General features: G+C 39.0%; 15 protein-coding genes, 1 long non-coding RNA gene and 1 other non-coding gene across 17 annotated transcripts; 2 read left to right on the forward strand and 15 right to left on the reverse strand.

Moving 5' to 3' along the window:
- Positions 1-8,935: 8,935 nt before the first annotated feature.
- On the reverse strand, positions 8,936-10,722 carry LOC141539995 (C-C motif chemokine 4-like). The gene is made up of 3 exons (XM_074263509.1): positions 10,398-10,722; positions 9,708-9,822; positions 8,936-9,326 (listed from the first exon to the last, which is right to left on the reverse strand). The coding sequence occupies exons 1-3, from the start codon at positions 10,468-10,470 to the stop codon at positions 9,212-9,214; spliced, it is 303 nt and encodes a 100-aa protein (XP_074119610.1). The 5' UTR covers positions 10,471-10,722; the 3' UTR covers positions 8,936-9,211.
- A 2,625-nt stretch (positions 10,723-13,347) lies between these two features.
- LOC141539996 (uncharacterized) lies at positions 13,348-14,718 on the reverse strand. The gene is made up of 3 exons (XR_012481447.1): positions 14,575-14,718; positions 13,926-13,997; positions 13,348-13,478 (listed from the first exon to the last, which is right to left on the reverse strand). It is a non-coding gene; the product is annotated as an uncharacterized LOC141539996 (long non-coding RNA).
- A 5,548-nt stretch (positions 14,719-20,266) lies between these two features.
- On the reverse strand, positions 20,267-22,050 carry LOC141539997 (C-C motif chemokine 4-like). Its single transcript, XM_074263510.1, has 3 exons — positions 21,727-22,050; positions 21,037-21,151; positions 20,267-20,655 (listed from the first exon to the last, which is right to left on the reverse strand). Exons 1-3 carry the CDS (start codon positions 21,797-21,799, stop codon positions 20,541-20,543), a joined length of 303 nt encoding a protein of 100 aa, XP_074119611.1. The 5' UTR covers positions 21,800-22,050; the 3' UTR covers positions 20,267-20,540.
- Positions 22,051-24,673: 2,623 nt separating this feature from the next.
- LOC141539998 (C-C motif chemokine 4-like) lies at positions 24,674-26,114 on the reverse strand. The gene is made up of 3 exons (XM_074263512.1): positions 25,954-26,114; positions 25,284-25,398; positions 24,674-24,836 (listed from the first exon to the last, which is right to left on the reverse strand). Exons 1-3 carry the CDS (start codon positions 26,024-26,026, stop codon positions 24,761-24,763), a joined length of 264 nt encoding a protein of 87 aa, XP_074119613.1. The 5' UTR covers positions 26,027-26,114; the 3' UTR covers positions 24,674-24,760.
- A 5,533-nt stretch (positions 26,115-31,647) lies between these two features.
- On the reverse strand, positions 31,648-33,428 carry LOC141541441 (C-C motif chemokine 4-like). Its single transcript, XM_074265550.1, has 3 exons — positions 33,107-33,428; positions 32,417-32,531; positions 31,648-32,036 (listed from the first exon to the last, which is right to left on the reverse strand). Exons 1-3 carry the CDS (start codon positions 33,177-33,179, stop codon positions 31,922-31,924), a joined length of 303 nt encoding a protein of 100 aa, XP_074121651.1. The 5' UTR covers positions 33,180-33,428; the 3' UTR covers positions 31,648-31,921.
- Positions 33,429-36,650: 3,222 nt separating this feature from the next.
- Positions 36,651-37,570, reverse strand: LOC141541442 (C-C motif chemokine 4-like). The gene is made up of 2 exons (XM_074265551.1): positions 37,353-37,570; positions 36,651-36,769 (listed from the first exon to the last, which is right to left on the reverse strand). The coding sequence occupies exons 1-2, from the start codon at positions 37,423-37,425 to the stop codon at positions 36,651-36,653; spliced, it is 192 nt and encodes a 63-aa protein (XP_074121652.1). The 5' UTR covers positions 37,426-37,570.
- A 7,615-nt stretch (positions 37,571-45,185) lies between these two features.
- Positions 45,186-46,959, reverse strand: LOC141539999 (C-C motif chemokine 4-like). The gene is made up of 3 exons (XM_074263513.1): positions 46,752-46,959; positions 46,048-46,162; positions 45,186-45,614 (listed from the first exon to the last, which is right to left on the reverse strand). Exons 1-3 carry the CDS (start codon positions 46,825-46,827, stop codon positions 45,527-45,529), a joined length of 279 nt encoding a protein of 92 aa, XP_074119614.1. The 5' UTR covers positions 46,828-46,959; the 3' UTR covers positions 45,186-45,526.
- Positions 46,960-52,253: 5,294 nt separating this feature from the next.
- Positions 52,254-53,989, reverse strand: LOC141541443 (C-C motif chemokine 4-like). The gene is made up of 3 exons (XM_074265552.1): positions 53,668-53,989; positions 53,095-53,209; positions 52,254-52,669 (listed from the first exon to the last, which is right to left on the reverse strand). Exons 1-3 carry the CDS (start codon positions 53,810-53,812, stop codon positions 52,582-52,584), a joined length of 348 nt encoding a protein of 115 aa, XP_074121653.1. The 5' UTR covers positions 53,813-53,989; the 3' UTR covers positions 52,254-52,581.
- A 4,062-nt stretch (positions 53,990-58,051) lies between these two features.
- Positions 58,052-59,903, reverse strand: LOC141540000 (C-C motif chemokine 4-like). The gene is made up of 3 exons (XM_074263514.1): positions 59,619-59,903; positions 58,914-59,028; positions 58,052-58,476 (listed from the first exon to the last, which is right to left on the reverse strand). The coding sequence occupies exons 1-3, from the start codon at positions 59,686-59,688 to the stop codon at positions 58,389-58,391; spliced, it is 273 nt and encodes a 90-aa protein (XP_074119615.1). The 5' UTR covers positions 59,689-59,903; the 3' UTR covers positions 58,052-58,388.
- A 3,072-nt stretch (positions 59,904-62,975) lies between these two features.
- Positions 62,976-64,617, reverse strand: LOC141541444 (C-C motif chemokine 4-like). Its single transcript, XM_074265553.1, has 3 exons — positions 64,454-64,617; positions 63,725-63,839; positions 62,976-63,302 (listed from the first exon to the last, which is right to left on the reverse strand). Exons 1-3 carry the CDS (start codon positions 64,524-64,526, stop codon positions 63,221-63,223), a joined length of 270 nt encoding a protein of 89 aa, XP_074121654.1. The 5' UTR covers positions 64,527-64,617; the 3' UTR covers positions 62,976-63,220.
- A 4,192-nt stretch (positions 64,618-68,809) lies between these two features.
- Positions 68,810-70,548, reverse strand: LOC141540001 (C-C motif chemokine 4-like). The gene is made up of 3 exons (XM_074263515.1): positions 70,307-70,548; positions 69,641-69,755; positions 68,810-69,218 (listed from the first exon to the last, which is right to left on the reverse strand). The coding sequence occupies exons 1-3, from the start codon at positions 70,452-70,454 to the stop codon at positions 69,131-69,133; spliced, it is 351 nt and encodes a 116-aa protein (XP_074119616.1). The 5' UTR covers positions 70,455-70,548; the 3' UTR covers positions 68,810-69,130.
- Positions 70,549-76,679: 6,131 nt separating this feature from the next.
- On the reverse strand, positions 76,680-77,973 carry LOC141540006 (C-C motif chemokine 4-like). The gene is made up of 3 exons (XM_074263519.1): positions 77,725-77,973; positions 77,348-77,462; positions 76,680-76,920 (listed from the first exon to the last, which is right to left on the reverse strand). The coding sequence occupies exons 1-3, from the start codon at positions 77,795-77,797 to the stop codon at positions 76,833-76,835; spliced, it is 276 nt and encodes a 91-aa protein (XP_074119620.1). The 5' UTR covers positions 77,798-77,973; the 3' UTR covers positions 76,680-76,832.
- Positions 77,974-82,931: 4,958 nt separating this feature from the next.
- LOC141540007 (C-C motif chemokine 4-like) lies at positions 82,932-84,816 on the reverse strand. The gene is made up of 3 exons (XM_074263520.1): positions 84,518-84,816; positions 83,793-83,907; positions 82,932-83,369 (listed from the first exon to the last, which is right to left on the reverse strand). The coding sequence occupies exons 1-3, from the start codon at positions 84,585-84,587 to the stop codon at positions 83,288-83,290; spliced, it is 267 nt and encodes an 88-aa protein (XP_074119621.1). The 5' UTR covers positions 84,588-84,816; the 3' UTR covers positions 82,932-83,287.
- Positions 84,817-92,259: 7,443 nt separating this feature from the next.
- On the reverse strand, positions 92,260-93,936 carry LOC141540003 (C-C motif chemokine 4-like). Its single transcript, XM_074263518.1, has 3 exons — positions 93,784-93,936; positions 93,113-93,227; positions 92,260-92,668 (listed from the first exon to the last, which is right to left on the reverse strand). The coding sequence occupies exons 1-3, from the start codon at positions 93,854-93,856 to the stop codon at positions 92,581-92,583; spliced, it is 276 nt and encodes a 91-aa protein (XP_074119619.1). The 5' UTR covers positions 93,857-93,936; the 3' UTR covers positions 92,260-92,580.
- A 357-nt stretch (positions 93,937-94,293) lies between these two features.
- Positions 94,294-94,395, reverse strand: LOC141542007 (U6 spliceosomal RNA). The gene has a single exon (XR_012482013.1). It is a non-coding gene; the product is annotated as a U6 spliceosomal RNA (small nuclear RNA).
- A 15,644-nt stretch (positions 94,396-110,039) lies between these two features.
- LOC141540008 (C-C motif chemokine 4-like) lies at positions 110,040-112,143 on the forward strand. The gene is made up of 3 exons (XM_074263521.1): positions 110,040-110,274; positions 110,867-110,981; positions 111,630-112,143. The coding sequence occupies exons 1-3, from the start codon at positions 110,055-110,057 to the stop codon at positions 111,721-111,723; spliced, it is 429 nt and encodes a 142-aa protein (XP_074119622.1). The 5' UTR covers positions 110,040-110,054; the 3' UTR covers positions 111,724-112,143.
- Positions 112,144-131,038: 18,895 nt separating this feature from the next.
- LOC141540009 (C-C motif chemokine 3-like) lies at positions 131,039-133,690 on the forward strand. The gene is made up of 3 exons (XM_074263523.1): positions 131,039-131,213; positions 132,524-132,632; positions 133,516-133,690. The coding sequence occupies exons 1-3, from the start codon at positions 131,144-131,146 to the stop codon at positions 133,607-133,609; spliced, it is 273 nt and encodes a 90-aa protein (XP_074119624.1). The 5' UTR covers positions 131,039-131,143; the 3' UTR covers positions 133,610-133,690.
- The last annotated feature ends 5,052 nt before the right edge of the window (positions 133,691-138,742 follow it).

Consider the following 138,742-nt stretch of genomic DNA (forward strand, 5'->3'; position numbering starts at 1 on the left):
ATTTTGTGTGATTATGCTTATTTGTTACATTTGGCTTCTTTTGGAGGAAAGAATGGCAAAGATTGTGTAATAATGATGTGTAAAGAAAAGAGTACTAACAGAAAAAAATACATAGAAGATAGGAGAAGAAAATTCAAAAGAGAATCCAGACAAGGGTATTTACTTACCATCATGATAAATTACATATATACTTAACAGACCATTTGGAGCAGTTCAAGAAAATCAAGTGTTTCTCTATTGCTTCTAAAATCATATATATAACCATTTTTTTTTGGTATTTTATACTCTGCAACAGTCTTCTGTGTCTATTTCTCTATATATCTTTCTGTTTGTCCATCTTTCTATCTCTGAATCTATATCTTTCTCTGTCTTTCTGTTTCTGTCTCTCTGTCTCTGTCTTTCTCTTTACTTTGGTCTCTCCTCTTCCTCATCCTCTCTGAGCTTCTTTTTGATAAGAGAACGATAAGATATATATAAGTATCCTCAATTAATCCAAAAATTCTTTCTGTTTTCATATCTGTTCATCCAAGGATTTTTTATTATTTAACCTAAAGTGTTTGATTGCCTATTGCTTGAGACTTGTTGCTTTTGACCTTTTAACTTATTTTAAGAGAAGTGGGGCTACTTGGTCTTTTTGCTCATTCAGCAGCCCACCCTTATTTTAAAAAAAAGACTATGTATACGAAAATCTATGTTTTTATAAAATATTTGAAAGCTACAAAGTGTCAGAGTCAAGACAAAAATTCAAACCTACTGATTCCAAATTAAAATCAGGTTAAAACAAGTACTTGGTAGGTTAATGTTAAATATACTGAATCTTTGTAGAAGCCCAGCTTAGCTAAGCTCTGCATCAGAACTCAGACAGTAAAGACGGGATTTGGATCTAATAATTCTGACTCCAAATGCAGGATTTTTTCCTGCAGTCATGTGAAATAATTCCTGTTTTGATGATCTCTTTCCTCATTATTTTTTCCTCTCTGACATTAATTTTCCATAATACTGTGAGAATATCTCTTACATATACACTATTTTTTGACAATTTCCTAACAACATCAAAGAATTGAAAAGCTGGAACTGATGCAATTGTCTAGTCCAAGATATATTCTACTAGTACTTCCTCTTTAGATAGTCACCCAACCTCTGTTTAATGATCTCCAAAGGAGAGGAACCAACTGCCATTTGAGGCTGCTGGTTTCAGCTTTGGACAGCTCTAATTGTGGGGAAGTTTTTATTGTTATTAAGCCTTTATTTATCTCTTTGTCACTTCTAATTGCTCTTAGTAGGTACAGACAGTACAAGTGTGAACATCTTCCTCATGATAGCCTTTCAAATACTTGAATACTAGTACAATGACTGCCCTAAATCTTTCCTTTCTTCACTAACTATCCTTCCACTCATTCTTAAATGACAGGAACTCAAGACTTTTCTTATTCCTGATTACTATTCTTTAAACATTATTAGATTTCCAATTATCTTGCTTAAACTGTGGTGTTTAGAGTTATAATAGAGGCCAGAATATGGTGAGATTAGCAATCGTTATTCCAGGAACATATGCCTCTTGATGTAAATTAGACATTTAGGGGGCCAGTCAGGGTGCTGCATCAGAGATTGTCATACACTTCAACCACTAATTTTTTTTTCATTCAGAACAAATGCTGTCTGAGTAATCACTCCTTATCTGGGATGATAATAAGAGATCCAATGGAACAATCTGATTTCTTCTGAGAAAACCAAAAACACACAAAAAGCATTTGGCTTGAAAAAGTTTTATTCTGAACTCTCTGTCCAATACATATTCGTGGAATCCAGCAGATGGCTCCAGAATTCAAAGGAACCAAAGTTTAGGTACTAATCAAAGTCTCCATGGGGGACAGGCATCCTTCAAATGTGCAAATAGGACTAATAAATACCCCAAATGCTCTCCCAATAATTTACATAAATTAAATTTCACTGATAAAAATATCTCAGGAAGGCTGGTATCTGGGGAGATTATTTCTGAATGTGGAATTCCTAAGCTTGGTCCATTTCCTTTTAAGATTCATTGTTCTAAGCCTCTGAAGCCTTCAATTCAGCTCTCAGTCATGTATGTACTTCTGAACCCAGCCATCATTTGGGTTGGCACACTTCTCCTGCCCTTTTTTGGTCAGGAAACTGTAGAGTAAGGAAAGAGAATATGAAAGATCAAGGACCTTTCCAACTGGAAATTAAGGGGAAGTCTCTCTGTTACCCTTTTCTCAACTTTCTGTAGATATCTGGAAGGGACTAAGGAAACACTCTCCCAAGTTCTGAAACCTCCATCAGATCCACAGAGTCCATCTGTCTCTTTCTAGAGACATCTCCATGAGAGATTTTCTCAGCCTCCTTTCTGACCTCGAATTATTGTTGCTTCCATTCATCCCTCTCCATTGGAGAGTGTTGTTCACCTCTTGCTCCCAGAAAGACCAAACCTGGACATGGACCACATGGGCCACTGCTCTCCCTTTTATCTCCCTGAGCTGTCTGATGTAGCCATTTGGCCAAATTGCCAAACAGGTTCATTTTCTCTTTCCATCATCCTACCCGAATCCTCTAAGAAATCTCAATGGGTAGATACTCACACCACAGCTGGCTGGGAACACAGGCTGCTGGTCTTATAATAGTCTGTCACAAATTTTCTGGGGATCTGCTGTCTGACATGGGAGAAGCAGCAGGCGGTGGGAGTGTTGGAGCCCAATGTAAAGAAAAGAGTTGCATGAAATCAGTAAGACCATACAGATTCCGTGGGTAAGGTTCTTCATCAGACACACACTGGGGATGTCCTTTCTCATATCTCCCCTCTAGTACTAGGCATGGTTCTCTGGGAAGGAGGAAGATGAGACCTGACATTCCCATTCCCAGGTGGGTATCGATGGAGAAAACATAAAAAACTAGAGATGGATGGGATGTCAAACATCACACTGTTCAGATTCTTTTTTAGAGAGGAAAATGCTTGTCACAAGTAATTTAGTATCAGAGCCAGAACTAGGACCAAGCTGGATAAAGGCTCAGTCTAGTGATTCTTGCTTGTCTTGATGTTACGTATTAAATAGCAAATCAAGTCAAGAGCATATTCTTAATTACAAGTCTAAAGGCATTAAAAACCCTATGTGCTCTTGCCCCTGTCATTCAGGGCTCCCCCTCCCCATACTCCCAAATCTCTGTGATCATATCAAGCTAATCTGTCAGCGTTGTCCCAGAGTATGACTAGAGCCTGGGTACAGACACAGAGGCAGGAGGAAACTCACTTACTTGGTGTAGAGGATGCCAGAGAACTGAAGATCATGACTATGAGTATGGAAAGGGCAGCCACAGAGACCTTCATGATCCTGAGAGGCAAAAGGGGCTGTGGGAGCAGAGCACAATCTAAGAGACTCTGCAGATCTCTGTCTCAGTCTCATGTTTGGACCCTGATTTTATAGGGGCATCTGAGAGAACCCAGGGAGATGGAGGCAACATAAGAAAGTAGAAATTCCTGTGTAAAATGTATGATATCATGGGGGGATTGTTAACTCAAAAGTGAACATAGGAAATACAAGGCTGGTGTCAAGAAACTGAGGTACTCACCCGCAGGGCAGTTTCATCATGGGAGAAAAAGGAGGGGGGATAGAGAGAGAAGTGTGCATGTGATAGAGCGGCAAAGGTGTTAAGGGGGAAGTGGTGAACTTGTGTTAGAAGCAGAGACAGATAAGAAAAGTACAAAATCAAATAGCAAAGGGTTAAGCTCATCCTTTATCTAAAGGAGTATTCCTACTGCCTCGATATCAGAACAGCCTATATTTTAAGTGTGTAGATTTAAAACTAGAAATGTCATTAGTGATTTAGTCCAACACTTTCTTTTTAAAACTAAAGAAACTGGGCTCTAAAAAGATGTGACTAATGCTAGATCACAATGACAGTTAGAAGCACTTCTTGGATCTCATTCCTTATCTGCTGACTATACATCTTTTCACTCAAAAAGACTAGCCCATACAAGAAATTCGTGTCCCCTTATCAATACTCCCAAGGAAAATTTTTGTGGAAATGAGGACAGAACAGCACCAGGCAATGGGGACATTTAATTTTGTTCCATTCCTTTCTATATGATGCCATTAGCATCAATTTGCATAACTTTTTAAGGGCACAAATTTTTTTTGACATTGACCATTTAAGCTTAGTATTTTTATCCCCTTCTTTCTAAACCTTACTAGTTGTATGGTCTTTAATGTCCCAGCTAACAGTCTAATAAGAGGTATTGGAAAAGAGTGGCTACAAAATTATTGGTTATTGTAATGAAGCATCTAACAGATTCTGGATCCAATCTTGGCCATTCTGACATCAAGGAAATTTACATAAACTGTGGGGGGCACTTAAAGGGAAGGAGGCAATGTGATACTGTAGTGGGCCTGTAGGTATGAAATAATGAGCAGAATTGCTAGATATTAATACAACATCATCATAGACATGTCCTTTTTAAAAAAAGAAAATGAAATTGATTTATAATCAACAAAACATTATGTGGAGAAATGCTTGAGATGTGGATATAATAGATAATGTTGCCACTAGATGAATTCAGGAATGATTGTAAGGTATCTCCTTCCATTTCCCTCCAGTTTGCTTTTGATACAATCTTTCATGTCTAGTTATGGTGATGCTTTGGAGGATATTGCACTATATTATATAAGATGCTATATCTGATTTCTGTCTGCCTGCCCTCCAGTTTTCCTAGAATTTTTGTCACATACTAATCTTTCCCCAAATGGGTGACATTCTTGAGTTGGTCAAACTCTCTTTTGGAATATATACAAGCCCCTTCAGAATGAAGGAAATGGAAGTAGGAGAAAAACTGATGAAATGACTTTAATATCGTAGAGGAAAGCAACTTTGAATGAGTTAAGAATGCTGATGATTGCAATGACTCATTATTCCATGAGAAGACTGAAGATGACACCTTTTTTCCTCTCTTTTGGCATGGAGGTGACAAATTAGAAGTATCAAATCAGTCAAGCATTTTCAGTCATTGCAATGTTTTCGATTGCTTTGCTATTTTTACTTAATCTGTTATATGAAAGGTTTTCTTTTGGGAAATGATGGCAATTAGTGGATAACAATGGCCATCTAAAAGGAAAATGAAAGCTCAGGAATGAAAAAAATAAATTAGAAACACAAAGAGAACAGAGCAGAAGTAAGGACAGAAGGAGATGCCAACAAGCAGGGGAGTTTCCCTACCATTGTGATAAATTTAATATATACTTTAAAATAGCCAAATATGAGCATTCACTGATATTTTATTATTTGTAATGAAAAGGAACACTTTATGGTCTCTGAGTGTCATAGCAATGTTTTTGTATGAAAGAAATTAGAGGAGACACTACAACATGGGTTTAGGGATTACTCCCTTTTAGTCAATGGTTCTTCTTGAAAAATTCTGCTTAGTCATTGTATAGGTTTGGACTGTGGCTCTTCCCTATGACTCTTTCCATGTGCAGAGAGTCCCAAGTTACTTTTTCTTATGCTCAGTGTTGTCTGAGTCATGGGAGAGGAAAAAAAGAGAAGGAAAGAAGATCTTCTCAGCCAAGAAGGAAGAGGGAGAAGAAAATCAAAACAGATCTAGGATTCTTCCTTCATAGTGTAATTTTTTAAAAATGGACTTCTCACATTTTGAACTCAGCATATTTCAGGCAAGTGTTACCTCATACAAAAATCCATTTCTAATTCCCCATGTATACAATGCTTCTCTCCATCCTCTGTAGTTAATGTAAATTTATTTTGTAAATAAAATTTAAAATTTACTTCTCTGGCTATGTAGAGTTTCCTTACACTGGACTTCACATTCACTTGAACGACATATTCCTTCTGGGTAGGGATTGTTTTATTTTTTTTTCTATCTGGGACTTTGCCACCTAGCACACATCATATGGTAGCTACTTAATAAAACTTGTGTAATACCAATAAATGTTGTAGAGGGATTTGCTGTCCAAGGTAAAAGATTGGCCTCATTGACCTCAAAGTTCTTGCCAGTCCTGCATTTCTTCGGTTCTATTCTTGGTTTTGTTTTTTGTTTTTTGTTTGTTTTTTGTTTTTTTCATTTTATATTCTCTTTTTTTCTCTTTTTTTTAAAAAGCTTTTTCTTTTCAAATGTGGTATTTAATTGAGGGTTTTTAATTTGCCCTTTTTTTAGTTGTAAAGCCAACTCACTGATCTCTTTTTCTCTTTTATGGAAGTAAGCATCTAGAGATATAAAATTTCCCATAGTAATCACTTTGGCTGCATCCACAAAGTATAGTATGTTGTCTCATTCCCTTGGATGAAATTACTAATTGTGTCTATGAATTGTTGTTTTGCCCATTCATTCTTTAGTATAGGGTTATTTAGTTTCCAATTAATTTGGGGGCTATTTTCCTCTAGCCTTTTATTGCATATGCTATTTATTGCATCATGATCTGAAAAAATGCATTAATATTTCTACCTTTCTGCATTTGATTTTGAGTTTTCATGCCCTAATATGTGGTCAATTTTTGTATACTTTCCATGAATCACTGAGAAAAAAGGAAACTCCTTTTTGTCTCCATTCAATTTTCTCCAAAGACTTCTTACCTAAGTTTTCTAACATTCTGTTTACCTCCTTAACTTCTTGCTTATTTATTTTGTCTTTTGATTTATCTAGTTCTGAGAGAGCAACGTTGAGACCCCCAGTAGTGTGGTTTTGCTGTCTATTTCTTCTTGCATCTCTCATAACTTCTCCTCTAGGAATTTGGCTGCTACACCACTTGGTCCATATATGTTTAGTACTGATATTCATCTTCATTAGTATTGATGTTCATCTTCAATATCTATAGTAGCCTTTAGCAAGATATAGTTTCTTTCCTTGTTTCTCTTAATTAGATCAATTTTTGCTTTTGCTTGATCTGAGATCAGGATTGCTACCCCCACTTTTTGTATCACCCTGTTTCAGGTGTGTTTCCTGTAAACAACATATTGTAGGATTCTGGCTTTTAATCCAGTCTGCTAATTGCTTCCTCTTTATGGGGGAGTTTACCCCATTCATATTTATGGTTAAAATGACTAATTCTATATTGCTTGCCATCCTGTTAACCCCTACTTATGCTTTTCTCCTTTCCTTTCCTCTTACCCCCCTTCCCAGTATTAAACTTGTGAGCACCACTTGCTTTTCACAGCCCTCCCTTTTTAGTATCCTTTCCATTCCAAATTTTTTCCTCCTTCCATCCACTTCCTCCCCTAGGTGGCAGGTTGTCCAAGACATCTTAAATATGTTAAAATATATGTTAAATCCAATATATGTATACGTATTTATACATTTATCTTGCTAAAGAAGAAAAAGGAGGGAAAAAATCTGGGAAAGAAAACAAAATGCAAGTAAATATCAACAGAAAGAGGGAAAATGATATATTGTGATCCACACTCAATTCCCACAGTCCTCTCTCTGGGTTGTATGGCTCTCTTCATCACTTAACAATTGTAAGTGGTTTGAATCATCTCACTGTTGAAGAGAGTCATGTTCATGAGAATTTAGTTTTATCTATCATTTTCTTTACCTCAACTTCCCATCTTCCTCACCCTCTCTGAGCTTCTGGTTGATAAGAGAAACAAGATATGAACATATTTCTTCAGCCAATCCAAACACTCCTTCTGTCTTCACACTCTTCATCTAAAGATTTTTTCTAATTTACCCTAAAGGATGGGATTAACTAGTTGCTTAAGACTTTTATCTAGTACCTTATGACTTACTTTAAAAGAGTTAGAGCCACTTGATTTTTTTTCTTGGCTAAATCAACAGCTCATCTTTATACTATATAGCATATATACACATTGACATGCAGATTCCTGTCTTTATAAACTCTCATTTGAAAACAAATTCAGAGGCAGGATAAGGATTCACATCTACTGAATCTAAATCAAAAGTAATCAATTTAGTACAGATGCCTCCAACATTAAAAGAAGTACTTGTTAGGCTAAAGTTAAATATACTGAATCTGTGTAGAAGCCCAGCTTAGGTAAGCTATACATGGTCACTCAGATAGTGAAGCCAGGATTTGGCCTAATTATTCTGACTCTACATGTAACACTTTTTTCTGCTATTATGTCATGAGAAATAATTCCCATTTGATGACCTCTTCCCTCATTCTCTTTTTGTGTGACACTGAATTTCCATTGTGCCCTGAGCATATCCCTTTCATATACACTGTTTCCTGAAAGTTCTCTGACAACATCTCAAGATCATAGGATTGGAGACACAGAAGGGAACCCACCAGACATCTAGTTCAAGACATAAGCAACTAGAGCGTCTCTATGACTGGTCACCTGACCTCTGTTTAATGACCTCCAAAGAGAGGAGCCAATTGCCATACTAGGCATCTGATTTCAGGTTTGGAAAGTTCTAATTAGTGGGAGGTTGCTATTTATCCTATTATTAATCCTCTACCTCCTTGTCATTTTTACCCATTGCTCATTTGGGCAGAAACACTACAAGCCTGACCCTCCTCCTCATAATAGCTCTTCAAATACTTCAGTAAAACTACCATAACTGCCATGAATTCTTTCCTTTCTTCATTAGCCATCCTTCAACTCATCCTTAAGTGACAGGGACTCTGGACCATTCTTCTTCCTGATTAAACACTACTGCTAACCCAATATCTTTCTAAACTGTAGTGCACAGAATTGAACATAGTATTAGAGGCCAGACTATGGTGGGATTAGCAATCCTTCTTCTGGGAACCTATGCCTCTCGATGTAGATTAGACATTTGGGGGCATTGAGTTTGCTGAATCAAAATGAGATAGTAATACACTTCAACAACCATTTTTTTTCATTCAGAATAAATGCTGCCTAAATCATCTCCCCCTTTCTAGTATGATAGTAAAGGAACTCTATCTGAGCAATCCTATTTCTCTTGGGAAAACAAAAAAAAACACAGAAAACATAATGGCTTGAAAAAGCTTTATTCTGAACTCTTTTTGTCCAACACATATTCATGGAACTCAGCAGATGGCCCCAGGTTTCAAAGGAAGCAAAGGTTAGGGCCTAACCCCCATGAGGGACAGGTGTCCTTCAAAGTGAAACTAGTACCAACAAATACCAAAACTTCCAGCTAATAATTTAAATAAATTAAATTTAACTGATTAAAACAAGCCAGGAAGGCTGGGTTCTGGGGTGATTTCATCTGAATGTGGAATTCCTTGGGTTAGTCCATATCCTTTTAAGATTCATTGTTCTGGACTCCTGTGGCCTTTAATTTCAGGTCATTCATATAATCCTGAACCCAGGCATGTTTAGGGTTGGCACATATTTCCCAATTCTCATTGTTGAAAAACCTGTGGAGTGAGAGAAGAGATGAGAGACCCAGAAGCTTTTCAGCTGGAGGTGAAGGGAAGGTTTCTCAGTTCCCCACTTCCCAATTTCCTCTAAATGTCTGGAAGCGATTACCCACTTTTCCATTTTCTGAAACCTATTGAGTTCATCTGTCTCTTTCTAGAGACATGCCCGGGAGACATTTCTTAGCCTTCTTCCACTTATCACTGGAACTTGGAGGCAATTATTCCTGGGAGAACCTAACCTGGGCATGGAACCACAGGGGCTATGGCAGCCTCACCTGAGTTGCCTCAGCGACCCCTTAGGCCAAATTCCCAAATGGTTTCATTTTTCTTTCCTTTATCCCCTTTATTCTTTAAGGAGACTCGGGGGTAGATACTTACACCACACCTGGTTGAGAACAACGGCTGCTGGTTTTATAATAGCCAATCACAGAGTTTCTGGAAATTCGGTTTTTGACATAGTGGAAGCAACAGGTATCAGAATGGCCGGGACCAGCTGTAAAGGAAAGAGTTGCCTTAAGTTAGTTTGGCCATAGTCTCACATAGCACATTCCTTAGATGCTTTTCATCAAGTACACTCCTTCATGTCTCCCTAACCCTGGTTCTCTCCAGCACCAGGTATGATTCCCATTGCACCTGGAGGAAGGCAGACCTGCTCTCCTCATCTCCATAAAGGGACCTAGGGAAAAACCTGAAATAGGAGAGCTAGGAAGAATGGCAGAGATCTACTCATGCAACTCCTATCTTTTATGGAGGAATCCAGTTGCTGCAGAAACCAAGAGTATTTAGTATCAAAGTCAAAACTAGAACCTAGTTGGACTAGAGGACAATCTAATGCCCCTTCTTCTCTTTTCTCCTGCCTTGAACTTACATGTTAACCAGCACATATTGTCAAGGGCATGTTAATGCTTTCAAGCCCCAAATCTATAGAAAACCTCTTACATCTTCACTCCCCTCTACACCCTCATCAGATTCCTTTAATCACACTATGGCTCTCTCTGATCAAGGCTCTGTCCAGCTCACAACCAGAACCTGGGCAAAGCCACAAACATTAGGAACAACCCCACTTACTTATTGCCGAGCATTCAGGAAAATTGAAGGCCATGACCATGAGGATGGAGAGTGCAACCACAAAGAACTTCATGATCCTGAGAGGAGAGAGGAGCTGGAGGAGCAGAGCACAGGCTTAGACACACTGTAGCTTTGTGTCTATCTCATTTTTTGGTCCCCTTTTTATAGGATTTTGGGAGTTCATGAAAAGAGGGAACCAACAGAAAATGAATGGAAATCCTAAGAAAGAGATGATGTCATTGTGAGTAATCAGAAACGAAAATGCAAAGTTGCTACCAGGAGCTGACATTTTCTTCCTCATTGCAGTTTTACCATTTTGTATATGTGTGTGTGTGGGGGTGGGGGTTGTAACTTATAGCGAGAAGGAATGAAGAGAGAAGGTGTTGAGGAGTGGAGATTGGTGCTCAGTGGGGTGTGATGAACTTGAGTGGTAGTAGACACGGGCAAAGCTAAATAAGAAGGTTAGTATTAATCACCAATTGGAAGTTGGCATTCAGAATGAATTCTAGATTGTAAGATTACAGATTTAGATTTAGATCTAGCAGGGCCCTTAGTGATCATCTAGTTTAACTTCTCATTGATTATAGCCCATGTGTCCTCTATGGCTCTTTATCCAATCACTCAGTTCCACTGATGAACCGCTGAACTTGGCTCCGTATTTTCCTTATCCTTACACCCTCCCTTACCTTATACAAGCTTGTTTGGAAGATTCAGATGTTGTTCCCTAATGCCATAAATTGGACCTTTAATTAGTTCCTTTCTCTTTGAGATTATCAGCTCAAAATCAATTGAATCGTGCAGATTTAAGCGATTTTTGCAATAATGTATAAGCTATGGTGGTTCCATAAAAACAGCTGGTACAAAGCATCTTTCAAAAGTCTGGGACACACTCTCCCAGAAGAACATCGAGAATCCAGGGGGAAATGGGCTTCAGCTTAAAGAGTGTAGAGATGATTAGGCGACTTGATGACTGTGAGTTTTACTTGTGGCAAAGGCATAAATCATAGCCTCCAGTTGCTGGAAAGTTTTTTCCATTCATGGAGTAAAGTTCCATTAAGCATGATGAAACTTCTTGGTTTGTGATGTAGACCATGATGAAACAAGGGCATTGATAGAAAATAATGGAAAAATAAGAAGTCCAAAATCTTCCAGAAGTATTGCACCCATATATGATGTAATCCATCAATATTTGCAAGCTTGCTCTTCTTCTAGCCACATCGGGGATGTAGTTTAGGAGAAGTAAACACATCTTAATTAAAAATCTCTCCTTAGTCATTTCCTCCTGCACAGCAGAGATATTGTTGGAAAGCAGGGAAACAGCCCAATTTCTGGAATTGATCTCTTCTCAACTCCCTTGATAATTCATAGATGATCCCTGGGCTGAGGTTGTTTCCTTGACCTATCCTAATATAATTCCTGTGTAAAGTCATTCTAATTCAAAGGTGAGTTGAGACATTACACCTACACAGGCTAAAGGGATTGTGTGCTTTAGTTTCCCTCATATAATAAGTTTTATAGATAGGTAGATATAGATGTACACACACACACACACGCCTAACAAAAGTATGAGGCTGGATTTAAGCTCAGGTTCTTCTCACTCTAAGGTTGATATTGTGCCATCTAATGACCTCACCTAATTTTGCCCTAAAGATTTCAATTAAGCATGATAAACTTTCTTGGCTTCTGAGGAAGGCAGGCTTATTCTTTTTATCTCCACTTTATTCATGGTAAAATTGCATCTTGAAGTATATGGTGTGAGATTTGGGTCTAAATCTATTTTCCCAGCAGTTTCAAGGAAGAGAGTTCTTACCCAATAAGTGATGTCCTTAGATATACTATGGTATGCTCTGCCATTTTTTTCTGCTTCTGTGTGAGAGTTCAGTATAAATGAGAAAGGGGAAGAATTTATACCATGATAGCAAAATATCTGTGGAAGTTACTGAGTATGCTGATCATTGAGATGACTTATCATGTTATTCAAAAGACTGATGATAAAATTTGCTTCCCACTTTTGTCTGGCTGTACATAGACTCGAGAGCACTAGAACGAGGCAAACATTGCAGCCACAGCTGATGTCTGAAATTGTTATGTTTGATAATACTTATTTGTACATTGTACCTTGTTATTGTGTCTCTGTTTCTCTGTCTCTTTCTATCTCTGTCAATCTCTTCCAACTCTCTGCCTTTATGTGTCTCTTTTTTCTGTCTCTGTGTCTCTCTTTTTCTGTCTCTATCTCTGTCTTTGTCAATCTCTGTATCTGTCTCTGTGCATGTCTCTGTTTGTCTATGTCTCTTTCTGACTGTGCGTGTGGTTCTGTTTCTGTCTCTCTGTCTCTATCTGTCCGTCTGTCTCTGTCTTTCTTTCTCTCTTTTCCAATCTAGTATTATTTGTCACTCTCTCTCTTAACCTCCACTTCCTATGTTCCTCACCCTTTCTGAGCTTCTGGGTGATAAGAGAAAAAAGATATGAATATGTTTCTTCAGCCAGTCTTCACACTGTTTATCCAAAGATTTTTTCTAATTTACCCTCAAGGGTGAGATTGGCTAGTTGCTCAACACTTCTTATATATTACCTTATGATTTACTTTATTTTATAAGTATAACTTTTTTTGACAGTATATATGCATGGGTAATTTTTTATACCATTATCCCTTGCAGTTACTTCTGTTCTGACCTTTTCCTTTCCTTCCCTCCACCCCTTCCCCTAGGCTGCAGGCAGTCTTATACATGTTAGATATGTTATAGTAGATCTTAGATACAATATATGTGTGCAGAACCGAATTTCTTGTTGCACAGGAAGAATTGGATTCAGAAGGCAAAAATTCTAATAATATAAATACCCCAAACTGTCATCTCATAATTCATATAAATTAAATTTCATTGATTAAAAACAACCCAGGAAGGCTGGGGTCTGGGGAGATTGCATCTGAATGTGGAATTCCCTAGCTTGGTCCATTTCCTTTTAAGATTCATTGTTCTAAGCCTCTGAAGCCTTCAATTCAGCTCTCAGTCATGTATGTACTTCTGAACCCAGCCATCATTTGGGTTGGCACACTTCTCCTGCCCCTTTTTGGTCAGGAAACTGTAGAGTAAGGAAAGAGAATATGAGAGATCAAGGACCTTTCCAACTGGAAATTAAGGGGAAGTCTCTCTGTTACCCTTTTCTCAACTTTCTGTAGATATCTGGAAGGGACTAAGGAAACACTCTCCCAAGTTCTGAAACCTCCATCAGTCCCACAGAGTCCATCTGTCTCTTTCTAGAGACATCCCTAGGAGAGATTTTCTCAGCCTCCTTTCTGACCTCGAATTATTGTTGCTTCCATTCATCCCTCTCCATTGGAGAGTGTTGTTCACCTCTTGCTCCCAGAAAGACCAAACCTGGACATGGACCACATGGGCCACTGCTCTCCCTTTTATCTCCCTGAGCTGTCTGATGTAGCCATTTGGCCAAATTGCCAAAGAGCTTCATTCTCTCTTACTATCATCCTACCCTAAATCCTCTAAGAAGCCTCAGTGAGTAGATACTCACACCACAGCTGGCTGGGAACACAGGCTGCTGGTCTTATAATAGTCTGTCACAAATTTTCTGGGGATCTGCTGTCTGACATGGGAGAAGCAGCAGGCGGTGGGAGTGTTGGAGCCCAATGTAAAGAAAAGAGTTGCATGAAATCAGTAAGACCATACAGATTCCGTGGGTAAGGTTCTTCATCAGACACACACTGGCGATGTCCTTTCTCATATCTCCCCTCTAGTACTAGGCACAGTTCTCTGGGAAGGAGGAAGATGAGAAGTGACATTCCCATTCCCAGGTGGGTATCGATGGAGAAAACATAAAAAGCTAGAGATGGATGGGATGTCAAACATCACACTGTCCAGATTCTTTTTTAGAGAGGAAAATGCTTGTCACAAGTATTTTAGTATCAGAGCCAAAACTAGGACCAAGCTGGATAAAGGCTCAGTCTAGTGATTCTTGCTTGTCTTGATCTTACATATTAAATAGCAAATCAAGTCAAGAGCAAGGCATTAAAAACCCTATGTGCTCTTGTCCCTGTCATTCAGGGCTCCCCCTCCCCACACTCCCAGATCTCTGTGATCATATCAAGCTAATCTGTCAGGGTTGTCCCAGAGTATGACTAGAGCCTGGGTACAGACACAGAGGCAGGAGGAAACTCACTTACTTGGTGTAGAGGATGCCAGAGAACTGAAGATCATGACTATGAGTATGGAAAGGGCAGCCACAGAGACCTTCATGATCCTGAGAGGCAAAAGGGGCTGTGGGAGCAGAGCACAATCTAAGAGACTCTGCAGATCTCTGTCTCAGTCTCATGTTTGGACCCTGATTTTATAGGGGCATCTGAGAGAACCCAGGGAGATGGAGGCAACATAAGAAAGTAGAAATTCCTGTGTAAAATGTATGATATCATGGGGGGATTGTTAACTCAAAAGTGAACATAGGAAATACAAGGCTGGTGTCAAGAAACTGAGGTACTCACCCGCAGGGCAGTTTCATCATGGGAGAAAAAGGAGGGGGGATAGAGAGAGAAGTGTGCATGTGATAGAGCGGCAAAGGTGTTAAGGGGGAAGTGGTGAACTTGTGTTAGAAGCAGAGACAGATAAGAAAAGTACAAAATCAAATAGCAAAGGGTTAAGCTCATCCTTTATCTAAAGGAGTATTCCTACTGCCTCGATATCAGAACAGCCTATATTTTAAGTGTGTAGATTTAAAACTAGAAATGTCATTAGTGATTTAGTCCAACAATTTCTTTTTAAAACTAAAGAAACTGGGGTCTAAAAAGATGTGACTAATGCTAGATCACAATGGCAGTTAGAAGCACTTCTTGGATCTCATTCCTTATCTGCTGACTATACATCTTTTCACTCAAAAAGACTAGCCCATACAAGAAATTCGTGTCCCCTTATCAATACTCCCAAGGAAAATTTTTGTGGAAATGAGGACAGAACAGCACCAGGCAATGGGGACATTTAATTTTGTTCCATTCCTTTCTATATGATGCCATTAGCATCAATTTGCATAACTTTTTAAGGGCACAAATTTTTTTTGACATTGACCATTTAAGCTTAGTATTTTTATCCCCTTCTTTCTAAACCTTACTAGTTGTATGGTCTTTAATGTCACAGCTAACAGTCTAATAAGAGGTATTGGAAAAGAGTGGCTACAAAATTATTGGTTATTGTAATGAAGCATCTTGTCTAGTTTCCATAACTAGTGAGTAACAGATTCTGGATCCAGTCTTGGCCTTTCTGACATCAAGGAAATTTACATAAGCTGTGGGGGGCACTTAAGGGGAAGGAGGCAATGTGATACTGTAGTGGGGCTGTAGGTATGGAATAATGAGCAGAATTGCTAGATATTAATACAACATCATCATAGACATGTCCTTTTTAAAAAAAGAAAATGAAATTGATTTATAATCAACAAAACATTATGTGGAGAAATGCTTGAGATGTGGATATAATAGATAATGTTGCCACTAGATGAATTCAGGAATGATTGTAAGGTATCTCCTTCCATTTCCCTCCAGTTTGCTTTTGATACAATCTTTCATGTCTAGTTATGGTGATGCTTTGGAGGATATTGCACTATATTATATAAGATGCTATATCTGATTTCTGTCTGCCTGCCCTCCAGTTTTCCTAGAATTTTTGTCACATACTAATCTTTCCCCAAATGGGTGACATTCTTGAGTTGGTCAAACTCTCTTTTGGTATATATACAAGCCCCTTCACAATGAAGGCAATGGAAGTAAGAGAAAAACTGATGAAATGACTTTAATATCGTAGAGGAAAGCAACTTTGAATGAGTTAAGAATGCTGATGATTGCAATGACTCATTATTCCATGAGAAAACTGAAGATGACTCCGTTTTTCCTCTCTTTTGGCATGGAGGTGACAAATTAGAAGTATCAAATCAGTCAAGCATTTTCAGTCATTGCAATGTTTTCGATTGCTTTGCTATTTTTACTTAATCTGTTATATGAAAGGGTTTCTTTTGAGAAATGATGGCAATTAGTGGATAACAATGGCCATCTAAAAGGAAAATGAAAGCTCAGGAATGAAAAAAATAAATTAGAAACACAAAGAGAACAGAGCAGAAGTAAGGACAGAAGGAGATGCCAACAAGCAGGGGAGTTCCCCTACCATTGTGATAAATTTAATATATACTTTAAAATAGCCAAATATGAGCATTCATTGATATTTTATTATTTGTAATAAAAAGGAAACACTTTATGGTCTCTGAGTGTCATAGCAATGTTATTTGTATGAAAGAAATTAGAGGAGACACTACAACATGGGTTTAGGGATTACTCCCTTTTAGTCAATGGTTCTTCTTGAAAAATTCTGCTTAGTCATTGTATAGGTTTGGACTGTGGCTCTTCCCTATGACTCTTTCCATGTGCAGAGAATCCCAAGTTACTTTTTCTTATGCTCAGTGTTGTCTGAGTCATGGGAGAGGAAAAAAAGAGAAGGAAAGAAGATCTTTTCAGCCAAGAAGGAAGAGGGAGAAGAAAATCAAAACAGATCTAGGATTCTTCCTTCATAGTGTAATTTTTAAAATATGGACTTCTCACATTTTGAACTCAGCATATTTCAGGCAAGTGTTACCTCATACAAAAATCCATTTCTAATTCCCCATGTATACAATGCTTCTCTCCATCCTCTGTAGTTAATGCAAATTTATTTTGTAAATAAAATTTAAAATTTACTTCTCTGGCTATGTAGTTTCCTTACACTGGACTTCACATTCACTTGAACTACATATTCCTTCTGGGTAGGGATTGTTTTATTTTTTTTCTATTTGGGACTTTGCCACCTAACACACATCATATGGTAGCTACTTAATAAAACTTGTGTAATACCAATAAATGTTGTAGAGGGATTTGCTGTTCAAGGTAAAAGATTGGCCTCATTGACCTCAAAGTTCTTGCCAGTCCTGCATTTCTTCAGTTCTATTCTTAGTTTTGTTTTTTGTTTTTTGTTTTTTGTTTTTTCATTTTATCTTCTCTTTTTTTCTCTTTTTTGTTTTTTTTTTTTTTTTTAAAAAGCTTTTTCTTTTCAAATATGGTATTTAATTGAGGGTTTTTAATTTGCCCTTTTTTTAGTTGTAAAGCCAACTCACTGATCTCTTTTTCTATTTTATGGAAGTAAGCATCTAGAGATATAAAATTTCCCATAGTAATCACTTTGGCTGCATCCACAAAGTATAGTATGTTGTCTCATTCCCTTGGATGAAATTACTAATTGTGTCTATGAATTGTTGTTTTGCCCATTCATTCTTTAGTATAGGGTTATTTAGTTTCCAATTAATTTGGGGGCTATTTTCCTCTAGCCTTTTATTGCATATGCTATTTATTGCATCATGATCTGAAAAAATGCATTAATATTTCTACCTTTCTGCATTTGATTTTGAGTTTTCATGCCCTAATATGTGGTCAATTTTTGTATACTTTCCATGAATCACTGAGAAAAAAGGAAACTCCTTTTTGTCTCCATTCAATTTTCTCCAAAGACTTCTTACCTAAGTTTTCTAACATTCTGTTTACCTCCTTAACTTCTTGCTTATTTATTTTGTCTTTTGATTTATCTAGTTCTGAGAGAGCAACGTTGAGACCCCCAGTAGTGTGGTTTTGCTGTCTATTTCTTCTTGCATCTCTCATAACTTCTCCTCTAGGAATTTGGCTGCTACACCACTTGGTCCATATATGTTTAGTACTGATATTCATCTTCATTAGTATTGATGTTCATCTTCAATATCTATAGTAGCCTTTAGCAAGATATAGTTTCTTTCCTTATTTCTCTTAATTAGATCAATTTTTGCTTTTGCTTGATCTGAGATCAGGATTGCTACCCCCACTTTTTGTATCACCCTGTTTCAGGTGTGTTTCCTGTAAACAACATATTGTAGGATTCTGGCTTTTAATCCAGTCTGCTAATTGCTTCCTCTTTATGGGGGAGTTTACCCCATTCCTATTTATGGTTAAAATGACTAATTCTATATTGCTTGCCATCCTGTTAACCCCTACTTATGCTTTTCTCCTTTCCTTCCCTCTTACCCCCCTCCCCAGTATTAAACTTGTGAGCACCACTTGCTTTTCACAGCCCTCCCTTTTTAGTATCCTTTCCATTCCAAATTTTTTCCTCCTTCCATCCACTTCCTCCCCTAGGTGGCAGGTTGTCCAAGACATGTTAAATATGTTAAAATATATGTTAAATCCAATATATGTATACGTATTTATACATTTATCTTGCTAAAGAAGAAAAAGGAGGGAAAAATCTGGGAAAGAAAACAAAATGCAAGTAAATATCAACAGAAAGAGGGAAAATGATATATTGTGATCCACACTCAATTCCCACAGTCCTCTCTCTGGGTTGTATGGCTCTCTTCATCACTTAACAATTGTAAGTGGTTTGAATCATCTCACTGTTGAAGAGAGTCATGTTCATGAGAATTTAGTTTTATCTATCATTTTCTTTACCTCAACTTCCCATCTTCCTCACCCTCTCTGAGCTTCTGGTTGATAAGAGAAACAAGATATGAACATATTTCTTCAGCCAATCCAAACACTCCTTCTGTCTTCACACTCTTCATCTAAAGATTTTTTCTAATTTACCCTAAAGGATGGGATTAACTAGTTGCTTAAGACTTTTATCTAGTACCTTATGACTTACTTTAAAAGAGTTAGAGCCACTTGATTTTTTTTCTTGGCTAAATCAACAGCTCATCTTTATACTATATAGCATATATATGCATTGACATGCAGATTCCTGTCTTTATAAACTCTCATTTGAAAACAAATGTCAGAGGCAGGATAAGGATTCACATCTACTGAATCTAAATCAAAAGTAATCAATTTAGTACAGATGCCTCCAACATTAAAAGAAGTACTTGTTAGGCTAAAGTTAAATATACTGAATCTGTGTAGAAGCCCAGCTTAGGTAAGCTGTACATGGTCACTCAGATAGTGAAGCCAGGATTTGGCCTAATTATTCTGACTCTACATGTAACACTTTTTTCTGCTATTATGTCATGAGAAATAATTCCCATTTGATGACCTCTTCCCTCATTCTCTTTTTGTGTGACACTGAATTTCCATTGTGCCCTGAGCATATACACTGTTTCCTGAAAGTTCCCTGACAACATCTCAAGATCATAGGATTGGAGACACGGAAGGGAACCCACCAGACATCTAGTTCAAGACATAAGCAACTAGAGCGTCTCTATGACTGGTCACCTGACCTCTGTTTAATGACCTCCAAAGAGAGGAGCCAGTTGCCATACTAGGCATCTGATTTCAGGTTTGGAAAGTTCTAATTAGTGGGAGGTTGTTATTTATCCTATTATTAATCCTCTACCTCCTTGTCATTTTTACCCATTGCTCATTTGGGCAGAAACACTGCAAGCCTGACCCTCCTCCTCATAATAGCTCTTCAAATACTTCAGTAAAACTACCATAACTGCCATGAATTCTTTCCTTTCTTCATTAGCCATCCTTCACCTCATCCTTAAGTGACAGGGACTCTGGACTATGCTTCTTCCTGATTAAACACTACTGCTAACCCAATATCTTTCTAAACTGTAGTGCACAGAATTGAATATAGTATTAGAGGCCAGACTATGGTGGGATTAGCAATCTTTCTTCTGGGAACCTATGCCTCTCGATGTAGATTAGACATGTGGGGGCCCTTGAGTTTGCTGAATCAAAATGAGATGGTAATACACTTCAACAACCATTTTTTTTCATTCAGAATAAATGCTGCCTAAATCATCTCCCCCTTTCTAGTATGATAGTAAAGGAACTCTATCGGAGCAATCCTATTTCTCTTGGGAAAACCAAAAAGACACAGAAAACATAATGGCTTGAAAAAGCTTTATTCTGAATTCTTTGTCCAACACATATTCATGGAACTCAGCAGATGGCCCCAGGTTTCAAAGGAAGCAAAGGTTAGGGCCTAACCCCCATGAGGGACAGGTGTCCTTCAAAGTGCAACTAGTACCAACAAATACCAAAACTTCCAGCTAATAATTTAAATAAATTAAATTTAACTGATTAAAACAAGCCAGGAAGGCTGGGTTCTGGGGTGATTTCATCTGAATGTGGAATTCCTTGGGTTAGTCCATATCCTTTTAAGATTCATTGTTCTGGACTCCTGTGGCCTTTAATTTCAGGTCATTCATATAATCCTGAACCCAGGCATGTTTAGGGTTGGCACATATTTCCCAATTCTCATTGTTGAAAAACCTGTGGAGTGAGAGAAGAGATGAGAGACCCAGAAGCTTTTCAGCTGGAGGTGAAGGGAAGGTTTCTCAGTTCCCCACTTCCCAATTTCCTCTAAATGTCTGGAAGGGATTAACCACTTTTCCATTTTCTGAAACCTATTGAGTTCATCTGTCTCTTTCTAGAGACATGCCCGGGAGACATTTCTTAGCCTTCTTCCACTTATCACTGGAACTTGGAGGCAATTATTCCTGGGAGAACCTAACCTGGGCATGGAACCACAGGGGCTATGGCAGCCTCACCTGAGTTGCCTCAGCGACCCCTTTGGCCAAATTCCCAAATGGTTTCATTTTTCTTTCCTTTATCCCCTTTATTCTTTAAGGAGACTCGGGGGTAGATACTTACACCACACCTGGTTGAGAACAACGGCTGCTGGTTTTATAATAGCCAATCACAGAGTTTCTGGAAATTCGGTTTTTGACATAGTGGAAGCAACAGGTATCAGAATGGCCGGGACCAGCTGTAAAGGAAAGAGTTGCCTTAAGTTAGTTTGGCCATAGTCTCACATAGCACATTCCTTAGATGCTTTTCATCAAGTACGCTCCTTCATGTCTCCCTAACCCTGGTTCTCTCCAGCACCAGGTATGATTCCCATTGCACCTGGAGGAAGGCAGACCTGCTCTCCTCATCTCCATAAAGGGACCTAGGGAAAAACCTGAAATAGGAGAGCTAGGAAGAATGGCAGAGATCTACTCATGCAACTCCTATCTTTTATGGAGGAATCCAGTTGCTGCAGAAACCAAGAGTATTTAGTATCAAAGTCAGAACTAGAACCTAGTTGGACTAGAGGACAATCTAATGCCCCTTCTTCTCTTTTCTCCTGCCTTGAACTTACATGTTAACCAGCACATATTGTCAAGGGCATGTTAATGCTTTCAAGCCCCAAATCTATAGAAAACCTCTTACATCTTCACTCCCCTCTACACCCTCATCAGATTCCTTTAATCACACTATGGCTCTCTCTGATCAAGGCTCTGTCCAGCTCACAACCAGAACCTGGGCAAAGCCACAAACATTAGGAACAACCCCACTTACTTATTGCCGAGCATTCAGGAAAATTGAAGGCCATGACCATGAGGATGGAGAGTGCAACCACAAAGAACTTCATGATCCTGAGAGGAGAGAGGAGCTGGAGGAGCAGAGCACAGGCTTAGACACACTGTAGCTTTGTGTCTATCTCATTTTTTGGTCCCCTTTTTATAGGATTTTGGGAGTTCATGAAAAGAGGGAACCAACAGAAAATGAATGGAAATCCTAAGAAAGAGATGATGTCATTGTGAGTAATCAGAAACGAAAATGCAAAGTTGCTACCAGGAGCTGACATTTTCTTCCTCATTGCAGTTTTACCATTTTGTATATGTGTGTGTGTGGGGGGGGGGGGGGTTGTAACTTATAGCGAGAAGGAATGAAGAGAGAAGGTGTTGAGGAGTGGAGATTGGTGCTCAGTGGGGTGTGATGAACTTGAGTAGTAGTAGACACGGGCAAAGCTAAATAAGAAGGTTAGTATTAATCACCAATTGGAAGTTGGCATTCAGAATGAATTCTAGATTGTAAGATTACAGATTTAGATTTAGATCTAGCAGGGCCCTTAGTGATCATCTAGTTTAACTTCTCATTGATTATAGCCCATGTGTCCTCTATGGCTCTTTATCCAATCACTCAGTTCCACTGATGAACCGCTGAACTTGGCTCCGTATTTTCCTTATCCTTACACCCTCCCTTACCTTATACAAGCTTGTTTGGAAGATTCAGATGTTGTTCCCTAATTCCATAAACTGGACCATCAATTAGTTCCTTTCTCTTTGAGATTATCCGTTCAAAATCAATTGAATCGTGCAGATTTAAGCGCTTTTTGCAATAATGTATAAGCTATGGTGGTTCCATAAAAACAGCTGGTACAAAGCATCTTTCAAAAGTCTGGGACACACTCTCCCAGAAGAACATCGAGAATCCAGGGGGAAATGGGCTTCAGCTTAAAGAGTGTAGAGATGATTAGGCGACTTGATGACTGTGAGTTTTACTTGTGGCAAAGGCATAAATCATAGCCTCCAGTTGCTGGAAAGTTTTTTCCATTCATGGAGTAGTTAAAGAGTTCCATTAAGCATGATGAAACTTCTTGGTTTGTGATGTAGACCATGATGAAACAAGGGCATTGATAGAAAATAATGGAAAAATAAGAAGTCCAAAATCTTCCAGAAGTATTGCACCCATACATGATGTAATCCATCAATATTTGCAAGCTTGCTCTTCTTCTAGCCACATCGGGGATGTAGTTTAGGAGAAGTAAACACATCTTAATTAAAAATCTCTCCTTAGTCATTTCCTCCTGCACAGCAGAGATATTGTTGGAAAGCAGGGAAACCACAGTTGGCCCAATTTCTGGAATTGATCTCTTCTCAACTCCCTTGATAATTCATAGATGATCCCTGGGCTGAGGTTGTTTCCTTGACCTATCCTAATGTAATTCCTGTGTAAAGTCATTCTAATTCAAAGGTGAGTTGAGACATTACACCTACACAGGCTAAAGGGATTGTGTGCTTTAGTTTCCCTCATATAATAAGTTTTATAGATAGGTAGATATAGATGTACACACACACACATGCCTAACAAAAGTATGAGGCTGGATTTAAGCTCAGGTTCTTCTCACTCTAAGGTTGATATTGTGCCATCTAATGACCTCACCTAATTTTGCCCTAAAGATTTCAATTAAGCATGATAAACTTTCTTGGCTTCTGAGGAAGGCAGGCTTATTCTTTTTATCTCCACTTTATTCATGGTAAAATTGCATCTTGAAGTATATGGTGTGAGATTTGGGTCTAAATCTATTTTCCCAGCAGTTTCAAGGAAGAGAGTTCTTACCCAATAAGTGATGTCCTTAGATATACTATGGTATGCTCTGCCATTTTTTTCTGCTTCTGTGTGAGAGTTCAGTATAAATGAGAAAGGGGAAGAACTTATACCATGATAGCAAAATATCTGTGGAAGTTACTGAATATGCTGATCATTGAGATGACTTATCATGTTATTCAAAAGACTGATGATAAAATTTGCTTCCCACTTTTGTCTGGCTGTACATAGACTAGAGACCACTAGAACGAGGCAAACATTGCAGCCACGGCTGATGTCTGAAATTGTTGTGTTTGATAATACTTATTTGTACATTGTACCTTGTTATTGTGTCTCTGTTTCTCTGTCTCTTTCTATCTCTGTCAATCTCTTCCAACTCTCTGCCTTTGTGTCTCTCTCTTTTTCTGTCTCTGTGTCTCTCTTTTTCTGTCTCTGTCTCTGTCTTTGTCAATCTCTGCATCTGTCTCTGTGCATGTCTGTTTGTCTATGTCTCTTTCTGACTGTGCGTGTGGTTCTGTTTCTGTCTCTCTGTCTCTATCTGTCTGTCTGTCTCTGTCTTTCTTTCTCTCTTTTCCAATCTAGTTTTATTTGTCACTCTCTCTCTTAACCTCCACTTCCTATGTTCCTCACCCTCTCTGAGCTTCTGTGTGATAAGAGAAAAAAGATATGAATATGTTTCTTCAGCCAGTCCAAACACTGATTCTGTCTTCACACTGTTTATCCAAAGATTTTTTCTAATTTACCCTCAAGGGTGAGATTGGCTAGTTGCTCAACACTTCTTATATATCACCTTATGATTTACTTTATTTTATAATTATAACTTTTTTGACAGTATATATGCATGGGTAATTTTTTATACCATTATCCCTTGCACTTACTTCTGTTCTGACCTTTTCCTTTCCTTCCCTCCACCCCTTCCCCTAGGCTGCAGGCAGTCTTATACATGTTAGATATGTTATAGTAGATCTTAGATACAATATATGTGTGCAGAACCGAATTTCTTGTTGCACAGGAAGAATTGGATTCAGAAGGCAAAAATTCTAATAATATAAATACCCCAAACTGCCATCTCATAATTCATATAAATTAAATTTCATTGATTAAAAACAACCCAGGAAGGCTGAGGTCTGGGAAGATTGCATCTGAATGTGGAATTCCTTAGCTTGGTCCATTTCCTTTTAAGATTCATTGTTCTAAGCCTCTGAAGCCTTCAATTCAGCTCTCAGTCATGTATGTACTTCTGAACCCAGCCATCATTTGGGTTGGCACACTTCTCCTGCCCCTTTTTGGTCAGGAAACTGTAGAGTAAGGAAAGAGAATATGAGAGATCAAGGACCTTTCCAACTGGAAATTAAGGGGAAGTCTCTCTGTTACCCTTTTCTCAACTTTCTGTAGATATCTGGAAGGGACTAAGGAAACACTCTCCCAAGTTCTGAAACCTCCATCAGACCCAGAGTGTCCATCTGTCTCTTTCTAGAGACATCCCTAGGAGAGATTTTCTCAGCCTCCTTTCTGACCTCGAATTATGGTTGCTTTCATTCATCCCTCTCCATTGGAGAGTGTTGTTCACCTCTTGCTCCCAGAAAGACCAAACCTGGACATGGACCACATCAGCCACTGCTCTCCCTTTTATCTCCCTGAGCTGTCTGATGTAGCCATTTGGCCAAATTGCCAAAGAGCTTCATTCTCTCTTACTATCATCCTACCCTAAATCCTCTAAGAAGCCTCAGTGGGTAGATACTCACACCACAGCTAGCTGGGAACACAGGCTGCTCGTCTTATAATAGTCTGTCACAAATTTTCTGGGGATCTGCTGTCTGACATGGGAGAAGCAGCAGGCGGTGGGAGTGTTGGAGCCCAATGTAAAGAAAAGAGTTGCATGAAATCAGTAAGACCATACAGATTCCGTGGGTAAGGTTCTTCATCAGACACACACTGGGGATGTCCTTTCTCATATCTCCCCTCTAGTACTAGGCATGGTTCTCTGGGAAGGAGGAAGATGAGACCTGACATTCCCATTCCCAGGTGGGTATCGATGGAGAAAACATAAAAAGCTAGAGATAGATGGGATGTCAAACATCACACTGTCCAGATTCTTTTTTAGAGAGGAAAATGCTTGTCACAAGTATTTTAGTATCAGAGCCAGAACTAGGACCAAGCTGGATAAAGGCTCAGTCTAGTGATTCTTGCTTGTCTTAATGTTACGTATTAAATAGCAAATCAAGTCAAGAGCATATTCTTAATTACAAGTCTAAAGGCATTAAAAACCGTATGTGCTCTTGTCCCTGTCATTCAGGGCTCCCCCTCCCCACACTCCCAGATCTCTGTGATCATATCAAGCTAATCTGTCAGCGTTGTCCCAGAGTATGACTAGAGCCTGGGTACAGACACAGAGGCAGGAGGAAACTCACTTACTTGGTGTAGAGGATGCCAGAGAACTGAAGATCATGACTATGAGTATGGAAAGGGCAGCCACAGAGACCTTCATGATCCTGAGAGGCAAAAGGGGCTGTGGGAGCAGAGCACAATCTAAGAGACTCTGCAGATCTCTGTCTCAGTCTCATGTTTGGACCCTGATTTTATAGGGGCATCTGAGAGAACCCAGGGAGATGGAGGCAACATAAGAAGGTAGAAATTCCTGTGTAAAATGTATGATATCATGTGGGGAATTGTTAACTCAAAAGTGAACATAGGAAATACAAGGCTGGTGTCAAGAAACTGAGGTACTCACCCGCAGGGCAGTTTCATCATGGGAGAAAAAGGAGGGGGGATAGAGAGAGAAGTGTGCATGTGATAGAGCGGCAAAGGTGTTAAGGGGGAAGTGGTGAACTTGTGTTAGAAGCAGAGACAGATAAGAAAAGTACAAAATCAAACAGCAAAGGGTTAAGTTCATCCTTTATCTAAAGGAGTATTCCTACTGCCTCGATATCAGAACAGCCTATATTTTAAGTGTGTAGATTTAAAACTAGAAATGTCATTAGTGATTTAGTCCAACATTTTCTTTTTAAAACTAAAGAAACTGGGCTCTAAAAAGATGTGACTAATGCTAGATCACAATGACAGTTAGAAGCACTTCTTGGATCTCATTCCTTATCTGCTGACTATACATCTTTTCACTCAAAAAGACTAGCCCATACAAGAAATTCGTGTCCCCTTATCAATACTCCCAAGGAAAATTTTTGTGGAAATGAGGACAGGATAGGACCAGGCAATGGGGACATTTAATTTTGTTCCATTCCTTTCTATATGATGCCATTAGCATCAATTTGCATAACTTTTTAAGGGCACAAATTTTTTTTGACATTGACCATTTAAGCTTAGTATTTTTATCCCCTTCTTTCTAAACCTTACTAGTTGTATGGTCTTTAATGTCCCAGCTAACAGTCTAATAAGAGGTATTGGAAAAGAGTGGCTACAAAATTATTGGTTATTGTAATGAAGCATCTTGTCTAGTTTCCATAACTAGTGAGTAACAGATTCTGGATCCAATCTTGGCCATTCTGACATCAAGGAAATTTACATAAACTGTGGGGGGTACTTAAGGGGAAGGAGGCAATGTGATAGTGGGGATGTAGGTATGGAATAATGAGCAGAATTGCTAGATATTAATACAACATCATCATAGACATGTCATTTTTAAAAAAAGAAAATGAAATTGATTTATAATCAACAAAACATTATGTGGAGAAATGCTTGAGATGTGGATATAATAGATAATGTTGCCACCAGATGAATTCAGGAATGATTGTAAGGTATCTCCTTCCATTTCCCTCCAGATTTCTTTTGATACAATCTTTCATGTCTAGTTATGGTGATTCTTTGGAGGATATTGCCCTGTATTATATAAGATGCTATATCTGATTTCTGTCTGCCTGCCCTCCAGTTTTCCTAGAATTTTTGTCACATACTAATCTTTCCCCAAATGGGTGACATTCTTGAGTTGGTCAAACTCTCTTTTGGAATATATACAAGCCCCTTCAGAATGAAGGAAATGGAAGTAGGAGAAAAACTGATGAAATGACTTTAATATCGTAGAGGAAAGCAACTTTGAATGAGTTAAGAATGCTGATGATTGCAATGACTCATTATTCCATGAGAAGACTGAAGATGACACCATTTTTCCTCTCTTTTGGCATGGAGGTGACAAATTAGAAGTATCAAATCAGTCAAGCATTTTCAGTCATTGCAATGTTTTCGATTGCTTTGCTATTTTTACTTAATCTGTTATATGAAAGGGTTTCTTTTGGGAAATGATGGCAATTAGTGGATAACAATGGCCATCTAAAAGGAAAATGAAAGCTCAGGAATGAAAAAAATAAATTAGAAACACAAAGAGAACAGAGCAGAAGTAAGGACAGAAGGAGATGCCAACAAGCAGGGGAGTTTCCCTACCATTGTGATAAATTTAATATATACTTTAAAATAGCCAAATATGAGCATTCATTGATATTTTATTATTTGTAATAAAAAGGAAACACTTTATGGTCTCTGAGTGTCATAGCAATGTTATTTGTATGAAAGAAATTAGAGGAGACACTACAACATGGGTTTAGGGATTACTCCCTTTTAGTCAATGGTTCTTCTTGAAAAATTCTGCTTAGTCGTGGTATAGGTTTGGACTGTGGCTCTTCCCTATGACTCCTTCCATGTGCAGAGAGTCCCAAGTTACTTTTTCTTATGCTCAGTGTTGTCTGAGTCATGGGAGAGGAAAAAAAGAGAAGGAAAGAAGATCTTCTCAGCCAAGAAGGAAGAGGGAGAAGAAAATCAAAACAGATCTAGGATTCTTCCTTCATAGTGTAATTTTTAAAAAATGGACTTCTCACATTTTGAACTCAGCATATTTCAGGCAAGTGTTACCTCATACAAAAATCCATTTCTAATTCCCCATGTATACAATGCTTCTCTCCATCCTCTGTAGTTAATGTAAATTTATTTTGTAAATAAAATTTAAAATTTACTTCTCTGGCTATGTAGTTTCCTTACACTGGACTTCACATTCACTTGAACTACATATTCCTTCTGGGTAGGGATTGTTTTATTTTTTTTTCTATCTGGGACTTTGCCACCTAGCACACATCATATGGTAGCTACTTAATAAAACTTGTGTAATACCAATAAATGTTGTAGAGGGATTTGCTGTTCAAGGTAAAAGATTGGCCTCATTGACCTCAAAGTTCTTGCCAGTCCTGCATTTCTTCAGTTCTATTCTTGGTTTTGTTTTTTGTTTTTTGTTTTTTTTTTCATTTTATCTTCTCTTTTTTTCTCCTTTTTGTTTTTTTTTTAAATCTTTTTCTTTTCAAATGTGGTATTTAATTGAGGGTTTTTAATTTGCCCTTTTTTTAGTTGTAAAGCCAACTCACTGATCTCTTTTTCTATTTTATGGAAGTAAGCATCTAGAGATATAAAATTTCCCATAGTAATCACTTTGGCTGCATCCACAAAGTATAGTATGTTGTCTCATTCCCTTGGACAAAATTACTAATTGTGTCTATGAATTGTTGTTTTGCCCATTCATTCTTTAGTATAGGGTTATTTAGTTTCCAATTAATTTGGGGGCTATTTTCCTCTAGCCTTTTATTGCATATGCTATTTATTGCATCATGATCTGAAAAAAATGCATTAATATTTCTACCTTTCTGCATTTGATTTTGAGTTTTCATGCCCTAATATGTGGTCAATTTTTGTATACTTTCCATGAATCACTGAGAAAAAAGGAAACTCCTTTTTGTCTCCATTCAATTTTCTCCAAAGACTTCTTACCTAAGTTTTCTAACATTCTGTTTACCTCCTTAACTTCTTGCTTATTTATTTTGTGTTTTGATTTATCTAGTTCTGAGAGAGCAACGTTGAGACCCCCAGTAGTGTGGTTTTGCTGTCTATTTCTTCTTGCATCTCTCTTAAATTCTCCTCTAGGAATTTGGCTGCTACACCACTTGGTCCATATATGTTTAGTAATGATATTCATCTTCATTAGTATTGATGTTCATTAGTATTGATGTTCATCTTCAATATCTATAGTAGCCTTTAGCAAGATATAGTTTCTTTCCTTATTTCTCTTAATTAGATCAATTTTTGCTTTTGCTTGATCTGAGATCAGGATTGCTACCCCCACTTTTTGTATCACCCTGTTTCAGGTGTGTTTCCTGTAAACAACATATTGTAGGATTCTGGCTTTTAATCCAGTCTGCTAATTGTTTCCTCTTTATGGGGGAGTTTACCCCATTCATATTTATGGTTAAAATGACTAATTCTATATTGCTTGCCATCCTGTTAACCCCTACTTGTGCTTTTCTCCTTTCCTTCCCTCTTACCCCCCTCCCCAGTATTAAACTTGTGAGCACCACTTGCTTTTCACAGCCCTCCCTTTTTAGTATCCTTTCCATTCCAAATTTTTTCCTCCTTCCACCCACTTCCTCCCCTAGGTGGCAGGTTGTCCAAGGCATGTTAAATATGTTAAAATATATGTTAAATCCAATATATGTATACGTATTTATACATTTATCTTGCTAAAGAAGAAAAAGGAGGGAAAAATCTGGGAAAGAAAACAAAATGCAAGTAAATATCAACAGAAAGAGGGAAAATGATATATTGTGATCCACACTCAATTCCCACAGTCCTCTCTCTGGGTTATATGGCTCTCTTCATCACTTAACAATTGTAAGTGGTTTGAATCATCTCACTGTTGAAGAGAGTCATGTTCATGAGAATTTAGTTTTATCTATCATTTTCTTTACCTCAACTTCCCATCTTCCTCACCCTCTCTGAGCTTCTGGTTGATAAGAGAAACAAGATATGAACATATTTCTTCAGCCAATCCAAACACTCCTTCTGTCTTCACACTCTTCATCTAAAGATTTTTTCTAATTTACCCTAAAGGATGGGATTAACTAGTTGCTTAAGACTTTTATCTAGTACCTTATGACTTACTTTAAAAGAGTTAGAGCCACTTGATTTTTTTTCTTGGCTAAATCAACAGCTCATCTTTATACTATATAGCATATATATGCATTGACATGCAGATTCCTGTCTTTATAAACTCTCATTTGAAAACAAATGTCAGAGGCAGGATAAGGATTCACATCTACTGAATCTAAATCAAAAGTAATCAATTTAGTACAGATGCCTCCAACATTAAAAGAAGTACTTGTTAGGCTAAAGTTAAATATACTGAATCTGTGTAGAAGCCCAGCTTAGGTAAGCTGTACATGGTCACTCAGATAGTGAAGCCAGGATTTGGCCTAATTATTCTGACTCTACATGTAACACTTTTTTCTGCTATTATGTCATGAGAAATAATTCCCATTTGATCACCTCTTCCCTCATTCTCTTTTTGTGTGACACTGAATTTCCATTGTGCCCTGAGCATATACACTGTTTCCTGAAAGTTCTCTGACAACATCTCAAGATCATAGGATTGGAGACACGGAAGGGAACCCACCAGACATCTAGTTCAAGACATAAGCAACTAGAGCGTCTCTATAACTGATCACCTGACTTCTGTTTAATGACCTCCAAAGAGAGGAGCCAATTGCCATACTAGGCATCTGGTTTCAGGTTTGGAAAGTTCTAATTAGTGGGAGGTTGTTATTTATCCTATTATTAATCCTCTACCTCCTTGTCATTTCTACCCATTGCTCATTTGGGCAGAAACACTACAAGCCTGACCCTCCTCCTCATAATAGCTCTTCAGATACTTCAGTAAAACTACCATAACTGCCATGAATTCTTTCCTTTCTTCATTAGCCATCCTTCAACTCATCCTTAAGTGACAGGGACTCTGGACCATTCTTCTTCCTGATTAAACACTACTGCTAACCCAATATCTTTCTAAACTGTAATGCACAGAATTGAACATAGTATTAGAGGCCAGACTACGGTGGGATTAGCAATCTTTCTTCTGGGAACCTATGCCTCTCGATGTAGATTAGACATGTGGGGGCCCTTGAGTTTGCTGAATCAAAATGAGATGGTAATACACTTCAACAACCATTTTTTTTCATTCAGAATAAATGCTGCCTAAATCATCTCCCCCTTTCTAGTATGATAGTAAAGGAACTCTATCGGAGCAATCCTATTTCTCTTGGGAAAACCAAAAAGACACAGAAAACATAATGGCTTGAAAAAGCTTTATTCTGAATTCTTTGTCCAACACATATTCATGGAACTCAGCAGATGGCCCCAGGTTTCAAAGGAAGCAAAGGTTAGGGCCTAACCCCCATGAGGGACAGGTGTCCTTCAAAGTGCAACTAGTACCAACAAATACCAAAACTTCCAGCTAATAATTTAAATAAATTAAATTTAACTGATTAAAACAAGCCAGGAAGGCTGGGTTCTGGGGTGATTTCATCTGAATGTGGAATTCCTTGGGTTAGTCCATATCCTTTTAAGATTCATTGTTCTGGACTCCTGTGGCCTTTAATTTCAGGTCATTCATATAATCCTGAACCCAGGCATGTTTAGGGTTGGCACATATTTCCCAATTCTCATTGTTGAAAAACCTGTGGAGTGAGAGAAGAGATGAGAGACCCAGAAGCTTTTCAGCTGGAGATGAAGGGAAGGTTACTCAGTTCCCCACTTCCCAATTTCCTCTAAATGTCTGGAAGCGATTACCCACTTTTCCATTTTCTGAAACCTATTGAGTACATCTGTCTCTTTCTAGAGACATGCCCGGGAGACATTTCTTAGCCTTCTTCCACTATCATTGGAACTTGGAGGCAATTATTCCTGGGAGAACCTAACCTGGGCATGGAACCACAGGGGCTATGGCAGCCTCACCTGAGTTGCCTCAGCGACCCCTTTGGCCAAATTCCCAAATGGTTTCATTTTTCTTTCCTTTATCCCCTTTATTCTTTAAGGAGACTCGGGGGTAGATACTTACACCACACCTGGTTGAGAACAACGGCTGCTGGTTTTATAATAGCCAATCACAGAGTTTCTGGAAATTCGGTTTTTGACATAGTGGAAGCAACAGGTATCAGAATGGCCGGGACCAGCTGTAAAGGAAAGAGTTGCCTTAAGTTAGTTTGGCCATAGTCTCACATAGCACATTCCTTAGATGCTTTTCATCAAGTACACTCCTTCATGTCTCCCTAACCTTGGTTCTCTCCAGCACCAGGTATGATTCCCATTGCACCTGGAGGAAGGCAGACCTGCTCTCCTCATCTCCATAAAGGGACCTAGGGAAAAACCTGAAATAGGAGAGCTAGGAAGAATGGCAGAGATCTACTCATGCAACTCCTATCTTTTATGGAGGAATCCAGTTGCTGCAGAAACCAAGAGTATTTAGTATCAAAGTCAGAACTAGAACCTAGTTGGACTAGAGGACAATCTAATGCCCCTTCTTCTCTTTTCTCCTGCCTTGAACTTACATGTTAACCAGCACATATTGTCAAGGGCATGTTAATGCTTTCAAGCCCCAAATCTATAGAAAACCTCTTACATCTTCACTCCCCTCTACACCCTCATCAGATTCCTTTAATCACACTATGGCTCTCTCTGATCAAGGCTCTGTCCAGCTCACAACCAGAACCTGGGCAAAGCCACAAACATTAGGAACAAGCCCACTTACTTATTGCCGAGCATTCAGGAAAATTGAAGGCCATGACCATGAGGATGGAGAGTGCAACCACAAAGAACTTCATGATCCTGAGAGGAGAGAGGAGCTGGAGGAGCAGAGCACAGGCTTAGACACACTGTAGCTTTGTGTCTATCTCATTTTTTGGTCCCCTTTTTATAGGATTTTGGGAGTTCATGAAAAGAGGGAACCAACAGAAAATGAATGGAAATCCTAAGAAAGAGATGATGTCATTGTGAGAAATCAGAAACGAAAATGCAAAGTTGCTACCAGGAGCTGACATTTTCTTCCTCATTGCAGTTTTACCATTTTATATATGTGTGTGTGGGGGGGGTTGTAACTTACAGCGAGAAGGAATGAAGAGAGAAGGTGTTGAGGAGTGGAGATTGGTGCTCAGGGGGGTGTGATGAATTTGAGTGGTAGTAGACATGGGCAAAGCTAACTAAGAAGGATAGTAACATTAATCACCAATTGGAAGTTGGCATTCAGAATGAATTCTAGATTGTAAGATTACAGATTTAGATTTAGATCTATCAGGGCCCTTAGTGATCATCTACTTTAACTTCTCATTGATTATAGCCCATGTGTCCTCTATGGCTCTTTATCCAATTACTCAGTTCCATTGATGAACCGCTGAACTTGGCTCCGTATTTTCCTCATCCTTACACCCTCCCTTACCTTATAAAAGCTTGTTTGGAAGATTCAGATGTTGTTCCCTAATTCCATAAACTGGACCATCAATTAGTTCCTTTCTCTTTGAGATTATCAGTTCAAAATCAATTGAATCGTGCAGATTTAAGCGATTTTTGCAATAAGGTATAAGCTATGGTGGTTCCATAAAAACAGCTGGTACAAAGCATCTTTCAAAAGTCTGGGACACACTCTCCCAGAAGAACATCGAGAATCCAGGGGGAAATGGGCTTCAGCTTAAAGAGTGTAGAGATGATTAGGCGACTTGATGACTGTGAGTTTTACTTGTGGCAAAGGCATAAATCATAGCGTCCAGTTGCTGGAAAGTTTTTTCCATTCATGGAGTAGTTAAAGAGTTCCATTAAGCATGATGAAACTTCTTGGTTTGTGATGGAGACCATGATGAAATAAGAGCATTGATAGAAAATAATGGAAAAATAAGAAGTCCAAAATCTTCCAGAAGTATTGCACCCATACATGATGTAATCCACCAATATTTGCAAGCTTGCTCTTCTTCTAGCCACATCGGGGATGTAGTTTAGGAGAAGTAAACACATCTTAATTAAAAATCTCTCCTTAGTCATTTCCTCCTGCACAGCAGAGATATTGTTGGAAAGCAGGGAAACAGCCCAATTTCTGGAATTGATCTCTTCTCAACTCCCTTGATAATTCATAGATGATCCCTGGGCTGAGGTTGTTTCCTTGACCTATCCTAATGTAATTCCTGTGTAAAGTCATTCTAATTCAAAGGTGAGCTGAGACATTACACCTACACAGGCTAAAGGGATTGTGTGCTTTAGTTTCCCTCATATAATAAGTTTTATAGATAGGTAGATATAGATGTACACACACACACATGCCTAACAAAAGTATGAGGCTGGATTTAAGCTCAGGTTCTTCTCACTCTAAGGTTGATATTGTGCCATCTAGTGACCTCACCTAATTTTGCCCTAAAGATTTCAATTAAGCATGATAAACTTTCTTGGCTTCTGAGGAAGGCAGGCTTATTCTTTTTATCTCCACTTTATTCATGGTAAAATTGCATCTTGAAGTATATGGTGTGAGATTTGGGTCTAAATCTATTTTCCCAGCAGTTTCAAGGAAGAGAGTTCTTACCCAATAAGTGATGTCCTTAGATATACTATGGTATGCTCTGCCATTTTTTTCTGCTTCTGTGTGAGAGTTCAGTATAAATGAGAAAGGGGAAGAACTTATACCATGATAGCAAAATATCTGTGGAAGTTACTGAGTATGCTGATCATTGAGATGACTTATCATGTTATTCAAAAGACTGATGATAAAATTTGCTTCCCACTTTTGTCTGGCTGTACATAGACTAGAGAGCACTAGAACGAGGCAAACATTGCAGCCACGGCTGATGTCTGAAATGGTTATGTTTGATAATACTTATTTGTACATTGTACCTTGTTATTGTGTCTCTGTTTCTCTGTCTCTTTCTATCTCTGTCAATCTCTTCCAACTCTCTGCCTTTGTGTCTCTCTCTTTTTCTGTCTCTGTGTCTCTCTTTTTCTGTCTCTATCTCTGTCTTTGTCAATCTCTGCATCTGTCTCTGTGCATGTCTCTGTTTGTCTATGTCTCTTTCTGACTGTGCGTGTGGTTCTGTTTCTGTCTCTCTGTCTCTGTCTGTCCGTCTGTCTCTGTCTTTCTTTCTCTCTTTTCCAATCTAGTTTTATTTGTCACTCTCTCTCTTAACCTCCACTTCCCATGTTCCTCACCCTCCCTGAGCTTCTGGGTGATAAGAGAAAAAAGATATGAATATGTTTCTTCAGCCAGTCCAAACACTGATTCTGTCTTCACACTGTTTATCCAAAGATTTTTTCTAATTTACCCTCAAGGGTGAGATTGGCTAGTTGCTCAACACTTCTTATATATCACCTTATGATTTACTTTATTTTATAAGTATAACTTTTTTGACAATATATATATGCATGGGTAATTTTTTATACCATTATCCCTTGCACTTACTTCTGTTCTGACCTTTTCCTTTCCTTCCCTCCACCCCTTCCCCTAGACGGCAGGCAGTCTTATACATGTTAGATATGTTATAGTAGATCTTAGATACAATATATGTGTGCAGAACCGAATTTCTTGTTGCACAGGAAGAATTGGATTCAGAAGGCAAAAATTCTAATAATATAAATACCCCAAACTGCCATCTCATAATTCATATAAATTAAATTTCATTGATTAAAAACAACCCAGGAAGGCTGGGGTCTGGGGAGATTGCATCTGAATGTGGAATTCCCTAGCTTGGTCCATTTCCTTTAAAATTCATTGTTCTAAGCCTCTGAAGCCTTCAATTCAGCTCTCAGTCATGGATGTACTTCTGAACCCAGCCATCATTTGGGTTGGCACACTTCTCCTGCCCCTTTTTGGTCAGGAAACTGTAGAGTAAGGAAAGAGAATATGAGAGATCAAGGACCTTTCCAACTGGAAATTAAGGGGAAGTCTCTCTGTTACCCTTTCCTCAACTTTCTGTAGATATCTGGAAGGGACTAAGGAAACACTCTCCCAAGTTCTGAAACCTCCATCAGACCCACAGAGTCCATCTGTCTCTTTCTAGAGACATCTCCATGAGAGATTTTCTCAGCCTCCTTTCTGACCTCGAATTATTGTTGCTTCCATTCATCCCTCTCCATTGGAGAGTGTTGTTCACCTCTTGCTCCCAGAAAGACCAAACCTGGACATGGACCACATGGGCCACTGCTCTCCCTTTTATCTCCCTGAGCTCTCTGATGTAGCCATTTGGCCAAATTGCCAAAGAGCTTCATTCTCTCTTACTATCATCCTACCCTAAATCCTCTAAGAAGCCTCAGTGGGTAGATACTCACACCACAGCTGGCTGGGAACACAGGCTGCTGGTCTTATAATAGTCTGTCACAAATTTTCTGGGGATCTGCTGTCTGACATGAGAGAAGCAGCAGGCGGTGGGAGTCTTGGAGCCCAATGTAAAGAAAAGAGTTGCATGAAATCAGTAAGACCATACAGTCAACTTGCAGATTCCTTGGGTATTCCCATTATCTCAGGAACAGGTTCTTCATCAGACACACACTGGGGATGTCCTTTCTCATATCTCCCCTCTAGTACTAGGCATGGTTCTCTGGGAAGGAGGAAGATGAGACTTGACATTCCCATTCCCAGGTGGGTATCGATGGAGAAAACATAAAAAGCTAGAGATGGATGGGATGTCAAACATCACACTGTTCAGATTCTTTTTTAGAGAGGAAAATGCTTGTCACAAGTAATTTAGTGTCAGAGCCAGAACTAGGACCAACCTGGATAAAGGCTCAGTCTAGTGATTCTTGCTTGTCTTGATGTTACATATTAAATAGCAAATCCTGTCAAGAGCATATTCTTAATTACAAGTCCAAAGGCATAAAATCCTATGTGCTCCTGCCCCTATCATTCAGGGTTCCCCCTCCCCACACTCCCAGATCTCGGTGGTTAGACCAGCTAATCTGTTAGGGTTGTCTCCATAGTATGACTAGAGCCTGGGTACAGACCCAGAGGCAGCAGGAAACTTACCTATTTGGTGTAGAAGATGCCAGAGAACTGAAGATCATGATTATGAGTATGGAAAGGGCAGCCACAGAGACCTTCATGATCCTGAGAGGCAAAGGGGGCTGTGGGAGCAGAGCACAATCTAAGAGACTCTGCAGATCTCTGTCTCAGACTCGTGTTTGGACCCTGATTTTATAGCGGCATCTGAGAGAACCCAGGGAGATGGAGGCAACATAAGAAAGTAGAAATTCCTGTGTAAAATGTATGATGTCATGGGGCAGAGAGGGATTGTTAACTCAAAAGTTAAGAAATGTAACACTGGTGTTAAAAAACTGAGATACTCATCCCCAAGCCAGTTTCTTCATAGGAGAAAAAGAAGGGGGAAAATAGAAAGGAGAAGTGTGCATGTGGTAGATAGTAAGGATGTTAAAAGGGAAGTGGTGACAGATGAAAAAGTGCAAAATCAAATAGCAAAGGGCAGTCAGTGTTCATCATTTATCTAAAGGAGTATTCCTACTGCCTTGATATCAGAACAGCCTATATTTTAGGAGTGTAGATTTAAAACTAGAAATGTCATTAGTGATTTAGTCCAACACCTTCTTTTTGCAACTTTTACAACTAAAGAACCTGTGGTCTAAAGAGATCTGACTAATCATAGATCAAAATGGCGATCAGAAGCACATCTGACTCCATATTTTTTCACTTAAGAAGAAGAGCCCCTACAGAGAAACTCCTCTGCTGTTATCAAGACGCTCAAGGAAATTTTTTGTGGAAATGGGGACAGAGCAAGAACAGGCGATGGGAACATTTAATTTTGTTTCATTCCTTTCTTTCTCCCCCCCCCAAGTTTTCATTTCTTTTTAAATTATTATTTAATAGTTTTTATTTACCAGATATATGGGTAATTTTTCAGCATTGACAATTGCCAAACCTTTTGTTCTAATTTTTCCCCTCCTTCCCCCCCCCGCCCCCCCGTAGATGGCAGGTTGACCAGTACATGTTAAATATGTTAAAATATAAATTAAATACAATACATGTATACATGCCCAAACAGTTGTTTTGCTGTACAAAAAGAATTGGACTTGGAAATAGTGTACAATTAGCCTGTGAAGGAAATAAAAAATTCAGGTAGATAAAAATAGAAGGATTGGGAATTCTATGTAGTGATTCACACTAATTTCCCAGAGTTCTTTCCCTGGGTGTAGCTGGTTCAGTTCACTACTGCTCTATTGGAACTGATTTGGTTCATGTTCCATTCCTTTCTATATGATGCATCCATTTGCATAACTTTTTAAGAGTACAAGAATTTTTGATATAAACCATTTAATCCTCACAATTATCCTGTATTCTTATATCCATTCTATTTATGAGGAAATGACATTTAGTGAACTGAATTCTATGGTTGAAGACAAGAAGACCTGAGGTGAAGTCCTTTTACTAAACCTTAATACCATGTGATTTTTAACTCACAGCTAACAGTCTAATAAGAAGAAATGTAGAAGAGTGGCTACAAAATTATTGGTTATTGTAATGAAGCATCTTGTCTAGTTTCCATAACTAGTGAGTAACAGATTCTGGATCCAATCTTGGCCTTTCTGACATCAAGGAAATTTACATAAACTGTGGGGGGCACTTAAAGGGAAGGAGGCAATGTGATACTGTAGTGGGGTTGTAGGTATGGAATAATGAGCAGAATTGCTAGATATTAATACAACATCATCATAGACATGTCCTTTTTTTAAAAAAAAAGAAAATGAAGTTGATTTATAATCAACAAAACATTATGTGGAGAAATGCTTGAGATGTGGATATAATAGATAATGTTGCCACCAGATGAATTCAGGAATGATTGTAAGGTATCTCCTTCCATTTCCCTCCAGATTTCTTTTGATACAATCTTTCATGTCTAGTTATGGTGATTCTTTGGAGGATATTGCACTATATTATATAAGATGCTATATCTGATTTCTGTCTGCCTGCCCTCCAGTTTTCCTAGAATTTTTGTCACATACTAATCTTTCCCCAAATGGGTGACATTCTTGAGTTGGTCAAACTCTCTTTTGGTATATATACAAGCACCTTCACAATGAAAGAAATGGAAGTAAGAGAAAAACTGATGAAATGACTATAATATCGTAGAGGGAAGCAACTTTGAATGAGTTAAGAATGCTGATGATTGCAATGACTCATTATTCCATGAGAAGACTGAAGATGACACCTTTTTTCCTCTCTTTTGGCATGGAGGTGACAAATTAGAAGTATCAAATCAGTGAAGCATTTTCAGTCATTGCAATGTTTTCGATTGCTTTGCTATTTTTACTTAATCTGTTATATGAAAGGGTTTCTTTGGAGAAATGATGGCAATTAGTGGATAATGATGGAAAATCTAAAAGAAAATTCATCTAAAAGGAAAATCAAAGTGTAAATATGAAATTATTTTTTAAAAAAACACAGAGAGTAGAGAAGAAACAAGAACAGAAGACCATACCAACAAGCAGGGGAGTTTACCACTGTGATAAATGTAATATATACTTAAAAATAATCAAACTGCATTCAGTAAAATGTCACAGATTCATACATCTTCCTCTTTTCTGTATTTCTTTATAGATTCAAATATGATCATTCATTGATATTTTATTGTTTATAAAAAAAAAAAGGAAACACTTTATAGTCTATAAGGGTCATGGCAAATATGAAAGAAATTAGACGAGACATTATAACATGGGTTTGGGGATCACTCCCTTTTAGTCAATGGTTTTACTTCCAAAAAGTCTGCCTAGTCCTGGTATAGATTTGGACTGTGGTTCTTCTCTTCAATTCCTTCCATGTGCAGAGTCCTAAGTTGATCTTTCTCCTGCTCAATGTTGTCTAAGTCGTGGGAGAGGAAAAGAAAAAAAGAAGGAAAGAAGATCTCAGCCAAGAAGGAAGAGGGAAGAGAAAATCAAAGCAGATTTAGAATTCTCCCTTAATAATATAAAAAAAAAATTGGACTTCTTTCTCCAACTGAGTTTCATTCACAAATGAGCATCCCACTTATATCACTAGATGAGATTTTCTGGATTTTCTCTGCTCTTTTTCCCTTCAGAAGAGGTAGTATAATTTAGTGGATAGATGGCTGACCTTAGTTCAAATTCAGCCTCTGAAACTTACAGAATGTCCTTGGGCAAGTCACTCAATTATGTTTATCCTTCAAATACCTCATTCTCCTCCTTAATCCTTGAAATTCTCTGATCTCATTCCTGAGCCCTACTTTTATGTTTCCAACCATTTGGAAAAATGCTTCACTGGGAGATTCAGTTAACATTTCAAACTCACCATACTCCAGACTCCTACAAAAACCCATGCCTGATTCCCCATATATACAGTACTTCTCTCTATCTTCTGTAATTAATGTAAATAGATTTTAAAATTTACTTCTCTGACAGTGTGTAGTTTCCTTCCATTGGACAATATTTCATTAAATACAAATTCCTTCTGAGTAGGGATTGTTTCATTTTGTTCTCTCTGGGACCTCACCACCTAGCACACAGAATATGGGAGTCACGTAATAAAAACTTGTGGAATTCCAATAAATGTTGTAGAGGGATTTGCTGTCCTAGGTGGAAGATTGGGCTCAATTGACCTCAAAGTTCCTTCCTTGCATTTTTCCAGCTCTACTCTTATTCAAGAAACTATGTACACACAATTAGAAGAGTTCAGAAAATGCACTAACCCTCTCCAATGAAGATGGGGAATTTGGAGTGCGGATTATTGTATAAACTGCCAGATACTGTGGCTGTGTTTGTGAGCTTTGCTGAACTTTCTTTCCCTCTTCTTTGTTGGAAGAGACATTCAGAAATGAAGGATGTTAAAAATGTGTTCCTAACAATAAGATTAAGTTGTAAAGACACATATTTTGGATTTCTCCATTTTTTCTGTGACCATGTTAGGTCTCTTCAATTCTTAGAAAAACAAAGAAATTCACTCTCACACACTGTAGTGACCAATCCAGCCCAGCCTGGTGGAGTAAACAGCTTCTTGGCATTGAAATTGTGAATCCTGTCTTGGTCATTTCCTAGATGAATTAAAAATCATATTTCATGTTTTACACAACTTCACATGTCCCTTCTCAATGAAGAAGAGTTCGGTGAGAAGGGAGGAAGAACATTTGGAACTTAAAATTTTAAGAATAAATATTAAAAATTGTTTTACGTGTCATTTAAGGGAAATAATAATAAAAAGAAGAAAATCATACTTCATCTCCTCAGCAACCTGTCCTGTGCTATATGCAGTAAAAGGAACATAATAGTATCCATAGACTGCACATGATGCAATAGATGATGACCAAAAAATAAAAAATATTTTCCTCCACTTTCCATGGTGGTTCCTTAGAAAAACTGCTCTGTGATAATTAATTTTTGCTTATACCTTGACAATATTGCATTTTAAATTTTGGGAGAGATCACAGTAACCTAGTCCAAAAGGTGACTAAATCACCACTGTCACATTCTCTGAAAATGATCACTAGCATCTATCTAAAGAACTCCAAGGGAACCCACACTGCTTGAGGCAATATATATATAGTCAACTATAATTGTAAAGAAGTTTTCCTAATGCCAGACCTAAATTTAGGCCTTTAAAAATAATGGCTATTACCCAGGTTCTGTCCTTTGGACTGAAAGAGCACAAATATATATTCCTCTAGAAAAACAAAACTTTCTATCTCTGGGACCTCACTACTTAGAACAATGTTTAGTTAGCACAGGGTAGCCACTCAATAAAAACAAAAACAAAAACAAACAAACAAACAAACAAAAACTTGTGGAATCCCAATGAATGTTATAGAGGAGATTGCTGTCCAAGGTACAAGATTGGGCTCATCGACCTCAAAGGTCCTTCCAGGCCTGCATTTCTCCAGTTGTATACTTGTTCAAGAAACTATCTATATGTAATTAGAAGAGTTGAGAAAATGTACCACCACTCTCCAAGGAGGATGGGAAATTTAAAGTGCTGACTATTTGTGTTGGTGAGTTCTGCTGAACTCCCCTCCCCCTACTCCCCTCTTCTTTTAAAATCTTTGTTGCAAGGGTGATTTATTGGGTAAGAGACATATGATGTTAAAAATATGCTAGCCAAAATAAGATTAAATTGTAAAAGAAGAACAAGAAAAGTACAAACACATTCTTTGAACTTCTCCATTTTTTTCTGGGGCCATGAAAAGGCTCTTCCATTCTTAGAAATACAAAGAAATTTCCTCTCATACACTATAGTGAACAATCCAGCCCAACCTAGTGGAGTAGACAACTTCCTGCTATTGAAATTGTAAACCCTGTCTTGGACACTTCCTAGATGAATTGAAAATCAAATTTCATGTTTTACATAACTTCACATGTACTTTCTCAATGAAGAGGGGTGAGATAAGGAGGGAGGAAAGGAGAGCATTTTGAACTCAAAGTTTGAAAAGATAATGTTAAAAATTGTTTTATATGTAACTGGAGGAAAACAAAATATTAATTAATCTTAAAAAAAGAAAATCATACTTTATCTCCTCAACAACCAGGAAGGAAGGAAGGAAAGGAAGGAGGGAAGAAGAAAGAAAAGAAGGAAGGAAGGAAGGGAGGAAGGAAGGAGGGAGGGAAGGAAGGAAGCAAGGCAGGAAGAAAGGAAGGAAGGAAAGAGGGAAGGAAGCAAGAAGGGAAGGAAGGAAGGAAGGAAAGAGGGAAGGAAGCAAGAAGGGAAGGAAGAAAGGAAGGAAGGAAGGAAGCAAGAAGGGAAGGAAGAAAGGAAGGAAGGAAGGAAGGAAAGAAGGAAGGAAGGAAGGAAGGAAGGAAGGAAGGAAGGAAGGAAGGAAGGAAGGAAGGAAGGAAAAGAGCATCGATGAAAAATTTTGTAAAAGACACAGCTAAGCATGAAAGAAATTTCAGAGGGAGTCGCCAACAATCAGAAATTTCCCCACCATTGTGTTAAACTCATCATGTACTTTACATATAGATAGATAGATACTATAGATGTATATGCATACATGCATGTATATTGAAAAGCTTGTGTGTGTGTGTATGTTATTTTAGTGATTGAAATAAAAAGAGAAAAACAATGTTATGTTTATAAAGGTTAAGACAATTTTTATATCACAGAAATTGGGGCGCGGAATACTCCATAAATTCCATAAGAACTCCACAAATTCTCTCCATATGATAGAAACTACTTTCATATGGCCATTGACTGGAATTGCAGAACTCTGGCATGTCCTGTTGGAGGCCTGATCTGTGGCTTTTTTCTATGGCCAAGGTTTCTCCTTCCTCTCTCACCCTCTCAATCCCAGGGTCAATGAGCTTGGTGAACTGAAGTGCATAGGACAATTCAAGTTTGGGTAAGAACCCAGTAAAAACTAAAACCATAAAGAGTATCCTCAAAAAGTCAGAGAATTTGAGTGAGATGCTAGCGCATGCCTTCCAGAAACATCTGAAGTCAGATCCGGATTGCTTAGTCTCTGGAGAGGACAGAGGGAAAGAGGGCAGAGAAATATCATTGCATTCTCATGACTCAAGTTAAAATGGAAATGATGCTGAGTTCCTGGACAGTCCTTAAGCAGTAGGATGACAAGGCCAGCCAGATTTTGTGAATTTCCTATCCTCTTCCTTTCCAGGACAAGTAGTTTGTCATAAGGGATAGAAGGCTGAACTAGTCTGGAAGATGGTGGAAACTTGGGACATAGAGCTAAGACAGCAGGCTATCATTTAATTACGGTGGAGTGACTTGATTGGTTTTCTTAATGTTCAACTGCAGATTACAAAAAATACAGAGACATTGACATATATGCTTTAGTTAATTTTTTATTTAATTTAAAGCTAGGGTAAGAACCCAGATCTTGTGATTTGTAATCCAAGTCAGTTTCCTCTATGTTTCTCCTCCAAAGACAAAAATAATTTTTAGGTTGCTGTTAAACTGAATTTTTCTAGAAACCCAGAATGAGAATATGACTTGATGACAATTACACAATTAATGAAGGCAGGATTTGGTACTGATGATGCTCTGATAGCCAATAAAAACATTTTTTCTGATCCTACGCCTTTTGAGATAATGCTCATTCTGATAACTTCTTTCCTATTCTACTCTACTTTCCTTGGTGGTTCCTTAGAAAAATTCCTATGTGATAATTATTGTCTGTTTATACTTTGACATTGTTACAGAATCTTATATTGGGAGAAAACAAATCACTTTGTGGAAAAGCTGACAAAGAAATCCCCACTGTAACAGTCTCTGTGGATGATTACCTAGCCTCTATTTAAAGATCTCCAAGGGCACCCACCACAGCTTGAGGTAGTATATAACAATTTCATCAGCTCTAATTGTTAAGAAGTTTTCCTAATGTCAAACCTAAATTTAGGATCTTAAAAATGCTGGCTATTTCCCCAGGTTCTGTCCTGTGAATTCAAAGAATAAAAATTTATATTCCTCCAGAAGACAGAACTTTTAATACTTGAAGGCAGAAATCATATTTAAACTAGGTCTTCTCCCACTCAGCATCACTAATTCTATCAAATCATCCTCTTGTGATTCTAGGCACTTCATATTCTTCAGCTTTCCAATCTTCTACTTAAAGTATAGATTGCAGACATGATCACAAGATTCCACATTTAGTCTGAAAGACCGAGGACTATTAGGGTTATCACTTCTCTATTCCTGGAAGTTTGCTGCTTAATGCAGGAGATTTTCCCCCATCAACTTGCTGACTGAAAATGAAATGGTCATCTATTGAATCCCCAGAGATTTTACAAAAATACTGTTGTTTAATAATGTCACATCCATATGGTATGACTATAACAGAATGTGATCACCGAAATCTCACTTCCTCAAAAACATAAAAACCACAACAAAAAGATAAAGCTTTAGAAAATTTTATTCTGAAATCTTTGCCCAACAGATGTTCATGGAATCAAGCAAATGACCTCAGGATTCTAAGTGACAGAAGCTAAGCTGCCAAGAGAGATCCCCATGGGGGACAGGTACATTTCATAAGTGGAACAATAATACTAATAAATAACCACAGGTGTCACCAAATAATTTACATAAATTAAGTCTCATAGAGAAGAATAAATTATAATGGAGGAGAGCATTTCAGGAAAACTACACTTTGAGGATGATGCATCTGCTGGTGGGATTCCTCAGCTTGGTCCATTTCTTGTTAAGATTCATTATTCTACTGAGGTGTCACTGAGCCCCTCAGTTCAGCTCTATTTCTTCCACATAGCTCTGCACCCAGGCATCGGTGGGATTGGCACACACCTGCCGGCCCCTTTTGGTCAGGAACCTGGAGAGGGAGGGGAGGAGAGATTAGAGATCACGGAAGAAGAGGGGTTTCTTTCTGTTCCCTCCATGTCCAGCACAGACCGCTTCCTGCACATCTCTGCAGGGACAGAAGGGACAATCCTCACCTCTAGCAATATTTCTCAGATCCAACTGGTCATTCAGGTTTTCTCTAAAGACCTATCTAGTGGAGAGCCTCTCAGGAAGTTCCATCTTGGCACAAAAATTTGTTGCATCAGCTCATGTCTCCCCCTTAGGTGAGTAGCTCCCACCTTGCTCCATGAAGAACCCAACCTTAGCCAGAGACAATGTGGGGGACTACTTTTCTTTCTTACCAGGTGTCACCTGGGTCACCTGATTCATCTATCTGACCGAGTAGCCCAATGGTCCCCTTTCTTCTTTCCATCCTCTCTCCCTGTATCCCCTTAGATACTCACACCACAGCTGGCTGGGAACACAGGCTGCTGGTCTCATAATAATCTGTCACAAACTTTCTCTGGATCTGTTGACTGACATAGGAGAAGCAGCAGGAGGTGGGAGGATCAGAGCCCACTGGGGAAAAAAAAAAGGAAAAGATGAGATTAGTGAGACCATATGATCACACCTTACATTGCTTAGCTGCTGACTCCATCCCAGGGATATAGTCTACTAGGCACACTGGAGACATGTACCCTCATGTCTCCCTTATCCTGTTTCCTTCCAATACCAGATGTGATGCTCACTGTGACTGGAGGAGAATCCGACCAGCTGTCCCCATCTTTATTGGGGACATTTTGAGGAAATTTGTAGTGTGGGAGCTGGAAAGTATCTCATATCTATCCAAACAATTCCTGCGTTTGGTGAGAAAGTAATTTCTTGGAAATCACAAGAGTAATTAGTGGCAGAGTCAGTATGGGAACTCAGCCAAACTCGAAACCTGGTCTAGTGTTCTTTCTATTCTTCTGTCCTGTTCATCTAACATTTAACAAGCATATATTATCAAAGGTATGTTAATTAACTTCAAGTCCAAAAGGCTGCTAATCCTCTCTTTCAGGATTTCCCCGTCTCACCCTAGAAGATCCCTAAAGTCAGACTAAGATTCTATCCATCCCATGAGCAGAGCCTGAACACAGTCACAGAAGGCAGGAAGAAGCTCACTTACTTGGTGCAGAGGATGCCAGAGAACTGAAGGCCATGACCATGAGAAGGGAGAGGGCAGCCACAGAGATCTTCATCATTTTGAGAGGAGAGAGGAGCTGGTGGATCAGAGCACAGGCTAAGAGACACTGGAGATTTGTGCTTCTGTCTCTTTGGAGCTTCTTTTTATAGGGGCATCTGGAAGAACCCAGAAAGAAAAAACCAGAACAGAAATGGAAATTCCAATTGAGAGCTGATGTCATGGTAGGAGATGGAAACTAAAACTGAGCCCAGGAAATGTAAAGCTGCTGTCAAGGACTGAGATTCTCACCCCCAGGACAGCTTCATCATGGAGGAAATAAGAAAGGGGATCTACATGTGATGGGTGACAAGGGTGCTGAGGGGGAAGTGGTAAACTTGTGATAGTTGCAGCGACAGATAAACCTATGCAAAGACAAATAGGAAAGAGGGGTTTATTGAGCATGGACGTGAAGGAGTATTCAATCTGACTCTGCTGTGATATCATAACTGCCTAAATTTTACCATTGTAGATTTAGAGTTAGAAGGGTAATTCGAGTTCAATACTTATGTTACAACAAATCTTATGTTACAGCAAAAAAAAAAAAAAAACGATAAGAATGAAAAGAACAACAAAATAAATAACAACAAAAAAATAACAACAACAACAACAAAATGTGTTCCAAAGGCACAATAGTAGTCAGAAGCAGAAATCCTGGATATGTTTTCAGATCTGCTGACTCCACATCCATATTCACAGAAAATGCTAAATTTGCAGGAACCACAATTAGTTCTTCAAGAGCACTCATGGACAATGTTTCTGCAAATTGTGGTCATGAGCCAATCAATGAAATGCGGATTCCATTCCTTTGTCTGCTTTGTTGTGTGATGCTTCTAATCTGTATCATGTTATCACAAATTTCTTTTTCAGAATATAAAAGATTATGACTCTGATTATCTCATATTATCATCTTCGCAAATAATCTTATGAAGTAGGCAGAATTGGTATTCTTATGTCTCATCTGTTTAGGAGACTCACCTAGAGAAGAGAAAGGTTAAGAAGACCTGAGTCCTAATCCCAGGCCTGAGACTTAGCTCTGTGATCTTTCACTTCACAGGGCTCCTAGCCAACACTCTAACCAGATCATTGATAGACTAGTTGCTCTATAATTACCAGTTCTTGTGGGATGGCTTTTCCAAATTTTAATAGCCAGGAAGTGATATGTTCAGGACTCAACCTTAGGACTTCTGACTGTAGGCAGGATTTGATTAAATTAAATAGGACATTCTTTCGGGAGAAGAAGTAATATGAGAATGAAGGAGGGTACATATAAAACAATGACTACAACTATGGGGCATTTTTAAGTATACAACTATTGTAGATATCAGTACATGATGTTTTGTCCAGTGGAAATGAAATTCATGTTAAAGAAAATAAGATGTATTCGGAAAACAGTGATGGGTGAGAATATAGTTTTATTCTTTAATGAAGTGGTAGAGTAGGACAGGCATCTCCTTCAATTGTCTGAAAATTGTTTGAGAGAAAACTTTTTTATCTGGATCTGGAGTCAGCAGATCCCGGACCTGATCCAGGATCTGCCTCTCTTTACTGGCATTAACAGATTAAGCAAGGTCTCTCTCTTTAGCCTCCAGTATCTTTTCTTGTATGAGGAGGGTGTTGCACTTTACAATTAATTATCTTTCTAGTCCTAAATCTACACTCTTAAGACTCAGATGATTATGATGTCCGAGTAGTAAGATGTTTATGCTGTACAGTCATTCAAACCAAAAGCCACCCTCACTCTCCTTCCTAGTTGGTTTTGCATTTGTTTCATCATTCTCTGCTACTCTCTTTATTACTTTCCCACAGTTCCATTATCACACCACCACACACACATTTATTCTCTCTCTGTCCATCCCATTCTTTCTCCCAGGAGGAAACTGCCCTGGGGAACAAAACCTCAGCCCTTGCACAGCCTTGCATTCCCTGGGTTTTTTGTTGAGTTTCCAGTTTCCACTATGACACGTGCAGCTTCTTGTGGTATATGATGTAAGACATCGCTCTAACCCTGATTTCTCTCTGGCTGGTTTTCATGTTTCCCAGTAGTCTGGGTCACATACAGAATGCTGACCCAAGTGCATGATTTCTTTGGGTTTGCTCAACACCCTGCATTCATCTTCACTTGCTTGTTTTTTGATGAACAAAGTCTGGAGAAGAGCGAATGAAATGAGTGAAGCAATTTTAATGAAAAGAAATTCAAATGACTCCATCCTTGCAATAAGTGACCGTTCCAGCAGAAGACTGAAAATGAAGCCTGTTTCCCACCTTTTGATGGAGAGGTAATAGACTAGAAATGCTACATGAGACAGACATTTTCACCTATGGTAAATACTTTTCTTTTCTTTGATTATACATTATATAAATGAGGACTTTGTTGAAACAACTGACAACAATGCAAAAACAGGAGAAAGGAAAGAACAATAATGAAGATTGAGGGGAGAAAATAATGTCTAGAAGGCGAGACAAACAAGGGAATTGATTTCCCATTGTGATAAATGCTTTTTTTTTCTTAATTTTATGATCATAACATTTTTTGACAGTACATATGCAGAGGCAATTTTTTACATTATCCCTTGTACTCCCTTCTGTTCCGAATTTTCCCCTCCTTCCCTCCACCCCTTCCCCTAGAGGGCAGGCATTCCCATACATATTACCCATTGTGATAAACTCAATACATACCTAAAAATATCAAACTATATTCAGAAGATCACAAATTCATATGCCTTCCTCTTTTTGGTTCTTTATATGTTGAACGTTCGTATTTGTTGATATTTAAATGTTCAGAATAAAAATAAATTAATGAATAATGTGAGAATTGAGGCAATTTGGGAGAAACTCTAACAGAAATTTGGATATCACTTTCTTATGGTCAGTGGTTGGGTTTACTGAACCTAACTTTGACTTAAGTTGGATTTGGACTGTGGCTATTCTCTGGGCTCACAACTTCCTCTTCCTTTCTGTGCTGAGAGTCATGAATCAATCTTCCTCTTTCTTTCTTAGTGACCTACTACCTAAAGTGAGTCACATGGGACATAGAGGGATCAAGGGAATATAGAGATCCAATATGAGAATATAGAGATCCAATATGGGAATGCCACAGGAGTATGTCCTCAAAAGGCAGAGAATCAAAGGTTCAGTGCTGCAGTAAAGTCATAGAAACATCTTATTTAGATTTTCACTAGCCCACTTGAGCTCTGGGAGATGAAGGGAAAAGAGAAGGGAAGAGGGTCTCACCACACACTCCTGACATAAGAAAAAAGAGAGAAGGGGAATCCAGCCTGGACTTTACATTCCCTCTTGTCAACAACAACAAAAAAGAAGACATCTTTTTCCTTGAATGAGATAGAAACAAGGATCCCACTCACATGTAATTGAGATCAGATTCTTTGGGTGCCTTGAACTTTGTGCAGAAGTGATGTGGTGTAATGTTAAAAGGCTGAACTTAAAGTCAGGTCCAAATCCTGCCTCTAATACTGACTAGCGTGATCCTGAGCAATTAGCCAATCAACCCAGTCTTTAGACACTGACCCTTCTCTTTCCTTATCTTTTACATTCCCTGAGCTTTGCTGAACCTGTTCTCCTTCATTTTAAAATCTTTTTTTTCTATAGATGATGACAAGAGACATTCAGAAATGAATTATATAAAATATTCATTGACAAAAATAAAATTAAATTGTCAAAGGGAGACCAAGAGAAGCATAGATGGGTCTTTAGATTTTTCTCATTTTTTCTCCCCTGGGACCATTTTGAGACCCACATAACTCTTAGGGATAGAACAGGCTCAATTCATTTTCATTCCCTGTGGAGGCCATTCCAGACTAATCTGAGAGAGTAGAAATTATTCTGGAATTTAAAGTGTAGAGCAGTATTAGAATTCAATCTTGGACACTTCCTGGTGGGGAAAAAAATCAATGAATCTTTCAGAGCCTCAATTTTGTCATCTGTCTAATGGAGATAATAATAGTCCTGTCTATATCAAAGGACTGTTGAGGAAAAAAGTCAATTCCATGTAGACTTCAAAGTCCCCTAAGAATTGGAGTTCTGGACTGCAGAAGCAAGGATTTGGAGCTGAAGGACCTTAAAGGACGTGAAGCCCACCATGAATGAATTTTCCTTCCTGTCAAATCCTCCAAGGCACAGAGCTTTCCATAGAAACTTCTTCCCAATAAAAATCATGGTTGATGGAGCTCTTCTCTTTTCCCCACTGACCATTCCTAGTTCCTTTATATCATCTTCTTGGAATTCTAGGCACTTAATGTTTTTTATTGCCTTCCTCTAGACAATCTCCAGCTTCCCAATGTTCTCTGTGTGACCCTATCAGATCAGAAAAATAGGAATATTACAGCTCTATTCCTGGAAGCTTATATCTTAATATGGAATAATCTGGCATTTGGGAGTCAACCTGCTGGCCCTAGGTAAGATGTTAGTTCACTCAACCCACAGAGCAATCACAGGATTCTTGTTGTTCAATGATGCTGTATATATTCCAAGAAAAGTATAGCAGTGTCCAAAATTTATAAAGAAATAAGGGAGATGGAATAGGATAAGATGAGATAAAGACAGATGTATAAATTAATGGGAATGGGATAAGGTGTGTAAATTAATAGGAAAGGGAAAAAGCAAGAGACTAAGGGAAGCATAGGATAAGATGGGGTGCAGAAAGGTGTTGAGATTTACAGGAGGGAAATAAGATGGGTGGGTTAATGGGAATGGGATAAAGAAGGAGAAATGGGGGAAAAAATAAAGGAGGGATCCACAGAGGTTTGGGGGACTAGGTTAAGTAAGAACAATGCAAGCTAACAGGTAGAAGTAAAGTAGAAGAGATAACAGGGATAAGAAATAAGAGACATACACAAACATAACAATGATCAGGAGCAGAATTTATTAGGAAAAAAATAGGGGTAGTAATCATTGAGCTTAGAAAAAATCAATCATTAAAAAGATTCGGTCAAGAGAGAAATCTACATTATGTGTCAACCATATTAATATTGTTTTAGATTTTTGTGTACATATGTGTACATGCTTATGTATATATGAGTGTATATGTATAAGTATATAGATATATAGGTGTATGTATGTGTATGTACATATGTATGCATATATACATATATATTATATGTACACATAATATCCGTGTTTAATTATAATTATGGGGAAAGTGAGGAGGAGGAAAGGGGAAAAAAGAATAAAGTAATAAGTATATAACAGAATAAAAGAAAACCTACAAGACAGCAAAGAGTTATGAATACAATGTCTTCCATTATGATATTATTATATATGCTTTCTCCAAATGGAAATTTATTGTTACATATTTTTTCATATTTTGAATACTGCCCAATGTTCTATTAGGCAAATGACAATTTGTTGTTGTTATATTTCTCTCATTTTTTTTTCTATTTTATTTCTTGTTTTCCATTTCAAATAAATAAATAAACAAGAAAAAAGGTATGGATTTGAAAAGTTTTATTCCAAAATCTTTATGCTGCAGATATTCATGGAATCCAGCAGGTGACTCAAAAGACCCTAAGGAAGAGAGGCCAGGATGCTACTAGAGTTTCCCATGGGGAACAGTTGATTTCCAGAAGTGCAAATAGCAAAAACAAATACCCAAAGTGGATACCAAATAAATTACATAAATTAAGTCTCACAGAGAAGAATGAATTAAAATAGGAGAGAACATCTCAGGAAGGCTGGAGTGTGGAGAGAATGCCTCTAACTGGGGAATTTCTCAGCTTGGTCCATTTTCCTAAGATTCTTTGTCCTTTCTCCCAGGCCCTCAGTTCAGCTCCAGGTCTTCCACGTAGCTCTGCACCCAGGCATCGGTGGGATTGGCACACACCTGCAGGCCCCTTTTGGTCAGGAACCTGGGGAAGAAGAGGAAGAGAGATTAGAGATCATGGAAGGAGAAGTCTTTCCTTCTATTCCCTCCATGTCCAGCACTGACCACGTCCTGAATATCTCTGTACAGCCTTAGGGGACAATCTTTACTTCTAGCAATATATTTCAGATCCAACTGAGTCAGGTTCTTTCTAAAGACCTGTGCAGTGGGGAATCTCTAAGGAAGTTTCCTCTTGGCATAAAAAACTTGTTGCATCAACTGATGCAACCCAAAATTTCCAGAGAACCCAACCTTGGCCAGAGACCATGTGGGGGACTACTTTTCCTTGTCACCAGGAGTCACCCAGGTGACCTGGTTCATCCTTTTGGCCAAGTAGCCCAATGACTTAATTTCCATTTTCCATTCTCTCTTCCTGTATCCCCTCAAGAACTTCCCTGGATAGATACTCACACCACAGCTGGCTGGGCACACAGGCTGCTGGTCTCATAATAGTCTGTCACAAATTTTCTCTGGATCTGTTGATTGATGTAGGAGAAGCAGCAGGAGGTGGGAGGGTCAGAGCCCACTGGAAAGAAAGGGGAGGCAGGAGATTAGTGAGGTCATGATCATACCTTACAATACTTAGCTGCTGACTCCATCCCAGCACACACTCTGTATTAGAGACAAGGCCTCCCTGCTATCCTCCAACATCAGGTGTGATTCTCACTGTGCCTGGAAGAGAATCAGAAGAGCGGCTCCCATGCTCACTGTGTAGTGTGGGAGCTAGAAAGGATCTCACAGAAATACTCAGACAATTCGTGCCCTTTTTGCCCCCTTGCCCTATCTCCATCTAAGACTGAATAAGCAAATAATGTCAAGGGCATGTTAATACCTTCAAGTCCAAGACATATAAATCCTACTTGATCTTACTCTCCCCTTCCAGGACTCCTCCTTCTCAAGTTAGGATGATTCCTGTGGTTAGAGCAAGGATCTATCCAGCCCATGACCTCAGCCTGAGCACAGAGCAGGAGGAAGCTCACTTACTTGGTGCAGAAGATGCCAGAGAGCTGAAGGCCACGATGAGGATGGAGAGGGCAGCCACAGAGACCTTCATGATCCTGAGAGGAGAGAGGAGCTGATGGATCGGGGCACAGGCTGAGAGATTCTGGAGAGCTGTTCTCTGTCTCATGCTTGGACCCTCTTTTTATAGGGGCATCTGGGAGATCCCAGAAAGAAAGAACAGAACAGAAACAGAAATTCCAATGGAGAAGTGATGTCGTGGTAGGAGATGGAAACTAAAACTGAATCCAGGAAATGTAAGGCTGCTGTCAAAGACTGAGGATCTCACCCCGGGACAGCTTCACTGTGGGGGAAATAGGAGGGGGGATGAAGAGGGAAAATATCTGCCTGTGGTGGGTGGCAAGGGTGCTAAGGGGGAAGTGGTGAACTTGTGATAGCAGCAGAGACAGACGAAACCTATGCAAAAACAAATAGGAAAGAGCGTTTTGTTGACCCAGAACATGAAAGAATATTCAATCTGACCTTCATACTGTTTTGGTATCATAACTGCCTAGATTTTACCATTGTAGTTTTAGTTACATGGATAATTCTTTTTCAACACTATTATGTTCCAGAAAAAAAAAAAAGTCTTGTTCCAGAGAGAAGTGACTTGTCCAAGATGACACTAGTAGTTAGAAACAGATCCTGGATATATTTCCAGATCTGCTGACTCCACATTTTTGTATTTATAGATAATATCCTATAGGAAGAAACCAACATTATTCCTTCAAGGGCACTCAGGGAGAATTCTGGTGAAAATCGTGATCTCGACCCAGTCAATGAAATGAGGATTCCATCCCTCTGTCTGCTTTGTTGCATTTGCTTCAAATTTGTATCACTTTGGCAGTTTAAGGATACAAATTTTATATCACATAAAGGATACACAAGATTATGACACTGATTATCTCACAGTAACCTTATAAAGCAGGCAGAAATGATATTCTCATCTTTTTAGGAGACTTGAGGTCAGAAATAAGAAGACTGGACTCCTAATCTGATCGAGACTTATCAGTTGTATGATCCTTTACCTCACAGGGCTCCCGGTCAACATTTTAATTAAATAATTTGTAAATTAATCGCTCTATATCAAGTTTTGCTGGATGGTTTCTTAAAATTTTAATAACCAGGAAGTGAAATGTTCAGGACTCAACCTTAGGACTTCTGATTTCAGACAGGATTTGACAAAATTAAACAGTATACTGCCATGGGAGAAGAGGCAATGTACATATGAAATAATGACTAGAATTATGGGGCAGTTTTAAGTACATAACAATCATAGATATCAGTAGATGCATTTTATCCAATAAAAATAGAATTTATGTTAAAGAAGAGAAAAAGTGTAAGGGGAAGATGGAGATGGCAGTGGATATGATACTCTTTAATGTGTTCAGAAGTGGTAGGGTAGATTAGACACTCTTCAAGTGTCCTGAAATTTGTTAAGATGCAACTTTTCTATCCTGAACTAGAGTCAACAGATCTGGGACCAGATACGGGATCTGCCTCTCACCACTGGAGTCACCAAATAGAACAAGCCCTTTCTCTGGGCCCCAGTGTTTTTTCTTGCATAAGGAGGGCTGTCCAAGACAACTAATGGTCCTTCAAATCCTAAGTCTACACTCCTAAGACCCAGGCAGCTGTGATATCCAAGTGTATGAAGATCATGCTGCTTACTCATTCAAATCAAAAGCCACCCTCACTCTCCTTCCTAACTGGTTTTGCACTTGCTTCATCACTCTCTGCTGCCATCTCTAGTTTGTTACTTTCCCCCACAGCACCTTGTCCCACCACCACACACACGATTCTCCTCTCTCTGTCCACTCCACTCTATCTCCCAGGATGAAATTACACTGAGGAGCCAAACCTCAGCCTTGCACAGCCTTACATTTCCTGGGCTCCTTTTTCAATTTCCAACTTCCACCATGACACATGTAGTTTTTTGTAGTATATGATGTGACATATTGGTCTAAGCTCATTTTTCTCTCTAGCTGCCTTCCAGACCCAACTGCCTGATTTCTTAGGGTTTGCTAAACACCCTGCATCCATCTTCACTTGCTTCTGTTTCTGAATGAAGTAACCAGAATCTGGAGAAGAACTAGCAAATGAGTGAAATATTTTCAATGAGAACAAATTCAAATGCCTCTCTCCCTGCAATAAATAGTCTTTCCAGCAGAAGTCTGAAGATGACGGGTGTTTCCCCCTTTTTCTGGGTAGGTGATAAATGACAAATACCACATGAGACCAACATTTTGACCTATGATCATCACTTTCCTTTGAGTATATACTGTCTCTTATATATGAAGACTTCTTTGAGGCAAATGACAGCAATACAAAACTAAGAAAAAGAAAGGAAAGAGCAATAATGAAAATTAAGAGGAGAAAAGGAATTTTGGGAAGGGGAGAAAAACAAGGGAAATGATTTACTATGGTGATAAACTCAACACATTCCTAAAAACACCAGCTGTATAGAGGTCACAGATTCACATACCCTCCTCTTCTCTGTTCTTCATATGTTAAAATGTTTATATTTTTTGATGTTTTGTTATTCAGAATAAAAATTAATTCATTAATAATATGTGAGAGTCATGACAACTTGAGAGACATTCTGACAAAAATATTCATATTACTTTATTCTGGTGAATGGATGAGTTTTCAGAACATAACCTTGACTTCAATTAGACTTGGACTGCAATTATTTTCTAGGTTCAGGGCTTTCTCTTCCTCCCTATGCTGAGAGTCATGAGTCACTCTCCATTTTTTTCCTCAGTGACCTACTACCCAAACTGAGTCACATAGGACATAGAGAGAGCCAAGGGAGAACAGAGATCCAATATGGGAATGCCACAAGAGTTTATCTTAAAAAGACAGAGGATCAAAAATTAAGTGCTGCAGTAAAGCTATAGCAACATCTTATTTAGATTTTTAGTAGAACACTGGAGCTCTGGGAGAGGAAGGAAAGAGAGAAGGGAAGAAGGTATCAGTACACACTCCTGACCCAAGAAAAAAGAAGAGGAATCCACCCTGAGCTTTAGCATTCCCCTTTGTCTACAGAGAGAAAAAGAACTTCTTTTTCCTTGAATTTTAGAGAAACAAGGCTCTCGCTTACATGCAATTGAGCTCAGATTTTATGAGTGCCCTGTCCTTTGTGCAGAAATGATTTGGTCCAATGACCCCCTCCTCTAGATGGCAAGTAGTCCAGCATATATTATATATGTTAAAGCCAATATATGTAAACATATTTGTACAATTATCTTGCTGAAAAAGAAAGATCATATCAAAAAGGAAAGAAAATGAATAAGAAAACAAAATGCAAATCAATAACAACCAAAATAATGAGAACATTATGTTGTGATCCCCTCAGTACCCACAATCCTCTCTGGGTGTAGATGGCTCTCTTCCTCACAAGATCATTGAAACTGCCCTTAATCATCTCATTGTTACAGAGTCATGTCTAGCAGAATTGATCATCATAGAGTATTATTGCCGTGTACAGTGATCTCCTGGTTCTGTTCATTTCACTTAACCTCAGTTCTTTAAGTCTCTTAGGCCTCTCTGAAATCTCCCTACTGATCATTTCTTATAGAGCAATAATATTCCATAACATTCATGTACTATAACTTATTCAGCCATTCTCCAATTGATGGGCGTTTACTCAAATTCCAGTTGCTAGCCACTACAAAAAGAGCTGCCACAAACATTTTAGTACCTACAGGTCGCTTTCGCTTCTTTAAGATCTCATTAGGATACAAGCCCAGTAGAAACACTGCTGGGTCAAAGGGTATACACAGTTTGATAATTTTTTGAGCATAGTTCCAAACTGACAGCTAGAAATCTTAAGAAGTTTTTCCTGTCAGGCCAAATTTAGATCCTAACAAATCACATCCTTTGCCTTTGTTTCTATCCATGAGTCCTAGAGACTCATCTCAATTTTTCCAATACTTGAAAACTTCCAATACTTGAAAGCAGAAATCATGGCTCTTCTCTTTTCCCCACTGACCGTCCCTAGTTCCTTCTAATCATCCTTTTTTGATTCTAGGCACCTGACATCCTTGATTGCTTCCTATAGACAATGTCCAGCTATCTAATGTTCCTCTGAAACTGTGGTTACCAAAGCAGACTAAAGACTCCCTGAGTGGTCTCATGAGATCAGAGCAATGGCCATATTGCCTCTCTGTTCCTGAAAGCTTACTTCACAGTAGGGATCAGTCTGGGATTTCGGGAGTCAACCTGTAAGATGGCAGTACATTCAACTCCCAGAGCTATTGCAGAACTCTGGTTGTCCAAGGATGCTACACCAATCTTATGTAAAAAGAGCAAAACCCCTTCACCTGAACCCTCATCCCCAAATGACATTAAGACTACACCAAAGAGATATGGTTTTGAAAACTTTTTATTCTGAAATCTTCATACTAGAAATGTTCATAGAATGGAGCAGGGGATCCAAAAGTCTCTCAGGAAGAGAAGCCAGGATGATAATAGAGGGTCTCATGGGGACCAGTTGTCTTCCAGAAATGGAACAATAGAACTAATAAATACCGAAAGTCAACACCAAATAAATTCCATAAATTAAGTCTCACAGAGAAGAATGAATTATAATGAGGAAGGTCATCTCAAAAAAACTGGACTTTGGGGAGAATGCATCTGACTGGGAAAATCCTCAGCTCGGTCCATTTCCCACAAAGATCCCTTGTTTCAGGTCTCTGAGCCCCTCAGTTCAGCTCTATTTCTTCCACATAGCTCTGCACCCAGGCATCAGTGGGATTGGCGCACACCTGCCGGCCCCTTTTGGTCAGGAACCTGGGGAGAAATGGAAGGAGAGATTAGAGACCATGGAAGAAGAGGGGTTTCTTTCTATTCCCTCCAGGTCTAGCACTGATCGCTTCCTGCACTTCTCTATAGGGACAGAAAGGACAATCCTCATCTCTAGCAATATCTCTCAGACCCTTCTGAGTCAATCCCATTCTCTCTAGAGGCTTGTCCAATGGGAAGTGTCTCAGGAAGCCCCTTTTTGAAATAAAATTCTGTAGCATCAGCTGATGGCTCCCCTTTTCCCTAAGTCGTTCCATGGAGAACCCAACCTTAACCAGAGACAACCTGGGGGACTTCTTTTCCTTCACACCAGACATCACCTGGGTCACCTGATTCATCTCTTTGACCAAGGAGCCCAATGGTCCCATTTCTTCTTTCTGCCCTCTCCCTGCATCCCCTTGGGATTTCAGTAGATAGATACTCACACCACAGCTGGCTGAGAACACAGGCTGCTCGTCTCATAATAGTCTGTCACAATTTTTCTCTGGATCTGTTGCCTGACATAGGAGAAGCAGCAGGAGGTGGGAGGGTCAGAGCCCACTGGAAAGAGGAGAAGGGAGGCAGGAGATTAGTGAGATCACATGTTCACACCTTCCCTTCCTTAGCTGCAGACTCCATCCCAGAGACCCTCTCTGTACTAGGCACAAAGGGGATGCAGACTCTCATGTCTCCCTTTCCCGGTTCCCTTCAGTACTAGCTGTGATTATCACTATGCCTGGAAGAGTATCAAAGAGCGGCTCCCATGCTCACTGTGTACATTTTGGAAAAAAAAATAGTGTGGGAGCTAGACAGAATCTCACAGGTCTGCCCAGACAATTCCTGCTTTTGGCAAGAAAGCCATTGGCTAGGAACCATATGAGTAATTAGTGGCAGAGCCAGAAGGAGAATTCAGCCAGACACAGAACTCAATCTACTGCCCTTTCCCCCCCCCCACCATCGTCCTATCTCCATCTAACATTTAAGAAGCAAATAATTCAAGGGCAGGACATTGAAGTCCAAAGCACATAAATCCTACCCTTCCCTTCCAGGACTCCTCCTTCTCAAATTAGGATGATCCCTGTGGTTAGAGCAAAGATCTATCTAGCCCATGACCTCCCCCTGGGCCCAGAGTCAGGAGGAAGCTCACTTACTTGGTGCAGAAGATGCCAGAGAGCTGAAGGCCACGATGAGGATGGAGAGGGCAGCCACAGAGACCTTCATGATCCTGAGAGGAGAGAGGAGCTGGTGGATCAGGGCACAGGCTGAGAGTCTAGAGATCTGTTCTCTGTCTCATGCGTGGACCCTCTTTTTATAGGGGCATCTGGGAGATCCCAGAAAGAAAGAACAGAACAGAAATGGAAATTCCAGTGAAGTGATGTCGTGGTAGGAGATGGAAACTAAAACTGAGCCCAGGAAGTATAAGGCTGCTGTCAAGGCCTGAGGTTCTCACCCCAGGACAGCTTCACTGTGGGGGAAATAGGAGGGGGAATGAAGAGGGAAGATGCCTGCATGTGGTGGGTGACAAGTTGCTAAGGGGGAAGTGGTGAACTTGTGATAGCAGCAGAGACAGATGAAACCTATGCAAAAACAGATAGGAGAGAGAATTTTGTTGACCCAGAACATGAAAGAATATTCAGCCTGACCTTCATACTATTTTGATATCATAACTGCCTAAATTTTACCATTGTAGATTTAGAATTAGAAAGATAATTCTTGTTCAACACTCTTATGTTTCAGCAAAAAGTAATTTAAAAAAAAAAACCTCTTGTTCCAGAAAGAAGTGTCTTGTCTAAGATCACACTAATAGTTAGAAACAGATGTTGGCTATCTTTCCAGATGTGCTGACTCCACATCTTTGTATTGATAGACAATGCTCCATATGGAGAAAGCTCCATTACTCCTTCAATGGCACTCAGGGAGAATTCTTGTCGAAATGGGGATCACAAATGATCAACAAGTTGATTTCAGAGAGGCCTGGAGAGATTTACATAAACTGATGATGAGTGAAACAAACAGAACTAGGGGATCATTATACACTTCAATGTGGTATGAGGATGTATTCTGATGGAAGTGGATATCTTCAACAGAGAGAAGAGCTAATCCAATTCCAATTGATCAATGATGGACAGAATCAGCTACTCCCAGAGAAGGAACACTGGGAAACAAGTGTAAACTGTTGGCATTTTTGTTTTTCTTTCCAGGTTATTTTAACCTTCTGAATCTGATTCTTCCGGTGCAACAAGAAATTTGGTTCTGCACACATATATTGTATCTAGGATATACTATAACACATTTAACATGTATAAGACTGCCTGCCATTTAGGGGAGGGAGTAGAGGGAAGAAGGGGAAAATTCGGAACAGAAGTGAGTGCAAGGGATAATGTTGTAAAAAATTACCTATGCATATGTACTGTCAAAAAAAAAGTTATAATTATAAAATTAATTTTAAAAAAATAAAGTAAAAAAAAAGAAAATACTCAAAAAAGCCCCAAATTGGGGGATGCCTTTTTGGTGAGTTCCCCAAGAGCAGAACTATAAGGAATTACAAAGAACTGGAAGTAACTTAATATGAAAGTGGTGAAATATATTGTGGCATATTGTTGTAATGGAATAATGGCACTAAGCATGAGGTTATAGAATAAAAGTTTGGGGGAAAAAAAAAGAAATGGGGATCACAAGCCAGTCAATGTTGTGTAATGCTTCTAATTTTCATCAATTTGACAGTTTAAGGATACAAATTTTATATCACTTAAAAATTACAAAAGATGATGACACTGATTATTTCATATCATCTTCACAGTAACCTTATAAACAGGCAGAATTGGGCTTCTTATGTTTCATCTATTTAGGAGACTTCACCTAGAGTGGGCAGAAGATTGAAGTTAAGAACATTTGAGCCCTGATCCCATGACACTTATTAGCTCTGTGATCTTTTACCACATATTGCCCCCAGCCAGCATTCTAATCAGATCATTTGTAGACTAGTTGCTCTATAATCATCAATTCTTGAAGGACGGCTTGTTCAAATTTTTATAACCAGGTAGTGTTATGTTCAGGACTCAACCTTAGGACTTCTGACTTCAAACAGAGTTTGACAAAATTTAATAGTAGACTGTCATGGGGAAAGAGACAATATCAAAGTGGATCTCTTGGGTGGAGAGTACATATGAAACAGTGACTGGAATTATGGGGCAATTTTAAGCACAGAGCTGATATCATAGATATCAGCAGATGCTATCTTATCCAATAAAAATAGAATTCATGTTAAAGAAGAGAAAACAAGGTATGAGTGGAAGATGGAGATGGTGTGAATATAATGGTACTCTTTAATGTGTTCAGAAGTAGTCGGGGGGAGAGGAAGCTCCTTCAATTGTCCTGAAATGTGTTTAAAATGAAACTTGCCTATCTTGAACTGGAATCAGCAGATCTAGGACCAGAAATAGGACCTGCCTCTCACTATTGACATCACCACATGGAACAAGCCCCTTTCTCTGGGCCACAGTGTTTTTTCTTCCATAAGGAAGGTATTGTCCGAGACAAGTAGATCCTAAGTCTATACTCCTAAAACCCAGGCAGCTGTGATATCCAAGTGTATGAAGATCATGCTGCTTACTCATTCAAATCAAAAGCCACCCTCACTCTCCTTCCTAACTGGTTTGGCACTTGCTTCATCACTCTCTGCTGCCATCTCTAGTTTGTTACTTCCCCCACAGCACCTTGTCCCACCACCACACATGCAATTCTCCTCTCTCTGTCCACTCCACTCTATCTCCCATGAGGAAACTACACTGAGGAGCCAAACCTCAGCCCTTGCACAGCCTTACATTTCCTGGGCTCCTTTTTCCGTTTCCAACTTCCACCATGACACGTGTAGTTTTTTGTAGCATATGATGTGACATATTGGTCTAAGTTCAGTTTCTCTCTGGCTGCCTTCCAGACCCAACTGCCTGATTTCTTAGGGTTTGCTAAACACCCTGCATCCCTCTTCACTTGCTTCTGTTTCTGAATGAAGTAACCAGAATCTGGAGAAGAACTAGCAAATGAGTGAAATATTTTCAATGAGAACAAATTCAAATAACTCTCTCCCTGCAATAAGTAGTCTTTCCAGCAGAAGGCTGAAGATGAAGGGTGTTTCCCCCTTTTTCTGGGTAGGTGATAGATGACAAATACCACATGAGACAGACATTTTGACCTATGATCATCACTTTCCTTTGATTATACAATCCCTTACATAGGAAGACACCTTTGAAGCAACTGACGGTAAAGCAAAATTAAGAGATGACAGTACATTCAACTCACAAAACTATTGTGGAACTTTGGTTGTCCAATAATGCTACACCAATCATACATGATAAGAATAGAACCCCCTTCCCTGAATCCCTTAACCCCAAATAACATTGAATCCACAGCAAAAAGATAAAGCTTTAGAAAATTTTATTCTCAAATTTTTATCCTACAGATGTTCGTGGAATCAAGCATTCAAGGATTCTAATTAGTAGCAGGTAAGCTGCCAAGGGAGGTCCCCAGGGAGAAAAGCTATATTCCAGAAATGGAACAATAGTACTAGAAAATAACCAACGGTGCCACCAAATAATTTACATAAATTAAGTCTCATAGAGAAGAATGAATTATAATGAGGGAGAGCATCTCAAAAATAACTGGACTTTGAGGAGAATGCATTTGATTGGGGAAATCCTCAGCTTGGTCCATTTCCCGCAAAGATCCCTTTTTTCAGGCCTCTGAGCCCCTCAGTTCAGCTCAGGTATTTCATGTAGCTCTGCACCCAGGCATCTGTGGGATTGGCGCACACCTGCCGGCCCCTTTTGGTCAGGAACCTGGAGAGGGAGGAGAAGAGACATTAGAGATCGTGGAAGAAGAGGTGTATCTTTCTGATCCCTCTATGTCTAGCACTGACCACTTCCTACACATCTCTGCAGGTTCAGAAGGGATAATCCCCTTCTCTAGCAATATCTCTCAGAGCCTTCTGAGTCAATCCCATTCTCTCTAGAGGCTTGTCCAATGGGAAGTGTCTCAGGAAGCCCCTTTTTGAAATAAAATTCTGTAGCATCAGCTGAGTAAATAGCTCCATGGAGAACCCAACCTTACCCAGAGACAACCTGGGGGACTTCTTTTCCTTCACACCAGACATCACCTGGGTCACCTGATTCATCTCTTTGACCAAGGAGCCCAATGGTCCCATTTCTTCTTTCCACCCTCTCCCTGCATCCCCTTGGGATTTCAGTAGATAGATACTCACACCACAGCTGGCTGGGAACACAGGCTGCTCGTCTCATAATAGTCTGTCACAATTTTTCTCTGGATCTGTTGGCTGACATAGGAGAAGCAGCAGGAGGTGGGAGGGTTAGAGCCCACTGGAAAGAGGAGAAGGGAGGCAGGAGATTAGTGAGATCACATATTCACACTTTCCCTTCCTTAGCTGCAGACTCCATCCCAGAGACCCTCTCTGTACTAGGCACACAGGGGATGCAGACTCTCATGTCTCCCTTCCCCGGTTCCCTCCAGTAGCAGGTGTGATTCTCACTGTGCCTGGAGGAGAATCAAAGAGCGGCTCCCATGCTCACTGTGTAATTTCAAAATGTGTACATTTTGAAAAGGAAAAAAGGTTCTGTGGGAGCTAGAAAGAATCTCACTGGTCTGTCCAGACAATTCCTGCCTTTGGCAAGAAAGCCATTTGCTAGGAACCATGTGAGTAATTAGTGCCAGAGCCAGAATGAGAACTCATCCAGAGACAAAACTCCATCTAGTGCCTTTTTTGCTCCTTATCTTATCTCCAACTAACATGTATCAAGCAAATACTGTCAAGGGCATGTTAATACTTTCAAGTCTAAGGCGTCTAATTCCTCCCCTTCCCTTTCAGGACTTTTCCTTGTCAATTAGGATGATCCCTATGGTTAGAGCAAGGATCTATTCAGCCCACAACCTCCCCCTGGGCACAGTCACAAAGGGCAGGAGGAAGCTCACTTACTTGGTGCAGAGGATGCCAAAGAGCTGACGGCCATGACCATGAGGATGGAGAGGGCAGCCACAGAGACCTTCATGATCCTGAGAGGAGAGAGGAACTGGTGGATCAGGGCACAGGCTGAGAGATTCTGGAGATCTGTTCTGTCTCATGTTTGGACCCTCTTTTTATAGGAGCATCTGGCAGATCCACAAAGAAAGCATAGAACAGAAAAATGGAGAAGTGATGTCATGGTAGGAGATGGAAACTATAACTGAGCCCAGTAAATGTAAGGATCTTTCATGTCATTGCCTCTAGGCAGTATTTTAATTAGATCATTTGTAGACTAGTTTCTCTATGATTATCAATTGTTACTGGATGGCTTGTCCAAATTTTAATCACCAGGAAGTAATATGTTCAGGACCCTACTTAGGACTTCTGATTTCAGCCAGGGTTTGAGAAAATTTAAAAAGTGCCCTGTAATGGGAAAAGCAGCAATAAGAGAGTGAATCTTTGGGGAGGTGGGCACATATAAAACAATGATTAGAATTATGGGCATTTTTGCATATATAATGAACATAGGTATGAGCGTAGGCTGGTTTATCCAATAAAAATAGGACTCATGTTAAAGAAGAGAAAATAATTCGTGAGTGGAAGATAGAGATGGGTGTGGATATAATGATACTCTTTAATCTGTTCAGAAGTTGTAGGGTGGGACAGGACTCACCTCTCACTACTGGAGTCATTAAATGGAACAAGCCCTGTCTTTAGACCCCAGTGTTTTTTTTTCCTGCATGAGGAAGGTATTGCCCAAGACAATTAACATTCCTTTAAGTTCTAAGTATACATTCCTAAATGTTAGGCAGTTATGATATTCAAGTTGTATGAAGATCATGCTGCTTACTCATCCAAATCAAAAGCCACCCTCACGCTCCTTCCTAACTGGTTTTGCACTTGCTTCATTATTCTCTGCTGCCATCTCTAATTTGTTACTTCCCCCTTGTCCCACCACCACACATGCAATTCTCCTCTCTCTGTCCACTCCACACTATCTCCCATGAGTGAGGAGCCAAACCTCAGCCCTTGCACAGCTTTACATGTCTCCTTTTTCAGTGTCCAACTTCCACCATGACACATGTAGTTTTTTATAGCATATGATGTGACATATTGGTCTAAACTCAGTTTCTCTCTTGCTGCTTTCCAGACCCAACTGCCTGATTTCTTTGGATTTGCTAAACACCCTGCATCCATCTTCACTTGCTTCTAATTCTGAATGAAAGATCCAGAATCTGGAGAAGAACTAGCAAATGAGTGAAATATTTTCAATGAGAACAAATTCAAATGCCTCTCTCCCTGCAATAAGTAGTCTTTCCAGCAGAAGGCTGAAGATGAAGGGCATTTCCCTCTTTTGCTAGTGAGATGATAGATGCAAAAAGACATTTTGACCCATGGATATCACTTTTCTTTGATTATACACATTCACATTCACATTCATAAGAAGACTACTTCAAGGCAAATGACAGCAATGCAAAACTAAAAAAGAAAAAAAAGAAAAAGCAATAATGAAAACTGAGAGGAGAAAAGGAATTCTAGAAGGAAAGACAAGTAAGGAAATTGATTTACTATTGTGATAAACTCAGCATATTCCTGAAAACATAAGAGTATATTCAGAAGAAGGTCATATATTCATAAACCCTTCACTTTTCTGTTCTTCATATACAGAAATGTTCACATTTGTGGATGTTTTATTATTCATAAATAAATAATAGTTAATAAAATTAAGAATAAAATAAAAGAATAAAAAATAGTTAATTAATTAATGAAATGTGAGAGTCATGGCAAGTTGAGAGACAATGGAACAAGAGTCTGCGTATCACTTTCTTTTGGTGAATGCTTGAGATTACAGAACCTAAACTTGACTTGTTAGGTTGGGACTGTGGCCATTCTCTGGGCTCAGGGCTTCCTCTTCCTTCCATGTCATGAGTTTGTTCCTTAGTGACATACTCGCTAAATTGAGTGACATGGGACATAGAGAGATCCAAGGGAATATAGAGATCCAATATAAGAATGCCATAGGAGTATGTCCTCAAAAGACCGAATCACAAGTTCAGTGCTACAGTAAAACTATAGAAACATCTTGTTTAGATTTTCACTAGAACACAGGGGCTCTGGGAGAAGAAAGAAAGGGAGAATGGAATAAGGTATCACTACATACTCCTGACCCAAGAAAGAAGAGAGAAGAGAAATCAAGTCTGAGCTTTAGCATTCCCTCTTGTCTACAGAGAGAAAGAAGACTTCTTTTTCCAAGAACTTTAGACTGAAACAAGGCTCTCACTCACAACTGAGCTCAGAGTCTGCCTTTGTGCAGAGGTGGTGTAGTACAATGGGTAGAACGTTGAATTTGTGTCAGGGAGAGTGAGGTCAAAATCCTACCCCTAATACTGACTAACCTACAAAGTGACCCTGGAAAGTGAGCCAATCATGCTCAGCCTACAGACACTGACCCTCCACCTTCCTAATCTTTTACATTTCCAATGTTTTGCTGACCTTCTCCCTTCATGTTAAAAGCTTTGTTTCAAGCTTTGAGTGTAACAGACATTTAGAAATTTATGATGTAAAATCTCCATTGACAGAAATAAAATGTAATTATTAAAGGAGATCAAAAAATGTACAAGTACCTCTTTGGGCTTCCTTCACTTGGGTTTTTCCCCCCTGGGGCTGTTTTGTGACCCACTCAACTTTTAGGAGAACAGGATTGATTCCCTCTTATTCCCTGTGGTGGCCATTCCAAATTAGCTTGGTAGATAGAAATTATGCTATTATTCAGAGTGTAGAGCAGTGTTGGAATTCAGCCTTGGATATTTCACAGCTGTATGATTGTGGAAAAATCAATATTTCAGAGCCTCACATTCCTCTTCCATTACATGGAAATAAATATAGTCCTTCTCCCTGTTTCACATGAGTTATTGAGAGAAAATTCAGTTCTTTGGAGACTTCAAAATGCCCCTTTGAATGAAAGTTCTGGAATTCAGGATCAAGGATTTAGATTTCCAAATCCAAGAACATTAGAGGGCAGGAAGTCTACTATGAACTCATTTTTCTTCCCAATTCCTAATCTCCCTCAAGACTTCATCTCCTCAAAAACCTCATGTTGCAGACAGTGGAGGGAGAGTGATATCACTGCCCACCTACCACCAGCAATAACTAATAAAAACCAGCAAACAATAATATACAACCTTTGGCTCAATAGAGCACTTTATGAGTATGAAAGGATGCTGCCTCTGTTATCTCATGTCAGACTTAGGGATCTGTTATCTTAAATTATTTTAAGGAATAACCTTGAAGATTAAATCTTGAAGGAATTGGCCAAGATCACACACTTAATATTTGACAAAGGCCAATTGGGAACTCCAAGGAAAACAGATGCATTTCAGGAACATAGATATGGAATATTATGTACAGCACTGGTCATAGAATCAGACTTATCTTCCCAAGCTCAATTTTGGCCTCAGACACTTTCTAGCTGTATGACCTTGGGCAAATCACCTTATCTGGTTTGTCTTATCTTTGTATCTGTCCAATACCCAGGAGAAGAAAATGGCAAAAAAAATACTCCAGTATCTCTGCCAAGAAAATTCCAAAGGGGTTCACAAAGAGTTAGATATAGCTGATATGACTGAGCAACAATAACAAAACAATAGTTATCTACTCAAACAAGTGACTGAAAAAATCCCCACTATCACATTCTTTGTGGATAGTCACTTAACTTCTATTTACAAACCTAAATGAGAGAAGGATCTCACAACAGCTTAACACAGCCCATTTCACCATGGACAGCTATCAGTCTTAAGTTTTCCAAATGTCAGGCCCAATTTAGATCCTAACAAATCACACCCTTTGCCTCTGTTTCTATCCATGAGTCCTAGAGACTCATCTCAATTTTTCCAATACTTGAAAACTTCCAATAGTTGAAAGCAGAAATCATGGCTCTTCTCTTTTCCCCACTGACCGTCCCTAGTTCCTTCTAATCATCCTTTTTTGATTCTAGGCACCTGACATCCTTGATTGCTTCCTATAGACAATGTCCAGCTATCTAATGTTCCTCTGAAACTGTGGTTACCAAAGCAGACTAAAGACTTCCTGAGTGGTCTCATGAGCTCAGAGCAATGGCCATATTGCCTCTCTGTTCCTGAAAGCTTACTTCACAATAGGGATCCATCTGGGATTTGGGGAGTCAACCTGTAAGATGGCAGTACATTCAACTCCAGAGCTATTACAGAACTCTGGTTGTCCAAGGATGCTACACCAATCTTATGTAAAAAGAGCAAAACCCCTTCTCCTGAACCCTCATCCCGAAATGACATTAAGACTACACCAAAGAGATATGGTTTTGAAAACTTTTATTTTGAAATTTTCATGCTACATGAAATGGAGCAGGGGATCCAAAAGTCTCTCAGGAAGAGAAGCCAGGATGATAATAGAGAGTCCCATGGGGACCAGTTGTCTTCCAGAAATGGAACAATGGAACTAATAAATACCCAAAGTCAACACCAAATAAATTCCATAAATTAAGTCTCACAGAGAAGAATGGATTATCACAGGGGAGAAGGAAGGCTGAACTGCGGGGAGAATGTATCTGAGGAGGGAAATGCTCAGCTTGGTCCATTTCCCACAAAGATCCCTTGTTTCAGGCCTCTGAGCCCCTCAGTTCAGCTCCAGGTCTTCCACGTAGCTCTGCACCCAGGCATCAGAGGGATTGGCGCACACCTGCCGGCCCCTTTTGGTCAGGAACCTGAGGAGGGAGGGGAGGAGAGATTAGAGATCATGGAAGAAGAGGGGTTTCTTCCTATTCCCTCCACTTCCAGTACAGACCGATTCCTGAACATCTCTGCAGGGAGAGAAGGGACAACCCTCATCTCTAGCAATATCTCTCAGACCTTTCTGATTTAATCCCATTCTCTCTAGAGGCTTGTCCACTGGAGGGTCTCTCAGGAAGCCCCTTGTTAAAATGAAATTCTGTAACATCAGCTGGGTATGTAGCTCCATGGAGAACCCAACCTTAGCCAGAGACAACCTGGGGGACTTCTTTTCCTTCACACCAGACATCACCTGGGTCACCTGATTCATCTCTTTGACCAGGGAGCCCAATGGTCCCATTTCTTCTTTCCGCCCTCTCCCTGTATCCCCTTGGGATTTCAGTAGATAGATACTCACACCACAGCTGGCTGGGAGCACCGGCTGCTCGTCTCATAATAGTCTGTCACAATTTTTCTCTGGATCTGTTGGCTGACATAGGAGAAGCAGCAGGAGGTGGGAGGGTCAGAGCCCACTGGAAAGAGGAGAAGGGAGGCAGGAGATTAGTGAGATCACATGTTCACACCTTCCCTTCCTTAGGGGCAGACTCCATCCCAGAGACCCTCTCTGTACTAGGCACACAGGGGATGTGTACTCTGATGTCTTCCTTGCTCTGCTTCCCTCCAGTAGCAGGTGTGATTCTCACTGTGCCTGGAGGAGAATCAAAGATCGGCTCCCATGCTCACTATGTACATTTTGAACAAAACAAATAGTGTGGGAGCTAGAAAGAATCGTACAGGTCTGCCCAGACAATTCCTGCCTTTGGCAAGAAAGCCGCTTTGAGTAATTAGTGGCAGAGCCAGAATGAGGACTTAGACACAGAACTCAACCTAGTGCCTTTTTTACCCCCCTCTCCTATCTCCATCTAACATTTAACAAGCAAATACTTCAAGTCCAAAGCACATAAATCCTACCCTTCCCTTCCAGGACTCCTCCTCAAATTAGGATGATCCCTGTGGTTAGAGCAAAGATCTATCTAGCCCATGACCTCCCCCTGGGCCCAGAGTCAGGAGGAAGCTCACTTACTTGGTGCAGAAGATGCCAGAGAGCTGAAGGCCATGACCAGGAGGATGGAGAGGGCAGCCACAGAGACCTTCATGATCCTGAGAGGAGAGAGGAGCTGGTGGATCAGGGCACAGGCTGAGAGATTCTGGAGATCTGTTCTCTGTCTCATGCGTGGACCCTCTTTTTATAGGGGCACCTGGGAGATCCCAGAAAGAAAGCACAGAACAGAAATGGAAATTCCAGTGAAGTGATGTCATGGTAGGAGATAGAAACTAAAACTGAGCCCAGGAAAGGTTGCTGTCAAGGCCTGAGGTTCTCCCCCCAAGACAGCTTCACTGTGGGGGAAAGAGGAGGGGGAATGAAGAGGGAAGATGCCTGCATGTGGTGGGTGACAAGTTGCTAAGGGGGAAGTGGTGAACTTGTGATAGCAGCAGAGACAGAGGAAACCTATGCAAAACCAAATAAGAAAGAGAGTTTTGTTGACCCAGAACATGAAAGAATATTCAGTCTGACCTTCATACTATTTTGATATCATAACTGCCTAGATGCTACCACTGTAGTTTTAGAGTTAGAAGGATAATTTTGATTCAACACTTGTATGTTCCAGCAAAAGAATAATAAAAAACAGGAACAACAAGAACTCTTGTTCCAGAGAGAAGTGACTTGTCTAAGATCACACTAATAGTTAGAAACAGATGCCGTATATATTTCCAGATCTGCTGACTCCATATCTTTGTACTGACAGACAATGCTCCATATGGAGAAACCTCCATTAGTCCTTCAAGGGCACTCAGGGAGAATTCTTGTGGAAACGATGATCACAAGCCAGTCAGTGAAATGAAGATTCCATCCCTCTGCTTTGTTGTGTGATGCTTCTAATTTTCATCAGTTTGGCAATTTAAGGATACAAATTTTGTGTCATTTACAGGATACAAAAGATCATGACAGTGATTATCTCAGATCATCTTCATGATCTTATAAAAAGGGCAGAAATGATATTCTTATGTCTCATCTATTTAAGAGACTTGCCCTAAAGTGGATAGAAGATTGAAGTCAAGAATACCCAAGTCCTGCTTATGACACTTATTAGCTTTCTGACCTTTCACTTCATATTATCCCCAGTCCAAATTTCAATCAGATCATGTGTAGACTAGTTGCTGTATAATTATCATTGGCTTGTCCAATGATGACTCCTCCAAATTGTAATAAAGAGGAAGTGAAATGTTCAGGACTCAACCTTAGGACTTCTGATTTCAGGCAAGATTTGAGAAAATTAAATAGTACACTGACATGGGAGAAGAGGCAATATGAGAGTAAATCTCTGGGGAGGAGGGTACATATGAAACAATGATTAGAATTATGGGGCAGTTTTAAGTACATGCTGATCATAAGTATGAGCAGTGCTTGTTTTATCCAATAAAAATAGAATTCATGTTCAGAGAAAAAATGTGTGAGGGGAAGATGGAGATAGGTGTGGATATAACGCTACTCTTTAAGGTGTTCAGAAGTGGTACGGTGGGACAGGCAGCTCTTTCAATTGTCCTGAAATTTGTTTAAGATACAACTTTCCTATCCTGACCTGGAGTCAGCAGATCTGGGACCAGATACGGGATCTGCCTCTCACCGCTGGAGTCACAAATAGAACAAGCCCCTTCTCTGGGCCCCAGTGTTTTTTCTTGCATAAGGAGGGCTGTCCAAAACAACTAACAGTCCTTCAAGGCCTAAGTCTACACTCCTAAGACCCAGGCAGCTGTGATATCCAAGTGTATGAAGATCATGCTGCTTACTCATTCAAATCAAAAGCCACCCTCACTTTCCTTCCTAACTGGTTTTGCACTTGCTTCATCACTCTCTGCTGCCATCTCTAGTTTGTTACTTCCCCCTTGTCCCACCACCACACACGCAATTCTCCTCTCTCTGTCCACTCCACTCTATCTCCCATAAGAAAACTACATTGAGGAGCCAAACCTCAGCCTTGCACAGCCTTACATTTCCTGGGCTCCTTTTTCAGTTTCCAAGTTCCACCATGACACGTGCCGTTTCTTGTAGCGTATGATGTGACATATTGGTCTAAGCTCAGTTTCCTTCTGGCTGCCTTCCAGACCCAATTGCCTGATTTCCTAGGGTTTGCTAAACACCCTGCATCCCTCTTTACTTGCTTCATTTCTGAATGTAGTAACCAGAATCTGGAGAAGAACTAGCAAATGGGTGGAATACTTTCAATGAGAACAAATTCAAATAACTCTCTCCCTGCAATAAGTAATCTTTCCAGCAGAAGGCTGAAGATGAAGGGTGTTTCCTTTGCTGATAAGGTGATCCATGCGAAATACACATTTTGAGATACACATTTTGACCCATGGATATCACTTTTCTTTTATGATGCACATTCACTTTTATAGAAAGAATCCTTTGAGGCAATTGGCAGCAATGCAAAAAAAAAAAAAAAAAAAAAAAAGAGAAAGAAAGAAAAGAACAATAATGAAAATTGAGAAGAGAAAGGGAATTCTAGTAGGAAAGACAGGTAAGGAAATTGATTTACTGTTGTGATTAACTCAGCATATTCCTGAAAACACAAGAGTATATTCAGAAGAAGGGCACAGATTCATACACCCTTCACTTTTCTGTTCTTTATATGGAGAAATGTTTATATTTGTGGATGTTTTATTATTCAGAATAAAAAATAATGAATGAATGAATGAAATGCGAGAGTCATGGCAATTTGCGAGATACTCTGATGAGAGTCTGTGTATCACTTTCTTTTGGTGAGTGCATGGGATTACAGAACCTAACCTTGCCTTCTTAGGTTTGAACTGTGGCTATTCTCTGGGCTTAGGGCTTCCTCTTCCTTCCTGTGCTGAGAGCCATAAATTACTCTCTCTATGTCCTCAAAAGACCAAATCACAAGTTCGGTGCTACAGTAAAACTATAGAAACATCTTGTTTAGATTTTCACTAGAACACAGGGGCTCTGGGAGAAGAAGGAAAGGGAGAATGGAATAAGGAATCACTACACACTCCTGACCCAAGAAAAAAGAGAGAAAAGAAATCAAGTCTGAGCTTTAGCATTCCCTCTTGTCTACAGAGAGAAAGAAGACTTCTTTTTCCTTGAACTTTAGACTGAAACAAGGCTCTCACTCACAACTGAGCTCAGAGTCTGCCTTTGTGCAGAGGTGGTGTAGTACAATGGGTAGAACGTTGAATTGGTGTCAGGGAGAGTGAGGTCAAAATCCTACCCCTAATACTGACTAGCCTACAAAGTGACCCTGGAAAGTGAGCCAATCATGCTCAGCCTACAGACACTGACCCTCCACCTTCCTAATCTTTTACATTTCCAATGTTTTGCTGACTTTCTCCCTTCATGTTAAAAGCTTTGTTTCAAGCTTTGAGTGTAACAGACATTTAGAAATTCATGGTTTAAAATCTCCATTGACAAATAAAATGTAATTATTAAAGGAGATCAAAAATGTACAGGTACCTCTTTGGGCTTCCTTCACTTGGGTTTTTACCCCCGGGGCTGTTTTGTGACCCACTCAACTTTTAGGAGAACAGGATTGATTCCCTCTTATTTCCTGTGGGGACCATTCCAAAGTAGCCTGGTAGATAGAAATTATGCTATTATTAAAATGTAGAGCAGTGTTGGAATTTAGCCTTGCATATTTTACAGCTGTATAAAACAGCTGTGTGTTTCCTTGTGGAAAAATCAATTAATATTTTATAATCTCACTTTCCTCTTCCATTAAATGGAAAAAATATAGTCTTTTTCCCTATTTCACATGGTTGTTGAGAGACCATTTAGTTTTTTGGAGACTTTGCCCCTTTGAATAAAAGTTCTGGAATTCAGGATCAAGGATTTGGAGCTGCAAGTACATTAGAGGGCAGGAAGTCTACTATGAACTCATTTTCCTTCCCAATTCCTTTCAAATCTCCCTTGAGACTTCATCTCCTCAAAAGCCTCATGTTGCAGACAGTACAGGGAGAATGGTAACACTACCCACTTATCATCACCAATAACTAATAAAAATTAGCAATGAATGGTATACAACCTTTGGCTCAATAGAGCACTTTATGAGTATTAAGGATGTTCTGCTACCTGTTATCTCATATCAAACTTAGAGATCTATTGGCTTAAATTATTTTAAGTAATAATCTTGAAGATTAAATCTTGAAGGAATTGACCAAGATCACACACTTAATACTTAACAAAGGCCAATTGGAAACTCCAAGGAAAATGGGATGCATTTCAGGAACATAGATATGGAATAGTTTGTAGAATACTGGTCATGGAATCAGACAGACTTATCTTCCCAAGCTCAATTTTGGCCTCAGACACTTTCTAGCTATATGGCCTTGGGCAAGTGGCCAATCTGGTTTGTCTTAGTCTCCTTATCTGTCCAGTACACATGAGAAGAAAATGGCAAACGACTTCAGTATCTCTGCCAAGAAAATTCCTTTTTTTTTTTTTTTTAATTTTTTATTTTATTTTTATAATTATAACATTTTTTGACAGTACATATGCATGGGTAATTTTTTACAACATTATCCCTTGCACTTACTTCTATTCAGATTTTTTCCCTTCCTCCCCCAACCCCCTCCCCCAGATGGCAAGCAGTCTTATATATGTTAAATATAATACAGTATATTCTAGAAACAATATATGTGTGTAGAACCGAATTTTTTGTTGCACAGGAAGAATTGGATTCAGAAGGTAAAAATAACAGTTTACACTCGTTTCCCAGTGTTCCTTTTCTGGATGTAGCTGATTCTGTCCATCATTAATCAATTGGAATTGGATTAGCTCTTCTCTATGTTGAAGAAATCCACTTCCATCAGAATACATCCTCATACAGTATCATTGTTGAAGTGTATAATGATCTCCTAGTTCTGCTCGTTTCACTCAGCATCAGTTGATGTAAGTCTCTCCAAGCCTCTCTGTATTCCTCCTGTTGGTCATTTCTTACAGAACAATAATATTCCATAACATTCATATACCATAGTTTACCCAACCATTCTCCAATTGATGGACATCCATTCATCTTCCAGCTTCTAGCCACTATGAAAAGGGCTGCCACAAACATTTTGGCACATACAGGTCCCTTTCCCTTCTTTAGCATTTCTTTGGGATATAAGCCCAGTAGTAGTACTGCTGGTTCAAAGGGTTTGCACATTTTGATAACTTTTTGGGCATAATTCCAGATTGCTCTCCAGAATGGTTGGATTCTTTCACAACTCCACCAACAATGCATCAGTGTCCCAGTTTTCCCACATCCCCTCCAACATTCATCATTATTTGTTCCTGTCACCTTAGCCAATCTGACAGGTGTGTAATGATACCTCAGAGTTGTCTTAATTTGCATTTCTCTGATCAATAGTGATTTGGAACACTCTTTCATATGAGTGGAAATAGTTTTAATTTCATCATCTGAAAATTGTCTGTTCATATCCTTTGACCATTTATCAATTGGAGAATCTGCCAAGAAAATTCCAAAGGAGTTCACAAAGAGTTAGATATAAATGAAATGACAAAACAGTCATCAACTCAAAAAAATTCCCACTATCACATTCTTTGGGATGTCACCTAGCTTCTGTTTACAAACCTACATAGGAGAGGGATCTCACAACAGCTTAACACAATCCATTTCACTATGAATAGCTATCAGTCTTAAGAAGTGTTTCCTAAAGTTGTACTCAATTTAGATTCTAACAAATCCCACTTTTTGCCCTTTGTTTCTATTTTTCATCCCTAGAGAGCACTCATGTCAACTTTTCCAGTACTTGAAAACTTCCCATACCTGAAAACAGAAATCATGATTTTTCTTTTTTCCCCCTGACTAACCCTAGTTCCTTCTTATCATCCTTTTGATTCTAGGCACCTGACATCCTTGATTGCTTCCTATAGACAATGTCCAGCTATCTAATGTTCCTCTGAAACTGTGGTTACCAAAACAGACCACAAGACTCCCTGAGTGGTCTCATGAGATCAGAGCAATGGGCATATTGCCTCTCTGTTCCTGAAAGTTTACTTCACGGTAGGGATCAGTCTGGGATTTGGGGAGTCAACCTGCTGACTCAAAGTAAGATGGCAGTACATTCAACTCCCAGAGCTATTACAGAACTCTGGTTGTCCAATGATGCTACATCAGTCTTATATGACAAGAGCAGAACCTCTTCCCCTGAACTCCTCATCCCCAATGGACACTTAAATCACAGCAAAAAGATATGGTTTTGAAAACTTTTATTTTGAAATCTTCATATTAGAAATGTTAGTGGAATGAAGGAGGGGATCCAAAAGTCTCTCAGGAAGAGAAGCCAGGATAATAATAGAGGGTCTCATGGAGACCAGTTGTCTTCCAGAAATGGAACAATAGTACTAATAAATACACAAAGTCACCACCATATAAATTAAATAAGTCTCATAGAGAAGAATGAATTATCATAGGGCAGATATTAACTCTGGAAGGCTGAACTATGGAGAGAATGCATCTGACTGGGGAAATCCTCAGTTCAGTCTATTTCCCACAAAGATCCCTTGTTTCAGGCCTCTGAGCCCCTCAGTTCAGCTCTATTTCTTCCACGTAGCTCTGCACCCAGGCATCAGAGGGATTGGCGCACACCTGCCGGCCCCTTTTGGTCAGGAACCTGGAGAGAAAGGGAAGGAGACATTAGAGACCATGGAAGAAGAGGGGTTTCTTTCTGTTCCCTCCAGGTCCAGCACTGATCGCTTCCTGCACTTCTCTATAGGGACAGAATAGACAATCCTCATCTCTAGCAATATGTCTCAGACCCTTCTAATTCAATCCCATTCTCTCGGGAGGCTTGTCCAATGGGAAGTCTCTCAGGAAGCCCCTTATTGAAATAAAATTCCTGTTTCATCAGCTGATGCCTTCCCTTTGGGTAGTAGACAGTCCAACCTTGGTCAGAGACAACCTGGGGAACTTCTTTTCCTTGTCACCAGGTTTCATCTGGGTCACCTGATTCATTTCTTTGACCAAGTAGCCCAATGGTCCCATTTCTTCTTTCCACCCTCTCCCTGTATCCCCTTGACATTTCAGTAGATGATACTCACACCACAGCTGGCTGGGAACACAGGCTGCTGGTCTCATAATAGTCTATTACAAATTTTCTCTGGATCTGTTGGCTGACATAGGAGAAGCAGCAGGAGGTGGGAGGGTCAGAGCCCACTGGAAAGAGAAAAAGGGAGGCAGGAGATTAGTGAGATCACATGTTCACACCTTCCCTTCCTTAGCTGCTGATTCCATCCCAGCTACACTCCCTGTATTGAGCACACTGGGTACTCTCTTGTCTCCCTTACTCCACTTCCCTCCAGTACCAGGAGACTTTTCCTTCTCAAGTTAGGATGATCCCTGTGGTTAGAGCAAGGATCTATCCAGCCCATGACCTCAGTTTGGGCACAGCCACAGAGTCAGGAGGAAGCTCACTTACTTGGTGCAGAAGATGCCAGAGAGCTGAAGGTCATGACCAGGAGGATGGAGAGGGCAGCCACAGAGACCTTCATGATCCTGAGAGGAGAGAGGAGCTGGTGGATCAGGGCACAGGCTGAGAGATTCTGGAGATCTGTGCTTCTGTCTCATGCTTGGACCCTCTTTTTATAGGGGCATCTGGGAGATCCCAGAAAGAAAGAACAGAACAGAAATGGAAATTCCAGTGAAGTGATATCATGGTAGGAGATTGAAACTAAAACTGAGCCCAGGAAAGGCTGCTGTCAAGGCCTGAGGTTCTCACCCCAAGACAGCTTCACTGTGGGGGAAATAGGAGGGGGGATGAAGAGGGAAAATATCTGCCTGTGGTGGGTGGCAAGGGTGCTAAGGGGGAAGTGGTGAACTTGTGATAGCAGCAGAGACAGATGAAAGCTATGCAAAAACAAATAGGAGAGAGAGTTTTGTTGACCCAGAACATGAAAGAATATTTAGTCTAATCTTCATGCTATTTTGGTATCATAACTGCCTAGATGTTACCATTGTAGTTTTAGGTACGTGAATAATTCTTGTTCAACACTCTTATGTTCCACCAAAAATTAATTATAATAACAACAAAAACTCTTATTCCAGAGAGAAGTGACTTGTCCAAGATCGCACTAGTAGTTAGAAACAGATCCTGGATATATTTCCAGATCTGTTAACTCCACATCTTTGTACTGACAGAGAACATTAGTCCTTCAAGAGCACTCAAGGACAATTCTTGTAGAAATGGGAATCACGAGCCCGTCAATGAAATGAGGATTTCAACCCTTTATCTGCTTTGTTGTGTGATGCTTCTAATTTTTATCATTTTGGTAATGTAAAGATATAAATTTTGTATCACATACAAAAGATTATGACACTAATTATCTCATATTATAACCTTAAAAAGCAGGCAGATTTGGTCTTATGTCTCATCAATTTAGGAGACCTGACCTAGAGTGGATAGAGGTTTGAAGTCAAGAAGACCTGAGTTCTAGTCCCATGAGACTTAGACTTAGAAGCTGTGTGGTCTTTCACCTCACAGCATTCTAATCATATTATTTGTAGACTAGTTGCTCTATAATTATCCATTTTTGCTGGATGGCTTCTTAAAACTTTAATAACCAGGAAGTGAAATATTCAGGACTCAACCTTAGGACTTCTGACTTCAGGCAGGGTTTGAGAAAATTAAACAGTATACTGCCATGGGAGAAGAGGCAATATGAAAGTGAATTTCTGGGGAGGGGGGTACATATGAAACAATGACTAGAATTATGGGGCAGTTTTAAGTACATAACAATCATAGATATCAGTAGATGCATTTTATCCACTAAAAATAGAATTCATGTTAAAGAAGAAAACACAAGGTATGAGTGGAAGATGGAGATGTGAATATACTGGTACTTTTTAATGTGTTCAGAAGTGGTCGGGTGGGACAGGCAGCTCCTTCCATTGTCCTGAAATGTGTTTAAAATGAAACTTTCCTATCCTGAATTGGAGTCAGCAGATCTGGACTTGCCTCTCACTATTGGAATCACCAAAAGGAATAAATCCACTTTATCTGGGTTCCAATGTTTTTTTTTCCTTGCAAAAGGAGGATGTTGCCCAAGACAATGGTCCTTCAAGGCCCAATTTTATACTCCTAAGACCCAGGCAGCTGTGATATCCAAGATGTATGAAGATCATGCTGCTTACTCATTCAAATCAAAAGCCACCCTCACACTCCTTCCTAACTGGTTTGGCACTTGCTTCATCACTCTCTGCTGCCATCTCTAGTTTGTTACTTCCCCCTTGTCCCACCACCACACACGCAATTCTCCTCTCTCTTTCCACTCCACTCTATCTCCCATGAGGAAACTCCATGAGGAGCCAAACCTCAGCCTTGCACAGCCTTACATTTCCTGGGCTCCTTTTTCCATTTCCAACTTCCACCATGACACGTGCCGTTTCTTGTAGTGTATGACGGAACATATTGGTCTAAACTCAATTTCTCTCTTACTGTTTTCCAGACCCAACTGCCTGATTTCTTTGGGTTTGCTAAACACCCTGCATCCATCTTCACTTGCTTCTATTTCTGAATGAAGGATCCAGAATCTGGAGAAGAACTTGCAAATGACTGAAATATTTTCAATGAGAACAAATTCAAATGCCTCTCTCCCCGTAATAAGCAATCATTCCAGCAGAAGGCTGAAGATGAAATCTATTTCCCCCTTTTGCTGAGGTGATAGACAAGAAATACCACATGAGACAGACCTTTTAACCTATGATCATCACTTTTCTTTGATTAAACAGTTTCTTATGTAGAAAGACTCCTTTGAAGCAACAGACAACAATGCAAAACTAAGAGAAAGGAATGAGCAATAATGAAAATTGAGAGGAGAAAAAGAAATCTAAAAGGAGAGACAAACCAGAAAGGGAGATGATTTACTATTGTGATAAACTCAACGTATTCCTAAAAACACCAAAGTATATTGAGAAGATCACAGATTCATACACCCTCCTCTTTTCTGTTCTTCCTATGTTGAAATATTTACATTTGTTGATATTTTAATATTAAGAATAAAAATTAATTAATTTACATTTGAGATTCAAGTAAATTTGAGAGACACTCTGACAAAAGTCTGCATATCACTTTCTTCTGGTAAATGGTTGGATTTACAGAACCCAGTCTTGGCTTGTTAGGTTTGGACTGTGGCTATTCTCTGGGCTCAGGGTTTCCTCTTCGTCCCTGTGCTGAGAATCATGAGTAACTTCCCCTCTTTCTTCCTCAGTAACCTACTATCTAAACTACCTAAACTGAGGGACACAGAGAGATCCAAGGGAATATAGAGATCCAATACGGGAATGCTACAGGAGTAAGTCCGCAAAAGACAGAGAATCACAAGTTCAGTGCGACAGTAAACTAATAGAAACATCTTTTTTAGATATTCATTTGAACACTGGAACTTTGAGAGATGAAAGAAAGAGAGAGGAGAAGAGTGTCTCACTACACACTCCTGAACCAAGCAAAAAGAGAGAAGAGGAATCCATTCTGAGCTTTAGAATTCCCCCTTGTCTACAGATAGAAAGAGGATTTCTTTTTCTTTGAATTTTAGAAGAAATAAGGCTCTCACTGACATGCAATTGAGTTCAGATTTTGTGAGTACCCTGTCCTTTGAGCAGAAATGGTTTGGTGAAATGACTAGAAAACTGAACTTTTAATTCTAGAGACCAGGAGGTTGAGGCCAAAATCCTGTCCCAGATACTATTTAGCCTTCAAGGTGACCCTGCCATGTGAGCCAATCATGTTCAGCCTATAGACACTGACCCTTCACTTTTCTAATCCTTTACATTCCCAAAATTATGCTGAACTTTTTTCCCCTTCATATTAAAACTTTGTTTCGAACTATGAGTGTGAGAGACATTTAGAAATTCATAGTGTAAATATCCATTGACAGAAAAAAAAAGAATTATAAAAGGAGATCAAGAAAAGTACAGACAACTTTTGGGACTTCCCTCACTTGGTTTTTCTCCTGAGGCCATTTTGAGACTCCCTCAATTTTTAGGAATAGAACAAGATTGATTCCTTCTTATTCCCTATGGGACCATTCCAAACTAGCCTGGTAGAGTAGAAATTATGCTACTATTTAAAGGGTAGAGCAGTGTTGGAACTCAGTCTTGAATATTTCCTAGCTGTATGATCGTGAAAAAATCAATGAATATTTCAGAGCCTCTGTTTCCTCTTCTTTTAAATGGGAATAAATATATTCCTTCTCCCTATTTCACATAGGTTGTTGAGAAAGGATTCAGTTTTCTGGAGACCTTGAATGTCCCTTAGAAAGAAAGTTCTGGACTGTAGGATCAAGATTTTGAAGCTGAAATAATATTAGAGGGCAGGAAGTTTACTATGTTCTCATTTTCTCTTCCAATTCCTTTCAAATTTCCCTTGAGATTTAATCTCTCTGCAACCTTGTATTGCAGACAGTGCAGGGAGAATGGTAACACTGTCCACCTATCACCACCTCTAATAAAAAACAGCAAAGAATAATATACAACCTTTGGCTCAATAAAGCATTTTATCAGTCTTAAAGCATGTTCTGCTGCCCCTGTTATCTCATGACAGACTCAGAGAAGTCTTAAGGGATATCCAGGAGAGAAAGTCCCAAGATCACACAGTTAATATCTAACAAAAGCCCTTGGAAATGCCAAGGAAAACTAGATGCATTTCAGAAACATAAATATATGGAATAGTGCAAGGAATGTTGGATGTGAGATCAGGCAAATTCATCTTCCTAAGTTCAAATTTGACCTCAGACATTCTAGTTGTGTGACCTTGGGCAAGTCACCTATTCTTGTTTTCCTCAGCCTCCTCATCTATCCCATGAGCTGGAGAAGAAAATGGCAAACTACTCCAGTACCTCTGCCATGAAAACACCAAAGGGGTTCACAAAGAGTTAGATATAACTGAAACGACTGAGCAACAATAATAAGACATAGTCATCTACTCAGAAAAGCAACTGAAAAAAATCCCCACAATTACATTCTTTGTGTATGGTCATCTAGCTTCTGTTTAAAGACTTGCATGGGAAAGAGATTTCACCAGAGCTTAGCAGAGTCCGTTTCACTATGGGTAGCTATCGGTCTTAGGAAGTTTTTCCTAATGTAAGACCCAATTTAGATGCTACCAAATCCTACCCCTCAACTTTGTTTCTACCCTTGATCCCTAGAGAGCACTCATCTCAACTTTTCTAATACTTAAAAACTTCCCATATTTGAAAGCAGAAATCATGGCTCTTCTCTTTTCCTCTCTGAGTATTCCTAGTTTCTTCAAATCATTCTCTTCTGATTCTAGGCACTTGATGTCCTTGGTTGCCTTCCTCTGGACAATGTCTAGCTAACCAATATTCTTCCGAAACTGTGGGTACCAAAAGAGATCATAAGACTCCCTGGGTGGTCTTATCAGATCAGACAATGGGCATATTGCCTCTCTATTCCTGGAAGCATGCTTCCAACGGATCAGTCTGGGATTTGGGGAGTCAACCTGCTGACTCAAACTACACGACAGTACATTCAACATCAATTCATTAGTTCAACAGAACTAGTGCAGAACTTTGGTTGTCCAATAATGCTACGCCAATCTTACATGATAAGAATAGAACCCCTTTTCCTGAATCCCTTATCCCCAAAGAACATTGAATCCACAGCAAAAAATAAAGCTTTAGAACGTTTTATTCTCAAATTTTTGTCCAACAGATGTTCATGGAATCAAGCAAATGACCTAAGATTTCTAATTAATAGCAGCTAAGCTGCCAAGAGAGGTCCCCATGGGGGACAGTATGTTCCAGAAATGGAATAATAGTACTAACAATATATTAATAATAAAATGCTTGGTGGCAAAAATGCCATCAAATAGTATAAATTAAGTCTCATGGAGAAGAATGAATTATAATGAGGGAGAGCATCTCAAAAATACTGGACTTTGGGGAGAATGCATCTGACTGGGGAATTCCTCAGCTCGGTCCATTTCCCACAAAGATCCCTTGTTTCAGGCCTCTGAGCCCCTCAGTTCAGCTCCAGGTCTTCACGTAGCTCTGCACCCAGGCATCTGTGGGATTGGCGCACACCTGCCGGCCCCTTTTGGTCAGGAACCTGGAGAGAAAGAGAAGGAGACATTAGAGATCGTGGAAGAAGAGGGGTTTCTTTCTGTTCCCTCCATGTCCAGCACTGACCGCTTCCTGCACATCTTTGCAGGGACAGAAGGGACAATCCTCATCTCTAGCAATATCTCTCAGACCCTTCCGAGTCAATCCCATTCTCTCTAGAGGCTTGTCCAAGGGAAGCCCCTCGTTGAAATAAAATTCCTGTAGCATCAGTTGATACTTCCCTTTGGAGAATTAGCTCCATAGATAGCCTAACCTTGGTCAGAGACAACCTGGGGAACTTCTTTTCCTTGTCACCAGGTTTCTCCTGGGTCACCTGATTCATCTCTTTGACCAAGGAGCCCAATGGTCCCATTTCTTCTTGCCACCCTCTCCCTGTATCCCCTTGGGATTTCAGTAGATAGATACTCACACCACAGCTGGCTGGGAACACAGGCTGCTCGTCTCATAATAGTCTGTCACAATTTTTCTTTGGATCTGTTGGATGACATAGGAGAAGCAGCAGGAGGTGGGAGTATTTAAGCTCACTGGAAAGAGGAGAAGGGAGGCAGGAGATTAGTGAGATCACATGTTCACACCTTCCCTTCATTAGCTGCAGACTCCTTCCCAGAGACCCTCTCTGTACTAGGCCCACAGGGAATGCAGACTCTCATGTCTCCCTTATCCTGCTCCCCACCAGTACCAGGTGTGATTCTCACTGTACCTGAAGGAGAATCAGAAGAGCTATTCCCGTGCTCACTGTGTCTATTTTGGAAAAAAAAAATTAAGTAGTGTGGGAACTAGAGAGAATCTCATGGATCTATTCAAACAACTCCTGCCTTTGGCAAGAAAGCCACTTGTTAGAAATCATATGAGTAATTAGAGGCAGAATCAGAAGGAGAACTCAGCCAGACTCAGAACTCAACCTACTGCCCTTTTTGCTCCCCCCCCATCCTATTTCTATCTAAGATTTAACAAACAAATACTTTCAAGGGCATGTTAATACCTTCAAGTCCAAGGCATATCAATCCTACTTGATCTTACCCTTCCTTTTCAAGTCTCCTCCTTCTCTAGTTAGGATGATCCCTGTGGTTAGAGCAAGCATCTATCCAGCCCATGACCTCAGCCTGGGCACAGAGCAGGAGGAAGCTCACTTACTTGGTGCAGAGGATGCCAGACAGCTGAAGGCCACGATGAGGATGGAGAGGGCAGCCACAGAGACCTTCATGATCCCCAGAGAACAGGGGAGCTGAAAGAGCAGAGTACAAGCTGAGAGACTCTGGGTCTCTTTTTATAGTAGTTTCTGGGCAAACCCAGAGAGTAAGAAGGAACAGGAGTGGTAATTCCAGTGGCAATCTGATGTCATTTTTGGAGAAAGAAATCAAAACTTAGCCCAGGAAATATAAAGCTGCTGCCAGGGAATAAACTTCTGTTCCCCAGTTTCATCATGAGGGAAAGGGGAGGGAGGATCGAGAGAGGAAAAATGAGTATGTGGTAAAGTGGTATGTGTGCTAAGGGGGAAGTGGTGAACTTGAATTAGTAACAAAAAGATGACACATATGCAAAACTAAACTGGAAGGAGAGTTCCGTCGACTACCATTGACCCTAAGAAGGAATATTCAACATGGCCTTCAAACTGCTTTGATATCATAACTGCTGAGTTCTTAGCATTACAGATTTAGAACTAGAAGGGTCTTTAATGGTCTAGTCCAATACTCTCAGAATCTAGAGAAAGAACTGTGGCCCAGAAGGAAGTAACTTATCCAAGATCACACTGGTAGTCAGAAAAAAAATCTGATATATTGTTTCCACATCTGTTAACTTCATACTCACTTTATATAAGAGCATGTCCATTTATACACATATACATATATACACAGATACATGTGTATATTCATGCTTATGTGGAGAATGGTCCATACCAAGGACACCTCCATGGTTCTTTAAAGGCACTCAGGATAATTTTTGCACAAATGGTACCTATAAAAGACCACTGGTCTTAGTCTATCCCTACATTTTTTTCTTATGTGATGATTTTAACTACTTACATTTGTATAACACTTTAAAGACCCAAAAGATTTTGATACTAATTATTTTAAATCAGCTTCACAAGAACTCTATGAAACAGGCAGGCTTGTATTCTTATATCTTGCTTATTTATGAGACTGCTTCTAGGAGTAGATAGACTTCTAGGCTTGAAGTCAGGAAGATCTGGGTATAAGTTCCATTTTTGAAAATTATTAGCTGTGAGATCTGTAACCTCATACCAGCTTTTGTTAAATGCCATGTCCAAATTTTGACAACCAGAAAGTGGAAAAGGATTCAGCCTTTGACCTTCGGAGTTCAAGCAGGATTTGACAGAATTCTGGGGCACAACCCCATGAGACCCTCTGAGGAGGAGTGCAGGTTAGAATTGTGAAACACTTGTTAGTACACAACTTGTTCATGCTTTTTCGTCCAATGGAAATGAATTTCATATTAAAGAAGATAAAACAATATGTGGAGGGAAGATGGAGATGGGGGTGAAAGTAATGTTTCTATATTAAGTTATAATATATAATATAATATGTTATAATAGAATATAATGTTATAATATATAATATTATAATATAATATAGATATTACAGGCATCTCCAACTATCCTGAAATTTGAGACATAACGTTCCAATCCAGGTCTAGACCAACAGATAAAGGATCTGCTTCTGACTATTGTTATGACTTTGGACAAGTCAATTCTCTGAGCTACATTTTTTATAGTTCTAAAATTATGATGTTGAACTAGACAACTAAGGATGAATCTAGCTTTTAACCTGTACTCCTAAGATCTAAGCAATTATCCTATCAAAATAGTATGAAGATTATGTCAAATGCTCCTTCAAATCAATGATCAACATAACTTTCTGGTTTAGTTTTCCATTTGCTTCATCTGCATCTTTTGTGATCTCAAATTCATCACTTCCCCCTCAGAACCCTTGTCATCTTACTACAAACACAATTCCCCTCTCTCTCTCCACTCTCATCTTTGTTTCATGATGAAGTTTTATTGGGGAAGAGAAGCTAGCCTTGTCACCAGCCTTACATTTCCTGAGTCCATTTTTCCGTTTCCAGCTCCTGCCATGACATACGGAAGTTCCTGTGGTATCATTGTATGAGATGTTGACTTAAGCTTGATTTTTGTCTGACTGTTTTTCCAGTTTTCTGAGTACATTTGGTCAACTATAGAATGTTGATCCAAGTGGATGATTTCCTTGGATTTGCCAAACACCTGCTATTGTAATGATGTTTCTATTTCAGAATGAAGACAGTAGATCCTAAAGGGAAAAAACACCTGATGCAATGACTGAAGTAGTGTAGATGAAAATAAGTTTGAATGACTTGAGAATGGTGATCACTGCAATGACAAATTATTCTGTCAGAAAACTGGGAGTTAAGTATGTTTTTCCTCTTTGGGCACTTAAGTGATAGATTAGAAGTATCAAATGTTCAACTCTGGGAAATTTTGTTTTGTTTTGTTCTATCCAGTTTGTCATGTAGGGGGACTTCTTTGGGGCAACTGATAAAAGGTGTTGAATAGTGATACTAAAGGTAAAAAAGAAGGGAAGAGAAGAGTCAGGAAAAGAAGAGAAGGGAAAGGAAGCACATCAAGAGAAAATTAGTGGGAGGGGGAGGGAAGAACACAAAAGAATGGAAAGAATTCCAGAAGAGTACACCAAAAAAATGGGAATTTTCTTATTATTGTGACAAATTTAATATATGCCTTTAAAAGAAAAACTATATTCAATAGAAGTTCATAGATATATATAGCCTCCTCTTTCTTGTTTTGTATATTAAAATGTTCTTATTTGTTAATATATTAATGTTCATAATAAAAAATTATAGTATGTGAAGATCAGAGCCATTTTTCCACACAAAAGAAATTGGGAGAGACACTATGTGATAAGTTTGGAAGCCACTCCTTTTTGGCCAGTGGGTGGGTTTCCAGAAGACAGCCTTGTCTTGATATGGATTTGCCCATGTCTCCTCTCTATGACCAGGGCTTCTACTCTCTCCTGCGAGTCATCTTTCTCCCTCACTCATTCTCAGTGTCCTGATGCTTCAGTTGAGATAAACATGGAATATAAAAAGATCTAAAGGAATAGGGACCCAATGTAGACAGAAGCCACAAAGAAAATGTCCCCCAAAAGACAGAGAATTAAACCCACAAAAACATCTAAGTCAAACCTCTCCTGGAAAAAAACAGTAGTGTTACCCAAGTCCTGGGAGAAGGAGGGAAAAGAGAAGGAAAAGAGGTCTACTACATTCTCTTGATCTGAGAAGGAAGAGGGGGGAGAAAACCAGACAGGCCTAGAATTCTCCTTTAGCAATAAGAAGGAAAAAAAAGGCATTTTCCTTATCTCTTGAGTTTCAATTAGAAATAGGGATTCTACTCACAGGAAAAGTCAGACCAGATTTTGTGGATGGATTTTGTGCTCTTTCTTTCCCCCTTCCCCAGCAGAAACAGTGTAGTATAGTGGATAGAAGGCTGAACTTAAGAGTCAGGGAAACTGAGGTACAAATCTTGCCTTTCATACTTACCAGAGATCTAGGTGAACCTAGACAAAGTATGCCATCATCCTCATCCTTGAAATATATTTACTTTACTTTCTTTATCTTTTAAATTGCCTGATCTCCTTCCTCAATCCCACTTCCATATCACCAGTTGTTTCGTACATCTCTTCATCTGGAAGTCTTGTTAACACTCAGACCCAATCTATTCCAAGCAGAGCTCATTTCTTTCCTTTAAACTCACTTCCCTTTCAGTTTTCTCTTTCCGTTAGAGCCCCATCATCCTTTGAGATTCATAGATTTGAAGCGGAGTCCTCCTCAATTCTTCACTCACTATTCCCAATCACTTTCTAAGACTTTTTCTTTTTTCTTTCACAATGCCGCCTGCACTGTCCCCCTTTCTCCTCTTAAATGACTACTTCTGTAGGCAAGGCTTTCATCATCTCTCATTTAGACTCTTAAATAGCGTTCTGGTTAGCCCTTTGTCTCTTCCAGGCTCTCATCTACTCCATCCATTCTCCACAGTTATGAAACTGATAATCCTCAAGCTTATGTCTGACCACAACCCTTACCTCCTCAAGAAGCTTCAGTGTTTCCTGTACCGTTTTATATTTCTTTTCTGCTATGCTGCTTTTTACAAGAAGTCCTTCCTGATTCTCCCAGTAATTAGTGTTTCTCCCCATCCTCTGTAATTACTTTGAATTGATTTTGTAAATAGATTTTAAATTTTACTTCTCTGGCTCTGTGGCGTTTCCTTCCATAATACTATATTCCACTGGACTACAAAGACCTTCTGGGTAGAGATATTTTCATTTTCTGTCTCTGGGATCTCAGAACAATGCTTAGTTGTAACTGGGAGCACTTGGCTGTGCTGGCCATACACATTGACCTCAGTCAACTTTAATCTAAAGTTGCTTAAGAAACTACACACTAAGTACCCAAACTTAGAGTTATCATCTTTGGCCCCATAGAAGAGTTAAAAAAACAAAGCACCAACACTCTCCATTTGTGGAGATAAGGTTTTTGGGGTGTAAAACATCACATAAACTACCAGAAACAATTGATGTGTGGTTTACTTTTGCTGCACTTTCTCCCCTTATTTTTAATATCATTATTGCAAGGAATGACTCACTGAATAAGAAGTATTCAGAAATAAATGATTTTTTAAAATGTGCTAACAAAAATTAAATTGTGAAAGGAGAACAAGACACGTGCAGATACATCTTTTGAACTTCTCCATTTTTTCTGTCACAGTCAAGAGCCTCTCGTGTTCTCAGAGATACAAAGGGATTCTATCTATCACTCTGTAGTAAATATTCCAACCCGGCCTGGTGGTATTGAAATCATAGAAAAGTATAGACACTTCCTTGGATACTTCCTTGCTGTATGTACATGAGGAAATCCATTGATTTTTCATAGTCTCTCTTTTTTTTTTTTTTTCTTTTTGCAAGGCAACTGAGGTTAAATGACTTTGCTAGGGTCACATAGCAAATAAGGATTAAGTGTCTGAAGTGGATTTGAACTCAGGTTCTCCTGATTTCAGGCTCAGTGTTCTATCCACCTGTGCCATCTAGCTGCCCCAATCTCTGATAGTTTCAGTTTTCTCATCCTTCAAATAGGAATAATAATACTCCCACTATCTATTTCAAATGATTGTTGAGAGAACAGTCCTTTGGACACTTCAAATCCCCTTAAGAATGGAAGTTCTGGGCTAGAGGGTCAAAGTTGGGGAGCTACAAGGAATCTTTGCATGAAGCCCACTAAGAACTAATTTTCCTTCCCAATTCCCCTTTCAAAATTCCCTTGGGATTTCATCTTCCCAACAAAGCTGCGGTACAAGCAGTGTGGGGAGAATGGTAACACTGCCCATCCACAAACAGCACTAATAGAAAGCAACAATGAGTAATAAACATCCTTTGCCTCCCTAAAACTCTTCACAGTTTAAAAAACATGTTCTGTTGCCCCTATTGCTTTGTATCAGCCTCAGAACTGCCTTAAGGTACAACCAAGAGAGATTTGAGTGACTTGCCCAAGATCGTGCAGTTAAGGCTTAGTAGAGACTAATTGAGAATACCAAAAAGGACTGGGTAGATTTCAGGAACTTATGCATATACTAGTTTATGATCCTCACCACATTCTGGGGCATGATATGTTAATGGGTAATGTCATGACCATATGACAAATTAGGAAACTGAAACACAAAGAGGTGACAGAATTTTGTTTAAGGCTTTCTACTAACCCACAATCCCTCAGTTTCCTGTCTTCTATGGTAAAGATGTCCTTCAAGTTAGAGTTGGGAAAAATTAAAATACATTTATAATTGATTTGTCCAAGGACTTTCAATTAGAATTTCTGACATCTCAGAGAGAACCAAAGGAATAATGGAGAAGAAGAGGTATAGAAAAGTGAAAGAAGTCAATTGTGACAAGTTGGGTCCACCAGTGGAGAAGAGAGGGCATAGAACCAGGTTGTGAAAATGACCTTAATGTTTTATGGGAGGAACAGAAAGGAGGCCAGAATCATTTTTTTTTAAAATAGAATGAGTGAAGGGCAATAAAGTGTTAAAAAAAAAACAGAAAGATAGGAAAGAGATAGGCTACAGAGGACGTGAAAAGTCAAAAAGATATTTTTTTATTTAATTCTGGAGGTGATAGGGAGCCACTGGAGTATACTGAATACAGAATGACATGGTCAGAATTCTTTATGAAGAATCACTTTGACAGCTGAATGAAGAATGAAATGGAATGAGGACAAATGTGAGGAAAGGAGATCATCCAACAGAATATCATTACTTTAATCAAGATAGGGCTAAGATGGATTTTCTTAATTTATCGTTAAATATTACAAAAATATAGGCACAATGAAAATATTTGAGTTAACATTTTTCTTTTATTCTGAAGCTAGGAAGTGATTGAACTAAGATAAGATTTCAAGTCTTGTATTTTGACATCTAAATTGGCCAATTTACCATAAGTTTCTCATTCATTGAAAAACATGATTTTTAGATTATTGTTAAATACACTAATTTTTTTCCAAAAGCTAAGTCAGTATGTGACTTTCCTACAGTCATGCCAGTAGTGAAGTCATGATTTGAAACAGCAAATTAAGCATTTTATCTCCTGTCACACTTTTTAAAATAATCTCCATTTTTCTTAAATCTTTCCTGGTTCTACTTCTCTCTCTTCCATTTTTCCTAGTGGTTCCTTGGTACAACTCCTAAGAAAGAATTGTTTTTGGCCCATATCCTACATCACAGAATTTGATAGTTACAGAATTTGAGTTTTTGGAAAGGACTATAGTTAATCCGTTACTAAAAACAAACCCCACTATCCCATTCTTTGGAAATGCTCACCCCACTTTTCTTTAAAGATCTCCAGGGGAAGGGAAACTCCCTACAGCTTGATGTCATCCATTCTAGTTTTAACAGTCAAAATTGTTTTTTTTTAATAATAGTTGAAATATTTTGAAATATATGCAAAGATAGTTTTCAACATTCGCCCTTGCAATAGGTTCCAAAATTTTCTCCCTCTCTTCTTCCCACCCTCTTCCTTAGACAGCAATTAATCCAATATATGTTAAATACATGCAACTCTTCCATATATATTTCCACATTTATAATGCTTCACAAGAAAAATCAGATTAAAAAGGAAAAAAATTAGAAAGAAAACAAAAGAAAGCAAGCAATAACAAAAAAGATAAAAATAAAAATACTATTTTGTGATCTACATTCAGTCCCCACAGTCTTCTTTCTGGATGTAGATGGCTCTCTCTATCACAAGTCTATTAAAATTGGACAGCCATAAATGTATAGAAGTTTTTCCCAACAGCAAGACTAAACTTAATCTCCTCACAAATATCATCCATTGATCCTGATTCTGTCTTTTGAATGAATCCCATGAAGACAAATCTATATTCTTCCAAAGGATGGACCTTCCTATATTTAAAGATAGAAATTATATCTAACCTGGGTCTTCTCTTCTCCCATAAATATCCCAAGTTCCTTCAACTCACCCTCTTACAACTTTCAGCCCTTGATTGTCTACTCTTGCTCTTCTCCAGCTTCCCAGTGTTCTTAGTAAATTATGGTTCCCAAAACTGACCAAAATAGTGTGAGTGTAGTCTGCTCAGACCATACAAGAATGAGACTACTGCTTCTCTATTTCTGGAAGTTTGTTTTTTAACACAGAAGATCTTATTTTTGGCTTCCCTCTCATCCTACTGACTCAAAATGAGATGGTGGTCCACTGAATCTCTAGAAATTTTATAGAAACAGTGTCCAATAACACCACATCCATATGCTATAAAAATAGCATTCTCTTTTCCCTTGAGAAAATAGAAACCATGGTCAAAATATATGGATTTTAAAATGTTTATTGACAGGCATTCACAGAATCCAGAAGGTAGCCCCAACACTCTAAAGAGTGGAAGTCTGGCTGCTACTAGAAGTCCCCATGGGAGACAAGCGCCCTCCAGAAATACAAATGTTACCAATAAATATCCAAATATGTCACCAAATAATTTACATAATAAGTTAAATCTCATTGGCAAAAAAAAAAATTATAATGGGAAAGTCAATCTCAGGAAAACTTCAGTCTTGAAAGATCTCATCCAACTGCAGAGTTTCTTGATTTGGATCATTTTTCTTTAGGATTCATTTTCCTAGGTTTCTGAGCCTCTCAGTTCATCTCCAAGTCATCCATGTAAGTCTGAACCCAGTCATCTCTAGGGTCAGCACATACCTGACGGCCCTTTCTAGTCAGGAACCTGTGAAGTGAATAAAAAAGGGGGACAAGAGGCCAATGAATTTTTCACTTGAAGATAAAGGATAGTTTTTTGTGTTCCCCCCGTGTACAACACTTATGTAGACTTCTGGAAGAGCTTAAGGAACAATCCACATCTTTTGCACCAATCCCCTGGTTATTTTGAGTTAATCATTTCCTTCCTAGGGATCTCTCTAGTAAGGAGTCCCTTTAAAAAGGCTCCCCCAGCCTCAAGTTCCTGTTGCATCAGATTAGTATTGTCCCTCAGGGTGAGACTAGTTCTCTGCCTTGCTTCCTGGGGAGACATAGGCTACGGTACTCCTTTGTAGCCAGATTTAATTTCTATTACCTGACCTTTCATTTGACCAAGTTGCCAAATGACCCCATTTCCTCTTTCCATTCTCTTGTCTTTATATTTCCTAGAGACAATGAGTAAGTAGATACTCACACCACAGCTGGTTGAGAGCACTGGCTGCTGGTCTCAAAATAGTCCGTCACAAATTTTCTGGGGATCTGTTGCTTAACATAGGAGAAGCAGCACGAGGTGGGAGGGTTAGAGCTTACTGCAGAGAAAAGAGAAGCATAAAATTAGGATCATATGTTCATACTATACAGTCCTTAACTATGTCCCACAAAAGGTTTCCCATCAAAAATTATGTGGATGTCATCTCTCTTATCTCCCTTACCCTGGTTCTTTCTGTGCCAGCTATGATTCTCAGTTGTATATAGAAGAGTCAGACCTGCTGTTCCCATTGCAAAAAGGATCCATGGAGAAAAATCAGAGCTGCATCGGGTGTCAGAGATCAGCCCATCTAACTTCTACAAAGTTTTTTTGTTGAGAAAACTACTTGCTGCAAGGATTTAGTGACCAAACCAGAACTAAAACCATGTTGGACTAGAGCCCAATCTACTGCCCTTGTGGCTCTTTTCTCCTGCCTTGAATTTATATGTAAACCAGCATAAATTGTCAAGTCTAATAAACCTGCTTCTGTCCCTCCCCTCCCGACTTCCTTCTCCACATCCTCACTAAATCCTCATGCTCTAACTAGCTTTAAACTAGGGGCTCTGTCCAGCTTGTGATTAAAGCCTGGGCACAGAGGCAGGAGAAAGCAGACTTACCTGGTGCAGAGGATGCCAGAGAGCTGAAAGCCATGACCAGGAGGAGGGAGAGGGCAGCCACAGAGACCTTCATGATCCTGAGAGGAGAGAGGAGCAGGACACGGGCTGAGAGATTCTGGAGAGCTGTGCTTCGGTCTCATGCTTGAACCCTCTCTTTATATGGGGCTTTTGGAAGCAATTGGAGGAACAGAAAGGGAATGGAAATTCCAGGGTAGTTTTGATGTCATGGTGAGAGTTGGGAACTGAAAAATCAGCCCAGGAAATGTAAGGTTGGTGTCAAGGGCTGAGTTGCAGTGCAGTTTCATCATGGGAGAATTGGTGGGGGGTATAGGAAAAGAGAGAGAGGAGAAATGTGTGTGTAAGGGTGACAAGGGTGCTAAGGGGGAAGTGGTGAACTTGAAATAGAAGCAGAAACCGACCAAACAAAAGCAAAATGAAATCAGAAGGAGATTTATGTTAATGATTGATTTAAAAGAGTATTTAATATAACATTACTACTGCTTTGATATTATAACTATCTGTATCTTCACTAATTTGGTGTTGTCCTTTCTCAGGGACCATTCACATTTTCTCTCTTTCGTTCCAAATTTAGCATATGTGCTGCCAGAGCAAAAACTAACTGCCTCTCTCTTAAGGTTGTACATGGAGGAGCAGCTAGATGGATGGTTCAGTGGATAGAGCACTGGCCCTGGAATCAGGAAGACCTGATTCAAATGTGACCTCAGACACATAATATTTAGTAGCTGTGTGATCCTGAACAAGTCATTTAACCCCAATTGCTTCTCAAAAAAAATACTATATATAAAAAAAAAAGATTGTAGATTAAGAGGTGGAAGAGTCTTTCATCTAAATTAACCTCCTCCCATATAAATAAGGAAACAGTGACCCTCTTTCGTTGTTTCACAGGTAGTGAGAAGTACTTTAAGGTTCCACAAACCTTTGACATCTATAATTGATAATAAGAAATGATATTTATATTAAGGTTTGCAAAGCTCTTAAAAATATTATTGCATTTGAGCTTCACAACTATCCTATGACGTGCATAATATAGATCTATCCCAATTTAAAAGTAAACTTCCTTATGACAGAATCTCTTTAAATGTTTTCAAATGATATTTATGATATCAGTTGAGGCTCATCATTTCTTTAAGGTAGATAGAATTGGTATTATTACATCTAATTCATTCATTAAAAACACTGAGACTTATGGTGAAAAGACTTGGGTTCTGGTCTCATCTCTGAAAATTACTTTTTATGTAACACTAAACCTCACACTATTCCCAGACCAATCTCCAGTCCTCTGAGTTTTCAAGTAGTTGCTAATCTGCTTTAACAGGAGTTTCCTTATTAATGAAATCACAGGTTGGAAACAGAACAACAACAAAAAAAAAAGATAGACATTATGCTAGACTTTAGTGATAGGAAAGAAAAACACATATATAGATCCTAACTCCAAGGAGTTTATATTTTAACAGGGATAGATCTGTATTGTTCATATCATAAAATGTTCAAATGCAACAATATTTTTTAAATAACTTCTTATTGACAGAACATATGCCTGGGTAATGTTTTACAACATTACCCCGTGCCTTCACTTATATTCTGACTTTTCCCTTTCCTCCTTCCACCCCCTCCCCTAGATGGCAGGCAGTCCCATATATGTTAAATATGTTATAATATATCCTAGATACAATATATGTGTGCAGAACTGAACAGTTCTCTTGTGCAACAATATTTTTAAGACTCTTGTAAACTTTAAGATTAATGCCATTCTTTTTTTATTAACAAATACCATTTATTCTTAAAACACTGCTTTTATTATTAACATCCTTAATAATACCATTAATTATTTAGAATTACCATTTATTATTACCAAGTGATTTGTCTAGGTTTAAACCTAATAAATGGTAAATAAGATTCACAGCTGTGGAGGCTCTTGAAGAATTGACCTGTTCCTTAACAGGAAGGAAGGAAGGTAGGAAGATTAGAAAACAAGTACTTATTTTTGAAATAAATAAAAAGAAAATAGATCTAGAAGGAATCAATGATAAAGTCATACATACTATCTTTCCTGGGTTCATTTCCTTTTTCTAATAATTCTGAACTTTCTTCTGTGTATTTTTAAAAAGTATCAATGACATTCTTCTTTTTCCACTACTTCCCACTCTCTTTTATCACCCTCTCTTCACCCTTTTCCACACAGAAGAGTCCTCCCTTATAACAAATAAGTATAGTCAAGCAACCAAAACCATATTTTGCATGTGATTCAAAATGTGTGTCTTCTTCTGAATCTATAATTCATCATCTCTGCCAATATTTGAGAAACATGATTATCCTCAGTTTTCTGGGGTCACCTAATGGTCATTACAATAATCATCATTTATTCTTTGACAATTGCTTCCCATTACAATGTTTTATCCTTTCTAATATTGTTCGATTCTGCTTACTTTTTTATATGTCTTTTCAGATTCGTCTAAAATTATTGGTTTTATTTTTTTCTTACTACTCTATAATATTCCATGACATTCATGTACCAAAATTTCTTTAGTCATTTCCCAGTTGATGGATAACCCCCTTCATTTCTAGTTCCTTGCTCTAACAAAAAAAGACTGCTATAAGCATTTTTGGTTAATATTTGTCCTTTCCTTTTTTCTTTGTTATCTTTGAAATACATAGATTGCAGAGGTATAACTGGGACAAAGGATATGCATAGATTACTGATCTATGAACTGATTAGTTCAGTTTCAGCAACAGTATATTAGTTTGTTTTTCTTCTCACACTCCCTCCAAAAGTTGTCATTTACTCTTTTTATTATCTTTGTGAATCTGAGGTGGGAGATGGAAATTCTGAGTTGCTTTAATTAGTATTTTCTTATCATTAGTGATTGGACAATATTTTCTATATGGCTGTTGATGGCTTGTTTTTCTTCCTTTTAGAACTGCTGTTATAGCCTTTGACATGTTAAATGTACCTATCGGGGAATGGCTTTTGTTGTATATTTAAATCATTTCCCTATAGATCTTGAATATTAGACCTTTACCAGAGAAATTTACTGCGAATATCCATTCCCTCCCAGTTAAGAGTTTCTCTTTTATTACTACATTACTTTTGTGTGTGCAAAACCTTCAATTTTATGTAAACAATAGTGCATTTTGTTCTTTGTGGTGATCTTTACTCCTTGTTTGGTTCATTTTTCACCTACCCACTTCCAGTTGTGAAAAATATCTCCTTCCCTTTTCCTTTAATTTGCTTATGATATGACCTTTTTCATTACATCTGGGCATTCATTTAACGTTTGAGATATTGAGGTAGTCCAATGGAGCATTGGATTTGGAGTCAGGCAAACCTGAGTTCAAATTTTGCCTCAAACATTTATGAGTTGAGTGATGCTGGGCAAGTCACTTTCAGCACCTCAGTTTCCTCATCTATAAAATGAGTTTAATAATAACACCCACATCCCAAGGTTATTGTTATGATCAAATGATATATTATAAAATACTTTGAAACTTTAAAGTACTTATAAATGCTAATTATTATTATTATGGTCTATAATGTGAGATGTTTATTTAAACCCAATTTATGTCAAGTTGCTCTCCAGTTTTTCCAGAAGCTTTTACTGAATGACAAATCCTCATCCCAAGTGTTGGGGTTTATTTGAGTTTATTGAATATTATGCTGCCATATTCGATGGCTTCTGATTCAGAGTCAAGTCAGTAGAGGCAAAAGGGGAAAATGCACACAATGGCTATGATAATGTGAGAAAAATAACCTTGAAAGGCTTAAGAATACTGTGCAATGACCAATTATGTCTTTAGGATATTGATGACAAAACATGCTATTTGTGATTAGGCAGAGAGGTGACAGACTACAGGAGTGAGAGGAGACACATTTTTAGATACTGACATCCTGTTTCTTTTGCTTAACTATAATTAGTTCTATTCAGTATATATGTATGTATGATTATATACATATATAGTAGCCTTTTGGTTACAAGGGGAAACTTCTTTTGGAAAAATAAGAATTGATGTGTAAAATGAAACAAAAATAAAAGAAGGAAAATTAAAGAGCAGCTAAAACAGCATAAAGGGGAGAACAGAAGAAAATTCAGAAAGGAAAATAAACAGCATAACCATTTTGATATTATCATGATAAATTTACTATACATTTTAAATAGAATTCATATTTATATGATGAAATGTTCATGATTGTTGATTTGTTAAATTTATAATAAAAGAGAATTTTTAAAAAGTGTAAAGGGGGCCGTGTCAATTTAATTTTCATATAAAAGTGTATGATGAAAATACTGCTATATTTCTTTGGAAACCATTCTCCTAAGGCCAGTGCTTTCATTTAGAGTCCTGCTTTTTCCTGTTATTTTTTTTTTCTATAACCAGGTCAGTACTCCCCTTCCTTCCTTCTACTGATAATCAAAAGTCTCTTTCTCTTCCTTCCTCTTTTCTCCCTACTTCCCTTTTCTTTCCTCTCTCCCTCCATCTCTCTCTCTCTCCTCTTTCCCTTTCCTCTCTCCTCCTCCTCCTCCTCCTCCTCCTCCTCCTCTTCTTCTTCTTCTTCTTCTTCTTCTTCTTCTTCTTCTTCTTCTTCTTCTTCTTCTTCTTCTTCTTCTTCTTCTTCTTCTTCTTCTTCTTCTTCTTCTTCTTCTTCTTCTTCTTCTTCTTCTTCTTCTTTCTTCTTCTTCTTCTTCTTCTTCTTCTTCTTCTTCTTCTTCTTCTTCTTCTTCTTCTTCTTCTTCTTCTTCTTCTTCTTCTACTTCTTCTTCCTTCTTCTTCTTCTTCTTCTCTCTCCTCCTCCTCCTCCCTCTTTCTCTCCTCCTCCTTCTTGGTCTTCTTTTTCTTCTTCTTCTTCTTCTTCTTCTTCTTCTTCTTCTTCTTCTTCTTCTTCTTCTTCTTCTTCTCCTCCTCCTCTTCCTCCTCCTCCTCCTCCTCCTTCTTGGTCTTCTTTTTCTTTCTTCTTCTTCTTCTTCTTCTTCTTCTTCTTCTTCTTCTTCTTCTTCTTCTTCTTCTTCTTCTTCTTCTTCTTCTTCTTCTTCTTCTCCTTCTTCTTTTTCTATCTTCTTCTTCTTCTTCTCTTCTTCTTCTTCTTCTTCTTCTTCTTTCTTCTTCTTCTTCTTCTTCTTCTTCTTCTTCTTCTTCTCCTCCTCCTCCTCCTCTTCCTCTCTCCTCCTCCTCCTCCTCCTCCTTCTTGGTCTTTCTTCTTCTTCTTCTTCTTCTTCTTCTTCTTCTTTCTTCTTCTTCTTCTTCTTCTTCTTCTTCTTCTTCTTCTTCTTCTTCTCTTCTTCTTCTTCTTTCTCTTCCTCACCCCCCCTCTTCCTCTCTCTTTTCTCTCTCTTTCTCTTTTCCCCACTCCCAATATCCCCTTGCCAAAATTAAGCTAGATGGGATATACAGAAATCCAAGCAAAGGGGGTGGAGGACCCCACTACAGACTGAAACCATACAGAGAATGTCCCTCAAAATACAGGGAACTAAAGATGAAAGGCTAGAGCAAATAGAAGCATCTTAGATCTGAACTGGAAAGAAGCTGGATTCCGTCTGACCTCTGGGAGAGGAAAGAAACAGAAAAGGAAAGAGGATCTCACTACATTCTCCTGACCCCATGCAGAAACAGGGAGAAGGAAACTAACCTCAGTTTAGGATTGTCATTCAGTTAAAAAGAAACAAGAGAAGACTTCTGTTTTTGCCCTTGAGTTTCAGTCAGAAATTCAAATCACAAATCTAGCCAGATTTGGGGGATTTTCTGCCCTTTCCCCCTCAAGCAAAGGAAGTATGATATAATGGTGAGAAGACTGGACTTGGAGACAGAAAGTCTGAGATTCAAATCCAATAATTGACATGGCTGGGAGTTTCTTATGTTATGTTATGACTTAACATTTCTATACCTAAGATTTCCACATCTGTAAAATGGGAAGAATAATAATAATAAGGCATGCTAATTTCCTCAATGAATTGTGAGGCTCAAATGTAATGATACAAGTAATATAAGCTCTTTGCAAATCTTAGAGCATTTTGTAAATGTTGCTGCTGTTACTATTGTTTTTATTACATAAGAGAGGAAATGCACAAAAATGTAATTCCTAGACCCAGATTAATGTATTATAATCACACTGAAGTTCTAAGCTAATCACTCATTTCTTCCAAGTCTTATTTATTTTTACACACCTGGAAATCTATTCTAAAGCTCACTACCCTAATTTTCTATCTAGAGAAAACTGAGGTATTAAAAGAGAACAAATTTTCCCAACATCATAAGGCACGGGTTTGGAAATCATCTTGAAGAAGAAAGAACCCCAAATTGGGAGCCAGGGGAGCAAAGCTAGAACTTTGCTTCTGCTACTAATTACCTCATAGAGCTCTTCACTTGAATCTGGTAGACATCTCAAATTCAACACGTCCCATGAAGAACCCATTATCTTTCCTCTCTCAAACCAGCCCTCTACTTCCAAACTTCCCTGTTTTTGTCAAAAGCACCATCATCTTTCCAGTCACCAAAGTTCTCAAACTTGGGGACATCCTCAACTTTTCATCCACTGTTATCTAATCATTTGCCATATCTTTTCACAATATCTTTTTGCATTGTCTCCTCTCCAGTCACACAACCACCATCTTTCTTCAAGTCTTCCTCATTGAAATTATTGTGAGGAAATGACTATGAAGACTTTAAAAAGTTCCATTGAAATGTGAACTCTTAGTCATAGGATCATCACACTTTTAAACCAGGAAGGACCCTAAAAGTCATTTAGCTCAATATAGCCCTTTGAATTTTTCTTCCCAAGAACTTTTACATCTGCCAGGGAAGTTTTATCATGCTCCCAACAGCCCCAGGTAGTGCAGGGAACAAATAAATCATCATAGTATCCACTAACAATCAGCACCAACAAATGAAAAATATGTAATAATAATTATAGCACCCATCATTTGTAAAACTCTTTGCAGTGTAGACTATTCATGGGATCATGTACTTAGGGCTCTATGGGACTTCAAGTTATTTAATCCAACTTCTTCGTTTTATGGGTAAGGAAATTGAGACATTAAATTACCCCAAAATCACATAGGTAAGATTTGAGTCTCCCAGCAGGCTTGTGAAGTAGGCAGGAGAGGTAGATTGGGTAACTTGTCCAAGATCATGTAGCCAGTCCATGGGGGAGACAGAACTAGGATTGGGAATGGAACTTCGCGCTTTTCAAAACAATTGACTCTCACCACAATCCTGTGAAGTAACATGTTAGCAGCATGTATATTGCCCTTTATTTCAAATTATGAAACTAAGATGTGACAAGGCTTGACTAAAAATGAATTCATTAAGACTTGGTTTAAGTCACCTAATCCCTCTAGAACTGGCCATTTCTACCTCAGGTGCTAAAGTGCATAGACAGGTAATCTGTCCAAGGTCATATAGCTAAAGTCTCAGGTAAGGTCTAGGGCAAGCATAGGAGAGGGGCAGACAGAGGCCAAGGTAAATCAATTGTTATCTTCAGTATTTCATCTGTGGACCATTTAACCTCTAAAACTATACCCTGGAAAGGACCTTCAAGCCCAATGAGGGAACTGAGTTTCAGAGTGAAGAAATTACTTTGAAAGGGAGCAAACCCAGGTTCCCCCATTTCAAATCCAGCTCTCTTTTCACTATGCCATGTGTGATTCCATATAAGGATGTAGACTCTTTAAGACCGGGAATCTTTTGTTGCATCTCCAATTCCTGATATTTCACCTCTGGTCCATAATGCTTGATGAGTAGAATTGAACTGAAAAAATCCAACCTCTTGGGTTGGGGGGGATTCTGAATCTTAGCACAGTATGTTATTTCTCACTTGTTGTTTGGGTAGATCTTCTGTAGGGGATCCTTTTACCAAACAAAGATGGGGCTTGTGTCAATCTCTGGGCACAATGGTGTTTCTCAGATAAGACTGAGTATTGGTGATTTCTGATTCTGCTACTTAACATCTGTGTGATGATAAGTAAATCACTTCTCTCTGAGCCTCAGTTTCCTCCTCTATTAAAGGAACAAGTTGGATCTGATGAATACTAAGTTATAAGGAATATAAAAAGACAAAAGAGTAAAGTCGGGGACAAGAGCCTTAGGAATAAGAAGATGAAGATCCAACAAACAAGACCAAGGAAAGAGTCAGACAGACAGGAGACAATGTTAGAACCATGTTAGAAAACCATAGGAGGGAGCAAATGTCCAGGAGGAGCCGGTGATCAACAATGTTAAAAGCTAACAAAAGAAAAGAAGATGAGGACTGAGGAAAGGCCACAGGACTTGATAATTAAATATTTTTAGGCTTCATCTTAGAGCCCCCTAACCTCTCTCCCCCACAGCCACAGTGATCCTCTTCACCTTTATCTGATTGTGATGCAGCATTTTCCATTTCCTTTTTTTCTTGCCTTCCTCAATTCATTCATGGCAGCTCTCAGAATCTGAATCATAAGAGAGATGGGGGTGTCCCTGAAAAGTGAGTCAGGAGGGGATAACTGGTAAACTCAACATTTCCAGACAGGCTGAAGGGGCTTCAGGTTCTACTATAATGTTTGTGAGTTTCAGCATGGACTTGGAATGTAGAGAGGGAAGAGAAAAGGAGATGTCCCAGAATATAATGGCTTCAGCAAAGAGAAAAACAGACCCATTTAATTGAAATGATAATTGGAAAGAAAACTATGATGTTTGAATTGGAATTAAGTTCCTCTCTGTGCACAACTAACCACCTTACTTTCTCCACCCCACCTCTTCATCTTTGATTTCTTCCTGCTCACTGGATTCTTCCCTACTGCCTATAAAAGTTGCTCTCAAAAATAAATGCTTATTTTCATTTGTGTATACTTTTAGCATCTATCCATCCTAATGTCTTCCACCTCCTTCATTGTTAATACATATAATTTTACAAAACAATCTGCCATTGTTTAGCCAATAACCAAAAATATATTTCTTTCTTGAGAGATTTTTTAAGTATTTTATTTTAAGTATATCACCTCTCTGAAAGGAGATGAGAGTCGTGTTTTATATTCAGGCTTCTGGACTTGGGGTTTATCATTTTCACTGATCAGAGTTCAAAAGTCTTTCAAAGTTGCTTTTCTCTCTAATGTTTTTGCCACTGTATAAAACGTTCTAGTTCTGTTCACTTTGCTTTGCATCATTTTATAGAGGAATTCCAGGTTCCTCTGAAACTGTCCATTTGAACATGTCTTTATTATTTCTTTTTTATTATGTCACAACATAATTGATGTAAACTGAGATCTTGGGGGGAAGGGTGGTCCTGAGTTAGAAATCTCAAACCTCTGGGGGGGAGCACCCTCCTGTTCATAGTGGAAACTCCCAGATAGTAATCTCCTCCAATTCAATTAGAGATCTTGGCCAGGGACATAATCACCACCCTCTATGGGATTGAAAATTAGTCCCTCAAATTGCTCCCTGGCTCGACAAAAATACAATATAATCAAAGGCTGTCGCCCAAACTTTTGCAAAAATCCTAACAGGATTTTATCCACTAAGAAAATTGTTTCCTTAGTGTAATAAATCTATTTTTGCCACAAATCTCACTTCATTCATTTGGGTTTGCGAATTATTTTGAAAAACCTGCAACTGGCCACAGGACCCATTGCTGTCAGAGGTTCTCTCAATCTTTATTTCTCACACCTCAACATAATAATATTCTATTATATTTATATAACAATTTATTTAGCCATAGTCCAATAGAAGGGTACCTCTCCTCTTGGAAGGAGAAATGCTTCCCCCTTTTGCTACTATGAAGAGTGTTAGTGTTGAGCCTCAGTTCCTCTGTACCAAATGCTTTAGAAGCATATTGCCATTCAAAAAAACTCTACACATTAAATTAATAAATCTCTACTCGCCTCAGTTTCTCTGGCATTGCAATAAATATTTTTGTTAATTTTGATCTTTTTCCTCTTTCTTTGATAACACTAGTAATGGTATAGATGGGTCAAAGAGTGGTAACATTTTTTTAATCTTTTGGCTATAGTTCCAATTTGCCTATCATAATGCTGGACCAATTTACAATTCTATTACTACTGTACTAGTGTGTCTGTTTTTCTATAACCCCTCCAATATCTATAATTTTCCTCTTAGGTCATCTTTGCCAGTCTGGTGCATGAGCAATAGAACCTCAAAGTTGCTTCATTTGCAGTTTTCCAATCATTAAAAATTTAGATCATTTTTTTTTCATATGGAGACTGATTTTTTTCATATGGTTGTTAATGACTTCCTTTGAAAATTGTCTTTTGTTATTTTTTGAGCATTTATTTTCTAAGGAGTACATAAATTTTAATCAGTTCCTTAAAGGGGCAGCTAGATGGTGTAGTGGATAGAGTACCGGCCCTGCCGTCAGGAGGACCTGAGTTCAAATCTGGTCTCAGACACTTTACACTTCCTAGCTGTGTGACCCTGGGCAAGTCACTTAACCCCAATTGCTTCAGCAAAAAGGAAAAAAAATCAGTTCCTTAAATAATTTGGATAAAAGAACTTGATCAGGAAAATCTGCTGTAAGATTGTTTTTGGGATTTGGTTTTGGTTTGGGGTTTTTTTTGTTGTTGTTGTTTCATTTTGTTTTACCTCCCAATTACCCAGTGTCCCTACTAATTTTAATTATATTTGATTTGTTTAAGAAAAATATTTTTAGCCAATATTTTCCATTTTATCTTGTATTATCTTCTAAATCATTTCTTTATTCATGAATCTTACCTCTCTCCATAAATCCCAACAGAATTTCTTCCTTTATCTTTATTTGTTTTTTTTTTTTTATATTTTTATATGACCTTTTATATCTGGCTCATGAATCCATTTGGAATTATCTTGGTACATGGTATGCAATGTTGTTCTAAACCCATTTTCTGACAATGTCCTGTTTTTCCAATAGTTTTTTGTCAAAGAGGGAGATCTCCTCTTTCCCAAACAAGATCTTCAGAAGATTTTCACATTCCCCTCAAGCTATCATCCTATATTTTTCCTTTATTTCACTGCTAAATACACAAAAAAATTGCATACACTGGCTCTCTACATTTCCTCAATGATTAGTCATAATCAATTATAATCTCTGGCAACTCCATCAGTGCACTGAAATTTTTTTTTTTTTTTAAGGATTAGCAATAAGCTTTTTTTATCCCTCCTTCCTCAACTCTCACCCTCTTTCAGTAACTTTCAACAATGGTGACTCCAGCTCCTCCCTTGACTTTTCTAATGCTGTTTAATCCTAGTTCTCCTGCCTGTCTGACCTAGTCTCCTTTGCTGGTTCTTTATCCTCCTCTTATCTCAAGGTCCTCTCTCTTTATATTCTTTTTTCTGGTGAGCTCATCCATCCCCCTAAGTTCAATTATTTCCTCCATTCAGATAATTCTTAGCTCTATACATTCACTCTGAACTTCTCTTGACATCTCTGACCACCTGGACGTTGGCAAATTCATGTTCAATTATGAACATGTCGCCTTTCTCTTAATTTCCCTTTTCCAGTTGTTGACACCATCTTTTAATTAAAACAACAACAAAAAAGTTTCATAATTTTTTTTACAACAAAGAAATTTCCAAATGACTCCCCTCACTCAAAGACCCTCCCTTGTTACGAAGAGATACAACCATAAATCATATACTGAATGAATAAAAAAAAAAGTATATCTCATTCTCTATCTCCAGTCTAACACTTCTCTTCTGAAAGGTGGATGAAACGCTATTCATTATTGAAATCATGATCTATCATTACTTTGATCAAAGTTTATAAATGTTTCAATGCTGTTTGTCTTTACATGTTATAATCGCTATTTACATGCTTTTCCTGATTCTATTCACCTTATTCTGCATAAGTTCATAGAAATCTTTCTGGGTAACTCTGAAGTCATCTGGCCATATAATCAAATTTATTGCAACCACTTGTCACACTTTGCTTAGTCATTTACAAATTTCCTTTTACTTCCTTTGCTACTTCAAAAAAAAATTCTGCTAAAAATATTTCTGTATGTAGGGGAACTTTGACTCTGTCTGTGACCTCCTTGTTGCCTATGTCAAAAATGATATTTCTAAGTCAAAAATCACTTTACTAGAATTTCTAGCATAATTTTAAATTGAACAGTTAGGATAAATTCATAGCTCCATCAATAATGTATCTGTTGGGGACAGCTAGGTGGCACAATGCATAGAGCACCAGCCCTGAAGTCAAGAGGACCTCAGTTCAAATCTGATCTCAGACACTTAACACTTCCTAGCTGTGTGACCTTGGGCAAGTCACTTAACCCCAATTGCCTCAGCAAAAAATAAAAAATAAAAATAATGTATCTGTGTATACAGCCAATATTAGAAGAGAAGCAAAAAGCTAAGAAACAATTTTTACAGCCAATGTTTCTCCTAAGGGTTTAATTTCTAAAAATGAGTCAAATTTATGAGAATACAAGTCATTTCCCAATTAATAAATGGTCAAAGGATATGAACAATTTTCAGATGAAAAAATTTAAGCATCTCTAATCATATGAAAAAATGCTCTAACTCATTATTGAGTAGAGAAATGCGAATTAAAACAATTGTGAGGTACCACCTCACATCAAATTGGCTAAGATGGCAGGAAAAGATAGTAATAAATGTTGGAGGGGATGTGAGAAAACTGGGACACTGATGCATTGTTGGAAGAGTTGTGAACTGATCCAACCATTCTGGAGAGCAATTTGGAACTGTTCCCCAAAGGCTATCAAACCATGCATACTCTTTTTTTCTGTTTATGTACTTTTAATATATATTATTTTATGAATTATGTTGGGAGAGAAAAATTAGAGCAAAAGGGGAAAAACATGGGAGAGATAAAAAGACAGAAAAAAAAGTGAATATAGCATGTATTGATTTACATTTAATCTCTTTAGTTCTTTTTCTAGGTTCAGATGGCATTTTCTATCCAAAGACTATTAGGTTGCTTTGATCACTAAACCACTGAGAAGAACTAAGCTTTTCATAGTTGATCATCACACATTCTTGCTGTTACTGCATACAATGTATTCCTGGTTCTGCTTATTTCGCAAAGCATGAGTTTATGTAAATCTTTCTAGGCCTTTCTGTAATCAGTTTGTTCATCATTTTTAGTAGAACAATATTCCATTATCTTCATGTACCACAACTTGTTGAGTCATTTCCCAATTGATGGGCACCCATTCCCTTTCCAATTCTTTGCTAGCACAAAAAAGCTACTACAAACTTTTTTATGCATACCCTTTGATGCACCGGTACCATTTCTGGATCTGGATCTCAAAGAGATCATAAGAGAGGGAAAAGAAGTCACATGTGCAAAAATGTTTGTAACAGTTCTTTTTGTTGTAGCAAGGAATTGGAAACTGAATGGGCACCCAGCAACTAGGAAATGACTGAATGTTAGGGTATATGGATGTAATGGAATATGATGATTCCATAAGAAATGATGAAAAGACTGATTTCAGAAAATCCTGGAAAGACTTATTCTGCTGAGCAGAACCAAGGAAATATTGTACAGAGTAACAGCAAGATTGCATGATGATCAACTCGGATAGGCTTAGCTCTTCTCAGCAATTCAGTGATCCAAGGCAATTCTAATAGAGTTTGAATGGAAAATGTCACCTGCATTCAGAGAAAGAAGATGGAAATTGAATGTGCATAGGAACATACTATTTTCACCTTTTTTCCTTCTTTTTTTTTCTTTCTCATGGTTTTTTTCCTTTTATTTTTTTCTCTCCCAACATGACTCATATGGAAAAAGACAAATGTACATGCATAATCTAAAACAAAACAAAAAACCATTATGTATCTGTGTGCATATCATCCCCTAGTACCTCCTCACATTTGCCATTTTTATTTTTGTCATTGTTGCCAACTTAACAAGTGTAAGGTGAACCCCTAAGACTCATCTTTGAGTCTACTCTCTCTGATATCCAATCAATTGCCAAGTTTTATTGATTCTACTTTTACAACCTCTCTCATATCCATCTTCTTCTCTCCACTCAAACTGATATCACTCTAGTTCAGACTATCATCATCACCTCTTATGTGTATTCTCTTAATAGCCTCTTAACTGGCCTCTATGCCTCCATTGTTTTCTCCAGTTATTTTTCTACACATTTGCCAAAATAATCTTTTTAAGATGTAGTTTGACCATGTCACCCCCTCCCACCTCTCACTCACACGCAGTTTGATGGTAAGCTCCTTGATAACCGAGGCTGTCTTTTGCCTCTTTTGCCTCAGTGTTTAGCACATAATCCGGCACATAGTAGGTACTTAATAATGACTAACTGAGGACTCAAAAACCTTCAGTGATGCCCTATTTTATCTATGATAAGATAAATAAAGATTCCTTAGAATAGCATTTAACACCATCCACAATTTAGTTCCAAACTACTTTCCAAATTTTATTTCATATTCCTCCCCTTTATTTTCTATACATTTTGGTCAAGCTAGACTATTTTTCTTGAATTTGACGTGCCATCACTTATCTCTGGACTTTCACACACCTCTTCCCCAGGCTTGGAATTTATACTCTCTTCATATTGGTTTTTCAGGATTCTTCATTTTCTTTGAGACTCATCTCAGAAAGAAACCTTTCTTCAACATCTAGCTACATTTACTCTCTTTCATATTTTCCTAAAGTAGCTTGCCTAGATCTCTCATTTGACGTAATACTTGATTTATTAGATAATAAATGTTTATTATTACCACCACTCTTTGCCTCATATTAGATTTATCTCTATTTGTGCTATTCTCTACTCTCCAACTCCAAATTGAATATAAGCTCTCTGAGGGCAGGAACTGAGCTGTATATTCTTTGTATCCCTAGCACAAGAAGCAATATTGTACAGACATAGAGAGTTGGCCTCCAAACCAACCAGATTTGGGTCAAATCTTGCCTCTAATACAGCCTGACAATTTTCTTGTCAAGACTTCTAGGTATTCTAGACAACCCCATAAAACTATAAAATTCAGAATGACTATTCTTCTGCATTGGTAGAGTATGCTTCCTTATCCAAGAATCACTCACACTAGGGACATCACAGGGCTGTCCCAAAAAGTCTTTCTTGGTCCATAGAATGAGACAGACACAAATGTCATTGGATAAATAAATGATTGAATAGTGATACAATTGGTCAGATGATTAGGTTGCTTTATTATTATTATTATTGTTATAGCTTTTTACAAGATGGGTAATTTTTCAGCATTGACCCTTGCAAAACCTTCTGTTCCAACTTTTCCCCTCTTTCCCCACTCCCTCTCCCAGATGGAAGGTAGACCAATACATGTTAAATATGTTAAAGTATAAGTTAAATACAATATATGTATACATATCCATACAATTATTTTGCTGCACAAGAAAAATCAGACTTAGAAATAAGGTAAAATTAATCTGAGAAGGAAAACAAAAATGCAAGTGGACAGAAAAGAGATATTGGAAATGCTATGTAGTGGTTCACACTCATTTCCCAGAGTAGGCCATTAGGTTGTTATGGTTGATGGTTTGAACACATCCAAATTTGCTTGTCCTGCAAATTCAAGTACTCACAACTATCATTTATTTTATTGTTTTGTTTTGTTTTACAAGGAAGAAAGGTATACTAGAGCAGGGCTCAAGGCTTAGTAGACCTGACTTCAGATCTTGCCTCCTACGCATACTGCCTATGACCCCAAGAAAGTCACTTAGCAATAAGACTTGAAGTTGCCAAGAAGGTGCTGACCTGAACTAATAGAGTTTCCTCACCTGGGACTTCCTTACACCAAAGAAATCACAGATCCATTCATTACCATTATTCCAATGAATCATTGAAAATCTAACTTTAATTTTCCCATCTTCCTTTCCCTCACCCCTTAACCCCCAATCTTCTTGACTTTTTCTAATGAAATTTTTTACTCTTTCTAGTGTGGAGAAAATAATGTTGCTTATTTAATCACGAGACTCTGGGATAGCCCCTTGTTTGTGATTGTAATCATCATATGGAACATCAAAAGTTTCAACTCCTTAGAAGGGAAACAAAACAGACAGCCTACATCTAGTTCAGTTCTCATGAGGAGGAACTAACTATTAATAGTAATAGCCTGATATCCTTCTCTCTATCTTATTAGAGAAGATAATTTCCCTCTTCCACCCTCCTCCCCCAACAAATGCTTCCTCATCACCCCACTCCTTTTAGTACTTCATAATCAAGTAGCTGAAATTATGACCATTCTTGGATATTCTGGGGCCACATGACACATAGAGTGCTCTTTAGTTGTGCAAGTGACATCATGACGTCAAGCTTACTAAGAAAAGTTCTAAGATGTTCCAATTTCCTACGAGATCCAGCATCCCCTATAAAAAGCAGCCTGGCAAAGAATGGGTGACAGAAAGAGCCAAGGAACTCAGAACTCAGAAATCTCTCCTAGCTGAAGAGCTCATCCTACTCCTGGGACTCCTGCCCTTCACCAGCATCATGAAAAGCTCTGTGGCTATCCTCTCTGTCCTTATCATCACCTTCTATCAGGTCTCTTCATTAACAGGTCAGTCTGTTTTCCCTTCTCCCCTTTAAAAAAAAATTCCCCTTTTTCTAACTGGGAGGAGAGATGATTTTGATAAGATAGTTGATGAGACAGAGCCCAGCACCTGTGATTTGTGGTGTGAGACTTTTCAGTCAAAACATGAAATCCACCCAAGATTTCAAAATGGTTTGGGTCATTTCTCAATATGCTTCTGTCTTCAGAATGGGCTATTTCCTACTAATTTCCCCAGACACAGGATTTGAAATAGTACCTCTCAGAGAGAGGTACTGTTCTTATCATACCTAGTTTACAGACTAGGAAACAAAAGCAGAGTAGATAAGCGCTTTGCCCAGAGATACAAAGCACAAGTTTCTGGGGTAGAATTTAAAGCTTAGGTTTTCTTAACTCCAAAGTCTAGAACTCTGTTCACTATGCTAGCACACCATTCATTAGAAACAAGGAGGGATATTTCTGGAAATGACGACATGTCCCATGTCCTCCCAAAGTCTCCTCTGCTCTTTCCACATCATTCTGAGACTAGAAGTGTTGAGTCATCTGCTAAAAAAAAAAAAAAAAAAATGGCACAATTCTCACAATGTTCCTTTCCTTTCAGTTGGGTCTGACATTCCCACTGCTTGCTGCTTCTCCTATACCTCCCAGAAGATCCCTCGAGCAGTTGTAGTGGATCATTTTGAGACCAGTAGTCTATGTTCCCGGCCAGCCATCATGTGAGTAAAGGTGCCAATCACCACGTTTGAGGAAGAGAGCCAAGGATTATATGGGGACAAATTGTCAGGATCTGGGAGGAAGAAAAAAAGCCCCTGCTAAAATAAATTATGAAAAATTCAACCACGTCTCCCAGAAGAAAGTTTCCGTGATTCGGTGGCATTTGGGGCTGATGTTCTAGCTGAGCATAAGGGAGAGATAGGAAATGAAAAAAGAGAGCTGTGGCTTTAAGCCTGGCCTGAAGAATGACAATTTGGAGCTGTTCTCAGCAAAATATGAGGGCTACAATGAAGTGAAATCAAGGAGAGACCAAAGTCCCTCAGAGCAATTCTCCTTCGAATTCTTAAAAATAGTTAGTGGTCCCAAAGACCAGTTTTTAGATGGGTTATCTCTATTAATTTACATCTTAGAATGATTATGAGTAGTTTTGAAAGGGTTTCTGGGACTTCTAGGGGTTCTCTGGATTATAGTTTGGGAACTACTACTCCAAAGAATGGATGGGGGGGTTCTTAAGGATAAAGGAATGATTACCCCAAAAAGGAGACTGGGTCTTAGCTGCCTCTAGTGAAACCCAGATCTAATGGTAATTTCCTCTTCTTTACCTAGAAGTTGAATTTCTGTTTTTTTCATCTTTACTTCTTATATCACAGATTCTTCACCAGAAAGGGTAATAAAATCTGTGCCAACCCTCGTGAACCATGGGTCCAGAAGTATGTCAAAGACTTGAAGAGAAGAGAGGCTTGAAAGCTTGGGAAAAGAGTTCAAGTTCCTGCCGGATTGAAGAATAAGGAAGAAAAGTCTCTACCACTCCCAGTGGCGACATCTGGGTCAAGCTGGTCTTGACTCGAGGCTCTAGAATGTTTCAGATTATAATTTAAGCTATTTTTATCATATTTAATGCCCATAACTTATTTTTTAACGTTGAATTGTGTTGTTTATAAGATGTTTGTAGTCCATGTGTCATTCTCTCCCTCCATGCCCCTTACCCTTCTCCATCACCTCAAAGACTGATCTCATGGTGCTAGTGTCTATAGGACTTGGTTACAAAGTGACTGATCCACAAGTATCTTCTGAATGTTTTCTATGAGCCATGGTTTCCTTTGACCAAAGTATTTGAAGAATGTAAAAAAAAATTTTTTAATAAATAAATTAAGCTGCACTAGACTGAATGTGAAACTTTTACTTCTTTTCTTGTGGGATCTGTTTTGCCTACTTGAATTCTGGTTTCTTTTTTTTTTTCCTGAGGCTGGGGTTAAGTGACTTGCCCAGGGTCACACAGCTAGGAAGAAATCCTGTTTTCTTCCCATGTAAAATGAATGTGGTAGATTAGATCTCTTCCCCTGCCATGGGCTTCAGATTCCTCATCTGGAAAATACAGGTTTGGGACCACTTGCTTTCTGAGATCCTTTCAAGCTCTTGATGGTCTATTATGAGGTTCTGATGGAATGGAGGAATTTCAGAGAAAGTCCAAAAAGGCTTAAGTAGAGCTTAGGAACACCTGAGATCAGAGGACATAATGAATTTGGGGAAGAGTGATTAGGATGTGGCTTGATCAATACCTTTCCATTTTAAGACTGTAATTATAGTCCTATATTCCTTTGAAAAGCAGCTATTCTCCTTAGAAGAAAACTTTGCACATCTAGCCCTATTTTATATACATTCGGGCAGCTCCTAGGAGAGATAGTATCCTGTACTTAAAGAGAATTCTGGCTAACTTCCAAGCCTTGTTCCAAACAGCTGCCAGTTTCTATCCACATTATCTCCACAACATCTAGTATATCCATCCCCACTCTTCCATCTAGAGATGTTACATCTTGAGATGTAACATAGCATCACCTCAGATCAATCCTCTTATCTCTAGCCTAGACCATTCCAATTGCCTCTTCCCTCTAACCTATCCTCTATGTGGCAACCAAAACAATCTCCCTGAAGGACAGGGTCAGCTAATGTAATTCTCTTCATCAAAAATCTTCAGTGGCCTATGAAAGAATCATCTTATAGAGCTAGAACAAAATGAACAGAATTCATCTAGAAGAACAAAAAGTCAAGAATATCAAGGGAATCAATTTCTTTAAAAAGCCTAGTCATATGTATACTAATATTGTATTTAATTTATACTTTAACATATTTAACATGTATTGGTCCACCTGCCATCTGGGGGAGGGGATGGGAGGAAGGAGGGGAAAAATTGGAACAAAAGGTTTGGCAATTGTCAATGATGAAAAATTATATATCTGGTAAATGAAAAGCTATAATAAATTTTTTAAAAATCAAATTTTGCCAGAAAAAAGCCTAGTCATTCTTATCATCCCATCCACCTGAAGTTTCAATCTTATTCTTTCTTTTTATGTTATTATTTATGTATTTGGTTTTTAGTACTACTATAATTTCTTTGATGCTACTCTTTCCTTTAATTTTATTTAAAAATACAATACCCTTTCTGTTGTCCTTGGCTTCCCTTGCCAATCACAGCTCATTCTGAGATTGAGCATTCCTGACACTATTTTCACAGAATTATGCCAAGCTTTTATATCATCTTGCATTGCCTGACCTTCCTTCTGCCTTCTATATAGATCTTTTAAAAATCTTAAGTTGTACATGAACTGATGCAAAGTGATGTAAGCAGAACCAGGAGAACACTGAACACATTGAACACAGAAACATTATACAATGATCAACTTGAATGATTTAACTATTCTCAGCAACACAGAGATCCAAGACAATTCCAGTAGACTCATGATGAAAATGCTATCCACATCTAGAGAAAGAATGATGAAATCTAAATGCAAATCCAAGCATATTATTTCTCCTTTTTGTGTGGGGAAGGGGGTTTGGGGTTTTTTATCCATCTTTTTTCACAACATGACTAAATATATTTTATATATTTAAAAATATATTTTGCATGACCGTACATATATAAACTATATCACATAACTTACCATTTCAGGAATGGAGGAGTTGAGAAAGAGAAGGAAAAAAAACTGGAATTCTAGAATTAATTTTTTTAATGTATGTTAAAAATATCTTTATATGTAATTCCAAAAAATATTTATTAAGAATAATAATAAGTTGACTGGTGAATTCCTCATATGCCTATACTGGTCTTTTCAGATAACTCACTTTCCCTGTTTTTTCTCTCTTCTATCATAAATTCTAGGAAGTAATGATCACTCTTTTCACAGCCCTTTAGAGTTCCCATAATCTTCACCCCAACAAACAGAGTCCACCCCAACCCCCATCAGTGAGAATCCAGAATTTCCCCTTACTGATTCCTTCACCTTTTGAATGAAGAAATGATCATTAAGGCAAGTTAAGAAGTTAATCGCTCTTTTACTTATGGCACAGATATTTATAACATCATTCACAGGCCATACAAAATTGTCAACTTATAAAAGCTCAAGCAGTGGGAGCTTGCTATACCTAACTTCCAGTTCATCATCATCTGAAGTTGCTTTAGCAGATGATTTTGCAGTCTTTATAAGGCCCATGAGCTAGATGTTACCTATCCCTAGTCTAAGGTAAAATTTGAATTCTGATCCTGAGAACTTAGAACTCTTTTCTATTTCATCCCCTAGTTGTCTTATAAAACCAACACTAAGATTTGATTTTGTTAGAATAACAATGGAAAGGCTAAAGGTCAGAATGAATTAAAGCTGAAGAGGAATATTAAGGACCAAAAAAGAAAGGTGGGTAGGGAGAGAAGGAGGAATAGGAGCCTACATTTGGAACAAGAAGAGAGAGTGATGATGTATTAAGACTGATGCTTAGGATAAATGAAATGATAATTGACCACAAAAATAAAGGAAAAGTGTTCTCAAATTCAATCTGCCCTTTGTGTGATGCAGAAATAACTGTGAATTCATGGTCCTCATCAAAACTGATGGCTAACCGACTTCAAATATAGCCTCAGACACTTCCTAGCCTGGAGACCTTGGAAAAGTCCCATAACTTCAATTTCCCTCAGTTTCCTCCTCAGTAAAATGAAGATCATAATAACCTCCATTTCACACGGTTGTGGTGTGGATCAAGAGAATATTTGTAAAGTTCTTAGCAAAGTATCTGTCACATAATAAATGCTGAATAAATACTTATCTCCTTCCTCTTTCCCTTTCTTAAATTATTTCATAGCTCCCTCTTGGGCATGCAAATCAGAACCTTTTCCTTGAATCCACTCTCCCCAGTTCTCTAGGTAGGAGACAACTATATCTTTTAATAGAGACAAAAGAGTCCTAATCCCCAGCCTCACTGCCCCAGCACCAGTGGATAGACTGGAGATTGGATGGTTGGAACAATAAGTATAAGGGCACTCGATCCATTGCTTCCTTTTCCTTCCCATCTCACTTCTGTTTCAATAAGATAGTGCCACCATCAGTACTTTTGAAGAATCACGTTCATGTCCCTTCAGTGAATGTTGTTAAATCTTGTTCCTTCTCAGTCTTCTACTAATCAGAAATGAAGGGCCTGAAAGCAGACGGAGCAGACACTCTGAGAGCTCTGTGCCTCCTCCTGAAGACTGTCTCCTCTCTGCTCCAAGGACCATGATCTCCTTGTTGTCGTCTCCATCTTTATCATTTCCATATCTGACCTCTGCTTCAGATTATGTGAATCCAATTTTGTTTGAATTGTGGGGAAAAGCCAGGAAAATAGGAGCTGCTGATGGGAGGTAGAGCAGTTAATTGTTCCTAACAATTCCTGGTATACTGATAATTGGTGTTTTGTTTTTTTTTCCCGATTGAAGGACTCTCCTTCCTTTGCATCTGGGGGTAGGGATAGGTCCTCTGATCCTCTCTAAATCCAACTCCCTGGCTCTCAGAAAAGGGGCACTAGTTGGACCACTGAATTATTGGGATATATAGAAGGCATAGACTCTGGTTACACTGACTGGGGGGTCAAGGGCTTCCTGGGACTGGGCTCGGGCTGCTCTGTGCTTCAGCAAAACCATGAGCAAGGGAACAAAAGGAACTGCAAGGACAAGGTTGCAATGCTTTCCTTGGCTAAAAGCTGGAAGAACTGGGCAGAGAAATGAGTCAAAATGGGCTCTTTTTTCCCCTAGAATTTTATCTACTGATCGACTATTTTTCTTATATTTGGAGGCAAATCCAGAAGATTCAAAATCAGAGAGAGGCTCTCAATTTTGATCTTAGTCCCACCATTATGTGACTCTAGACAAGTCAGTTAACTTCTCTGAGATTGTTTTCTCAACTGTAAATGGAGATAGAGATTTCTCCACTAGCTACTCCATGGAAAAATGAAAAGTAGTAAATGAGATGCTCTATGAAAATTTTTGTTCTATACTTCCTTGAGCCTGTATCTCACCAATGGGGCCCTCTCTCAAACATCATGATCACACTCACCTATGTTTGCCCATTCTATAAAACTCTTGCTCATGACCTCCCATAAATCCACCATGGAAGTGTCCATCCACAGTGATAGAAGCCTTCCTCTGCTGGAGAAAGATGGAATTTACGATTAGGATTATTCATGGGAATTCACAGAGTTCTTTTAATGATCCCAAGCCTCTCTCACAAATAACAATCCATCTTTTCAATGGCAATATTCTTCCTAAAGATCTGAGTTCTAGTTCTGACTCTGGCTCATACTAACTGTGTAACCATAGGCACATCATTTCAGCCACAGCAAGCTCTCTAACATTACAAGTGAGAAGGTTGCTAGGTTGCATTAGTGCAAGGATCTTTGCACCAGGTGCTCCCAATCATGATAAACTCAGGGATCCAGGGAGCCCCTCCCCAAAAGAAGACCTTTCTCCTGGGAACTGCAGCTGTAAGTCATGGAGCACAGTCTCTGAAAAACTGAAGTGAAAGATGACATAATAGAAATCGAAGAGGAGCCTGGGAACTTGGGTTAGTCTGCACTCTGTTCCAAATACAAAATTATTCTGGAGAAACAAGGAGAGGAAGCCTGGAGCTGTGGGAGGGGGGATCAGGGAAGGACCTGGGAATAGATTATAGCTCTGTTGCTTCTTCCCTGGGTTGACTGGTGAAAGTTATTGCTTTCTCTGTGACTCAGCTTCCTTATCTGATAAAAAACAAACAAACAAGTTTTACAGACAGAAGATCTTAAAAGTCACTTCCATTGTTCAACCTATCATCCAATGGCATCAAATAAATGTAGGAAGACAAGACAGAAAAATCCTCCAGTAAGAATAAGGGATTATTGTTTCTTAAAACCACTCCAAAGCAGGTAGCAACTGGTTTCCTACTGACAGGAAGCACTCAAATCAGACAATATAGAGACTTATCTTTAGTGACCTCGCAGCAATTCTGAAATGAAACCAGAAGGATCATCTCCATTTCACAGCTGGGGGATAGAGATTCAAAGGGGCTAAGTAATTTTCTCAACATCTCCCATCACTCCTTGGCTATTTTCAACAATGTAGTGATTCAGATCAATTTCAATAGGCTTGTGATACATAAAGCCGTATGCATCAGAGAGAGGATTATGGGTACCAAATGTGAATCACAACATAGTGTTTTCATGTTTTGCTGTTATTATTTGCTTGTTTGTTTCTCTTTTTGATCTGATTTTTCTTGCACATATTAAATGTGGAAATATGTTTAGAAGAATTGCACATCATACCCTTTGATCCAGCAGTATTTCTACTGGGCCTGTATCCCAAAGAAATCATAAAAAAAGGAAAAGGACCCCCATGTGCTAAAATGTTTGTGGCAGCTCTTTTTGTAGTGGCAAGAAACTGGAGACTGAGTATTTGCCCATTAGTTGGGGAATGACTGAATAAGTTATGGTATATGAATATTATGGACTATTATTGTTCTATCAGAAACGACCAGCGAGATGGTTTCTGAGAGGCCTAGAGAGACTTACAGGAACTGATACTAAGTGAAATGAGCAGACCAAGAGATCATTATACACTTCAACAACAAGAATATGCAATGAATAGTTCTGATGGACATGGCTGTTTGAAATAATGAAGTGATACAGACCAATTCTAATAGACTTGTGATGAAGAGGGCCATCTGCATTCAAAAAGAGGACTGTGGGGACTGAGTGTAGATCACAACATAGTATTTTTACCTTTTTTCTTTTTCTTTTCTTTCAGAATGGGGTAAATTCTTGAAAATATCCCCAAAGTTTCAGTTTCTTGCCATTTTAAAATGACTAATTGTCCACCTTCTTAATCATTGCTCTCAAAACTTTGAGAATCTGCTAAGATGTTATTTTAATTTTAATTAGATACCTTTTTTATGTAGCTCCCAGTTGGCCAGAATTGAAGTCCACAGGAAAAAAAAAAAAAAAGTTGGGCTCTTTAAAAAATCAGAATTCTAACTATAGCATAGAAGTTTTTTCTTGCTGGTTGCATTTTAAATCTTTCCAAGCAACAAAATCTAGCTCACAGACCAAACATGACATAGACACTCTGCACAGAGATGCACACTGTACAGAAATGTCTTGAAAAAGGACTGTTCCATCTTTGCCAAAAGCCATAAAATTTTGCCAAAAGTCATCCCATGACACTTCATCTCCTCTGGTGTCCCAGAGAAGGAGAAAGAGTGGCAAAGGTTTCCTAAGAACTTTGCCAAAAATTGCAAGAATTTCCAAGTCTGGGCATCTCCAATCAAGGAAAACTTGCTGAGCATGGAACTCACAACAACCCAGACAAGCTTTCTCCCAAAGACTTAGGGTGTCCCAGCTATAGGATTGAGAGAGAAAAATAGGGGACTTAACTTGACAAGGAGGGAATCAAGCCAGAGGAGGCCAGATTCTTCCCATATGGGCCACCAAATGTTGAGTTTGGGAAGGGACCCCCAGTTGGGGTCAACTGGAGCTGCCAGTATTACAAGGTGTCTCAAAAGAATTTGCAGGCTTGAACCCATATCCAAATGAAGGGGAAAAGTTTTTGTAATTGCAACACCAATTGAAACAGGCTAAAGTCCAAAGAATTTAGCAAGAAACATAAAGCAAGGAGACACATTTATCTAGTTCTTCCTATTATTGATATGCTAATTTTATGGCAAAGAGATAGAACTGAGAAACCAGTTGCTACCTGCTTTGGAGTGGTTTTAAGAAACAATAATCCCTTGTTCTTACTGGAGGATTTTTCTGTCTTGTCTTCCTACATTTATTTGATGCCATTGGATGATAGGTTGAACAATGGAAGTGACTTTTAAGATCTTCTGTCTGTAAAACTTGTTTGTTTGTTTTTTATCAGATAAGGAAGCTGAGTCACAGAGAAAGAGAAATAACTTTCACCAGTCAACCCAGGGAAGAAGCAACAGAGCTATAGTCCTTCCCTGATCCCCAATCTAGCACTCCTCCTACAGCTCCAGGCTTCCTCTCCTTGTTTCTCCAGAATAAATAATAAATATTGACAGACAAGATTGTCAGAACAATAGTATTCTAAGGTTAAAGAGTCTCAGGATCACCAAAATATCTTCCCTAAAGTCTAAGGGATGATATATTTTTATATTCCTAGACCAGAAGACTTTTACAATCACTGACAGTGTTGGGCCAAAATACATTGCAAGATAAGACCCAAAATAAATTTGATATGGAGATTTATTATTACTGAATTATTATTGAAACATGAGTACAGCTGCAAGGGGGAAAAAGGGGAGTCCCAGATCTGAGCAGGTCTTACTGGAGGGAGAGTCTACCTGATAAGAAACAAAAACCATGACGGGGAGAGTCCTTATCACCATAAGCCATAGGTATACAGAAGCAAAAAGCCATCCATTAGGTTTTTATCTAGGGGTTAGCAGAATGCCCTTAGGCAAGGGAAGAGGGAAAGAAAGAAAAAGAAAGGGAAAGGGAAAGAGGGGGGAAGAAAGTGCAGAAGAAAAAAAGAGAGAAGAAAAAAGGGTCTGGCATCAGGAAGCAGCTCTTTAGGGACGCTGGAAACTACAATTACAGGAGATCTCAGATGTGTGCCCCTGCAAGTGCACAGAAGGAAAGGGTTTAAGAGGATGGGAAGCTGGGACTAAAAAAAAATTTATTAACCTGTATTTGTTGTGGCCAGAGGTGATGGGTATGGTGCTCTGGCTGGGATCATTTTAGAGAATGAGAAAGTCTGTGTTCTGCAGAGGAACAAGCAGGATCATGACAGCTTAGATCCAAGGTAAGAAGGGACCTTAGAGACACCTCCCCCCAAAACCACTCCTTCGCCTTTTTACAGAGAAGGAAAGTGAGGCCCAGAAAAGAGAATTAATTTACCTAAGATCACAGAAGATCAAGTAAGAATAAGAAAGAAGAAAGCTTAAATTTGAACCCAGCACCTCTTATTCTAATCTAGCACTCTTCCTTCTTCCTCAGGTACCTCTCAGGTTTCTAATGTAGAAGGGAAGAGGAGGTTGACGAAGGAGACTCAGGAAGGTTTTCTGAGCAAACCCCTACAGAGTCATTGAAGGCACAGTGAAAGGGATTTGGTGGGGAGGGTCTTGAAATTCAGCAGGGAGATGATGGTCCTGGGAATAATAGGCATGGGACGCATGGGCATAGAAGGCAAGATGACTGCAGAGGTCACATTGGGAAAGAGCGGTGTTGAAATCTTCACCCTGATAATCTCTTCTCCTAATTTAGCTTCAACACCTAAAAGGGCCATCAATGCCTTCAAAACAATGGGGCTAGAAATACTTGGTGGAACTAATACAGGAGGAAGATGAATACTTGGAAATCTATCCATGGGACAAAAGGATTTGATTTCAAAAATAAAACTGTTTTGGACTTAGGACATGGGTTGTCAAAAGAGATATTTGCTGGTTTGTCTTGTGTGGACATCATCTACAAGTCTCAATTCCAATGTATTCCTGGCTCCTTACTCCACCTTATTTTTTTTTATATCAAGAGCCCTTATTGTCCCCTCTATTTAGTGTCCTTGAGCTCTCTTGCCTTTCTCAGACCAATCCCTTGGAAAGACCATCTACACTGGCTGTCTTTACCGGGCCACTCCCCAGATCTTAAAAATCTGGCTGCCAGCATCATCAGCTAAAATTGCTCTCTCTGAAGTTAGCCATGGCCATTTCTCAGCCCACAATCCAGCGGACTTCTCTGCTTTCTGTAACAAAACTAGGCCACCCTCTAATTTTCTAAAGTCACTCAGTCTGTTGCTGATTTGTCATTCCAACCTCACGTCCCCTCTTTCAATAGGATTGTGTCACCATCCACATGTCTGAAGAATTGAGCAAGCGTCAATTCTGAAAAATTGTTGAACCCTGCTCCTTTTCAGTTATAGACTTCCCACAAAGGGCTAGGGCTGGTGAGGTGTTGGGGGGTTGAAATCTGAGCCTCCATGTCAGGGCAGTGAGAACAGACTTGCTGAGAGTGCTGGGTCTCCTCCTGAGAGCTGTCTTCCCCTCTCCAAGAACATGATCCCCTGATCTGTCCTCTCCATCATTCTCATTTCCGTTTCTGGCACCTTTTTGGAATCTTCAGAAAGTGAGTAAAATTCCTTTTTTCATTGTGAATTGTGGGAAAGAGTCAGTACTGTGGGAGCTTTCCGTGGAAGCTGGAGCAATTGATTGTTGGTGATGACAGTTCCTGGCAGACTTCCTCATTGGGGATGTCCCCAATTATTGCTGATGACCCCTAAAGGGAACCACTCTTTTATTTCCATTTGGGGAAGCAGGGAGAACCACTTTTACCACTTTTTTCTAACTACAAGTCTTTGGCTCTCAAGAAAGTGGAGAGGGATTATCATGGTACACCTTTCTCTGCATATACCTCCCCAAGTAGCTGCTGCTTCAAATACATTCGAAGACTGATTCCCAGAAAGTGTATGGTTGACTATGTTCAAATCTGCCAGTTGTGCTCAAAAACAGCAGTCACGTAAATAAGCGTGCTCAAAAATTATATACGTCGAGTAAAGGTGTGAGGGAGGAAGAGACAGAGAGGGGGCAGAAGCAGGAAGGGCTTGGCTGTCAAAAGCAGCCCTTCAGGGAAGTTGGATGAGTGGCTGAGACTGCAGAAGGTCTCACACCTCTGTGTCCTGGTTAAGTGGAGGACATATTTCAGAGGAAAGCCAGGGCTCCTAGAAAAATCAATAACCTGTATTTGTTGTTCCCAGGAGTTTTGAGGTCCTTCCTCTATCTGGACAAGGGGATCGGGACAGAACGGAGCAGACTTTGTCTTGCAGGAGGGATGGGCAGGATGATGTAATTATGAATTTAAAGCTAGAATGAATCATCCAAGCCCTTTTTCTTAGCTGCCTCCCTTTTTTAAAGAAAAAGAAACTGAGACCCAGAAAGTAGTGATTTGCTTTTGACCATAGTGAGAGTAAGAATAAGTGAGGAGAAAACCTGGATTTGATTCATGTCCTCTGACTCCAAATGTAAACCACTTTTTCCCTCCTTAGATGACATTTATCTTCCAAGAGAGGGGCAGAATCAGGGGTAAGGGGAGCCTAGCAGAGCTTCCTGAAGGGACTTCCAGGGAGTCATTGAAGGGGGCTGACACGTGCATTGAGAAAGAATCTTGGCGTTCTGAATGGAGAGGATGATCCTGGGATTAATGGGCATGGGGATGACTGGCACAGGAAGAAATACCGAAGGGCCATCTGCAGGAGAAGCCTGGTGATGAAATCTTTCCCCTTGCTTCTCATATTTTAGCTTCACTACCAAGAAAGCATAGCAGGTGTGTGCCAACCCCCAAGACAAGTGGGTCCAGGAATATGTGGCTGACCTATCAATAGGAACAGCCTGAGGAAGATGAAAGCCATTAGTCCATGGGACAAACAGAAATGGTCTCAAACTAAAACTGACTCAGGCTTATTAGAAGAACCATTAGCTGGTTGTCAAATTTGTTTTGATAAATCTGGTTTTTAAATCATCTCTCCACAGCCCTTGATTCTAATCTATCCTCTCCCCACTCCCCTGATTTATGAGATCTCATGAGAGCCAATCAAAGAAGAGCTGATTCTGCATTTCTTGTGGGAAAGATTTGAAGCACTTAGACCCACTTCTCTTCCTCTCCTTTCCCTTGAATTCATCTATCCCTTCTTTTCTACCTTTTCCTTCTCTTCTTGTCTCAATCCTTGCTTCCTTTCCCTATTTCTTCACTCTCTCTTCCCCTCTTAAATATTCCCCTTTCCCTTCCCTAAGACACTGTCCAGGAGAACTGGATTGTAAAGAAAAGTAAATTATGAGTCATTCCAGGCCTAAGATTACACATCCCTGCAAGTAGAAGATCCATCATCCAGTTCGGCTCGAATACTCCCTGAGAGAAAACAGATGCAACAAACCAGTTAGGACAGCTTTGCTCACACCCAAGAGGGTCTGATGAGTTTGAGAGTGGGAAACCCAAGGATCCTTCTTGTTTCCCCTCCCAGTCTTCCCTTATAACAAAGAAGCCAAAAGAGAGAGGGAGAAAACATTCAGAAAAGTTGATCACCACACAGAGAAAGGCTGACAGTAAGTGGTCTAAACTCCCATTGTCCCCCCTCTCCCCAGGCAGGTTCTCCACCTTGGTCTCCCTACATCTCCTCTCTGGGGCCAGGGTGGATCTCTGTCATTTCACGCTTGTCTAATGAAGCTGGTACTCTCTCCATTCACATTGCTGGAGTCACTGTGTCTGTTGTCTCCCCTCCATTTGGTTTTGGGTGATAGAAATCTTATCGGGCTGCTCTAGATTTATCATTTTCATTCTCTTTATACCACTATCCTATTAGGATCAATATCACTGACAGGGAACAGCTAAGCAAGTGGGATATAGAGAACACTATGTGGCATTAATATGTTTCTCCAAAAAAAAATCCCTATCAGGACTTAATGAGTGTACATAAGAATTATACTGGGATGTCAGGGAAGCTCAAGTGCAGAATGGAGAGAGAGGAAAAATAGTGGCCTGAGATCCTGGGCCCAGCCTTCTGGGAGTCCTTGAATTTGAATTGAATGGAATGGGATTTTCAAAGCCCAGGTCAGCTCTAAAGATGATCAGTGTAGCTCCCATAGGATACCTATTTGGCAGGGGCTTCAAGCAGCATCTCAGTGACCAGAGCTTGTACACAAAGTTCCCGAGAACCCTGAACCTCTCAATCCATCCACTGGCCAGTGATGTGAGAAAATTCATTGGAAGAAGAGCCATATTCCTATTTCCTTGAAGCAGTCGGTTGATCTTTCACTGTAGTTCTCTGAATTTTTATATTTCCTCTCTGATTTTCCTAATGGACTTTAAACTCCTTGAAGGCAAGGTTATCATATAACGTATCCTTTTGTCTTCCACAGCACTTAGCACAGAGCCCTGAACAGAAGAGATGGTATCAAGATAAAGTCAAAATGGGTTCATAAAGAATGAGATTATAAATAAATTAGAGGAATATAGGATAGTTTACCTCTCAGACCTGTAGAAGAGGAAGGAATTTATGACCAAATAAGAACTAGAGATAATTATTTGATCACAAAATAGAAAATTTTTTATTATATCAAATTGAAAAGGTTTTGTACACACAAAACTAATGCAGATAAGATTAGACGGGAAGTAATAAACTGGGGAAACATTTTTACAGTTAAAGGTTCTGATAAAGGCCTCATCTCCAAAATATACAGAGAATTGACTTTATAAGAAATCAAGCCATTCTCCAATTGAAAAATGGCCAAAGGATATGAACAGACAATTCTCAGATGATGAAATTGAAACTATTTCCACTCCTATGAAAGAGTGCTCCAAATCACTACTGATCAGAGAAATGCAAATTAAGACAACTCTGAGATACCACTACATACCTGTCAGATTGGATAGAATGATAGGGAAAGATAATGCAGAATGTTGGAGGGGATGTGGAAAAACAGGGACACTGATACATTGTTGGTGGAGTTGTGAATACATCCATGGAGAATGATTTGGAACTATGCTCAAAAAGTTATCAAACTGTGCATACCCTTTGACCCAGCAGTGTTACTACTGGGCTTATATCCCAAAGAAATACTAAAGAGGGGAAAGGGACCTGTATGTGCAAGAATGTTTGTGGCAGCCCTCTTTGTAGTGGCTAGAAACTGGAAACTACGTGGATGCCCGTCAGTTGGAGAATGGCTGAATAAGTTGTGGTATATATGAATATTATAGAATATTATTGTTCTATAAGAAATGACCAACAGGATGATTTCAGAAAGGCCTGCAGAGACTCACATGACCTGATGCTGAGTGAAATGAGCAGGACCAGGAAATCTTTATATACTTCAACAGCAATACTGTATGATGATCAATTCTAATGGATGTGGCCCTCTTCAACAATGAGATGAACCAAATCAATTCCAAGAGAGCAGTAATGAATTGAACCAGGAACATCCAGGGAAAGAACTCTGGGAGAGGACTATGAACCACTACATAGAATTCCCAATACCCCTATTTTTGCCTGCATTTTTGATTTCCTTCAGGCTAATTGTACACTATTTCAAAGTCCAATTCTTTTTGTACAGCAAAATAACTGTTTGGACATGTGTACATATGTTGTATTTAATTTATACTTTAACATATGTAACATGTATTGGTCAACCTGCCATCTGGGGGAAGGAGTGGGGGAAAGAAGGGGAAAAAAAAGAGATGGTGTCCAAAATCTCTCTGCTCCTTCTACAGATCATTATTCAATTGTTCTCCTCTGAACACATTTTGCCAATGTGCTGCATTTTCCTTTCTCTTGGGCTCTTTCCCATACTGTCTTCAAATATCCAAACCTCACTGATTCCGAAAACATCTTCAATAGCCTCTGTTGTCCCCCCTCTCTACTGTCCTTTAGCTCTCCTCTCTTTCCTAGACCAAGCCCTTGGAAAGACCATCTACACTGTTTGTCTTTACTTGGCCACTCCCCAGACCTTGAAAATCTGACTGCCAACATCATCAGCTAAGACTGCTCTCTCTGAAGTTAGCCATGGTCATTTCTCAGCCCACAATCCAGTTGACTTCTCTGCTTTCTGTAACAAAAGTAGACCACCCTCTAGTTTTCTAAGGTCACTATTGCTGATTTTTCATTCCCCTCCCTCACTTCCCTTCTTTTAATAAAATTGTGTCACCATCTACATGTCTGAAGCATTAAATAGGCGTCAGTTCTGAGAACTTGTTGAACCCCACTTCTTTTAACCCACAAAGGGCTGGAGTGGAAGAAGGGGTTGGGTAGGTGCAGAATCTGAGTCTGGATGTCAGGGCTGTGATCACAGGCTTGCTGAGAGCTCTGGGTCTCCTCCCAAGAGCTGTCTTCCCTTCTCCAAGAACATGATCCCCTTGCCTGTCCTCTCTATCATTCTCATTTCTGTTTATGGCACCTTTTAGAAATCTTCAGATAATGAATACAAATTATTTTTCCTTTTTTAATTGTGGAGAGTCAGGACTGTGGGAGCTTTCCATGGAAGTTAGAGCAAGTGATTGTTCATGATCTCCATTGGGGATATCTCCAGTTATTGCTGATGACCCCTAAATGGACCACTCTTTCATTTCATTTTAGGGAAGCAGGGAAGACTATTTTTCTTGTTCCCTGAATGTAAGTCTTTGGCTCTTGAAAAAGTGGAAAGGGACCAGTCAATTCTCAGAATGGTTGGGAGGGCATAAATCCTGCATACTCTGACCCTGCATACTCTGACTAGAGACTTCTGAGGGTCACAGACTTGCAGGAAACAGGCTCAGGGCTGTACCATAACAGAATAGTGAGCAAGGGAAGGAGAGGAACAGAAGGAACCCCTAGGGATGCATTGCCTGTTGCAAACAATTGGGCCAGAGGGGAGTCCAGATTAAGATTGTGGCTCTGTTGCTTGCTCCCTGAGTTGACTGGTGCAAATTATTTCTCCTTTTCCATACCTCAGTTTCCTTATCTGTAAAAACAGAATTTTATAAAGAAAAGACCTTAAAAGTCCCTTTCAGTGCTCAATCTATCACCTAGAGGCATCAAATCAATATACAAAGACAAGATGGAGAAATCCTCCAGTAAAAACAAGGGATTATTGTTTTTTAAAACTACTTTTGGTCCAAAGCAGATGGTAACTATCTCCTACTGACAGGCCCAGGATCTCAAGCCATTGTTTCTCTCTCTCCATACTACACCTGCGAATTTCAAGTGAATTCCTACTTCATTGAAACCCAGCAATGACTTGTTTTTTGTGACCTCACAGCATTCCTGAAAGTGAACCTTATATCCCTATATCACAGCTGGGGGACAGAGTTTCAGAGGAGCTGAGGAACTGTTTCAAGATTTCTCATCCCTAAGGGAGAGACAGAAAAAAGAAGGAGCCTCAGGTTCCTGCTTCTCAAGCATGATGTCTAGGCTCTCTTGGGGTGTTGCCAAAATTCTCCCACCCTATTTCATGCATCTGGCCCCTTTCAGAGAACAGCCAAGGCTTCTCTGGGTGATGGACTCTTCCCTTCCAGAGGGAGTAAGATCTGGAGCCTGTTGTGGCTCCTATTGAACCTTCCCTGCCCAGTCCATCCTAGCTCAATCCCTGGGTGAGTGTCTGAATGAAGGAAAATAGGAATGGTGGGGAAGACTAGAAAAGGAGAAAGAAATAAGTGTAGTGGGAAAAAGGGACTCAGGAAGAAGAAATGAAGAAAGAAGAAGGAGAGGAGGAGGTATGAGCTTAGGCCCTCTAGATCCCTGCCCACAAGAACCATCTCTTCTTCGGGAACCAGGCAAGTGAAATGAAACTTGTATTTGTTTGGCCAGAGGTAATGGATATGGTGCTCTGGTTGGGAACATTTTGGAGAATGAGAAAGTCTGTGTTCTGCAGAGGAACAAGCAGGATCACGACAGCTTAGATTCAAGGCATGAAGGGACCTTAAAGACACCCCCCCCTTTACCTTTTTACCCAGTAGGAAATTGAGGCCCAGAAAAGAGAATTAATTTACCTAAGATCACAGAAGATCAAGTAAGAATAAGAAAGAAGAAAGCTTAACTTTGAACCCAGGACCTCTTACTCTAAATCTAGCATTCTTCCTTTTCCTCAGGTACCTCTCAGGCTTCTGATGTGGAGGGGAAGAGGAGGTTGATGAAGGAGAGCTCAGAAAGATTTTCTGAGCAAACCCCTACAGAGTCATTGAAGGCACAGTGAAAGGGATTGGGGGGGTGAGGGGTCTTGAAATTCTGCAGGGAAATAATAGACATGGCACTGATGGGCATAGAGGGCAACATGACTGTAGAGGTCATATTGAGAAAGAGAGGTGTTGAAATCTTCACCCTGATAATCTGCTTCTCATAATTTAGCTTCAACATCTAAAAGAGCCACCAATACCTTCAAAACAATGGGGCTAGAAATATATGGTGGAACTATCATAGGAGGAAGATGAATACTTGGAAATCTATGGGAAGAGGATTTGATTTCAAAAATAACTTTCTTGCCTTTCTCAGACCAAGCCCTTGGAAAGACCATCTACACTGGCTGTCTTTACCTGGCCACTCCTCAGACCTTGAAAATCTGGCTGCCAACATCATCAGCCAAAACTGCTCTCTGAAATTACCCATGGTCATTTCTCAGTCTTCAATATAGTTGATTTTTCTGCTTCTAGAAGGCCACTCAGTCCATTGCTTTCTTTTCTTTCCAACTCCTTTTTCTATTTTTCTTTTATTTTTTATAATAGTAATTTTTATTTTCAGAATACATGCAAGATAGTTTTCAATATTACCCTTGCAAAACATTGTGCTTCAGGTTTTTATCCCTCCCTTTCCCCATCTCTCTCTCCTAGATAGCAAATAATCTCTTATGTGTTAAACATATATTAAAAAGAGAAAAAAATAAGAAAAAAACAAGCAAACAATACCAACAAAGGTGAAAATATTATGTCGTGATCCACATTCAATCCCCCAGAGTCCTATTTCTAGATGAAGATGGCTCTCTCCATCACAAGCCTATTGAAATTGGCTTGAATCACCTTACTGTTAAAAAGAGATACATCCATAAAAGTTGATTATCCCATAATCTTCTTGTTGCTGTGTACAATGTTCTCCTGGCTGTACTCATTTCACTTGGCATCAGTTCATGTAAGTCTCTCCCAGCTCTTTCTAAAATTATCCTGCTCGCTGATCATTTCTTATAGCACAATACTATTCTATAACATTTATATATCATAACTTATTCAGCCATTCTCCAACTGATGGGCATCCACTCAGTTTCCAGTTCCTTGTCACTACAAAAATGGCTACTACGAACATTTTTCCCTTTTCTATGATCTCTTTGGGATACAGACCCAGATCAAAGGGGGTGCACAGTTTGATAGCTTTTTGGGCATAGTTCCAAATTGCTCTCCAGAATAGTTGGATTACTTCCAATTTCACCAACAATGAATGTTAATGTCCCAAGTTTCCCACACCCCTCCAATATTTTATCATTATCTTTTCCTGTCATCTTAGCCAATCTGAGTGATACTTCAGAGTTGTCTTAATTTGCATTTCTCTAATCAATTGTAATTTGGAGCATTTTTTCATATGACTAGAAATGATTTTAGTTTCTTTATCTGAAAATTATTCATATCCTTTGACCATTTACATATTGGAGAATGGCTTGTTATCTTATAAATTTGGGTCCATTCTCTATATACTTTAGAAATGAGGCCTTTATCAAACCACCTGGATATAAAAACTCCTCCTCCCCCCCAAGTTTTCTGTTTCCCTTCTAATCTTGACTGCAGTGGTTTTGTTTATACAAAAGCTTTTCAATTTAATATAATCAAAATTACCCATTTTGCATTTCATAATGTTCCTTCTCCTTCTCCTTCCTTCTCCATAAATCTGAGGGGTAGACTATTCCTTGTTCTCCTAATTTGCTTATAGTATCACCCTTTATACATAAATCATGAACCCATTTTGATCTTATTTTGTTTATTAGTTAGGTGTTGGTCAATGCCTAGATTCTGCCATACTATTTTCCAATTTTCCCACTAATTTTTGTCAAATTGTGAGTTCTTATCCCAGTAGCTGGAATCTTTGGGTTTATCAAACATTAGGTTATTCTAGTTATTGACTATTGCGAAAACTCAGCATTGTGAATATGTGAACCTAACCTATTGCACTGATCAACTACTCTATTTCTTAGCCAAATGGTTTTGATGACTGCTGCTTTGTAATATAGTTTTAGGTCTGGTTCAGCTAGGCCACCTTTAGTTGTATTTTTTTTTTCATTAATTCCCTTGAAATTCTTGAACTTTTGTTCTTCTAGATGAACTTTGCTATTATTTTTTCTAGCTTTGTAAAGTAATTTCCTGGTTTAGTAATGAGTAAGTAGATTAATTTAGGTAGAATTGTCATTTTTATTATATTAGCTCTGCCTACCCATGAGCACTTGATTGTATTCATATAGTCCTTGGGGGCAGCTAGGTGGCGCACTGGATAGAGCATCAGCCTTGAATTCAGAAGGACTGGAGTTCAAATCTGGTCTCAGACACTTAACACTTCCTAGCTGTGTGACCCTGGGCAAGTCACTTAACCCCAGCCTCAGAAAAAGGGGGGGGGGAAGCTTATAGTCCTTGGCTTTGTCTTGGCAGGTAAGTTCCCAAATATTTTATGTTTTCTTCAGTTATTTTAAATGGAATTTCTCTTTATATCTCTTGCTGCTGGGTTTTGTTGGAAACATATAGAAATGCTAATGATTTGTATAGATTTATTCTGGATCCTGCAATTTTGCTAAAGTTCTTCATTGTTCCCAGTATTTTTTTTTAGTTGATTCTCTAGTATTCTCTATACCATTATATTATCTGCAAAGAGTGATAATTTTGTTTCCTCATTACCTACTCTAATCCCTTTCATTTCTTTTTCTTATTGCTAAAGCTAGCATTCCTAATACAATATTGAATAGTGATGGTGAGAGGAGGCAACCTGTTTCCACTCCAATATTTTGGGGAATGCTTCTAGTTATCCCCATTACCTATGATGCTTGCTGATGGTTTTAGATAGATACTACTCATCATTTTAAGGGAAATTCCATTTATTCCTATGCTTTCTGATATTTTAATAGGAATTGGTATTGAATTTTGTCAAATGCTTTTTTCTGCATCTGTTGATTTAATTATATGATTTCTGTTCGTTTCATTTCCCTTCTTTCAAGAAGATTGTGCCATCAATCACATGTCTGAAAAACTGGAGTCAATTCTGAGAATTGGTTGAATCCTATTCCTTTTTTAGTCACACACTGCTCAAACAACAGGGCAGCTGAACCTGGATACCAGGGCAGTCAGAACAGGCTCAGGCTCTCCAACTGAGAGGGTGGTCTTCCCATCTCCGAGCACCATGATCTCCTTGCCTGTCCTCTCCATCTTTCTCATTTCCATTTCTGGCCTCTTTTGGGGATCTACAGCAGGTGAGCAAAATTATTTACTTTGAATTGAAAAGTCAGGAATGTGGGAGTTATCCATGGAAACTGTAGCAATGAAGTGTTTTTGACAACAGTTCCCGGCCAAATTCAGAATTGGGGATGTCCCCAGTTATTAGGGAACATTCCTTCCTTTCCATTTAGGGAAGCCAGGAGGAATATTTCTTCCATTCTTCTCTAAATCTCTAAATCTTTGACTCTTCAGAATATGGTGAGAGAGGGACCAGTCAATCATCATGATGTGAGAAAGAGCATAAGCCCTGCATACTCTGACTATGCCCAAGGCTTCCTGGGACCAGGCTCAGGCTGTACTATAATAGAATCATGGGCAGAGGGAGGAGGGGAACAGCAGGAACATAGTTCAAGTGCCTTTCTTCCACTGTAAGCAAGGACAATTAGGTCATTAGTGGACCTGGGATCAGATCGTGGTTCTGTTGCTTCTTTCCTGAGTTACAAGTATTTTCTCCTTGTCTGTGCCCCAGTTTCTTTAAAAATTCTTCTCGTTTTCAATCTATCATCCAGCGGCATCAAAGAGCTTGTGGTAATTCATAATGAACCTACTCTGCCCAGACCATCATGGCCTAATCCATCTGACTGAAAGAAAAGAAAATTAGAGAGACAAGATAAAAGGAGAAAGAGGGAACAGAATAACTGGGGTGGGAAGACAAAAAGCAAGAACATGAATGAAATACAGTGGGTGGGGGGAAAGAGAGGAGCAGGAAGAGAAGCAGGAGAAAAAAAATGGAAATAGGAGGAGTTAGGGAAAAAAATGGTGTAGGTCCAGGTTTTCTGCATTCCTTCCCTAGGAAACTCTGAGTCAACACCCAGAGAAGGAACACTGGGAATTGAGTGGAAACTGTTTGCACTATTGTCTTTCTACCTAGGTTACTTTTATGAATCCAATTCTTACCGTGCAACAAGAAATTTGGTTTTACACACATATATTGTATCTAGGATATACTGTAATACACGTAAAATGTATGGGATTGCCTGTCATCTAGGGAAGGGGGTAGAAGGAGGGAGGGGAAAATTCTGAAAAGAAGTGAGTACAAGGGATAATGCTGTAAAAAAAATTGCCCATGCATATGTACTATCAAAAAATTATTATAATTATAAAATTTTTAAAAAGAACTTAAAATGTAACAAAAAACTAAAATTAAATTTTTAAAAATTCAAAAAAAAAAAAAAAAGGGAACTCTGAGTCATGTCTTTCTTCACTGGTCCCTGGGGTCAGACAGATCAGGTGAGACACTCCCACATTCACAGTGCTGATCCTCATTCTGCCTCTTTTTCTGCAGATATCCCCCCAAGTAGATGCTGCTTCAAATACATTCAAAGGATGATTCCCAAAAAGCTTGTGGTTGGCTATTATTATACCAGCCAGATGTGCCATGACTCAGCAATCGTGTGAGTACACATGTCCAAAGGCCACGTCTGAGGCGGGGAAGAAGACAGAGAGAGAGAGGGCAGAAGCAGGAAGGGCTTGGCTGCCAAAAACAGCCCTTCAGGAAAGTTGGATCAATGGCTGAGACAGCAGAAGGTCTCACACCTCTGTGTCTCTGCTAAGTGGAGGACATATTAAAAAGGAGAGAAACCCAGGACTGCTTGAAAAAGCAATAACCTGTGTTTGTTGTTCCCAGAAGTCTCAAGGACCATGTTCTCTCTGGGTACAGGAGAGAGGGGAAGAACAGAACAGACTGTGCCCTGCAGGAGGGATGGGCAGGATGACATGATTAAGAATTTAAAGCTGGACTGGACCATCCAGTCCTTTTATTTTCAAGGAGCAAAGATTTTATTGCACTGCTAATAGCGGGGCTAAATCTATAAGGATTTTTTTTTCTGCAAGGAGTCACAGCTAACTAGGGGAAAGATACCATTAAAGAGAAAAGTGCCACAAGAAGGGATTATGCCAGACTGGCAGGCTAAATTCCAAGAGAAATTAATAGACCCCACAATTGGGTTAGGAGAGGCGGGGGATTTTGTCATTAACTGCCTGCTTCCCTTTTTTAAAGAAGCTGGTGCAGCTAATTGGTGCAGTGGATAGAGCACCAGCCCTGAAGTCAGGAGGACCTGAGTTCAAATGTGGTCTCAGACACTTAACACTTCCAAGCTGTGTGGCCCTGGACAAGTCACTTAACCCAACTGTCTCAACAACAACAACAAAAAGAGGATGGTTGTGGGATTAATGGGCATGGGGATGACTGGCCCAGAAAGCAATACTGAAGGGCCATCTGGAAGAGAAGCCTGGTGATGAAATGTTCCCCTTTATATCTTGCTTCTCATATTTTAGCTTCCTCACCAAAAGAGGACACCATGTGTGTGCTGACCTCCAAGACAAGTGGGTCCAGGAATATGTGACTGGCCTATCAACACATAAAGCCTGAGGAAGATGAAAGCCATCAATCAGCCCATGGGACAAACAGAAATGGTCTCAAAAATAAAATTGACTCAGTCTTATTAGAAGAGCTATTAGCTGGTTGTCAAATTTGTGTTGATAAGTCTGGTTTTTTTAAATCATCTCTCTACAGTCCTTGATTCCAATCTATCCCTCTCTCCTCGCTCCCCTGATTTATCAGGTTTCATGAGAGCCAATGAAAGAAGAGCTGATTCTGCATTTCTTGTGGGAAAGGTTTGAAGCACTTAGACCCACTTCTCCTCCTCTCCTTTCCCTTGAATTCATCTATTCCCTTCTTTTCTACCTTTTCCTTCTCTTCTTGTCTCAATCTTTCCTTCCTTTCTCTCTTTTTTCCTCTCTCTCTTCCTCTCCTAAATATCCTCTTTTCCTTCCCTAAGTAGTGCAGGGGTGGGAGATGGGGAGCAGGGTTCATTGTGAGCCATAACAGGCCTGAACCTCTCAATCCATCAGCTGGCCAATGATGTAAGAGAATTCATTGGAGGAAGAGCCATATTCTTATTTCCTTAAAGCAGTCAGTTGATTTTTCACTGGAGTTCTCTGAATTTTGGTCTTTCCCTCCTGATTTTCCTAATGGACTTTAAACTCCTTGAAGGCAAGATTATCATGTAACTTATCCTTTTGTCTTCCACAGCACTTAGCACAGAGCCCTGAAGAGAGGAGATGATGTCCAAAGTCTATCTCTAGTTTTCTGCTCCTTCTACACATCACTATTCCATTGCTCTCCTTTGAACTAATTTTGTCTGCATCTTCCTGTCTCCTGAGCTCCCTCCCATACTGCCTTCAAATATTCAAACCTCTCTGATTCAGAAAACATCTTTAATGGCCTCTATTGTCCCCTCTCTCTTTCCCAGACCAAGCCCTTGGAAAGACCATCTACACTGGCTGTCTTTACTGGCCACTCCCGAGACCTTGAAAATCTGGCTGCCAACATCATCAGCTAAGACTGCTCTCTCTGAAATGGTCATATCTCAGTCCACAATCCAGTTGACTTCTCTGCTTTCTGTAACAAAAGTAGACCACCCTCTAATTTTCCAAGGTCACTATTGCTGATTTTTCATTTCAATCTCACTTCCCTTCTTTCAATAAGATTGTGTCGCCATCCACATGTCTGAAGAATTGAACAGGCGTCAATTCTGAGAAATTGTTGAATCCTGCTTCTTTTCATTCATATGCTTCCCACAAAGGGCTGAGGTAGGGGAGGGGGTTGGGTAGGTACGGAATCTGAGTCTGGATGTCAGGGCTGTGAGAACAGGCTTGCTGAGAGCTCTGGGTCTCCTCCCCGAGAGTTGTCTTCCCCTCCAAGAACCATGATCCCCTTGCCTGTCCTCTCTGTCATTCTCATTTCTGTTTCTGGCACCTTTTAGGAATCTTCAGATAGTCAGTGAAATTACTTTTTTTCCTTTTGAATTATAGAGAAAGAGTCAGGACTGTGGGAGCTTTCCATGGAAGCTCGAGCAATTGATTGTTCTTTAGTGCTTCTTTAGTGTTCTTGGAGCAGACACTGGAGCAGGAGAAAGAAAAAGAGGAGATAGATATATGAATTAGGGAAGAAAGGGGAATCTTGATGCATAATACAAAAACTAACATATTCTGAAGTGTTAGAAGAAGAAAAGAAAATAGAAATAGAAAAAAATCCATCTATCAACACCTGAAAGAGATCCTACAAGGAAACCCTGTTAAAAAGAAAATATTACAAGCCACAAGTTAAAAAAAAAAAAAAAAAAAAAACAGTTCACATATGGAATGCTAAAGTTAGAGTCACATAAGGTCTAGCAGTAGTACATTAAAAGACAGGACTTATATAATGAGCAAAAGAAGTGAGGATGTGACCAAAAATATTATGCCCAGCAAAATCAAAAATAATCTTGAATGAAAAAAAAGGACATTCAGTGAATTGTTGGATTTTCGGGATTTTGTTGCAAAAAGACTTGAACTTAATAGAAAATTTGTCATGTAAGATCCATGAGAAGTATATGAAAGACTAATTACAAGGGACCTGATAAGGACAAACTGGTTTTTGATAAATGCAAATGTAAATCATATATCTCACATTGTCTTCAGTAACAGAGTAGTTTACAAGAAAGTTTGCGGTAGAGCTGAGTATAGGATGGGATGGGATTTTACAAAACAAAACATGGTAGGAAAAGATAAAAAAGAATAATTGTCATATGCAAATGGGGTACAAAAAGAAGAATTGACACAGGAATTATATGGGGAGGAGGGCGCCTCTTATCAGGAATGAATTGAAGAGGAAACCATACATAGAACTAGAAAGGTATAAAAGTCTTCTAACTTCAGAAAGAAAGAAGAGGCTGAAGAGATACAGAAGGGAGAGAAAATAAGGGAGGGTTTTTACCCTCCTCATCTCAGATCTAGGAGAAGGAACAAATAATATATAATTTAGAATGGAATAAAAGTCTTCTAAATTTGTAAAGAAATAAAAGGGTGAGGGAATAGGATAAGGACAGGTTATATAATAAGGATGTGTAAATTAATTGGAATGGGATAAAGAGGGAGATATATATATGTAATACATATTTATATTTGTATATAGTATATGCATAATATATTTGTATATGATATATATACATATATATTTGTAAAGCTATAAAATTTTGTCTTCTAAATTCAGATAGAAATAGGAGAGTAAAAATGGGGAGAGAGGATAAAAGAGGGATCCTTGGAGCAGGGTTGGTTAAGTTATAGGAGGACAAGGTAGAAGTAAATCAGATAAATCAGGAGGGATAGGAAACACAATACAATACAATAGGAAACACAGAAACACAATAATAAATGCAGGAGTAAAATTTAACAGAAAAAAAAGTAAGGATAGTAATCATGATCTCAGACCCAGTTAAAGCTAAAATAGATTTAATCAAAAGAATAAAGTAGAAAAACTATAGTAAATGTCAGCCTTATTAATCAATAATATTTTAGACTATTTCAAATAACTAGACAGTATAATGTTGGAATATTAGTGTGGTATAGAGAATGATGACTTGGTGGATTTAAAAAATATAATCTTAAACATATGAAGGAAGATGTTATCTAGCTTCAGATAAATAGAGGACAGTCTGGTTTTACATGGAAGTATATGAAAGTATGTTTATTATTAAATGTATATAATATGTATGTGTATATTATTTGTTCATATACATACATCCATGCATATATACATGTAGATATATATATACACACACACAGATATGCAAACGTATATATATGTTGCTACTTAATTGTGACTTTCCTGGGCGAAGGGGCAGAGAAGGAGAGCAAAAAAAAAAAAAAAAAAAAAGGATAAAGTAAAAACTGCATAGCAGAGATATTTTTTCAAAAACCTGCAAGAAAACAAAGAAAGATGGACAGCTCTGAACACATGTAATATTTATTATATAGGCTTCTTTGAAATGGAATTTTATTGCTTTATATTTTGAATCCTTTCTTATGTTCTGCTGTGCACATGGTAATTTTTTCTTTTCTATTTTGTATTTAAGTTTTAAATAAATAATAATTTTTGGAAGAAAAAGGACACAAGGAATGGGACTTTTTTTCCCAATGACTTCCATATGAAATGATAAGTCATCTCTTTCTTCACTGGCTTCCCAGTGATCACACAGATCACATGTGGTTAACTACCATGATACTGATGATTCTCATTATGCACCTTTCTCTATAGATACTGCTCCAAGTATCTGCTGCTTCAAATGAATGCAGAGGCAGATTCCCGGGAAGTTTGTGGTTGACTATGTTCATAGCAGCCAACTGTGTCCTAAGCTAGCAATCATGTAAGTAAGCAGGTGCTTACAGTAATGCTGGATGGCAGGATGCCCAGATAGAGCAGAAAGAAAGAAGCAATAGCCAGAGAGCCTTTGAGGAGTCGTGGAACATAATTAGTTGAATGTAATACAATGAAATTTTCAAACCAGATCTGAGAATTATCAGTGTGTCTATTCTGCAGTACTTGTTTTACTGAAACACACACACACACACACACACACACACACACACACATACACACACCCTTTGATAGTTTTCATTTTCTCCTTGTATACTCAGCTTCCTTCCCTACTGTCTTCAAACATACACTGGTCTCTCTCATTCTTAAACATCTTCACTAGTCCCTTCTGGACCTCACTATATAGTACTACATCTCTGCTCCCTTTATCACCCAAATTCATTGTAAAAGCTATTTACACTTGCTGCCTTTACCTACTTGTTTCTCAAAACTTTAAAATCTGACATCCCTCATCATCATTCAACTGAAACTGCTTTCTCCAAAGCAACTGGGACTCTTGCCAAATCTCCTTCCTCTTTCTCTCACGTAAAAAAACCTATGTTTGAATTCATAAAACCTGATTTTAAATGTTAGGCTCAAGTAGTTGGTAACCTCAGAGGCCATTTAGTGTCCATGTCCACACCCATTTTACAAATAAGGAAATAGATGCTAAGCCAGGTAAAGTGATTTTTCCCAAAGTCATTTATGGAGAGACCATCAGAAGAACCATTTAAACCCATGTCCTTTAATTCTAGAGAAAGCCACCAAGGTTACATTATACCATACAGTCTCAAACCCAGGCTCTGCAGGGGAATCCCTGTTTGTTCTCTCTTGAATCACTTTCCTTTTCTGGACCTCAATTTATTTACAATAAAAAAAATTTTTTAGAATCATAATTTCATTTCCATTTCAGAAGAGCTGATTCACCCACACAGTATAACAAAAAGTGTTAGTATAGTTTTCTGTTATTAGAAGCTTAAGATTGTTTTAATATTTTCTGGAAAGCATATTTAATACACACTATATTTAGTCCAACTCCCTTCTTCTATAACTGAGGAAACAAAGAAATAAAGATGTTAAGGGCCTTTTCAATCAAGGGAATCATACTTTCTAGCTTTCTCCTTTACCAAATGACATTTTTTTTCTAAAAGGAGAGAGGGAGGAAGGGGAGAGAGAGGAAGGGGGGAGACAGGCAGACAGAGACAGAGAGAGACAAAGAGAGACAGAGATTGAGAGACAGAGAGAAAGGGAACAAGAGAGAAAGGGAGGAAAGGAGAGAGAGACCAGGAAGAGGAGAGAAGAGAAAAGAAAATGGGAAAAGAGAAG

This window comes from Sminthopsis crassicaudata, chromosome 4 (assembly GCF_048593235.1).
Source record: "Sminthopsis crassicaudata isolate SCR6 chromosome 4, ASM4859323v1, whole genome shotgun sequence".
In the NCBI taxonomy this organism is placed as follows: Eukaryota; Metazoa; Chordata; class Mammalia; order Dasyuromorphia; family Dasyuridae; genus Sminthopsis; species Sminthopsis crassicaudata.

Excerpts from the sequence above, each read along its gene's own strand:
- LOC141539995 (XM_074263509.1), bottom strand. The coding sequence starts at position 10,470 with ATGAAGTTCTTTGTGGTTGCACTCTCCATCCTCATGGTCATGGCCTTC. Across the intron at positions 9,823-10,397 it reads TCCTGAATGCTCGGCAATAA|CTGGTCCCGGCCATTCTGAT; the intron begins GTAAGTGGGGTT and ends TTTCCTTTACAG. Across the intron at positions 9,327-9,707 it reads TGTTCTCAACCAGGTGTGGT|GTTTTTCAACAATGAGAATT; the intron begins GTAAGTATCTAC and ends CTCACTCCACAG.
- LOC141539997 (XM_074263510.1), bottom strand. The coding sequence starts at position 21,799 with ATGAAGTTCTTTGTGGTTGCACTCTCCATCCTCATGGTCATGGCCTTC. Across the intron at positions 21,152-21,726 it reads TCCTGAATGCTCGGCAATAA|CTGGTCCCGGCCATTCTGAT; the intron begins GTAAGTGGGGTT and ends TTTCCTTTACAG. Across the intron at positions 20,656-21,036 it reads TGTTCTCAACCAGGTGTGGT|GTTTTTCAACAATGAGAATT; the intron begins GTAAGTATCTAC and ends CTCACTCCACAG.
- LOC141539998 (XM_074263512.1), bottom strand. The coding sequence starts at position 26,026 with ATGAAGGTCTCTGTGGCTGCCCTTTCCATACTCATAGTCATGATCTTC. Across the intron at positions 25,399-25,953 it reads TCTGGCATCCTCTACACCAA|TGGGCTCCAACACTCCCACC; the intron begins GTAAGTGAGTTT and ends TTTTCTTTACAT. Across the intron at positions 24,837-25,283 it reads TGTTCCCAGCTAGCTGTGGT|TTTCCTGACCAAAAAGGGGC; the intron begins GTGAGTATCTAC and ends CTTACTCTACAG.
- LOC141541441 (XM_074265550.1), bottom strand. The coding sequence starts at position 33,179 with ATGAAGTTCTTTGTGGTTGCACTCTCCATCCTCATGGTCATGGCCTTC. Across the intron at positions 32,532-33,106 it reads TCCTGAATGCTCGGCAATAA|CTGGTCCCGGCCATTCTGAT; the intron begins GTAAGTGGGCTT and ends TTTCCTTTACAG. Across the intron at positions 32,037-32,416 it reads TGTTCTCAACCAGGTGTGGT|GTTTTTCAACAATGAGAATT; the intron begins GTAAGTATCTAC and ends CTCACTCCACAG.
- LOC141541442 (XM_074265551.1), bottom strand. The coding sequence starts at position 37,425 with ATGAAGGTCTCTGTGGCTGCCCTTTCCATACTCATAATCATGATCTTC. Across the intron at positions 36,770-37,352 it reads TCTGGCATCTTCTACACCAA|TGGGCTCCAAGACTCCCACC; the intron begins ATAGGTAAGTTT and ends TTTTCTTTACAT.
- LOC141539999 (XM_074263513.1), bottom strand. The coding sequence starts at position 46,827 with ATGATGAAGATCTCTGTGGCTGCCCTCTCCCTTCTCATGGTCATGGCC. Across the intron at positions 46,163-46,751 it reads TCTGGCATCCTCTGCACCAA|TGGGCTCTGATCCTCCCACC; the intron begins GTAAGTGAGCTT and ends TTTTTTCCCCAG. Across the intron at positions 45,615-46,047 it reads TGTTCCCAGCCAGCTGTGGT|GTTCCTGACCAAAAGGGGCC; the intron begins GTGAGTATCTAA and ends CTCCCTCTCCAG.
- LOC141541443 (XM_074265552.1), bottom strand. The coding sequence starts at position 53,812 with ATGAGACAGAGAACAGCTCTCCAGAATCTCTCAGCCTGTGCCCCGATC. Across the intron at positions 53,210-53,667 it reads TCTGGCATCTTCTGCACCAA|TGGGCTCTGACCCTCCCACC; the intron begins GTAAGTGAGCTT and ends CTTTCTTTCCAG. Across the intron at positions 52,670-53,094 it reads TGTGCCCAGCCAGCTGTGGT|GTTCCTGACCAAAAGGGGCC; the intron begins GTGAGTATCTAT and ends CTTCTTCCCCAG.
- LOC141540000 (XM_074263514.1), bottom strand. The coding sequence starts at position 59,688 with ATGAAGGTCTCTGTGGCTGCCCTCTCCATCCTCATCGTGGCCTTCAGC. Across the intron at positions 59,029-59,618 it reads TCTGGCATCTTCTGCACCAA|TGGGCTCTGACCCTCCCACC; the intron begins GTAAGTGAGCTT and ends TCCTCTTTCCAG. Across the intron at positions 58,477-58,913 it reads TGTTCTCAGCCAGCTGTGGT|GTTCCTGACCAAAAGGGGCC; the intron begins GTGAGTATCTAT and ends ATTTCTCCCCAG.
- LOC141541444 (XM_074265553.1), bottom strand. The coding sequence starts at position 64,526 with ATGAAGGTCTCTGTGGCTGCCCTCTCCATCCTCATGGTCATGGCCGTC. Across the intron at positions 63,840-64,453 it reads TTTGGCATCCTCTGCACCAA|TGGGCTCTAACCCTCCCACC; the intron begins GTAAGTGAGCTT and ends TCCTCTTTCCAG. Across the intron at positions 63,303-63,724 it reads TGTTCCCAGCCAGCTGTGGT|GTTCCTGACCAAAAGGGGCC; the intron begins GTGAGTATCTAT and ends CTCCCTCTCCAG.
- LOC141540001 (XM_074263515.1), bottom strand. The coding sequence starts at position 70,454 with ATGAGACAGAGAACAGATCTCCAGAATCTCTCAGCCTGTGCCCTGATC. Across the intron at positions 69,756-70,306 it reads TCTGGCATCTTCTGCACCAA|TGGGCTCTGACCCTCCCACC; the intron begins GTAAGTGAGCTT and ends TCCTCTTTCCAG. Across the intron at positions 69,219-69,640 it reads TGCTCCCAGCCAGCTGTGGT|GTTCCTGACCAAAAGGGGCC; the intron begins GTGAGTATCTAT and ends CTCCCTCCTCAG.
- LOC141540006 (XM_074263519.1), bottom strand. The coding sequence starts at position 77,797 with ATGAAGGTCTCTGTGGCTGCCCTCTCCATCCTCCTGGTCATGACCTTC. Across the intron at positions 77,463-77,724 it reads TCTGGCATCTTCTGCACCAA|TGGGCTCTGACCCTCCCACC; the intron begins GTAAGTGAGCTT and ends TTCTCTTTCCAG. Across the intron at positions 76,921-77,347 it reads TGTTCCCAGCCAGCTGTGGT|GTTCCTGACCAAAAGGGGCC; the intron begins GTGAGTATCATC and ends CTTTCTCTCCAG.
- LOC141540007 (XM_074263520.1), bottom strand. The coding sequence starts at position 84,587 with ATGAAGGTCTCTGTGGCTGCCCTCTCCATCCTCATCGTGGCCTTCAGC. Across the intron at positions 83,908-84,517 it reads TCTGGCATCCTCTGCACCAA|TGAGCTTAAATACTCCCACC; the intron begins GTAAGTGAGCTT and ends TCCTCTTTCCAG. Across the intron at positions 83,370-83,792 it reads TGTTCCCAGCCAGCTGTGGT|GTTCCTGACCAAAAGGGGCC; the intron begins GTGAGTATCTAT and ends CTTTCTCTCCAG.
- LOC141540003 (XM_074263518.1), bottom strand. The coding sequence starts at position 93,856 with ATGAAGGTCTCTGTGGCTGCCCTCTCCCTCCTCCTGGTCATGGCTTTC. Across the intron at positions 93,228-93,783 it reads TCTGGCATCCTCTGCACCAG|TAAGCTCTAACCCTCCCACC; the intron begins GTAAGTCTGCTT and ends TTTTCTCTGCAG. Across the intron at positions 92,669-93,112 it reads TGCTCTCAACCAGCTGTGGT|GTTCCTGACTAGAAAGGGCC; the intron begins GTGAGTATCTAC and ends TTCACTTCACAG.
- LOC141540008 (XM_074263521.1), top strand. The coding sequence starts at position 110,055 with ATGTTCCAATTTCCTACGAGATCCAGCATCCCCTATAAAAAGCAGCCT. Across the intron at positions 110,275-110,866 it reads TCAGGTCTCTTCATTAACAG|TTGGGTCTGACATTCCCACT; the intron begins GTCAGTCTGTTT and ends CTTTCCTTTCAG. Across the intron at positions 110,982-111,629 it reads TGTTCCCGGCCAGCCATCAT|ATTCTTCACCAGAAAGGGTA; the intron begins GTGAGTAAAGGT and ends CTTATATCACAG.
- LOC141540009 (XM_074263523.1), top strand. The coding sequence starts at position 131,144 with ATGATCTCCTTGCCTGTCCTCTCCATCTTTCTCATTTCCATTTCTGGC. Across the intron at positions 131,214-132,523 it reads CTTTTGGGGATCTACAGCAG|ATATCCCCCCAAGTAGATGC; the intron begins GTGAGCAAAATT and ends CTTTTTCTGCAG. Across the intron at positions 132,633-133,515 it reads TGCCATGACTCAGCAATCGT|CTTCCTCACCAAAAGAGGAC; the intron begins GTGAGTACACAT and ends CTCATATTTTAG.